This window comes from Biomphalaria glabrata, chromosome 1 (genome assembly GCF_947242115.1).
Source record: "Biomphalaria glabrata chromosome 1, xgBioGlab47.1, whole genome shotgun sequence".
In the NCBI taxonomy this organism is placed as follows: domain Eukaryota; kingdom Metazoa; phylum Mollusca; class Gastropoda; family Planorbidae; genus Biomphalaria; species Biomphalaria glabrata.
Genome location: NC_074711.1, coordinates 21,257,978 through 21,371,714, shown reverse-complemented (window position 1 = coordinate 21,371,714; position 113,737 = coordinate 21,257,978). Strand labels below are relative to the sequence as shown.

At 37.3% G+C, this 113,737-nt stretch overlaps 1 protein-coding gene and 1 non-coding gene across 5 annotated transcripts; both read right to left on the bottom strand.

Moving 5' to 3' along the window:
• Positions 1-22,844: 22,844 nt before the first annotated feature.
• LOC106071179 (transcription factor COE1-like) lies at positions 22,845-75,682 on the bottom strand. Of its 4 annotated transcripts, none has more exons than XM_056028035.1 (16): positions 75,533-75,666; positions 72,076-72,704; positions 68,326-68,479; positions 64,141-64,204; positions 61,199-61,254; positions 60,450-60,523; positions 59,514-59,582; positions 43,330-43,411; positions 43,043-43,162; positions 39,503-39,646; positions 38,008-38,134; positions 30,379-30,467; positions 30,088-30,280; positions 29,743-29,889; positions 27,827-27,871; positions 22,845-25,364 (listed from the first exon to the last, which is right to left on the bottom strand). In XM_056028035.1, exons 2-16 carry the CDS (start codon positions 72,279-72,281, stop codon positions 25,255-25,257), a joined length of 1,680 nt encoding a protein of 559 aa, XP_055884010.1. In that variant the 5' UTR covers positions 72,282-72,704; positions 75,533-75,666; the 3' UTR covers positions 22,845-25,254. The 4 variants fall into 4 exon arrangements, with proteins under 4 accessions (XP_055884010.1, XP_055883995.1, XP_055884002.1 ...); XM_056028020.1 differs by lacking the exon at positions 22,845-25,364 and adding an exon at positions 25,398-26,430 and having other exon boundaries at positions 75,550-75,682; XM_056028027.1 differs by lacking the exon at positions 22,845-25,364 and adding an exon at positions 25,398-26,430 and having other exon boundaries at positions 39,503-39,633; positions 43,042-43,162.
• Trnam-cau (transfer RNA methionine (anticodon CAU)) lies at positions 47,010-47,102 on the bottom strand. Its single transcript has 2 exons — positions 47,066-47,102; positions 47,010-47,045 (listed from the first exon to the last, which is right to left on the bottom strand). It is a non-coding gene; the product is annotated as a tRNA-Met (tRNA).
• Positions 75,683-113,737: the final 38,055 nt, after the last annotated feature.

Sequence of the window (113,737 nt, the reverse complement as noted above, 5' to 3'; positions counted from 1 at the left end):
CTAAAGAGCTCAACAGACAGGTCTAAAAAATGTCTAGTTTGCATAACTACCAACTTAATAAGTTAACATCATATCATCATTTCAAACTTTCAAACAATAAAAAACGAACTAAAACAGGGTTGTTATCCGTATAGCGGTATATACACATACATGAAATAATTTACTTCATTAAAAATTTAAAGTTTACTCGGTAGGCTGTTTTCTAAACCTAAAGATGTATAGGAATTCTTTTGTACATTCAGTGATTCCTCTCAAATTTAAAAAAAAAATTATATGTTCCTGTAATGAAAACAAAAATCGAGACAACACACACACAAAAATTGCAATTATTAAAATTATTTCTTAATTAACTTTTTCTGTTATATCCAACAGCGTCTTCTTCTTACGGAGATTTGTCCCCCTTCTGTCGCCGCATCGATTTCTTCATTTCTTACCGTTGGGCGGCATCTATTTATAGATCACACATGATGTTTACAATAGACTCAACAAGACATGTGGGAAACGCATTGAACGGCGTCAAGAATCGCATCCCGAGATTACGAGAGAACGAGATGGGCGAGTAAGTAAGACAAGACAAGAGTTCCTGAGATCTTGATGTCCTACAAGCCAACGTTCTTGTACTCAGAGCGATACGAACGAATGGAAAGGGGGGAATAGAAGGGGACCGGGGGGGGGGATATAGTTCCACCTTATCTGATGGCGGGCTACTGGTCGGGACTGCCTGACCCCTTCGTGCGGGGACCCCAGGGGAGACGACCAAGTAGGAGTATGGTGTATCGTCTTGTCTGTTTACGCTATTACCGATAAAATTAGAGGTGGGAAGAGAGGCGTTGATTCATTTTTCTCTAAGTCTGTCTTGATAACGAAGAGGTCGTAACGTAAGGCTCGCGCATGACGACATTTAACATTGGGGGGAGGGGGAGAGGGTTAATCCAAAGTTAAAAAAAAACAACGTACAAAATGTAAACTTTGAACTTTGACCGATTTACTTTGATCGGCATATGAAAACATGGCTATAGTTAGAAAGTGGAACATTATTTTACAATGCTGTAACACAAGCGTGACGTCAGTTCTACCACAATGATGCCACCACAAGGATGTGAAGATAGAGTGCTGACATCACGTGACCCAAGGAGGTCAATATGTATGAAGGAACACCGCCTCGATTTTAGCTTACAAGTCTACGTTTCTTTCTGACTAGTGTCAACGTTTTCTGGTTGCTGAAATTGTCGGCGAATCGTTTGTCGGGGTACCCATTTATGTTTTAAAGAAAAAGTTGGTGAACCAATTGTCAATGAACCATTTGACTGTCAGAAGTAATCACCATTGTATTATGAAAACTCTCTCTCTCTCTCTCTCTCTCTCTCTCTCTGTCTCTCTCTTTGCATGTCTGTATAGATATATTTAAGTTAAAATCTACTGAATCATTTGTCAGGTGATCTAATTGTCGGGAGAATAATTCGTCTGGAACCATTTGACTCTGAACCAGTTGTCCGTGAACCACTTGCTGCGATCCCCATCCCTAATAAATGTGCTCAAGGGGGTTGGGGTTCAAAGTCTTCAAAGGTGTTTGTTCCCTCCAGACTAATCCTTATCAACAACAACTGTCGCTCCAAAGACTGTGTGCATGTAAGGTGGACATTTCCGGAAAGGAAAGTCACTATAGCATTGTTGTATGGGAGGAGCCAAACAAAAAGTACTTCTTCCATAAGGGATAATAGAATTCAAGGGCCAAAAATAGGTATTGTTGCGAGTTTGGATTTTGTAATGCGGGATTTTCCGCTACAGGATGAAAATAAAAAGGGAGATGATTTGGCCCAGAATAACGTAAACCTAAAAATAGCTATTTTTAGCTTGTGTGAAGTAAAATCATTATACGTACTTTTGTGATTGCAATGCAGTGCAATGCAACACAAAAATAATTAAAATTAATAAACAGATAACTAGAAATATAATAACAGTTGTCAACCTTTCTTAACCTATCAAAATCAACTCTATTTTGAACTTTTTTATCCCTCAAAGAGCCCTGCGGCCTCGTCCAGATACAATTACTTGTATCGTAATAATTATGTATATTAGTATGACATTGTGAAATGATGGGCTCGTCGGGTTAGGGTTATTGACCTTCAGAAATATATAGAGAGAAAATGATATGGAGTGATAGAGTGTGTGAAAGAGAAAGAGAGCGGGAGTGTGAGAAAGGGGAAGAGAGAGAGAGAGAGAGAGAGAGAGAGAGAGAGAGAGAGCAGGAAGCTAGAGAGATGGACAGAGGAAAAGAAGTGTTATTCGTTTCAAACAGATTCTAGTATTCAGGTTGGTGCTGTACTAGACATCAATACTATTTTTTTTTTCTGCTAAAATATTTTTGCTTTATTCTCATTAACAAAACTCAAGCAATCGTCCATTGAACATCATGGCTAATAAAGTTTTATAAATATCAGTATAAGCAGTGGCGTAGCTAGGGTGGGGGAGGGGGGGTACTAATTTGAAAATATCACGGACCCATTTGAGAGGTCCCCCACCTGAGTGTCCGAAATGTGTTTTTACATTAAATATTACGCCATGATCTCATGTCATCATGTTGAATGTCAAAATGCAGGGGGCCCTAAAAAAGTTAATAGGGCTGATGTTCATTATAGAGATACGTGCAGTGAATTATGTTTTACATAACAGAGTCAATAACATCCAAACATACTTTAAAGTTTGAAAACAAAAACTTTGTATAGTTTCCATTGAAGCACCAGAAGTGATGTCAAAACAAAAAGTGCTGTAGAGAGATAAGTTCAAATTGTAGTGTAAAAATAAAATTGATGGACCATGTGAGAGTTGAGCTCGTCCATTCTGTAATTAAATTTTGGTTTCAAATAATCAAATGTCTAATTGATCTTGTTAGCCATCCGAGCGTAACGGAAACAAATTACTTTTATCCCAAACATCGAACGTCGACGTGGTCTGTGGAGGGACGGGGGAGGGATACAACGTTTGTTACTGACTCCCAATATAGCCTGCTGCGCCTCTCTCTCTCTCTCTCTGTCTCTCTCTCTCTCTCTCTCTGTTTCTCGTGTCTGTCTTTCTCTCCCGCCAACTGCCATATCCATTCCATCGTGTTATCGGAAGGGACAAAAACATCTTTGAACTTTGAAATATTCAACTCCAAATTGATAACATGAAACGGTATCGTCGCGTCTTTAATTCAATTACACTCCACTAAATTTGTATAACGATACCATAAAAAACAACAACAGGTAATCGAGACGCCAAGTATCGTCTACATTAGATAACACTGGGCTATTAAACAATAGCGTTCTGTTTTTATGTTTCGATAATTATTATTTCCTACAGGCTCTATCGGCTGGACTAGATTCGGGATGGCCTGGCTGAATTGGACCGTTATAGTTGAGTCGCCCATAAAGCAGATGGCTCCCAGTGCCTCTATTGTACAGCTCTCCGTACAAAACTCGATCGCCTCTAAAAGCTCGTGCCGTCTGCGATCAGTGAGCGCGAGTTTGGCTGTTTGGTATGTATCTGTGTGTTTTTGTGTGTGTGTGTGCTGGTGTGTAAGTGAACTTTGTAAGGGCAATGCCGAGGGTGGGTCTAAGGGATAAAGTCAGGGTGATGGGACAAGGTGGAGAGGGACAGAGAGAGAGAGAGAGAGAGAGAGAGAGAGAGAGGAGGTTGATCATAGTTATTGCTGACCTCATTAAATATTGACGAACTCTGTTAATCACTGTATTAATGATGGGCTGTGAAGCAGGGAGGGGTGAAGGCGGTGTTGTTGTTGTGGCTGAAGGCAGGGGCTCTGTGCCATCACAAGTCATCTCTTCTATCCTTAGCGCCTAGTATTTCTAGAGTTCGTTCGATTTTACTAAACAGTTTCAACACAGCATCGCATAGAATACATGCCATAACATTGTTCTGGTTATTTTATGTTATTCTTGACTGTATCTTCAGTTCGGTGACTTAGACGAGTCTTCTTCTCATCAGCACATCGAAACTCCGTAAAGTACAAAGTACAATCAGGGCTTAGGCAAACTAGACACCCAATTAGGACATCCATTGGTGGGGGCCTCGCACAGGACTCAAAAAAACTTTCTTGAGAAGAATTGTGCCCAAAATTATTGTTGGAGGACAATTGCGTAATTTTATTTTTGCGCTGTTTTTTTTTCCCCTCTATTTCATTTGGATCCACCAAAATCATGGTAGTTTCCCTTTGTGGTGCCGCTAAAAAGTTAATATTGTCATTAAAGTTTTAATTATATAAAAATTGTAAACAATGTAACGTCACCCAAGCACCGAAATCTCGCCTTGTGGCATTTCTTTAAAAAAAATATAGACTCATTTTGTCTTTAGCAGAAGCATAACTTTGTTTTCAGTGCATGATGCGGTGCTCTAGATACGACCTCAGTACTCAAGCAAAAGCGTAACTCAGTTTTCAGTAGATAAAAATAACTTATTTAAAGATGTTTTTGATCAGAGCCCTTATTAGTTTGTTTCTTTTCTCCTTTTCCTGGATGAACAGCTGATCTAAAAAAAAAAATGGATCTAACGGTTTTCCTAGAAATTTAATAGTTGATGTAGATCGCTAAGAAAACTGACCGTTATCATTTTTCAAGTCAAAAAAATGAATACATTTAAATCTGGCTATGTCCAACATTGGTTTTGAAAGGACTATTGCGTTCGGGAATTTCCGAATGTAAGGCTTTATTGATTCAAGAGTCTTATAAATTAATGTTCAGGAAAATTGTACGAATGGTCTTCTAAGTCTAGATCTCAATGTGTATCATTGGAATATTAAAAGGTGTACTAGATCTATACATTCACTTGACCAGGAGTCCTTCTCGGTGAGAAGGGGAGAGGTAACGGGGGAAAAGACCGTAAAACATGTTCCATTGTTTTTAAGTGGGGAAAAAAAACAATCGCTCTATAAGTTGTATAAATGAGGTTTCGCCTTTTAAAAAAAATATTTATAATGTTTTTTTTTCTTTTTAATGATTAATTTCAATAGAAAACTAAAATAAAATTGAATATATTATATGCTTTGTTAACTCACCAGTTAAAGTACAAAATATTCTTAGATCACACTCTCACACACGCTAGCACACACACACAAACAAAATGAAGTCGATTTATACGCATACATTTCACGTACATGTCGACATGTGTATATGGGACACTATTTACTTTTTAAAAACTGAAGACCATATGCTCACGAGTCCCATTTCTCCATTTTCTGGGTGAGTTGCCTTCGGTCAACGGTCCCCTAATTTTGTATTGTTCTTTCAGCGGCGGATGACAAATGAGACGGTTAGGAAGTTGATCCGACTCGTCTTCAAGTGTATTAATAACCCTCACTTGGGGGCGACTCATTGGATTCTCTCTCCCTCTCCCATATTCCTTATTCATCTTTAGTCTTTCTGTATTGAACATCCCCCCCCCAATTCTCTCTCTCTCTCTCTCTTACGCTCTCTCTCTCTCTTGCTTTTAATTCATTTATCCCAGACGCTGAATACTGATGTAGAAAACACATCCATCTCTCTCTCGTCTTAAAGTCACAGAGTCAATTAGCTATCACACACACACACGCACACACATACACACACCCATATGTGTACTTATCACATGTTCAACAGCTGAATTCCAAACATTATCTCGTAAATAGTTGAATTGAATCAACTACAAAACCAACGCTTAACTTCATGCTTTATGCTCATTAAATCTATACTTTTTCTAGATTTTTTTATTGAACTTTCAAATCAAGTCACAGCTCTAGGTCTGAATTACATTTGAATGCCTGGTCGTGGGGTAGGCACACCGAATTTTGACCAGGATGGTCTCAAGTTCGAATACTGCCTGCTGCCATTCCCGTCATGCAAGAGTTCTGGGCTAAGACGTAAAAGTCTTCATTTCTGGGGAGGGGGGGGGAAGAAAGTAAGAAACTTATACAACATACAAACAAAATATACATGAAATATTTTAAGGCATGAAATATAGTACGACATGTTTATTGAAAGTCATGAATTATTTTAAGGCATGAAATATTGTTGGATAAAAAAAAGACTGGTGTGCGTTTACTGTTCGTTGGATCAAACGATTCAATAGGCTTGGACTTGGCTGGAGAGGCAAAGGAACATTTGAGCCACATTGGAAGTCGTTTGATCAGACTAGTACTCACAATGTCTAGTGGACTATGCGTGATCCGGGACGATATTAACTGACTCAAGGTCCTGAAACGGTTCTGAAAAAAAAAAACACTTTGATATTAACGGTCTCCGTAATTAGGCTGAGATCAGATTAGCCTGGGCCCGCCTACTGCCATCTGTCCCACCATGAGGAGGGGCGCCCTACGACACCCTTGCACTTCTCTTTAGTCAGCGACACTGCATCAGCCCCCATGCTTCCCGCACCGCCATTTTTTTATAGACTTTTTTTTTTTCGACATTAATTTACATTTTGTTCACCCTCCTGTCTCCCCGCGTCTCTCTCTCTCTGTCTCTGTCTCTCTCTGTCTCTCTCTTTCTATTCCGTCTCGCAATTTCAATGAGATGAAAAAGTGAAATGACAATTTGGTGAAAGTGAGACTGCGACAAAGTGATATGGTGATGGAGAGCAGAAAGGGCGGGAGGGTAGCGGAGTGGTATGCTGGCTGTTTTAACACCTGGTGTTTTTTGTGTACTCCCGTTACAGCACGACATGAATAGTTCCTGATGAGACCAACAAACTGACAAGCAGTGCCACAATCGTCTAGAAGGCGACAGGGTCAAAATGACATGATAACTTTCAAGCAGGATGCTAATCAATACACAGTACACGTCTTGAAGACTTATTAAAAGTGGGTTTTGTTTGTAGTTTACAACTGAAATACTTCGAAGATCTATTTCATGTTAGAAAATCAAAACATCTTAAAGAAAGGTTAAAGAGTTCAAACAATTACTCACGTGACCTACGATAAGAATACGAACAGATTTTTAAAACGATAAAGACAGTGAGAAACAGATCAAGTCGAGGCTCTGTACATAACGTCCTCCTATTTGTTTATTCCTCGACCTCACTCCCACTTAAACTTCTTCATTTGAAATAATGAGTCTCTTGAGAAATGTCATTAGTTTCATTTTACACAATGGACATAGGGAGAAAAGAACCACATCTTGACACGGCGAATGTGTGGATTTAACAAATCTGTATTTTATATACATTATATATATATATATATATATATATATATATATATATATATATATATATATATATATATATATATATATATATATATATATATATATATATATATATATATATTACATTTTTTAAACTTTAATTAACACATTGTATTGACTTTAAAGGTTTACTGGACAACAGAAGAAAATGTTAATATGAATATCGAGTGTGTATGTGTGTCAGTTTGTTGAGCTTTGAGTCAATCCAAAAGGCTTAATTTTGCCCCCTGTAATATGCTTGATATAGCTTTCACTTCATCAGACAGGTTGTGATATAGCCACCGATTATCGAAATAGTTTTACTGAAGATCTTCAATTGAATAAGTTTAATTAAGAAACATTGAGATGATGTAAAAGTTTTTTTTCCCTGTTAATTGAATTAGTCATGAAACATTTTGACTGATTAATAGAAGTATGATCAGTTGACAACAGATTACTGCTCTGTGTTGTTGTTTTTAAAGCATGTGCAAAGATTTTGGATAGTTTCAATCGGTAGATGAACAAAACCAATCACATTTTGTATAATTTGTTTGTTTGACATGTTTTGGATGTTCCTCCGGAATTGAAGATTATTACATCATAACGCGTACCTCCCGCAGGGCGACGCTGGTTGAGGAACAGCAGTGTTCGAACCCAACACCATTAAGACGACAGCACACGGTGCATACCACACGACCAGACATTTGTTGGATACTTATCCCAAAATAATATAGATATTTAATTTACATTGTCCAGTGATAGCCCTCTATAAGAATCGAAGTGCCAGGCGAAGAAGATTGTGAATTAACAAATTAGACATAATGCTATTAGGTCTATCAAGGTCACGCACAAAACAGAGGCTGTTAACGTGTAGATCAAAGAATGAAATGATCAAATTGTTTGAATGCCATTTTCTTTTTTTTTTTTTCCAGCAGGGAACCCCAAGCCTATCCATTACAACCTACCTGCACTGTCTACGCAGATTCAATGTTTTTATTTCCGGGTAAATTTCGACCACTAAAATGAACAGTAATTGGGTGACGAAGACTCAACGCGGTTTGATAAGGGGTGGATTGAGGAAAAAAAATAAAGATGAAAAACAAATTCTCGTCACGTGACAAGGGTGTCGAATTTACTTTTTTTTCCTTCTTTTTTTTTTTTTTTATTCCTTTTCGTTTACTCCCCCCCCCCCTCCTTTGTTTACACGAGAAATTGTGTGCCGGTAATTTGAGCGTCTTTTTCTGTGAGTCTACAATGGCTGCCCCTCAATGACTGCTACCAGATTAGATTGAAAGAACGTAAGACCAGGGAACAGAAGGGGGAGGGGGGACGTGGAGGAAAGTAAATCTCTTGACAAATTAATCCTTATTTAAATTAATTTACAAAAGATTTCTTAGCAACCCCCCCCTCCCTTTTGCAATTTCTCTCCTATTTTAAGAGACAACAATGACATATGCGGTTTGCTGACTGTGAGCATAAGACGAAATAGTTGGTCAATTATAACGTGGAAATAAACAACCCTCGCCTCTCTCAACACGATATTGATAGGCTTTGATTTTTTTTTTAAACTTATTCTACTACTTGGGACCAGTTTGAAACTCTTGGAGAAAAATTTAGTTTTTTTTCCTTTAATCTCTACTTGTTTCTTTTAAATTTATGAACACTAAAAGCCTAAGGTATAAACTAGAGGTAGGCCTATGTTTAGAAACTAATCATACAAGACTCAGACGTCTTCGTTTGAAGAGACAGGGTGTGACAGTTGGGTATGAATTTAAGATTTAACATTCAAGACTCACAACCATCTGTTCATATTTCCAGTGGTATCCAATACTAGGCTTAATCTTATTTCTAGTGGCATTCAGCACTAGGTTTAATCTTGTTTCTATTTGTTTCAGATATTAGGCTTGATCTCGTTTTAGTGGTATCCAACACTACGTTTAATCAAGTTTTTGTGGTATCCAACACTAGGTTTAATCAAGTTTTAGTGGTATCCAACACTAGGTTTAATCAAGTTTTAGTGGTATCCAACACTAGGTTTAATCAAGTTTTAGTGGTATCCAACACTAGGTTTAATCAAGTTTTAGTGGTATCCAACACTAGGTTTAATCAAGTTTCTTTCATGTTATTTCTGGATGAATTGTTTTGTTCTGAAAAAAGAAAAGTATAGAAACGGTTATCCACTTTGTCGTTTAATCTCCATTTCAGAAAGTCGTATGTTCCAAGGGCTATAGAAGCATGTGTCGGTAGTCTAGAGAGTCTATACACATGGAATGCTACTCGAGCTCATGTCGATATTAGTGTTTCTCTTGTATGGATGTCTTTCACAGCTCGTGCTCACAGCGAACACACAACAGAAGCGAAAAGAACAAGAACTGATGGTTTGATATTGACCACGTCTTCCTGGACTCCCCCAGCAGCAAACACCAAACGACACAAGCAGTGAGCACTCACGTCCGGCGCCCGAGTACCTCCCTGGAGCAAGGCAAGAGAAGAGGGGCGGCTATGAAGACCTCAGCTTCCCTCCTCTCTGGATCAGACCATATTAATAAAATATCATCATTACCGGACAATAAGCTCAAATGAAAGCAAGCCATGAAAAATCAATTTTCATTCGCCAAGGTTCGCTAATTGTTTTACTTAAACAAACGGATAGCAATTTGGCACCAACGTGAACGGGCCGGGGCATCAAGCCCAACGACATTGTTTGCTGCCACTACTGGAGCAGGTCCCCCGGGGGCGGGCTCTCTAATAGAGTGATCAACAGACTTTTGTGTGGACGCATCTCATGAGATAGGGGATGGGCTGCGGGGGGGACTGTCAGCGGTAAAAGAGAAATTCGTCCACACAAGTCCACACGTTCAGGATGGAGGTGACAAGCTAGGCCCCCTTGGCTTTATACGTTTAGGAAGAATCAGAGAGAGAGAGAGAGAGAGAGATGTTGGCTCTATGTCAAAGACAGGGGACTAACCCTAATTTAGCTCTTGGACTTTTCAAAATTCAAAGTTTATGTATTTAAATGGATTTCACTTAAATTTCGATCAGCGGGTGTTTAAGGACTATAAGGAACATAACGATAGTTCATACCATGTCAGTAACAATTCGTAAACAAAAATAAGGATTTTTCAATTAATATTCTTTTAAAATTAATTAGTTGAAACATTATAGATCAGTTTGACACAAACTGTTCTGCTTAATTGTTTTCCCAAAACTGTGTAATACTAAGTAACTCAACTCATTATTGACCCTCCATCCCCCCTCCTTTTTCGGCTTTCTTGTGTAGCCTAGAAAGATCAAACCATATCGCATTTGTAGAAATAAAGCAAAAAAATTTCATTGAACAGAGCATCGAATTAAGTTTATCAGGAGAACACATCAGTACACAAACGTGACATGTACAAAGTTTATCGAGAGAACACATCAGTACACAAACGTGACATGTACAAAGTTTATCGAGAGAACACATCAGTACACAAACGTGACATGTACAAAGTTTATCGAGAGAACACATCAGTACACAAACGTGACATGTACAAAGTTTATCGAGAGAACACAACAGTACACAAACGTGACATGTACAAAGTTTATCGAGAGAACACATCAGTACACAAACGTGACATGTACAAAGTTTATCGAGAGAACACATCAATACACAAACGTGACATGTACAAAGTTTATCGAGAGAACACATCAATACACAAACGTGACATGTACAAAGTTTATCGAGAGAACACAACAGTACACAAACGTGACATGTACAAAGTTTATCGAGAGAACACATCAGTACACAGACATGACAATTAACATTCAAGTGTAAAACTTATTGAGTAGAGATGGTGAAGAAAATACAGAATCGAACCACGGACTTCCAAACCGGCTAAAACGCCTAGCAGCGACCAGATACCAGTCTATACAACTTGACCGTCAAGGTTCCAACCCTTTAAAAAAACAAAACTCAGTAGTAGGCCTATCTGGATCCGTAACGTTACCCAGGGTAAGAGAGAGAGAGAGAGAGAGGGAGAGAGAGAGAAAGAGAGAGAGAGAGAGAGAGAAAGAGAGAGAGAGAGAGAGAGAGAGAGGGGGGGGGGGGAGAGAGAGAGGGGGAGAGAGAGAGGGAGTGAGTAATAGGGTAGAGCGAACGACAAATATAAAGAGGCATTCATAGAAATCTGTCCTTTGCGATCCTATGATAAAATCATATCAAATCCTATACATATCTCTGATTGAGTGGATCTAATTAGATGTTCATTATCTCGAATCCTCGAGGGAAAAAAAAAAACGATCTTTTGTTTTGGTGAAAATGAACTACGAAGGTTAAATGAGTACGGGGGTGACTTCCCTTGGCCCCAAGGGCATTCACTGATGGTTTAGTTTTCCTAAGTTAGGACATCCCAATGTGACTTTTCCGTTTGATATTAAAATTGTTTCACGAAAGAAGTGTTTTTTTTAATAGATTCAAATCAATCCTCCAGATATCCACTGAGTATATTCACTAGGTATACAAAAATCTCGGTGATCCTAGGTTTAAGTAGCCGCAATTTACAAGCCAATTCGTCAGTCAAACAAAGGGCAAAATGAAAATTAAATGTAGGCAAAGAGAGCGCTAAATCTGGTCTACATCATAAACATTTGGAAAACCTAAAACACTGACCTATATATTGTAGACACAGACTGGACTTGTCGATTACTCAACACTACACCACAATGTCCTGAAATAGGGTGCTGGTTTGTAAAGTAGTTATAAGAAGTAAAGTTTTTTTTTTTTTGTTTTTTTTTCAAACATGACCTATATGACACAGGCCTATAATATGCATGACATAAATTATTTTAAAACTATAGATCTAATGCCTTCAATTTTTAGATTTAGGTCTTGAAAGATCTCTTTAAATGTATAATCTAAAATCTTAATATGATTAAAATCAACAGGTTTGAAATATTTATATCAAGTATTATCAAGGATTGTCGAAATGGCGTTATATGTTGTTATTTCCATGGAAACTAAAAGGAAATAAGCTTTATATTATAGATTTGCTTGAATATATAGTTCTGTTCTCTTTAATATCCATGTAATAGGAATGCATTATTTCTCAACTTTGACAATTACCTAAATATCATTACTTTTACTAGACATAAGAGTGAATTCCCTTACAGCTCAAAAGATAGTTACTTACATAACGATCAGACATTTGGCTGTTTCCAAGTCTAGATAATATATATATATATATAGGTCTGTGACCTAGAACCTAAACTGAAATTTGAAACATTTTTTTTTGTTTACTGTTGACCTCGTCAAGCTCAATAATAACAGTAATTACTTCCTACCCGCTTTCTCCCCACATCCCTTTGTTTATTTTGTCAAAGAGCTGTCCCAAACAGAGGCCAATGTGTGTGCAGCCAACGGTTCCTACTGTGGACGTCTGATGGAGAAGTCAGAACCAAGTGTAGACAATTCGCATTACTTAATGACGGTGTCAAGCACAGACCTTTGAACTTTGATGCATTCTTTCGCCCCCCCCCCCCTTTTTTTTTTATTTTCCCACCATACAATTTCTCTGTTCCCTTCAATCAATCTTTATAGTAAGTTAAATAAACAATTTACAATTGACACACGACAGGTAGTAGATCTAGTCTCTGTGCTTATTACTAAAAAAGAAATAAATAAAAAAATATAGTTGGAACCCTTTTAGCGGCCCCCGAAAGTGGAAAAGGCGTAATTAGTTTTGTCTGGCCTGTCTGTCCGTCTGTCCGTCCGTCCCGTTTAGATCTCAGAAACTAGAAGAGAAAATGAAAATCGGACATCTTCATATTTTAGATCATTCAAAGTTGTAACGGCTACTTTTTTTCTTTTCTGAAAGCGAAACATCTAATTTTTAAATCAATTATGCAATCAATTTTTCCATAAAAATACACCATTTTTACAACTATTCACTATTAATAGTAACAAACACTAGAGCCTTTTTAGTAAGGGAAATGACTTTTTACCATTTTTGACACATTTATGCAAATGGTTTAAGATTTATAGTCAAATAATATTTTTTTTTTTTACAATTTTATTGCTAAGTTATGTAAGTTCTGTCATACTAAATATTACATTTAAAAAAAAAAAAAAAATTTCCCCAAGAGAAAAAAATCTATTTACCATGCAAATACGTTGGACATAATTTAAAGCAACAATTAATAAGTAGTTTTTCATATTTCCGAATAAACTGCAGAAAGGCACAAGACATATGTAACACTAAATTAAAGGATTTTTAATTTTTTTTTTAATACGGAGATGTGTTTCTCTTGAGGCTTTAAATAAAAGATTGACCCTTTAGAAAACAATTAGATCAATTATAACACATTATAAGACATCAGGCCACATTCACTTTCACCTATCACTTGGTCTGCTGGACCTTTGGCGCACCACACAGGGTCTGTCAACCTTTCTCCATTCTTCTCTGTTATTTGTCTTTGATAGAATTTCATTATGATATTCTTTCTGAAAATATTGAAACCTGCCTTTTTTCCCGCCTGGGTGGACCACTTCGGGGTGTTTCCACACAAACTGTCTTTGTAACCTTGTTCTTTTATACTTTATTTCTCAATAGCCGTATATACATTTACAACAAATAAGAAAATAAAAAACGAGGACAATGTGTTCGAATGAATCGCTGTTACGGAGTGTATATGTGTGTTTCCTTGGTAACGATGGGGAGAGGGAGAGTTTGTTTTTGAGTCGTGTAGAATGATGAAATTATAAGCTTTTCTGTCATAATGTATGTTAAGTAGTCAGGTGGGTGAGATTTGAGTGGAAAGAAAAAACACATGTTTTTGTAGTACGTTATATTTTGTTTAAAAAAAAATAATTTCCTATTACTATTACTAGATTTAGATCTGAAGCTTCATCTGTCTCTATTGTTAATAAAAGTTTTATTAAATATTGTTTTTAAAAAGAAGTTTGTACAAGTTCTAATGTTTAAAAAAATAATACGCCTACATCGGTTCAGTTGTACTAGCAATTCGGTGCTACAATCCTACGATCGCCCACAACAGCTGCCAACTCGAAAGTCTTTAGGTTTAGGATCTAATTTCGTCGACTGCATTTTTATATGTAATTTGAGATCTGAACTAATATCCAAGCATAAAGAATGACCTTGATTATTGATTAGCTGTTTGTATTTTTAATGTTCTATTTCATTGAAGCTGACTTTTGATTGACCTCCTCCAACACTAACAGAGCTACAGAAAATACAATGTTACACTATTTTGTAGCTTGCTAAAACCAGAACAGGTGAAACAGCTAGTTTCGGACTGCTGCAATGGATGCCCCCATTTTTTTTTAAAATAAAAAGTGCCAACCTTTACACAAATATAAATGTATAATATTTAAAAAATGAAAAAAAATATAGTGGATGATGTTATATCACTTAATAGCTGTACACGTTCACACTAACATACCGCTTTGACCATCTCCTTGTCCAAATGTACATCATCTTGCAATGTTCAGACAGGCAACATTAAATGTGAGTGATCATAGACATTTAGGCTTTATTAACAATACTCTTATATTAGGCATATAAGGCGATGTTGTAATCTAATTTAACCTTTGTGTTCGTAGTGTTGAAAATATTCTTTTTAATGCTTTCCGAACAGGGTACACCTACGAGTTTGTGTGAAAACACAAACTACTTTTGTTATTTTTTATTATTATTTTAATGTTTTTGTCTTTTATTAATTGTAGCACTATTTATGTCACCTTGACTTTGTCTCACTGTCTGACATGCCAAATGCTTAATATTGAACTTAAGAAACATGTTTTCAATCAAAATAATAGTCGATTAGTTTTTTAGAAACTTTCAGTAAACATCCAATTTAAATGTTAAACAATTCAAAACTATTGAACTATTCTAAACAATTTTAACAAAACAAGAAAAGTTACTACATGAGTAAACGAATTATTGACATCTACATCTTTTTTTGTTTCATCTTTCTCTTTTTTTTTTTTTTTTGCATGCAGTCATTGACCTAAACCTGCATTCATTGTGTGAATCCTTAATCTCGATTATTGATATCTGAGAAAAATAGAGAGCAAGAGAGAGAGAATGAGAGAGAGAGAGAATGAGAGAGAGAGAGAGAGAGTATTGAAAGAGCGTCCTTACCAACTACAGACCTGCAATTTGCTATTCTCCGTCAAAAGAAACAGAAGGACAAAGCGACCGTGACGAGTCTACGGACAACAGATTCAGATTCTGGTGCCGACATCTGGCCGGTTGGGAGGAACCGAAGCTGAGAAGGGGGGGGGGCGATAGGGGAGGGTGATGGGGGCGCCGAGTGGGGCGGTTGACTGATCGCGGAAACCGTTAGCGTTAACTACATCAAATAGAACGTGGGCATCGATTGAACGTAGAGGTGTGAAACAGGAGGAGGGTGGTGCGGGTAGGTGCTGGGTTGGAGTGGATGCAGAGAGAAAGTCATTGATGGAAGAAATGAAACCGACAATATATGCATGGTAGAAATAGTGGGGTCACGCGAGTCAAAGGTCTCTCACAAAACTGCGTCTATATACTTATAGAGAGAGGGAGATAGATAGATAGATAGACAGATAAAATGATAGACACATCTTAGGACCTTTCCCCAACACTCCCCATAATATTGCACAATTCTTGAAGATACAATTTAAGTCAACAAAGATTTATTTGAAATGATCAGGGATGTTACTTTTATACAAGTCTTCTGTCTCTGTAGCATTATGCATCTTTATAGTATAGTGTTTCTTATTCACTCTTATCAAATCTTTCATGTTTACATACTCTCCGAGGGGAAAGAAAGTCATTTAAGGAATCAATCTGTTTGTTTTTTTAAAAGGTAAAACTACAGAATTGAATGGAAGCAACTTAGACATCTCAATCTAGGAATAACGCACAAGGCAAAAGAATGACAAGCTAATGGCTAAGACCCAAAACGAAAAACAAGCAAAGCTATGAAACAATATTTCTAAAAACCCCTCAAAGATAGGGAAAGAAGTGCATCTTTACAGACATATATATCAATACTGTAAGATGTGTTGACATTTTTCTATATTAAACTTAATTAATTCCTTATCACTAATTGATTAATTAATCGGTTAATTTTTTAAAATTGATTCATATTTTGCTAGGGACATTGAATAATTGAGCACAGTTTCAACTTGATCCGAGAATGGGAAGTGGGAGAAATAACGTTTACACAATTTTTAGCAGTCAGTCAGACAGACAGACAGACTGATGGAGTTGATATAAGCTTTGTAAAAAAAATAAATCTGCTTAAGTTATATTTTTAGTTGAACTAGATCGTGACAAAATCTAGTTCCTGGCGTGTTACAAAATCTGCATGACAGACTGGCTCAATACATAAAACCCATGACTAATGTTTTATAATAATCTGAACACTGTGCATGGAGGTACCAACAGACTATCAATAAACTTGGATTTCACCCGCCCCACCCTTCTTTCATTAGAGTTCACCCACTACTCTCCCGCCCCGTCTCATTGCATCAGGAATCGCGGAGGAAATAAAAGCCAAAACATGGAAGAAGACGAAGAGAGAGAAAAAAAAGGTTCTAGAACTGTATAAATCTGTCGGATTCTTGCAGGTCCTTTCAGGAGGCGTCCAAGACAATGGTATAGTGTTCTGCTGGCAGATGGTGGGCCGGCAAGCTCGGAGCCTGGAAATGAGTGTAGGGTGTCTGGAGGACAAAGGGCCCCACGGAGCCTGCATGGGCCGTTCTGTGACGGGCTGACAATAAACCCAGCGGACCGTTTAAGTTCCGCGATGCGGAGTGTTGTTGGATGTGTCCCCGCACTATCCCGCAGATCTAGTTGATGTGATACATGATCCAGGTCTCTCTCACTCACGGTACCTTCGTCCTGGCTTCACATCTGGATACATTCTAGAATGGATAGAGGGGGAGGCAGGGTGGCGTTATCTCAACTGTTGTACTCACGCGTTGGATCGATATTGAACTGTAAATAAACACATTTAATGTCCCCGCAGACACAGATACACTCAGGTTAAATAATGCTATCTGTTTTCATTTAACTGAGCGCGTGTGAGTGGGTGTATTGTAAGAGTGCCCCCCCCCCTCAAAGAAAAAAAGTCTTCGGAACTAGTGAATTATTAATGTGAATAGAATGCTGTTTAGATCATCGAGGTATTTTATGCAATGTAATTGTACAGACATTTAGATGTAAACAAATGACAAAGTTTGTAGTTTTATGGTTCAGTGTAGATATATTCAAATGATGATTTGTAAGCCCAACTTACAAATAATACGATAAATATGTAGGTCATGTAATAAGTAGGGTAAACATAAATGTAACTATATAGTTAAAAGAAACAATCATTCGCTTCATCAAACAAAATCCGAGGAAACTGAAATTTGCTGTGCACTGTAATGAATTTTTCGTTTGGATAAAAATAGAAAAAAAAACAAAAAAAAAAAAAAAACTCAATAGTATCATTATTTAATTATCTAAGTTAACAGTTCAAAAACTAAAAGGCAGGAAAACAGAATGCTTTAATGTTTAATCTTTAATCTCCAACAAATAGTTGAGAGTTTAGATTTAGATGAATCCTGGGATAGTAGAGGGACTAGCTTAGTCACATATCAAACAGTTGGACTGGCTACAGGGGAGATAATTACTTGGTAATTGAAAGAGAGGGGACAACGTTTAGGTTCACCTGGAGATAAATCAATTAGAACTCACACAATTTGCTCTCTAGTGATTGTTAAGGAGAGAGAGAGAGAAGAGTACAGAGAAAGAGAGAGAGATGGGAGAATGAGAAGGTGGAAGAAACGGTTGGCTAGTGGACCGTGACATTGTAAACATTCATCCCTACCGGGACGCAAGGTAAATAAGAGATAAGATCAGGGACTATGGAGCGAGCAGCCCCGGAGTCTAGCTTTCACATTTTGCCTTCACATCTTTTTCAAAATACCAGATAGTGCACTAGTATAGTTGAAATTAGACATTGTTTTTGGTCTAGTCTTTAAAGACCAGTCCGGATTCTCCAAAATGAGATATTTTTTGGTCTAGTATTTAGTTAACGCAGCCCAAACTAAATATACATTTTGTCCATTTTTTAAACAACCAGCCCTCAACCAATCTAGTTACAGTAAAGATTTACCACTAAGGAAGTGGAAATAAGGTATCGAATAACTGTACAAGCACGCACAAATAATCATTAGAAAATGGACTTTCACATTTCTTGCCTTGCTGAACATTTTTTTTAGGGAATTTACGCCCACACCATATGTTCTTCTATTTGTTATTTTAATGAAGGATAATTTCACAAGAATGATTGCCCCCCCCCCCCCCCAATCCTAAATATAAAGAGTACTTAGATATTTTTTAAACAATGTTTTCTTTCGTCATTTTTAAAGTAAGCGTGCTTGGTTTTGTATTTTCATTTTCTTCCAATGCAAATCCCAAGAGATTTGATCTCCAGCCTTTTTGACTTAGCATTTGCCGAAGCGATTACTCGTCCCCGTCAGAGTCTCATGACAACAGCCCGCATCCTGCTACCAACTGGCGTGGTGGTTAGATCAAGTAGGACTTGTGTTCAAATGTTTGACTATTGCTTTTTGTTTTCAGTGTTAATCAATAAAAAAAAAAATCATCACCAATAAACTGTGATTGCATACATCTCTCTCTATATATAATTCTCTTCATGGATCAAGAGTTTGGACACCAAGTAATGGAAAGATCACTCTTTTATTTCTGCAAGTAGGACGGACTAGAGTTACCCCACGTAATTTTAGAGGCGAAAAAAAAGAGGGAGAACAAGTAGTATTCAGCCATCACTAAATAGCAGTGCCGGACCCATTGTGACAAAGAAGTCACGGAAAGAGAACAAGTTATCTACTCTGTATTCACCCGTCACTAAATAGCAGGGCCGGACTTAACCATTGTGGGGCCAAATGCGAAACGGATTTCTCGGGGCCCAGTTTGAGTAGGAATACGGATAATAAGTGAAAATTAAGAGTTTTTTTTTTATTAGAAAATATATTCGTCTTAGCATTTTATTCATTCTTTACTACGCACAGAATTACTACACGAGCTTTGCGTGCAGAGAAGTCATACAGTATATCATAAGAATTCTGTTTCCTAAATAGATCACGCTATAAAGCAAGAATTACCAAATGTTTCAATCTATCTACGAGAACTGTTGACCTCAAGTAATTCTTCTTTAGTTTGAGGCGCGAGAACCTTTTCCACTAGATTCCACAATTACGGGTATTGCATAATGCCGTTTTTTTATCACGCGTAGGATTGGCGTTTTCCATATTGAATGACATCCCAAAATGACAATTTGTGTCTATATATTTCAGGAGATTTGTATGAGTTTTCAAAAGATTTTAATAATTTCCGGATATTTCCAGGACTTTTTCGTATATTTTGCGATTTCATGATATTTCCAGGAGCTCCTGGTAAATCAGGAGGCCGCGGGAAATCAGTTATAAGTTATAAAATGATTTAATTCAATAATTTATACACCTAGAATTAGCGCGGGTCCTATGAAAGTGCGGGGCACACTGCGGACGCATAAGTTGCAGTGGCCTAAGGCCGGCCCTGCAAAATAGCGGTGTATCCTACGCCGCCGGTCGACTAGTTTGGAATATTTTAGATCCATTGAATTCGATGCATTCAATACCTGAGCCTACTTCATTCAATTTGCTTTTATCGAACGTACAGCATTGTCTCATTCTACAAACGTGGAAACAGAAACACATTGGCGATGAGGCACCTTCTGAACAGTATTTAAAATTGCAAGTTAAGGGTGCACGGCCATACAATGAGATCTTCAGATCAAGCAAAGACTTTTCTGCAGTGAACAGTACCAGGAAAAAAAGAAGGAGATGCAGACAAAGGGATGGAAGGAAAATATTAAGGAATGTCTATATAGGAGAGACTCTAGTCCTGGAACATGGAGAGAAATGGAGAAAGACTTCCGACTGTCGACAGATCATGTGTGGTGCCCAATGGTCTAAGAGACTAAAGGACAGGTGAAGGTGAAGATGGTGTAATTATTTCAAGAGGAGGGTTTACTCTTTTATTTGTTGAGTTTTGTTCAAACCTGGTTAAATTAAACTTGAGGAGAAGTGTCCCAATTTAAGGCTCGAAATATCTAGCGAGCTAACTTTTCAGTTACCAATAATCTGTCTAGTGCAGAGAGACACCCGAAATATCCAGCTTGGAATGGGTTGCCTGAGCCAGAATGACTTGGCAGAATTTAAGTCATTGGTTAACATGCAGATTAGATGCATGACGCGTAGGACGTAATCATCATCTTTTTTTGAAGTAACGTCTGTATCTTATAAGATAAGATAATATAATAATCTGTCTTGAGCCGAGATACACCTGGAATATCATTAACTCTTCTCTCCGTAATTATTTTTCTCGTTACGATAGTATTATTCGTTTTTGCTTATTTGTATTTCACTATCCTGTTATTAAACTTCTATAACTTTTGTGTTTGTTATCAGAAAATGTTATATTTGGTATTGATTTATAGGAGAATGCATGCTCTTTTTACACAACACAAATTAAAGTTTATAAATAAAAAAAATCAATTTAGTTAGCACATTGTCTAGCCATTTGTTTCGCCTCTTTATAAGCACTTTTGAAGGCCTCCAAAGATTTTGGATTAGGCTTTGTCTTGTGAGCGAGGTGTGCAGATTGCTTTTTCTCGATGCAAGGTTCCATATGTGTTAGATTCGCCTCAAACCAGTCTACATTTTTGTGTTTTTGAGGCCCAAAGGCGGTGATTGCCGAACTGTAGATTACGTCTCTTAATTTCTCCCATCTGATCGAGATGTCTTCTTCATCACGTAACGAGGGGATTGAACTGTTCAGGAGCTCGCCAAAGAGTGCAGACTTCTCTGGGTCACCTAAAAGGTTGACGTTGATTCGCCTAGTTCTAGGTTGAGTGGAAGTATAAGCCTTCTTGAGAACCAGTTTGATCTTGCTTAGTTCTAGTGAATGGTCTGAGTTGCAGTCCGCACTATGGTACGAGCGGGTGTGGAGGGCACTTTTCAGGTGTGGTAGCTTAACTTGCTGCCACCGCTGGCTAGCATCTGTGAAAGGGGAGCAATTTTGTAAGTCTCTCTTGCCAGTACATAGCCTCTCCACAGCAAGTTTTATGCAGTACCTCCTCGTGGTGACAAGTCTGTCCAAAGGCTGTGTGAAGCGTCTAGTGTGGTAGCTTAACTATAACCGTAATAAGACCACATATAAATACAATAAGACAACACATAAACACAATAAGACAACACATAAACACAATGGACCTCATTCACTAATCGTAAACAAACAACATTTAGCCACGCGATTCTCTATCTCTTCTGTACAAATTACGTAATACACAGTGGCTATCACGTGACAGGTTTTTTCGTCGTTTTATCAATATTATCACGTGGCTAAATGTTGTTTGTTTACGATTGGTGAATGAGGTCAATTAGACAACAGATAAATAATTTTGCTGAGCAAACAAGTTTTGTTGTTTTAATTTTTTCTTAATGTCAATAATAAAATCGTTTCTTAAATACATTCAATTTATCTTATTCTCATATCTTTATAAGTACAGTAGCAATTTATAAACAAATATTTCTTTCAAAATATCTTTAGGTTCAATTTCTATTTACTGCCTCTCTCTTTCACACACACACACTTACTCTTCTCTCTTTCTCTTCTTTTCTTTCTTTCTTTCTTGTTTAAATTTTATAAGCACTAATGCACTATATATATATATATATATATATATATATATATATATATATATATATATATATATATATATATATATATTTAGAGAAACACGCATGCACATATTATATCAACACTGACTTAATGATCAAATAGAACAGAACAAATAAATCTTCAGTTTCAAACAAAAACATCCCAAGAATTACGTCATCAGAGACACACGTGAAATTGAAGTGTCTCGAATGTGTCCAAAATAATAAAAAAAAAACCAGCATACTTAAAGGTGTGTACCAGCAACAAACACACATAGACGGTGTGTCCATGGGTTGAGAATAAAATGGAAAGCACAACCTGATGTTTGAAATGTTGAGATTAAAGAGAGGAAAGTCGTTTTCAAATGAAAGGGATGAAGAAATCCCCCCCCCCTCCTTCCAACCCCCTTCACGATATCGCCTAATAGAATTCAATCAGCCTAATTTAGGTCTGCTTCAAACTTCTAATTCCAAACAAAGAGAATTAGATCTTTTAGGATAATCCCTAAAAAAAATATTTTCAACTATTGAACTGCGATGTTGTATAGCTATCTGTTTTGTCCTCATGATGTTAGGGCCTATTTTAACCCCATAGTTGTTACAAGTGTTACTATTCGGTTCATTAACCTCCATCTTATAAAATATTACTACCATTCAATGACGATTATCTAACCATAAAATCATCTAGTCAATAATTTGCTCTTGTCTGGTGACTGACTATGGAACTGTCAATACATAAGATTTTTTTTTACTGTGGGGGGCTCGTAGTGCGCGGTCATGTGACCAAAATAGAGATTACATATAACTGTTTTTTTTTGTAGTTTTGTTTTGGAAACTATCCAACGCTCAACGGGCCATGGACGTCGAAAATTGACTTGAAAGTTGACTGAAATCTGTTGTTTTTTTTTTTGGGGGGAGTGGGCTATCCCCGTGTGTTTTTACTATGGTCCATCAGAGGGTTTCCTAGCTGTAAAGAAGAGAAGGACTAGAAGTAGGTCTATCGTATTTCCCGCTGTTCTTGTGTCCAATGTTCCAGTAAATAGTCTACGTGATAGCTCTATACCTACTTATGGGCCAACAATGTATTGTTGTTGTTTTTTCTAAGGTTGAAAAATATTTTAAACCTTCTTATTTCTTAGTTTCTCTACTCGACAAAACATTGTTTGATTATTTCTTTTCTAGATTGTATTTTGACCACTTTGCAATTAACATTTACATTTACCACGTATTGTCCTCCTTAAAATCAACAGAAATCAATGTGCAACAATATATAAGCATAAAATTGAGTATTTCTTTTTAGACTTGACTAGATTCACATACAAATATCAGATACACGAATATTGTATAAGATTTAACTTCAACACCAAAAACAATAATATGTAACATGGCAGTCTATCAAATCTTTTAAATCTCTTCCTCAGAAATAGGTCTACATGATCTGTAAGACACAGAATGTCAGGGGTCCAATTTCTGAATTTCACATACATAATTTCTAATGCTAATTACAGAACCTATCTGTTCAATATGTACTTCAATAATGGATTTTAATTGTACTTCAAGTGTTACACTTTGAAACTTGCTTTCAAGAAATAAAAATATTTTTTTGAAACACAAATGCCATTTTATTTCATTTGACAGACCATCCGCTTAACATTTTACTTTGTAAAACTGTATGTCCTATTATAATTTTTTTGTATAGAGATAATAGTGACAGAAGTTCTAAAGAACATCTTAATGTACAATGAACTGTGTTGACTAATGATACAAGTTATCAAATAAAAGTGCTTCCGCTTTTGCTTTAGATCTTATATTATTCTCATTCGCCATTTAAAACTAAGTTAAAACTATTTTTTTTTTAGTTCTATTTATAGAAATTTAAAAATGTTTCAGTCGTAATGACCAACTGTCAATGATTGTATTATTCTGAACTCTTGAGTTTGTGTTGATAAGTTGATATAGCTTATTGTTCAGTAGTCAGCAGGACAGAAGCCCCATTTGAAATGACTCGATTTTTATTATGTTAGTTTAGTTTTAAAAATCTTGAGTGTTATACATTTTAAAGGAAACTTTCTGATTAAGATCTTACAGAAGTATTTATTAAAGAAAAAAATGTCTTTCCCAAGAGTCTGGTAGTATTTTGTGCCTAAGGACCACCTTTTACATAGAAATATAAGTAAGAAATGTACATATTTTATTAGTTAGCATAATTTGTTTATACATAATAAAGATTTGATAAACTTAAGATAAATATGTATATATTTACAATAAATAATCAAGTTGAGATCATTAAAGAAATACTGTAAGACTTCTCTATCTTTTAAATTCAAATTTAAAAACACACTCACAGATAAACACACACACGGTGTAGAGGAAAAAAAACAGCCCATCATATTTGACAGTGTTAATAGCCAGTTAGTTTCTTAAATTTATGATTTGAGAACTACCATCCCAAGATATTCTTTCTGAATATTTTTGTATGAAATTAAATTCCAAATATAACAGAACAAATGATACAACCTTAAAGATAATGTTTATGTATCCAGAGAAAAGTGTCTTCCATGGTTAAGATTTGCTCCATTTATTCAGCAACTGCCAAAATATTTAGCGCTTTATTGGTTTCAGTATCTAGTCCACAGCCACTTTAGATTTTTTAAAAATCTCTATCATGAACTTTCCAAAAAATAAAAACAAAAATGAATTCCAAAATGGTGAGAATTTTGTTTTCTTTCAGCAGCATTTTGTTTTTTAGGAAAGTTTTTTGATGAGCCAGGCGTCTCCAAGATGAACGTAGCAATCATTTCACGGGATTCTATGTCAGGAGTGTTCACACGAACTAAAGTCTACTCTCAAGTGGATGACTAGGAATTTCACAATTTTCTAGAGTTTAAACTTGTCCACATAAGACGTTAACTAAAAAAAAATAAAAACACACAAAAAAAAAACACACACACACATCTAAAGGTCAAAGTTCACAACAAAACTAAAGCAAGATCCTAATGGAAGCTCCTTTAGGCAATGTCCTTGAAAAGATGAGATTCATCTTAAAAAATCATAGGGGGGGGGGGAAACACTAGAGCTGGTCAAATACTGTAAATATTATATGAGGTAAAATACTGTGGGTCCACTGCAACATTTTGTCCTTCAAGGAAGGCTACCAGTTTGGTGATTCTGCTCGGTGCAGTACAGGAAGTCTAAGACTTAAGACTTCGTGGACTGAAATCAATTGAACGTGCGCAGTCCAACCACTGATACATTAACGCATCGCTCTCAAGAGTCTTTTGTAATTCCAGCCATGGGCGGAGATCGTTATTTCGCTGGCGAGACGATAGGACCTCCATAGGCAGATTGGGATCCGCATGTTGGAAGGCCAAAAGGGTTCACGCTAGAAAACGGAGATCCCACAATTCCACCCATTCCTGAAATAAAGAAACGGAACAAATTGTTAATATAAATATTCATTGTTATAAATGTATTTTGTAAAACTGTATGCATGCTGGATGGAATTAGACATTGAGTCCAACTTGACATTCATTTAGTTCTATGAACACCAAGAGAGAATTCAACTTTCCAAGTCTGCCAAGGCCAAGTATTGAAACTTGATGGATGAAACAAAGAATGTCACAGTCCAGCAAAATGTAAATACTATGGAAGGCTAAGTGTTTCCGTTCAACAAAACACCAACACATTCAGCTTTATAGTTTGGTTAAAGCTCAATTCAATTTTTCAATGTCCTTTGAAACACAGCGTGTAGGATTATTGCTTACTTTGGGTCTATGTTTTGTTCTATTCATCATCTCTCTCTCAATAAGAAAAAAAAAAAAAAAAACTATTTCAACATGTGTCGACTCTTAAACATATTTTATTTTCATTCTGCTTATAAATGACTTTCGATTAGGTTTAAGCTGTTTAGTATAAGCATTGCTTTGTTGAATGTTATGAATATTATTCTAGTTTAAGCATTCAAAGTATATGATCATTAACTGAGTTAGACACACACAGGTTATTAATACACATAAAATATCTACACATTAGAAGCACACATGGATTATGTACACATTAGTAGCACACATAAATTATTTTCACACCAATGAAAGCAGCAAAACATCAATGCATGCAAAGTAGAGAAGAGATAGGGGGGAGGGGGGTCTAGTTACATTCAACATTCAATCTTGCTACAGAGGCGGTTATGTCATGAGGTAAAAAAACAATCAAGGTGTTAATGCCAACGACGTACTCTGTATGGTTGCTAACACGGGTTAAATGTGGCCGTCGTCATCCAGCCTGCGGGGTGGCCCTGATAGCCTGACATCAGTGGAGGGGGGCTGAAGCCGGGGCGGTAGTACACAGGGGCGAAGGCGCTTTTCTGCTTGCCACTGTGAGGGAAATTGAAAAGGCCAGAGCCGTGAGATGAGCTGACCGCTGGAGGTACAGAGGTGTACCCTGTGTTGGTTGGGGGAACTGCGGGGGAATTATGGGAGGGAACTGGAAAAAATGTAAACAAAACGGAAAAATGTAAGAATAAACATAATTAATAGAGACATCTATAAATAAATAAATACAAACATCAAATAGTTTACATTGATAAATGTCAGAGGGCGGCAGTGGGACACCAAAACACAGACGACAGTAAATATTTAAATATTTCCTACAAATATTTTAAACCGATTTTAAAAACACGTGTTTATACAAAAATAATATCATGATATTTAAAACAAAATTCTGCAAAAGTAGAACAAACATATTATTTCATTTTGAAAGGACGTTACAGAATTCATTTCGCGTGCCACTTTTCAAATGTGTCATCAACTTGCCGCCCACTGAGGCAGCGCAATATAAGAAGAGTGAAAACTAAATCAAGCAAGACACAGCAATGATAACATACAATGGAGACGTAACATTGTAACAGTAAACGTTACATATAAGTTGTAAAATTCCTTTTTTTAAATGAAGCAATTCAGAAATACACTAAATGAAGTGTAACAAAATGTAGAACTAGGAATGGTCACGAAGTAATCAAAAGTACACAAGAAAAATAAAGTGATTCCAAGATGGTATTTAACAAAAGCGAACTGGAATTAATAGGACCTATTTCATGAACTTTGAGACTATCTGGATATGTTAGCTGGAAATATTTGGCTTATAAAGTTTAAAACAATTCAAAACTTCTCTGCTAGAAAGCAGATTGATCAACAGGCGTCACTCTCACAACTCTACAATTCAGATTTCCCCTCCCCATACCAACCCCCCCCCCCTAAAAAAAATAAAATGGCCTTGAAAATGTTAAGTTTTTATTCAAATATCAATTAATGAAAGAACGTGGCGCTCTTGCTAGCCACGCCTACCATGTTCGATCTAAAAGAAAATTCGTTACAAGCTTTTAAAATAAAACATTTCACGGAAAACAAGACAGAATGAACTTTACAGAAATGTTACACATAGTTTTGTGGGTGAATCTGGAAGTCATAAGGTAATAATTTCCAGTGGAAACAAAATGTAAAAGTCAGAATGTAAAAGTCAGAATGTAAAAGTCAGATCTCAAAGAGAGATTTTTTCTTCCCAGTCATTTCCATAGACTTCAATGAATTTAGGTGTTGTGAAAGTTAAAAACCCTAAAACCAAAAAGAATTTGAAATTAAAAGAGTTTTATATTCTTATAAGTCATTTACAACTTCTCTACAACTATCTATTCTTTTAAATGTCATCTGTGTCAAGTGAAACTTTGTTTCCTTACACAGAATAGCAAAGAGAATAATCACAGAAAATACAAACAAAACTGATCATGCTAAAAAAACAACAACACAAAAACACTACACTTGTAGAGAATGTATACGAAAAACGAAAGAAAAAAATAAAGCCGATTGAAAGAGAATGTACTCACCAGCTCCTATCCTGCTTGCCTCGTCTCGCAAGAAGTGGTCAAGACCTGTAGATTATGGAATAGTATAGAACTGGGTTATGCTGTCCATATGTCTTCAAAATGATACTACATCCTACAGTACCAAATACCTAAACTTAGTCAAGGAAAGTAAAGACACTGTACTGTCTTATCATTCTTATGAGTCTAGATCTGAATCTAGTGACACGATCATTCAAGCATGAGGGGGGTGTGAATGTTCAAAAGTAGAACTCATGAAAACAGGTGCAATTTAGATTGCGAAATTATTTAATAATATAATTCTGCACTGTAGAACAAACAGGCCAATGGAATGCTTTTTTAGCGGCCCCCGAAAGGGGAAAAGACGCTATTAGTTTTGTGCGAAATGTCTGTCCGTCTGTCCGTCCGTCCCGTTTAGATCTCGTAAACTACAAAAGATATTGAAAATCCGACATCACAATATTTTAGACCATTCAAAGTTCTGATGCAACGGCTACTTTTTTTTTTCCTGAAAGCGAAAATCTAATTTTTAAAATCAGTTATGCAAGCAGTTTTTTAAAGAGAAAAAGCTAATTAGTATGCATTATAAGTTAGACCTACTTTAAAACTAATAGTAATCTTGTAAATTTCATTTTTATGAGCAGTATCAAACTGTAGTCATACGAATGTGCATGTATTTTGAGGATTGGAATAAGAGATTGAGCGGTAAAGCGCTTGGCTTCCGAACCGGGGGTCCCGGGTTCGAATCCTGGTGAAGACTGGGATTTTCAACTTTGGAATCTTTGGGCGCCTCTGAGTCCACTCAGCTCTAATGGGTACTTGACATTAGTTGGGGAAAAGTAAAGGCGGTTGGTCATTGTGCTGGCTACATGACACCCTCGTTAACCGTAGGCCACAAAAACAGATGAACTTTACATCATCTGCCCTATAGACCACATGGTCTGAAAGGGGAACTAGTTAGGCCAGGTTCACATCTAACTTTACATTCACTTTCACCTATCCTTTGATCTGCGGGACCGTTGGGGCACTACACAAGATCTGTTAACCTTCTTTCTCCATTCTTCTCTCTCATTTGTCCTTGATATAATTTCATTCGGATGTTCTTCCTGAAAATATTGAAGCCTGCCTGGGTGGACCACTTCGGGGGCCGATTTTGAGTTTGTGTTTCTACACAAACTGTGTTTTGTAACCTTGTTTATTTTATTTTTTGTTTTACAATATAAATGAATGATATAAATATAACCACAGTTAAAACACTGAAATATAGCACGAATGTACAACTGACCCTAACTATTTTTGACCCTTTTTATACTTTTCTAGTTTTCATCCTGAAAATATGTGGGAAATCTTGAGTTTTTATTAACGTCCCAACTGTAAATTAAGGTTTCATAATAGATTAGTAGCATTAAGGATTTCGAAAAAAAAAAAAGTCACACCAGTCGCTTATCTATTCTATATTTATAATTCTAGTCGTGGCCCAACCATGCTGTAAACCACAATGAATGAGGTCATGGAAAGTTCTATAAGTCGGACTAGAGTTATCCCACATAACTTTCGCAGTGACAGACAACGAGGCTCAGAGAAAATAGAGGGGTGGGGCGTATGCTACGTCGCGGGTCGGCTCGTTACCAGATAGTATACTAACACGCATAAACTTCCGTTGTTGGAAGCGACAAGTAACTCGTGCGATTATGTGACACTTACTAAATCAACACTAAAAATGTGGTTTCAAAGTTTACGTTTTAGAATGATTTCCTTTAGTCTTTTTTTAAATTGGGCAACATATTTTGTCAAGTATTTCATTATAACTTTTTTTAGGCTTTTAAGAATACGTTATTATTTTTATTATTATGCAATGCCTATCGTCAAATTAATATCACTATTAGTATTTTGTAATGAGCTAAATGTCGAGAACTTACCCATATTTCCCAGTGGTCCCGGTCCACTGTGGTAGCCGTTCATGCTTGGTGCTGCCCCGTAACCACCGTTTACACTATGTGGCGTAGAACCATTTGACCCGTAGCCCCGTGGGGAGACACTGGAACTCTGGGACCTGTTGTACCCGGCTGAGAGGTAAAAATGAGATCTCTTACAATGTGACTGTTCAAAGCTACTGTCCAGACTCTTTTGTTACCAACACATTTTTAAAATATATATTCTATGAAATGTACATTTAACTCTAAATAAGTCTTCTAATGATAAACTGTTTGGCTGGGCATCGCAGAGATCTCCCATTCAAATGGACAGATACACAAACTACATACCTTCATCCCACTGACCGTTGACACCCGTGTCGCCCACACTGACCGCCAGCTGACTGGGGTAAGCGTTGAACCCAGACATGGCTGGATTATTCATGGCCGGCGACCGGGGGGTGGGAAGAGCTAATTGGTTGGGGTTTCTAGGCATGCTGTACAAGGCTTCGGCAAGATCGGCTGCCCTTTTCAGGATGATTTCCTGGAAATAATAAAAAAAATAAATAGGGTAAATCTGAACATTTCTTTTGGGCATTTTTCAAGGTTCTGGTGTTTATGTTCATAAGAGTATGAAATTACCTTTGGTAACCTCTCAGGGTCGCCAGGGTGTCTTGGAACTAACTTCATGAGACGCTGAAAGCCGTAGTCAATTGTGGGTTCTGTTAATGCTGTAAAAGGAGAAAATCGTCCAAGATTGAGAATGAATTTATTCCGTATTGTGTTAATGGATGACGGTTGTTTATTTAACACATTGATTTCATTGTTATTTCAACTTTTTTAAATGTGAAAATGGTCTAGATTCTATGAATCTTCAATTAATAAATAATGTTACAATAATTCACTCATTGGTATGATTGTTTAGGGAGCTCTTTTAGATCTAGGCCTAGATCTAGAATGTATAGATATAGTACTAGATCTAGATCATGATGTGAAGTAATCATAATGTAAGAGAAAAGAGACGACTCAGAGAAATGTTCAAACGAATAGACAAACAATGTCAAGGCCAGCTTGTTTAAATGAGGGATGGGGAGCTCATGTTTGCAGCATTCAAATTTAAATATTTATTGCTTTATTAAATTAATTTTAAAATAGTATGCGATTGATTTACTATAAAGCGTATTTACTATAAAGTGGATTTTCTAAAAAATGGATTTACTATAAAGTGGATGTACTATAAAGTGGATTTACTATAAAGTGGATGTACTATAAAGTGGATTTACTATAAAGTGGATGTACTATAAAGTGGATTTACTATAAAGTCGTCTATAGCGGAGATATTTTGGTAAGGAGGAATGCACGGATACCAATACTAAATATGGAACATCAAAAGGTTTGAATTGGTGACTGTACACGCCCCCACTTCCCTATCCTGAAACATAAAATGAACCATTTCGCGTGACAAGAAGAACAAGTGGACATAATAAGCAGAATACCGTGAGCGGAAATGACATCACATGACTTCCAACCATTTAAAAAAGCTCCAGATCCCTTTCCCTTTCACGCTTGTGCCACGAAAACAATGTGCACCAGTGACTTAGACTGCGTCTTATTGTTTGGGGGCACATCAAAGAGCCTCCCCATCTGTGATGTCGTATGAGGCCCATCGATTACCCACCAACTCCCCCCCCCCCTTTTTTTTTTCCCCCTTTTCCACACATTGAAATATGCTCGTTGCCAGGTTTTAATTATCATTGATGGCCTGCATTATTTCCCTTGTATACATTAAAGGTTAAGAGAGAGCAGCTCATGTAATCATAAAACTAATCAAGTCAATCAACCTCATTAATTCATTACACCCTAAACCCCACCCACGCACAATCTTCATAGTAGTTTCAAGAGAGGAGAAGGGGAGAGCTTTTGAAAATGGTGTTTTATAGATTCAGAACCAACTCCACCCTAACCCAACTCCACCCTAACCCAACTCCACCTCTAATCATTTTCTTCTTTATGTCAGAAGAAATAATGAAAAGAAGGAAAGAAAGAAGGACGAAAAAAAAAAGTCATTTTATGGGGCAGCTCCGAAAATCGCGTGCGTCCTCTTTTCTAATTACCAAACTCGCTTGGTTGAGACGATCCGCGAGGAGCATTGATGAGAAAATGGTCCGGTCCGTGAGGTGAAGAAAGCCGAGGCTCAGCTACAAATCAATCCTGGGGGCTCGGGTCTGGAATAAGCGGCGATGCCGAGCTTCTATTAACCCCTCATTCACGCCAAGCGCTGGCCTAGTCCTAAAGAGCCCGTACCACGAAGTCGGGCTAGCACCAGGGCTGGCCAGAACTGGATTAAAAGGCTCGAGTTTCTAGCACTTGCCTTGTCCTGTCTCCACTCGGCTCGTCCTGCTGCTGGTCAATCTGGACTTCATCGCCGTATTTTATCCAGAATTAAATCCAAAAGATCTCCCCCTCCGCCCCCGCTTTATCTTGTTCAGGAAACGAGCGTTACCTCCCAGATGTTTATTTCTATCAAATTACAGTTGGTCTTAGCTGATACCCCCAGGAACTCTCAAACCCAATTGTGCCCACCACAAATCAAACGTCTTCGAGAGTATTTTGTATTCCTTGTAACCGTTGTAAATGCTAGGCTATATAGGTCAATGTAAATGTGTTACAAAAGTTGTTTCTTAAACCCCAACATGAACGCTAACTTATCTTATAAATTACGGACGTTTTATGCGTAGGATTTATTTCTCGTCGAGCATTAGTCAACTATGACGTCAGCAACATATTTGAAATCCTGTATAACTAAACAAAAAATATCTCTGTTAAACACTGACCTACTAGAGAGAAGCCCTAGTTTTTTACCCACATGGCTTGCTAGGAGATAGTGTCACTATCGCATTGTGTTTCAGCGTGAATTAATATCAAATCAACTGATTTTCAATACAAAACACGATAATGACAAGGAATTGATTGTACCTTCAGATACATAGCAGCCGCCATGGTTCTAAATCAACGTGTACACATTCAAAACTAATTGTCATTTCTCATGTTATACATTGCTCTGGAAAAGATATTCCCTACCGAGGAATATGAACACCAAAAACAACAGAACTAGATCGTACATATCTCACACATGGAGGAAAACGAGGCATTAAAAGCCTGATTGACCCATTTACATATTTTATTTTGTTACCGAATTATTTAAGGGAATAAAAAAAAAAGACTTTATTAACACTACTAATAAAATGGACCTCGCCCCAACACACACACGCACACCCAATCTTGAAAATTAGAACAAGTCAAAGCAGCCTATATTGTATAGTTAAAGCGAATGTACAGAAATTGAGAGAAAGAGAGAGAAAGACCAGAGATGGAGAGACTATTTGACAAATGAGAAGTCAAGATAGGGCAAGGGGTGTGGGGTGTGGGAGGGGGGGGGTGCGACATGTGCACAAGGCGAAAGTCTGTTTTCATTCACTCCACCGTTGGCCAATATTTTGATATCGATTCTAAGATTGCCCCCTCCCTCTTCCTCCCAGATCTGACGGTCCGCCTGGAGATCTGGTATCAGCTATCATTTTTGTGTCATTGACTTAAGGGGGTGAGTGAATTGGGACAACTAGAGAGAATGTGTGAAGTGAGGCAACTGAACGCCTGGAGTAAGGAAAGTGGGGCAAAGAGAGAGTGTGAGCTACTAAATGTGTGAGTAGACTGTCACTATTCAAAACTAATAGTGAATATTTCAGGAAAAAATGTCCTTTGTGATGGAATAAACTGAAAGAGTTTATTACATATTAAAAGAATAGAAGATTGAGTTAGACAGCAATAACCTAAGAGTTTGTCAATTAAATGTTTTTCAGAGTAAAAGTCTGAACAAATAACTCCCACTAGACAAAGGCTTTTGATGCATTTGATGTGGCAAAATATGCAGGTCTCAACTGGGATAGCGTGGTTATGTAAATTACTGTACTCATCCTACAGCTTCGGAATCGAAGACAATGACTTATATAAAAAAAAAAACTATGCTAAGACATTGACTGTTGAATCAAAAAGAAACAGATTGAAACTTTATGTTGTCTGTTGTATTTATGTGTATTTTTCTGTTGTGTTGTCTTTATATGAGAAAAGAGTCCTTGTAATCACAACAAATTTCCGTAAGGATCAGTAAAGCAGTCTTCGTTAGGTCTTAGTCTTTAAAAAAAAATGAATGCGATACTAAAGCAAACACACTCATAGTCACACATACGCAATCTCTTAAAAACACATCAAAAGACTTTAGTTTCTAGCAATCTCTCAAACACACACCATACCTAACCCAAACACACACCATACCTAACCCAAACACACACCATACCTAACCCAAACACACACCATACCTAACCGAATCAATTTCTATATTAATACAGTCTTTGGTTATCTTGGCTCAAAACTACTCTGAAACAGATTCTCAAAACTCAAACGAAACACGTGACTGGTTCTATACGAGATCTTTCTCTTTTGGTCAACTAAAGTACTTTCTAAACCACATTACGTGATCATGGTACGATGACGCATTAGGTCATTGTATGTAGCTTTAACCCTTTTAAATTCAACATCAAATTAGTATCTACTTTATGGTCAGTTTTGTTATGTCACACTCTCTTTTGTCAGGAAAATAATAAAAACTAGGACACTGTGGAAGATGAAGACAATCCTCACTAAGAAAGTGTAGATTAAAAAGTCGGATTCAGAGAAAGAATTTTTGAAAATAAAATTGACTGAAGTCAAGGATAATGAACATCCGGTTTGAAATGTTGAAATAGATCTATCATTGTAGAACATGGCTGAAATGTCCATAAACAGCATCAAGATAAATATAGAGATATATCGCATACCACTTGAGTTACTATTATGACCTACCGGCTTCGCTCGGTATTTCTATTCAGATATGAAAGTGATACTCTAAATAATATAGGGTTGAGATCAAGATGAATGTATCGAGTTCTAAGACTAGACTATATGGCCTTTCAAATGTTGAGCTTGATAATATCCTAGTTATTGTTTAAAAATGCACTCCGCCGGAACAAGACACACTTTTCAGATTTATTTTAAATTGTTTTTCTTTATCCTGTGCGGGCGACATTGTCCCGACTATAGCAGAGGCATAGTGAGGGGAGGGGGCAATGGAGGCACGATGCCTCGAGCGCCACCCTCATGGGGCGCCTCACGCAGAGAGGTGGCAAAAAAAATGATCGTAGACATTCTAGTTAGGTAACACATTCTAAAGTTATTTGTTTTATAGTATTACTAAATACTTTTTATTTTTAAACCAATGTTTCTATGTAATGTTCATGGACAATGGGGGAGGTGGAGGGTCGGCAATAAAGTTTCTTGCCCACGTTTTGCTAACTACGCATCTGGAATCTGGACCATAGCCATAGCCCAGGTATTTATCTCATTTCTATGAAATAATTCAGTGTTTCCCAAACTGTGTATTGCTGTGTTCCGCGAGGCCTGAATAGGTGTTCCTGAACTACTGGAATCATTAGGTAGTTGGACACCAAGTGAATTAATCTATCTAAAAAATAAGCAAAGTGTTCCGTTAAATATTCATAATGTGCAAAGTGTTCCGTTAAATATTCATAATGTGCAAAGTGTTCCGTTAAGGAAAAAGTTTGGGAAACACTAAGATAATCCATAGTCACTTTGCGACAAATGGAGGTCATAGAGAGGTATATAGTCGCAGTACTCTCTTTTGTTTCTGTCATGTACAGATTACGTTAGCAGCTCTGCGTAGAGATCTCTGTGCTTCGTACACATGTTTTACAGTGTCAGTATTCAGACGTACATTCCTATATAAAAACCTAACTCTATAACTATGCTAAACCTCAAAATGGAACTACGATGACCAAATGACCAAACACTTTGGCAGAACATCTGAAGACGTGAACGTATCAAGTCAAGAGCTCAAAGCGAAAAGCTTGTCAAGAAGAAGAAGGAGATATTGTCCAGTGCGTCCAGTTCGTGTCTCCTCTCTCCTGACCACTGACCTCCACAGAGTGGCGCGAAGCTGACGAGGACAGATTTCCACAGTGACAAATTGAACTTTGTTTATTCTGGGCGCTAACTAAGTTACAGGTCGACTCTAGGTGTGGAGAAATTAATTTTTAGATCGTCTGCCCTGGACCTTCTGACAGAACTCTGGCCGTTGAATAAATTATAGCCTCGCAACACCAATTAGTCCGCCAGAACAAGGAGACTGTCTGTGTGAAAAGTTGAGAATAGACATGTTTGATTGGATGTTCTCGCAATCAGAGGTCAAGGTCATATTTATTTCGACACTGCTTTTTATTATATCTCAGAAAAAACACTATGACTTTTGGTGTCCAGAACTGGCCAGCACCAAACAATGAAGTCTTATTGAGTTAATAGTCAGATTGGATTGCATTATATTGTACTGGGTTTTTTTAAGAGGTTATATATTAGGGTCACCATATGGATTATAAGTGTAAACGATCTCTAGCCCAAGTAATAATGTGACCTGTACTTCACTGACCTCAGACTAAAAATAATACAACGGTAAAAAAAATCCATAATTTAGCGAAGTTTCTACCGAGATTTCTTTCCAATATATCATCTAGTATTCTAGTGTCTCGATGTCTGGACTAGACCAACCAAGGAAAAAAAAAGTTCACTATCAATAATTCACTTCTTTTATACACTTGTCTCTCTTATATAGTTTTAGCCATTGAAGGTACCAATATGCCGGCAAGTTCAGAGATCTAGAAGTCAAAACATTTAGTTAACACATTGTATCAAACAAAAATTCTTTTCAATTTAAAAAAAAAATAATATACAAATTCCAGGCTTTTGTTTCTGAACTAGTTCCCAAGTTTCAAGAAGTGGAATTGTACGCCTTTTAGCCTTGAACATACCAGGAGCGGGGGGTCTACAGGGGCCCTCAGGGCCGGATATACCTACAAGCAACAAAAGCAATAGCTTAGGGTCTCAAATGATGTTTTAGCACTGAGATATGATATCTGGATGTATAAAGGCCCCCAAAAGGGGCCCCCATATCTCAAATAGTTTAGTGCCTTCACAATCCTAAATTCGCAACTTTGTATCAAGGGAGACAATATAGGAGAGACTATTAGCCCATATTAAAAAAAAAATACCCACTATTTGAGCGACATAATGATGCTAAATGTTGATTACATACAGTTGACAAAATACTACATAGCTGTTGTAAGCAAGAGTCTCTTCAATTGTGGCCACATTTCGCTCCACTTCTGCTTGTTAGCCTGGTCCGATTTATGCCGTGCTAAGATGGCGACCCTGCCCGTAGTGTAATGGTCCCCTTGAGGATTCCCCTATTTACCATCTCCCCCAATGGAAGTCGTGGGCTTAGAACGTCTGCTAGTATCGAACAAAAAAAATATGAAATCAATACGATCTACTCAAGTCAAGGCAATGATAGATAGTCGGCATTGACCACATAGGAGTCACGTGATTGGCCTGGTCTTGTGAGGCTGTGGGGGTTTTATTGGTTCTCATGTAGCATGAGCCTTAAAGTGCAATGGACCAAACAACAGATACAAGAAAATTGCATAAATACATGTGCGAGCGTTAGTTATGGTTTAGTACTAAGCAAGCAAAAATTTAAAAATATTTAAATAGGGCTTTTCCGAGGGGAAGAATGTCGCATTTACAGTCATGTGCCTCAATACTGTAAGATTTATTTCCCTTATTCGATATCAAACATAATTAATTAATGACCACGCTTTAAATAACTAATGGATTAATTTTTGACTGATTCAATGTTTTGTTTGGAAGAATGAGTAATTGTGCAAAGATTCAACTTGACAGACAGACAGAGTTGATATAAGCATTGTCGAAAGATCACTTGACTGGCACTGACTGCTACAGAAAAGAGAACCAAAAGAAAAAAAAAGTGTTTAAGATCTTATTCAGGAGGTACAAGGACATTCGGTATTGAATACAATTATAAGCAGACTCATAAATAAAGAATACATTAAATTAAAAAAAAGAAATAGTAAGTATCAAATTATTACCAAAAATTAAAAAAATAATCTAGCTACATGTAATTTCTTTTTTTTTTTTTTAAAGTAAAGTTCCCCTTTCAGACCCTGTGATCTATGGGGCAGATGATGCTAAGGTCTTCTGTTTTTAGCATTTGGATTATTAATTTATTGTATTTGATGAAGTGTGGAAAATGTTTCAAACGTGTTTACTGTGACTCTATGTTTAGCCAGTTAACCGTGTCCATCTTACCTGTATAGACAAATCGACCAGGGGCTCCTTTACAAAACTGTTTCGACTTGTACGACAACGTGACCTCTACGACACCTGGGATGTGCCTCGGTGGAGTCTGGACACGGATGGCGTGAGATGTGATGAGCTGAAGAGAAGGTAAATACAACGTCACGTGATATGTCTGAGTCGTTTTAATGTGTGTATGTTTATTTATACTGTATATTGAAACATCATTACAATTCAACTCTGGCTTGCTGTAACAACGTTATGGTTGTTCTTAGAACATAAAGATGTTGGATTTTAATTCTGTTAAAAATTGACAAAGTTGGACTCCCCCCCTCCCCCCCAAATAGAACATCATTATGTTGAGCTAACGATTAATTGGGGAAAGTAAAAGCGGTTGTTCGTTGTGCTTGCCACATGTCACCCTCGTTAAACGTGGGCCACAGAAATACTTGCCTTTACAATTATCAGCCCTATAGATCGCAAGGTCTGAAAGAGGAACTTTACTTACTTACGTTTTATAATATAAATAGGAGCGTGGGCAGAGGAGCACAATTTCAGAGCTTCAATGAACTCAAGATGGATTTATAGTCAAGATATGCTATCAACCTAGCTTAATATAGATCTAAAGCTTATGTCTGATTGTTGAACTACTGGTAATGATTTTAATTAAAACTTTGGCCGTGGCTTTGTTTCTCTTAGAAGTAGCCCGAAACACTTCTAGCATTATACGGATGTGAACAATTAATACATTTTTGTTGTACTTCCAATCAGTTTGCCTAAAGACTGGTCAACGTTTAGTATCTAGATCTAACGGCCAGGCAACATCTGAAAGGCATTTAGCCTGTGGCCCATTTCTCGCCTATCAGGATTTCATACATTCCAATTACTGGTGCTAGAGGAGAGCAGGCAATTTCAACTGTTTCCCCCACTCCAAACACGCACAGATGCATTTGATACAAACACGCACATACACTCGCACACAACTTTCTCTCTCTCTCTCTCTCTCTCTCACACACATACACACTTAGCGCCCAGGCTGAGCGAACGTTTAAAGCGACCACACGAGGATCGATCGTGTCATTCCAGATGCTAGAGAAGGCAGCACGAGAAGAAAAGCATTAAATTTATTAGGTGGACCCCCCTCCTCCTCCCTACACCCTATTCCACAAGTTCCATTCTTTCTCGTTTTTAAAAAAGTTTTCTAGGGAGATTGTCTAACCCCCCCCCCCCTCTTCCCTTTTCCCCCTCAATTGATTCATGGCCCTAAACTCAACATCGGTCTAAAGTCTAAAGTATAGGTGTGAGAATTAAGTCTCTGAAATCTTTGGTCACAATTCTTTGACTTAACTCGGTAAGAAACATAATGTGTCCTCATAGAGTGGGCCAGCACAAATAGATAGATATTAACAAAATCAGCACTAGATTACAGATGCTATTTTGGTCATCAGCGTTTTGCATTATTTAAATATGAAAACCTTATGTTTTAAATGCCCACGAAGTGTCTTACCTCACTCCAGACCAACATGGTGCCAAACACCACTTGAAGACCGTCAAAAAAGTTGTCCCCGATGAGAATGACCGTCGTTCCACCGGTAGTCCATCCTTCGCTCGGGCAAATAGCCTTGATACATGGAGTGGCTGATAGGATGCCAGGATAAGCAAGAATACAGTTGTAGGCAAATTATGAACACACTTCGTTGAAAAAAAAATATTCATAGACCTATTTTTATACAAACATGCATTGCATATATACTAACAAAAATTAGACATAATTACATCACACTCTAAACACAAAGGAATTACTTTCTCCTCAGGCTAAATTATACTTGAAACAAAGATTAATATCCTATATAAAATATCGCCTAAGTAGCAAGTTATTTCAGATGCTTGTAGTACGCTTGTTATAACGACTGGCGAAGGGGACATTCTCGAAAATGTGACAGGGTTTAGTAACTACAAGACTGGCCTATTGTTTCAAGTTTAAAAGATATTTATAACTGTCTTTTTTATTCAACTAAGTACATACACAGACATCTTAGTGTTGTTGTTTCTTCGCGTGTATCTGTGTGTCCGTATGTGTGACTCTGGGTTTGTGTTTCTGGATTTGCATCTTTAGTGCTTTTGCTTCTGTCCCTGTGTTTGTGTCTCTGTGTTTTTGTCTCTGTTTTTGTCTCTGTGTTTGTGTCTCTGGTTTTTGTCTCTGTGTTTGTCTCTCTGTGTTTGTCTCTCTGTGTTTGAGTCTCTGTGTTTTTGTCTCTGTGTTTTTGTCTCTGGTTTTTGTCTCTGTGTTTGTCTCTCTGTGTTTGTGTCTCTGTGTTTGTGTCTCTGTGTTTGTGTCTCTGTGTTTGTGTCTTTGCGTTATTGTTTCGGTGTCTCTATGTTTATGTCTCCGTGTCTCTGTCTCTTTATTTGTTTCTCTGTGTTTGTATCACCGTGTATGTGTATTTATACATAAGACATGTCTATTAATATACGAGGTGACGATGTGATAGGCACAACGACCAATGTTTTATACCTCGCTACGGAGAATATATAGTAGTGTATATAGAATATATCAATGGTCTAGAGAATAAACAGCACATCGGTACAGAGATTATATTTATACAAGGTTACAAAGACAGTTTGTGTGGAGACACAAACTCAAAATCGGCCCCCCGAAGTGGTCCAGCCAGGTAGGTAAAAAGGCAGGTTTCAATATGTTTAGAAAGAACATCAGAATGAAATTTTATTAAGATAAATGACAGAGAAGAATGGAGAAAGAAGGTTGACGGATTTCGTGTGGTGTCCCAGCGGTCCACAAACCAAAGGATAGGTGAAAGTGAATGTGAAGTTAGATGTGAATCTTGCCTAACTAATGTCTTATAATGAATATATAATTGCTCTAATTGTTATGTGAAGGGACAATCTGTTATTCCTCAAAATGTAAGAGATGTCCGTAGTTCACGCGATAATAAGAAAAACTACTAATTAATTGTTGTTTTAAATCATGTCCAACTTATAAGCATAGTAAATAGATTTTTTCTCTTAAAAAAATGTAAACATTTTTTTTAACTGTAGTAGATCTTACTTAACTTATCAATACAAATGTAAATTTTAAAAAAAAAATCTAAAACCGTTTGCATAAATGTGTTATAAATATGGTATAGGACCCCACCGCCTACTAGGAAACCTCCCGTGTTTGTTACTATTAATAGTGAATAGTTGTAAAAGTGGTGTATTTTTTATGAATAAACTGCTTGCATAAGTGATTTAAAAAATTAGATTTTTTCGGTTTCAGAAAAGAAAAAAGTAGCCGTTGCATCAGAACTTTGAATGGTCTAAAATATTATGATGTCGAACTTTTACTATTTTTTCTAGTTTACGAGATCTAAACGGGACGGACGGACAAACCACACAAAACTAATAGCGTCTTTTCCCCTTTCGGGGTCGCTAAAAAACAATCAACAATAACAACCCAAGTTCTCTATCACGTGACTATGACGTTCTACAGAACTAGTTCTGCTTCATACAGTGTTACCCTTAATGCTTCCCACGTGTATATCTACATCTAAGTGATGGCTGAATGAGGGAATAAATGAATAAATAAATGATGCAAAATATCAACCAAGCGAATCAAAATCGCTTCATTCATAAAATTTCCCCCCAGTTTACTTAACCTTAGTGCTTTGATTTTATTTCTTCAAAGTTCTTTCACTTTTCTAATCAAACATTTTTTAACAATTCCACCCCCCCCCCCTCTTCTGACAGTGTTAAATTAAAACATAAAAAACACATACACATTTTTTTTTGTAGTTCTTTTTCTATCAGACATTCTGCGGCTGACAGCCTTGACCCCTGTGACAATGAGGACACAAATAACGCGTGAGGTCTCTTCTATTTCATGATGTGCAATGACGTGATGTAGTTCAATTATTCTCTAACAGAGGTGGGGGACAGGGGGAGATACTATCGCTCCGTGTACAAAAGTTTTAATATAAAATAGCTGTGAAGGGAAGAAACTCTCTTTATCGACAGTGTTATTGTTCCTGAGCGGTCTCACCATTAAATCATTAGGCCCACAGCGGCCCCAGTGTTTCTCCATCGAATTAACATGATTAAGTACGTCAGAAAACAGTAAAAGTGAATTCATTAGGCATAAAGCATAAAGCTTGGTCCAGAGAAAAGAAAAACTTCACTTATTGTCATCATTTTGTAGTGTAAAGTTTTGAGATGATTTCCTAAAAGTCAAGTTACTTGACCGAGTTTCGACAGTTGTCTTCGTACAGAGCAATCGAGCAGTGACAATCTAATCACGAATATTTTTTCAACAAGTATTCTACTTTGTCAGTACTTAGCAAAAACTCCAAAAAAACTTTTTTAAGGTAAAGCGGAAACAGTTTTGGTAAAATTTATTGAAGTTGGTTTAATGCAATGTTTCTCAAACCTTAACTAGTGACGTCCCCCTCATCAGACCAAAATTTACCCCCCGCACCCCCCCCCCCCCCCCGCTCCATTCATAGCATGGGTGTCAGGAAAGCGATTTCTTGCAATTGGAGATTCAGAAATTCATTCACCTGGCCTCTAAGATGTACTACTTCCTCTGGTAAGAAGAGCGCAGGTTTAAAAAGCTACATTAAGATAAGGGATGGGCCGAAAACGAATTTCGGGAGACATTCGTGGTAGAAGATCGCGTAGGCTACGTTTGTAAAGGGCAATACTTGTGGTCAGACCATGCTGGTCTTTAGCAACACGGTGGGTCAGATCATGTTGGTCTTTAGCAACACGGTGGGTCAGATCATGCTGGTCTTTAGCAACACGGTGGGTCAGATCATGCTGGTCTTTAGCAACACGGTGGGGGCTGTTTTGTTCACACGGCAACAGAACGACAGTACTCCACTCGGGAACACATGACCGTTGTGACGTCGGAAGAAATTTAGTCCTTGAAAATAAAAGCAACCTTCGCCATTGTGAAGAGCCAAGAAAAGCAATGAAACGTTACCTTCTCAGTATGGTCTTGACAACAACAAACACACATTTACACACACGCACATTGATTTAAATACTCACCTCCTTCTGTAGGGTCAAGTCTTCTGGCGCGTCGCCCATGTTTCGAGTTATTATGTACAAACATATTATCCGATACTGCCAGCAGTGGGCCATCAATGGCCGTGGATGTTGATATGGCCACCTGAGAAAGACCAGGCAAAACTTTTATTTCGTCATAATCAATATTACAATATTATGACGTCTAATTGATTATCATACTGTAGAATAACGATGTTAGACTGAGAGTTGGACATTTGCATATATCAAGGTAAGGCTAAGATTTCGCTTCTATCTGTAAACATCAGGTACCTGGAATCTTCGCATATCTCTTGGATTTCCTGCATTCTTCAGACAATTTTGGTTGCACTTCATAAAAAACTTTAAGAAAAATCTGAAAGTAAAAAAAAAAAGAGTTGCCTTTATTGATTGTTTCACTAATAAATACAAACATTATGTATGTAAAAAAAAGTGAATGTTGGGATATCTATAGAATGTGTTCGTTTCGTCCAGCTGGTTTCCCCCACCCCAATATAAGACGAGTGCTTTCCTTTTATTTGTTACTCTCCAAAGTTTGAACACTACAAAGAATACTGGAGTTACAACTTTATCATCTTCAATTTTAGTTTCAAAAATGAAAATGAATATAATCAAACATCACTAAATAGCTAAAGTTTTAACAGTGAGTTTATAGGTCATCGTATTTCTATTTCTTTTGTCCTTTGTTTAAATTTAAGTTCATCTTTTTTTTCTCTCTTCAGTAATCGTTTTTAGACTGGAAGTCAATAGAGCTTCTGGCCAATCTCTCTGTTCAGTTATCGGCCCGTTCCTCTGCTAAGTCTCTGGGAACCAAATAGGCTTATTCTACAACACTACTCCGGGGCCTACGGCATCAACCGACTTTTATGAAAGGCTTTCAATTATTCATCAGGTTTTTTTCCCTTCAATTATAGATGAAGTCGGGGAGTTTCATTTCAGCCATTAAACTCTATGAGGTGGCGGGAGGGCTAGGCACCCAGTCAATGGAATGGTTCAAAGTTACAGAGCGGCTGGAAAGCAAAGAGAAGGGGAAGATGAGGACACTCAAGGCTTAGTGCATTTTAATAGAGATGAAATGCACAATTAAGTGTGTTCAGCTCAGACTGCAGTTTCCGCGAAGTAAAGTAGACAAACAACAACAAGGAATGTTACTGGTGTATGTAGACACACAAGAAAACGTAGTCATGTTATTTCCTTTATAAAACGAGTCAGACAACACAGACAGACACGATGTAGATATAATTCTAGCCAAACAATCTCGTAGGTACGTGGCCTTCGATGTGCTTCTATATAGCCATCTATTTCATTTATTCCCTACAATAAAAAAACAACCGTGTGTCCATAATTAAGACGAATGTCCAGATCCACTGTCCAGTTCATTCATCTTCATTAAAGTTCCCCAGAACACACCCCGACTCACTGTCCTCTCTCGAGTTCATTTCTCGGATTTTTACTCAAAGGTATAACGTTAGTCTCAATCAGAATTAGATTATTGATCTGAACATTCCGTTATGTTGTTCTATCAAGCTAGTAAACATTCCAATGTGTTGTTCTATCAAGCTAATAAACATTCCGTTGTGTTGTTCTATCAAGCTCGTAAACATTCTATCGAGCTAGTGAATATTCCGATGTGTTGCTTTAGAAAGCTAGTGAACATTCCTATGTGTTGTTCTAACAAGCTGTATTAAGGCTATTAAACTATGCAGCTGGCAACAGTATAAGTGTACCACTAAAACATCTTGGTTTACAAATATAGACAAATAGAGTTTATTAATGATCAATTCAAGAATATAAATTATGTTGTAAGGCTTTAAAGATAACCTTTAACCTTCAATGGGAAGTAATGTAGACAAATGAGATACAATGAGCCTTGTAATGACCAACACAAATAGTTTGAAATAAACTATTTCGTTAAAGTTACATGTTTTTTTGGAAACATAATCAGCCAAAACTTTATGGTAATAATAATGATAATAATAATAATAATGAATTTTGTTTCTCTCTAACGAAGCTCGACCCTTGACGGTGCCAGAGAATGAATATTAGCTCGTCTTTCACATATTAATAATAATTCTCTTCGAGTCTGAATATTAATGTGGAGTGCAGAATTTCACGTGGATACGCAGTCCCAGCTGCGACGTACTTTTTTGTAATTAGATAGATAACACTACACAGATACACGCAGCTTTCATTCCTTTGACTATGACAGTAAACAAGTTATAGTTTCCAAATCCTCATTTGACCAAATTTGACCAGAAATCAGACTCACATTTCCAGACACGTAAAAAAAAATTATTATGTCTTCTGGATTAATAAGTGACGAAAGGTGTGATGAAACTATCGTCTGCTCCTATCAATGTAAGTAGTGCCGGCGTGGAGCAATAATGTCAGATGGACAGTTCTCCTCTGGACGAGAGACCACTGACTGTTTGAACACATTGGACACGAGACTGAACGCTTGGAATGGAGAAACTGAAATTGCAGATTGATGACTAACTTTACGAGCAGTGGTCTGGCACCGGGTCACTCCCACCTTTCGCTTTCCTTCTTTTCATCATACCCCTCCCTCTCCCCCATCACTAACACCTCAAGCGTGTCGCCCATTTATCCATCTGTTGAAATTAATTGACAAATCGAGGGATGTTAAAGGCTTGGATGGACAATGTTGATCGGAGTGTCTATGCAGCCATTTAGAAGGATCCTTGTGGACAAGGGAACAAGACCTGCCCCCCCCTCCACTCTTGCTGATGGAGGGAACAGGCCACCTATTGGGCTTATCTGCATTACAAGATGCTACTATTACTCTCAAGGGGGAAGAACTCTCCATTCCAGATAAACGACACATTTCACCATCTTGTCTTATTTCGTAGAGATGATTCGTTGTGAATAAATTGATAAAAGTTTATTTTACATGATTATGGCTGAACACTTGTAATTAAATATTCTTATTTTAAAAAAATCTCTTTGTTTGTTTAATTGTACAACAGTGGTGCTTGACCCAGTGTGACACTGTGTTATTTGTATGTCGCTCATGTAAATCACTGGACAGTCAGTAGGACAAGTAAAGGTCGTAGATTACAATGGAACCGAGACTATGCGGAGTGGTTGGGTTTCGAGCTGAGGGGTCCTGGGTATGAATCTCGGTGAAGATAGGGATTCTGACTTTCGTGATTTTTTTGGACACAGCTAAGTCCATCCAACCCTACTAGGTATTTGACTTAAGTGGAGGAAAGTAAAGACCGTTGGTCGTTGTACTGGCCACATGACACACTCTTTAACCTTCGTCTTTAGAAACAGATGACCTTTACATCATCTGCCCTCTAGATTGCAAGGTCAGAAAGTGGAACTTTTTGGTTTTAGTTATTTCTCACCTTGTTTTCTTTACATTAAGTTAAAAGTGAAAGGGGGTGGGGGTGGGCAGAGAAAACAAAAGTCGAAGGAGGCGTGGTGACCTTTGAGTTCAAGGTCAACTTAATTCGGGATTTATTTCAATTTGATATATAACAGTAATAAAAGTATTATAATACATTCATAGATAACTTTATTACAATATTGCTTCGTCATGTGTTCTTATCACAGTCAAGTTTTGGACAAGACAAGAATGTAAAAGAAACAAACAAAAAAAAAGTTTCTTCAAGAGGTCAACATGTCAAGTACAATTTTACAATCACATTTTAGCATGTATGTAGAGCAGCCTTCATCAAACGGTAAGGCGCGCGAGGTCCACTCATGGGAAGCGCGACGTCCTTGCGAAATGTGGGTGTTGGAGCCACTCAGGGGAATTTTCATTGTAGTTATCAATCCATATTTGATTATTAACCAAGCAAAATGCCATTATTACTATTATTATTACTTATTAATGTAAAAAAAATTGTTTTTAGAGTAATAAATATTTAAATACAAAGAAATTCTAGAACAAACAATTTTCTAATTAGAAATTAAAAAAAAAGAAGTGCCCCGGGTGAGGATCGAACTCACGACCTTCAGATATCTCGGAGTACGTGGTGATTATGAGACTGACGCGCTACCTACTGCGCTACCGAGGCCCTTGCACACTAAAGTGACTATCGGTATGTCTTTTTGAGTAGGTCTGGGTCCACTTGATCATTATATATTGATTATGTTCTTTTTCGTCGACTTTGATCAGGTTTAGCAATATCCGAGTGAGGGCCAGCAATTCTAGAGCATAACACTGTGTAATGTATAGTAAAAAAAACATAGCAACAGAAGGACTGGTGTGTTGACAAGGTGTGTGTGTATTCAGAAGAACAAATACCGAAACAAAGCGAGACTTAGAGAGAGAAAGGGATTGGTTGGGCAAGGGGGGGGGGGTAAGAGAGGGAGAAAGAGAGAGGGAGAAAGAGAGACTGAGAACATCATGTCTTTCAACTTGCGCCTTTCTATTCAATACCCATTCAACAAATTCCACAAATGTTCAAGATGACATCTCTGACATCAACAGTTGACATTTAAACACGCGAATTATAAACGCGTTCATGTTTTTTTTTCCAGCGCTTCCCAGAGCACGACTTATTTTTACCTGCTTCTCTTGAAAAAATAACAGTACACCTGTCTTCTAGGGGGATGAAGTGTTTTGTCAATGCTGTCCAGTCAGTAACACGTAATACGTGTGTAGTGTGTGAGAATTGTTGCAAGTGTGGGAGTGTGCTGAGATCCATTGTATAAGTTATGCATAGTTTTATTTTTCATCAGCGTTAGGAGGTTACTAAGTCCAGTAAGCCAAAAAGTCGATATGCTTACATAAAGACGCCTGACACAATAGGGCTCTAACAAAAAATAGCGTGATATTTGTCGAAAAATAGCGCAAGACAAAATAGTGCGGACTGAGATATGCTGTGTATGAACGTACAGGGTTTTAGTAAGTGAAGGTCATGGGCAGTATTTTTCTTCAATATTAATAGATCTCTTAAGTATGTCATTTTTGCAGAGGGTAAGTCTGTACTGTACTGGGTAAGTCTGTGCTGTACTGGGTAAGTCTGTACTGTATTGGGTAAGTCTGTACTGTACTGGGCAAGTCTGTACTGTACTGGGTAAGGCTGTACTGTACTGGGTAAGTCGTCTGCCATTGCATTGTCTGGAGACTGGACCAAATGCTTTTTTTTTAATACTCTCGAGCCGAAAGTTTGAAAATAAGGGACTTAGTTTTAGAGATAAAATGACTTGTTTTTGTTTTTGTACTGGCCTGTTTAGTGTGACTCCTACCTGTCTGATCAAAACAGGACTATCGGAACAGTATATCATGTCGAAGTTCCCGACCAAAAGCACTACTGCCTTAGACCTGGAGATGGCGATCCAAGCCCAGTGAGAGTGTGACGTAACCATTAGACTGACTACCTGCTCCCTATCTTAAGAGGGCACTCCTTAACCCCAGGGGGGCAGACCTGAAAAGGAGAAAGGAGCAGGGCGCTGTTACTAAACGTCTGACCTCACACATCGTTGTCAGGTGATTTGGCTGCGAGCCGCCCGGTGACAAATGAGCACTTGAGCAGTAGCTTCGAAGTGAGCAGTGAAGCTGTGTGAGAAACAGTTCACGCGTAACGTACCTCGGAGAAGTTGAAGTAGTGGAGAGAGGCTCACGGGAAGAAAATCTTCATTAAAATAAAAACATTGAGAATGTACTCCAGGTTGGAAAAAGTACGTCAAAGTGGAAACAAATCTTTTACATCTACACAATTTTTACTTAGAAGTAAAGACGTCTTAGTAAACAACAACTAAGTAGGTCAAAAACTATTTATAAGATCTACACACTTTTATCTAAAGAATTGGTCAAAACTAACTTCATCCCAGTATTTTGTAATGTCAGACAATTGAAAGTCATTTATTTTTTGTTTTCTTTAAACACAGGGCCATGGTTTGACTTTGGTTCGGTAGTGTCGAAACGGTTCTATATGTACCTTAACTGATAAGTTTTTTAAAAGGATATTTATATGTATGTATGTATATGCAATATGGTCATATGTGTATTAGATGGTAAAATAAAGTATCGATCTATAATTTTCTAAGATTCAAAGTTATAATCAAGTCCACAGTATTAAAAAAAAATGACACGATATTGTATTTTAAATAGCAATTATTTAATGTACAGGTCAACATTGAGAACGCTTGAATAATGTACAGTGACTTAAAAGTGAAATTTTCTTTTAATCGTATAGAAATACAATTTCTTGAGAATGCATTTATTGAGAGTTTCCCATGAGAAGTTGGGACAAGACACTCCAAAAAAGTCTGGGATGTGAATCATTCTGTGCTTGTCCTCTGTAGGAGAGCGCTAGGTGGATGCTTACGTTACGGAGTCAACGGACAACAGGGATGTGGGCCTCTCACTCTTTCACACTCCCACACACAAACATGCATACTCAACACACAAACACACACTTACAAACACGCATACTGATCACACACACAGACACAAACTGAAAGAGAAACCTCTTCAAATGAAACCCGTCTCTGTTTCTTTCTAAAAAAAAAAAAAGCGCCCCCCCCCTTAGAAGCACCTGTTGCGAGGGTCTGCTGAAAAGATTTCTAGCAAACGATCAGGACGCGGGTACTGGAACTATCTGATAGACAGGAACTAGATGACATGTTCACAAATTTAAAAAGAGGGCAATTAAAAATAATTTGTTTAACCTATTACACAAACTTGCCCAAGTTTTGATGGTTCTCAAAATTTGGAAGAATAGTTATGGAGTTGGAATACTAAGGAAAAAAAAGCACTTTACAACTGGTAAATCTTATTACATGGTTTAAATCTCCTGTCCCAGACTCTTTGCTGTGTGGAAACTAGAGACAAGAGATTGGGTCAAAACTCGTTTATCTGAACACATTATAGAAGAAGAAAAACATGTTTAAAAATACTTTAAAAACAAAACAAAACAAAGGTTATATGTAGTGTAATTGTATCAATTAGCTTAGATCAGTAAAGTTATTAAGTTTGTAGTAGATTTAGGGATTCTAAACCAACAACAATAAATCTGTGCGATAAGAAATATTTTTATTAATTGTTTTTTGCTGAGCGCTATTTCACGCTTTTTAGCTTTCTCACCTGGACCAGTGGAGAAAATGGTGTGGGGGGGGGGGGGAAAGAATGGGATATCTGGGTGAATTTTGTTTTTTTCCCGCATTCGCTTTTTAAAAGCATACAACGGAACTACCTGAATTCAAACTTGTTTTAGTTGTTCAATTGTTTTTTATGATACACACGGATGACGGCATGGTTCCTACAGTTAGCAAGTAATTAGACTTCTAGAGACGAGACATTCCTAGCTTTACATTGCGTGAATACACTTTTAGAGCTGATTTAGCTCATGAATGATTTTTAAAGGAGCCAATGTCAAATTGTTCTACGACAATTGTGTATGCAGGGCGCTTGGGATTACTGCACAGGATTTAAAATGTGATCTTCAAATGGAACATTCTCAGATTCGCTACTGGACTTATTGTGTGAAAGATTTTTATTTCTCAGCTAAAATTAACAATTTAATAGTGAGTATTTTATTTGTAATTGGAAGTAAAATTGTTTGGGTTTCATGTCTTTCAACTTTTATAGGAACTTTTTATTTGAAGCAAACCAATGACTATTGCACATAGTGATAAATAATGTGGTGGTTTATATAAGTAAATATTTTAAAGACATTTTAAAATTTTCTATAACTTTTTTCGGTTCAAAGGATGGTTGATACAAAGGTCTACGCATAGCTGTTCGAAGCCATCCTGGCGTAGGGAATGCCTTGGCGTCTTGCGGGTGTCAGAATTTAATATACTAATAGGAATGTACTTTATTCAATTAAATCAGCCCGAGTGGGTTGACCAGTGGTCAAGTCCCTGGACGAAATGCCAATCTGTAAGAAAAAAGTGTTGAGGCGAACGTACGAGGCTGTGAAGGAATTGTTTATCGCTTGAATTATTGAAGCGTGACTGGAAGGACGAGGTCGTCTATTAAATGTGATGCATGCATTTCTGAGTTCTGGACTGGTCAGTAGAATCAGCAATGGTGAGCTGACCACAGTAGGTGGTCATTTAGTGAAAGGCATGAAGAACAGCAAAGAAACACAAATGCTGGGCGGGGGGTGAGATAAACCACGCCTAGTTGAACTCACCAGAGTATGTAAATGTAACGATTAAATTTAATTAATTGGTCACTTACTGTCCGGCATTCGCTCCGTGAGCACTCACTGACTAGAAAGAGGGAGTTAAATCCGGGAAGATGTCACTTGAATTAACGTTAATTCCTGGCACTTGATACATATAATGTGTGTCATTTTGGCTTTAAAGTCTCGAGACTCCAAGAACATCACACAATTCCCAAGACATTAATTAGCTGGTGTTAGAGTCGATTACAGTTATCGTCCCCTTGGTCTGCTAAAGTGCAATGTCAAAGACTATTTTTAATCCACATTTATCTATTTAAAAAAAAATTTGAAAGGAATCAAAACTATATTATGGCAGAGCATCGAAATTCGTCACCATTAATCCCGAGTACATGTTAAAAACAAAATACCCTCTTAGTTGATAAATGACAGTTGGATTTTTTTATAGCTCATTTTTCAGGCACTATGCCTCTTTTGTGATCCAGTTGGGGGGGGGGGAGTCCCTGCTACTTTTAGGCGCTCAGCAAACACAACCCATTGCAAGTCAGTATTCGAGCTCGAATAGAGTGTAGAGTGTGTATTGGGTGTATTAGAGAATGATAATAAAATGGGAATTATCTGATGTTGAAATTTAAGTTTTGTTTTCTTGCATTAAATATTCTCACTGCTTTTTCTTTTAAATTAAATTTTATTTTGAGCTAACTTTTCTGGGCTATATATATTTTGAAAAATAAATAAGTTAGAGTTTCACCATCTTATATTCTCCACATCTCCCCCCCCCCCCCCCCAACAAGAATGTAATTCACTCTATTTGTGCTTTTCATTAACCCACTATCCTAGAATTGTCTCTAGATCTGTAGTTATTATCAGGCGTTTTTAACCACCATATTAGTAAACTCAATTACTGGCACACAAAAAAAGGGGGAAATTAAAGTATTATTGTCAAGTTAAAATTTTGTTTAAAATGTGTGTGTACCCTAGTTTTAACAACTATTAATACAAAGCCAATAATACTTTCGAAAGAAGATTAGGCCTATGTGAAATATCCAAATGCCTCAAATCTTGGGGTAATCACCCTTTTCTTCACATGGATAGTCTAAAAATAGCCCCGATACGAGCTAATAAGAGATAGACTTGGATGAAAACCTAAACAAAACGAAAGCATCCAGTTGTTGGGTAACTATTTCATCGTGCGACACCGTCAGCTATTCAAGTCGGTAATTGGCGTCTTTAGTGACTGCCTCGGCGTCACGCTTAGTGTAACTGTGTATCCCGAGTGTGGGATTCCATCCCGACTGATGTAGGTGATGCGATAGGGTAAGGAACCAACACTCACCCGCTCCCCAGTGTATCCCCTCTCGCTCCCCATCAACTTTCTTCCAACATCAGCTGACTATGAAGAATCAAATGTCTAGCTGACTCCAGTCGTCCCAGAGTTCAAAGGAAAGGCGAAACTTTTGACTGGGAGAAACAATCCCTGCATGCATCAGAAACTTTTGACTGGGAGAAACAATCCCTGCATGCATCAGAAACTTTTGGATGGCAAGAACTTCTCAAAGCGACCAGAGGGTGTGTACGCATGGGGAGGGTGAGACCAGGAGGCTGGAAACTAATGAGTCTGAGTCTCGTGTAAACAACTAAAGAGGGAAGTCTGAGCTTGGAGAATAAATATCTCAATTTTCATTCAAAACCATTTTGAAGGTTTTTTCTTCATCTCCTCAAAAGGTTTCGTCCATCATTTAAATCATTGGCTCCAATTAACTACAATTATCGTGATTATATTTGTGATCCTCGAAAGTGTTTTTTTTAAATAACGGCTGTTGTTGTTTTGTTATTTTTAATTCTAAACACGTATTTTATCCTAGTCACTAAATATTGAGACGTGTTATGGATGGAAACAAATGTGGTCCGCAGGCCATGACTTGGTCGCTTCCTACAACGGAAACCAGTTCATGTGAAGGTCAGACAATATAAAGACAATTACTCGCTTCTTGTTCCTGTTTCATTCGGTCCGTTTATTTCTGTAGATATCGTTGAATGCTGTTCAATAATACATTCTGAAGACATAAATATTTCAAACAAATAGTCCCCCCCCCTCCTTTCGCTAGAATCTCTCGTCCAGCCTTCCCCCCCCCCTACCGTTTATTTTTCCTTTTTGTTTTGTCCCGTTCATTCAAACTGAGGCTTAACGTGTACTCGTATTCGCGTACAACAGTCCAACTCCCGCGAGAGGTTGAAATCATAATAAATAGTTCACGGGACGATCTCTCGGAGAAATGCCAGACTTGGGACAACGGTAAGTCCTGAGTTATTATGTGAAGGTATCCGGTCTAGGCAGCCAGGAGGCAGTGAATGTTAAAGGTTGAATTTCGGCGAAAGACTTAAAAAAAAAAAGATTTTCACCACCACTGACATCATATGACATCTGGTTGACATTCTTACCAACCAACACGTAATGAGATGTACACTCAGGTGCTCAGCACCGTCGACAAGCTGGGAGGTTTCGCTGAGGAATTCCCATCTCGCTACTTGTACAGATTTGAATGTTTCAAACTGACGGGTTTAAAAACCAAGCTGCTGGGTGTGAAATTGTTGAAATTGAAACGGAACGTATCAACTGCAGCCAACATTTGTAAACTTAAAAATTACAAAATATATTTGTATGTCGCAACGTATAAGATTCAACCTGACAATGTCAATGTACCAATCATCACTTCGATGTCGCTAAAAATGCTGAAATGTAGCGCTAATAAATCCTCAGCCTAATGCAAAAACCAACAGACCAGTAGCCTGCATTTTTCTCAGCTTTTTTTAACCCATCTAGAAGACTACTCAGTTTTCGGATGGTAATATCACAGAACTTCCAGTTGCTATAAGCAGCTAGTGTCGCTTGCTGACTTAGCTCGCGATAAAAGTCCATTTTGTTTAGGCATGCACTATAATGGCGTCATTTTTTCCCTTGTATTTGAGAATTAAAATTGTTTTAGTTTGAAATATACTATCCAGGAGGCTCTCTAAATTTAGTGATTTCGACCACCCACGTTTCTCTTATAAAATGGGTATATTCACTTTTAATAATTCATATGGCGCTTCCAGTTTATATGGGGGCATTTTTGTTTATATTATTTGTATGAAGGATCTCAAACAGAGGACGGATATACCAGAATAGGTCTAACTGAGATTCAATACCATTTCAGATTTATTTTCTTTACAGACTTGTAAGCAAATCCTTAAATAAATCCGACTGCCATTAGATTTATTTATATGCGTGTATAGTCCCGGGGGAGTGATACTTGCGTGAGAACCAGTGTATCGAAACAATTCTTGGCAGTCTTTCAGTTCTTATGCTCTCCTGCACCTACCTATGTAATCAGGACCTACCGGAAATGTCTACATCGCAACCCGGTTACTGTCGGGTCAGCTGACTACAATGACTTTTGACTAACTCCAGACCGAAACAATTACGTCAGTCCCATTGTCTGAGGGGGGTAACTAAGGGGAGGGATGAGGTGTGAAGGTCACGGACATTGGTCGTTTAACTTTGCCATAAGAGACGAGACTTTCCCCAAACGGAAGACATTAGCAGCTGCTTTTAGATCTAGCAGAACATGAAAGTCAGATCACGTGACCAGGGAAACGTTCCCAGAAACTAGAGACCTACGTCTGCAGCTTGAGATAGAACTGTACTCCTCCTCCTCCTTCATCTTTTATTTTCTCTTCTTCTCACTCTCACTCCCCCCCCCCTTTTTTTTTCTCTACCCCTCCCCCTTTTTCTGTCTCAATCTCTGTCTCTTTCTAGTTCACTCTTACTTTCTTTTCCTTTTTCTCTAGACATTTAGAGATCACTCTCCCACTCACTCGTTTTTCTCTCTCACTTTCTCCCGCATTCTCTCTCTCTCTCTTACTTTCACTTTCTCGATTTGAACTTTGACAATTCGACAACCGCATCTATAGAAATGTTCCAGACATTATTAACAGGACAAAGACTTTATTTGAAATTCCATAGAGATACAACTCGAAGGGCTTAGCAAAACTTAGTTGAAACAAAACATTTGTTTCTTATCTTATCTTATATAATACAGACGTTACTTCAAAAAAGAAGATGATTACGTCCTACGCGTCATGCATTTAGTTTGATGACGCCAAGGAACTTCCCATTTCCAAATGTTTTCATGAGCCAAAACAGCACCAACCAAAAACTGACTCAGGTGAGTCAGGTCACAGGCTTTCTAGACTTATGTGAGTCAGGTCACAGGCTTTCTAGACTTATGAGAGTCAGGTCACAGGATCACTAGACTCAGGTGAGTCAGGTCACAGGTTCTCTAGACTCAGGTGAGTCAGGTTATGGGCTATATAGGCTCCTGTTTGCTTAATTTTTTAAAAAGGGTAAAGGATCGATACTATTTAAACAAATTATTTTTTTTTAGTTTTGTCTTTTTACGAATTTTTTAACCCTAAACCTAAAACGGATACCTAATCATTTAATTAATTAATCCTAACCGAGAATTTAGTACGGTTGGTGTAACTGCTAACTCGGTTCTTGTAATTCTCAGTATCGACTACAGACTCCTGTGTATACAGATGTGAAGTATTGCCATAAAAATCGTCTTCTTTAGCTGCTTGGTAAATGCGTTGTTCGATTATAGTTGTATTTTTACGAGTGCCGAGATAAATATTCGTCCAAGGGCGCACCCCTGTCTCCCAATCTTTCACCTCTCTTGCCCCCCCCCCCAGCCCCCTTCAATGGATGATAATGACGGTGTGTCTTACTTGGATACCACTGACATTCCGATATTCGCAGGCGCCCTGAGATAATGCCTCTGAGATAATGCCAGATATAGCGTGACCTAGATTCTCACCCAGCTGCTGTCTAGGAACGTCTCTCTCTCTCTCTCTCCAACAATGATCTCCCCCGGGACTGTCTCCAGATTTGCTTCTGTTCCGTAGACATGTTTACTGGAACATATGCATGTATAGAACACAGACTCCAGTGTCTACAAATGTCTCCATAGTACATATAAACGTGTCACACTGAGGAGCATGTCTACAAGTGAACAAATGTGTGTTGTCACGTGTGCTTCTTAAATAACAAGCAAAATAGAACAAAATAAATCTCTTTTTAAAAAACTGTAAACCCTAGCAACCCAATAAACTCGGGTTTAATTGGAGGTAGCCATGAAAAAAAAATGTATTAAAGCAGAAAACATTTAGTTTAGGCGAGATCTCATGGAATCTCTTTTTTTTAGATTAATTCTTTTTATTTTCTCATTTTGACAGAATGATCTAATGAATGCGTACAGATCACAATACAGAAAGTAGGACAAATGTCCACATCCTCCTCTCATTGTGTAATGTCCAGAGAGTTAGGCCCCCCTACATTGAGTCGTATTTTCCTAATTGGTTTCAAATAGACCAGTGTTTCCCAAACTGTGTACCGCGAAGCCTGAATAGGTGTTCCGCGAAGCCTGAATAGGTGTTCCGCGAAGCCTGAATAGGTGTTCCGCGAAGCCTGAATAGGTGTTCCGCGAAGCCTGAATAGGTGTTCCGCGAAGCCTGAATAGGTGTTCCGCGAAGCCTGAATAGGTGTTCCGCGAAGCCTGAATAGGTGTTCCGCGAACTACTGGAGTAATTTACTAGTAGGCCACGACGTCAATTAATCTCCCTAAAAAAAATAAGCTAAGTGTTCCGCTAAATACTCAGAATGTGCGAAGCGTTCAGTTAAGAGAAAAGTTGAGAAACACTGGTAAAAGACATTTCCGTTTTTTTTAAAGATACAAATTTTTAACAAAATGTTTACAAGGTTAAAGACTGGAGCTCACGAGCTCAGAGTTCAAAGTTCAGTACACCAAGTTACTCTCTTAACTGTGCGTGACTTTAAACAATTTTTGTACGTACATCTTCTGCTTGATGTGTTAGCAGGGTGACGAAGGGAGGCTGCCACGCCTGATCAGACACCCAGGAACAGGGTCAGTTCGAAATGACTTTCAGTTTGTTTCCTAGGTACGTAGCCAGTCCAGGGTTTGGGCTCATCAAATATTTATGGGCAGAAGTTTAGTTTGGGCTAACAGCTAGCCAGGAGGAAGTCTTTCCATTTACACAGATACTGACGCTTCACGGACTAGACAACAAAGTCTTATAGGGACAATAGTCTTTCTCTAAAATTTAATCACGACATAAAAATTTAACATATCAATGAGTTTTCATCAATATATATATATATATATATAGTTTTTTTTTTAATGTCTGTTTTTTGTTTTAAATATTGGAATTGCTGTTATACTATGATGTGCATATTTTACATCAGTTCGTGTCCTTTCATCAGGGCTTTGACTTACACTTATAAACCTATCTCTAGTTGATCTTCACAAACATTTCACAGGACTCTATAATTAGGTTAGATAATAGCATACAAAGTACTTAGAACCCCAGGAAGAACTATTATTCACCATATAGAACTTTCATGCTATGAGAATAGTTGTGTGTGTGTATTGGCTGATGTAATAAATGAACTTCTATAACACAGCTTGGACTGGGTGAAAAGAGGCTTATGGGCTGATGTGCTGGGGCGAAGACGGAGACATGTGACTGAATGGTGAGACCGAGTAGATTTGACAGAAAATCCTTTAAAACCCTTGATTTGTAATTGATATAGTTCTATACGGATATTGAAAGCTGTTGATAATTGTCAATAAAAGCCGCCATTTGTTTTGATCATGGCTCTGAGCATTTCAAGCTTTCATTTTGTGTGAGTTGAATATCACGTAAATAGGTCGGGGGCTAAAGCTACAACTCATTGTTAGAGACGTAAGCGTCAAATAGCACTATATAGCACTATGTAACACTACATAGCACAATCTTTGTCTAGGAACCACTTTCACTTATTGATTTAAAGTACCAACTGGTATATAGCACCATATTCTAGACTCTACATCGCCATTTAAATGCCAGCCTCCTTTAAGTACCAAGGAACACTATAAAAACAATGCGACGTGCTGACTCTCACCGCGTGAGTAGAACACGGACCTATATAAAGTACACATGAATGAGACAAATAGACCTATAAGTTATGAATGAACCCCAACCCCCCTCCCCTCCACCGCCTGTTTTACCTTCAACATCGTGCCCTATGTCGGGCGGGGGGCATAGAGAATCAATACAAGACAACAATCAGGTCAGGTGATGAAATATTCAGCACGCGGCTCATCCAGTTAATTACTAAGTCTGCTAGCGTTAAGCGGATTAACTTAACTCTAGTAAGCGCCGTCCAGGGTCATAAGCAGATGTGTTGCTTTTACTGACCTCTGAACTTTATGTTTTTGACCCTTCGCCGATCTTTAGTCTTTTAATAATGAGTCTTTCAGTATGATTAACAATAAATACACAGAAAAAGAAAGAAATATCTCCGTGAGCAAGAATTTTTGTTTATAAATGTTTACTTAGACTTAGACTAGGCTGTACTTTGTACTTTGTAAGACAGATCGAGACAGGGAGCGACAGACCGAGAAAGTAATGAGAGTGTCTGTGTGTGTGTTTGTGTGACAAAGAAAACGCATTGCCCCGCACTGAGTATCATTTACTTTCATCTACGTTACAACATCAGTTACAAAAATACAATATCCTTTGGCCCCCAATGTACATACTTCTATAGTCTATAGATGATAAAATGTACATACTTCTATAGTCTATAGATGATAAAATGTACATACTTCTATAGTCTAAAGATGATAAAATGTACATACTTCTATAGTCTAAAGATGATAAAATGTACATACTTCTATAGTCTATAGATGATAAAATGTACATACTTCTATAGTCTAAAGATGATAAAATGTACATACTTCTATAGTCTAAAGATGATAAAATGTACATACTTCTATAGCCTATAGATGATAAAATGTACATACTTCTATAGTCTAAAGATGATAAAATGTACATACTTCTATAGTCTAAAGATGATAAAATGTACATACTTCTATAGTCTATAGATGATAAAATGTACATACTTCTATAGTCTAAAGATGATAAAATGTACATACTTCTATAGTCTATAGATGATAAAATTTACATACTTCTATAGTCTAAAGATGATAAAATTTACATACTTCTATAGTCTATAGATGATAAAATGTGACAACTTCTATCTGTGTACTTTAATCATTTCAAATAGATGTTGGTTTAGTTTGGAAAAACAAAATGGAGGGATGGAAATATTACAGAATAAACAGTTTGATGAAACATTGTGTATAACATCTTCAAACAGTTTTCTGTCATTGTGACCTTGAAGAAGAAAAAAAACCCACAAGAAAACCCTATACGCAACATTGCATTCTGAGTGAAAGACATACATACCTGTCTATGATGACTGGATCTGAAGGCGTTTCGTTTCTATTCCCACAACTTTTTTTCTCACAACACCGACTGAAAAAAAAGTTGTACAAATTACTTTTATAGCAACACGGCGTGTGAAGAGTATAAAGTGCCGTCCTTTATTTGGCACTATGACAGTCTAGTACATAAGTGCACAGTGCACACAGCCCTCTATATACAGTGCACACATCCCTCTATGTACAGTGCATATATCCCACAGTTCTGTGTATTGTATACATTATGAAACTTCGTCTCCACTTTTCCACACTTATCTAGTCGGCCCTTTTTTTAGCTCAATGTTTCATCTACTTCCGTCTTCTTTCAATGTTGATTTGGATCTTCCCATGCTCAGTGTGAGAACCGCAAAAGTAATAACTACCTATCAATATTCCAGATGTCCACTTTTAGTGGTCATATGTTACTTGAGGAATAGTCGATTGGAGCCTGTCAAGTTTAGGATGCATTAAGTCATCCAATGAAATCTACGTTGCAAAAAGTCGCCAGACTAAGAAGACCTTTGACCTTTTGTGACAATGAATGATTAGGTTTAGACACACTTTTGATCCTCTTGGATTCAACCATCATAAAGAACTTTTGCCAAGAGATTAATTCTTTCACTCTTTAAAAAATAAACCTGTTTTTTTAAATCATTCTTGTATTGGGGCTAAGGTTTTCAATTCACTGTAGAAGTACATCGCTTTCATATTGCTTTCATTTGAACACAGACACACACACACAGCCACACATACAGATGTATTTACTCTCCAATGGGGCTATGGAGGCAAACAGAAAACCAACTGGAGAGATATTCGTGTTCACATGCTGTAGTTTTTAAAAACACTGAATGAATCTGGTCAACCGTCATTCAGGTCACAGTCAGTACAACATTTCACTGTACTGACGAGCTCACCAACTTACCTGCACATGATTTCGTGTGTGAGCAGAACTCTGCACATTTCTGGGTTTTTGTCCTGGCCTTCATAAACTATAGCCTGGAACAGAAAAAAAAAGACTTAATGTTAAAATTGCCAGGATGTAGATGCCTACCAGTAAAGAACCACATGACCTTTTACCTTTTGATTATCAAACCTTATATTATGAATGTTCTGTTGCTCAAGAGAAATCTAAAACACACACAAGTAGCCCATAATCATTGAAAAACAACAACTATACTTTACCCACCGGCTACGACTACTTTAAAAAAACAACAACTATACTTTACCCACCGGCTACGACTACTTTAAAAAAACAACAACTATACTTTACCCACCGGTAAAATCGTTATAAGACATCCGAGGAGTAGAAAGTCTATAGAAAGTGAACGAAGACTCAAGAAAGATGGCGGTGGTCAGATTACTTTGTTTTACCCTTCCAGCCTTTGTTAAATCTAAACTGAAAGTCGTTTGCTAGATGACCTAGATTTTAGTCGACTCGAAACTATGACATGAGAAACACTACAACATACATGTCATCTTTTTCATTGTTTTCCAAATTATTAACAGACAAAGTCAAATACTAACCATGCCATTTTATTATTTTTTAATATACAACTGTGAAGTCTTCTCTACATAACAGAGCTAGTGTCAACAGTTCTCTCCCATTCACCATTGTTGCAGGTCGACACTTATGGCACACAGAAATATGTTAGACATTAATCAATTATTTACCTGTTTAGTGACAGAATCGATAAGTCTTATATACATATCTTGTTCCTGGCGTATTCCTGAGGACACAAACCAAAAGAATGTCAACTTAAACTTAAATGGTGCATTTCGTTGTATCACAAAAAAAAGGTCATACGAAATAGCACAAATTTAGTTACTCTGTTTTGTCCGGCTACACTGGCCTAACGCTTCCTCTCAAAGAAAACATGAGAAAGTCGAGAGCCAGTGAGACTTGACCAAAGGGTTTCCCTGGAATGAGACGAAAAAGTAACACACGTTGTTGAGTCACGTGACCATGTCATTGTAGTCCCCATAGGTTCAGACTAATGTCCTGGTTCCGTAAACCTTCTTTAGTAGAGCTGTATGTTTCTTTGTTGTTTTCAGTGATGGCATTATGACTAGGCTGCTAGTGTAACTTCATTATTTTTTTTTTTTGCAAACAACAAGCCTAGATCTAGTTGTTTTTGTTTCGTGTGTGTGACACGAGTGTGTGTGTGTGTGCTGTTTTTGTTTCGTGTGTGTGTGAGTGTGTGTGTGCTGTTTTTTTTTTCAAGTATTTAAGAAATGTTACTAGATCTGGAAGTACGAATCGAAATAAGAGAACAGTTGTATATTCGAAATAACTTTATACAAAAGCAAAAATAAAATGTAACTTTGCTTTAATATGCTTTGATACATTTTATAAACGATATAGCAATGATCTCAATCTGCCAAAAAATTAGTGGTAAATAAAAAAAAGATGTTTAAAAAGTTCCACTCTTGTACAAAATATTTTTAAAAGTCATTATGTAATATTATCTAGACACTGAAGTAAAAAAAAAAAAACGGTATCAAATCGCCTTTATTCATTGATTGACTTTGACCATTTTAAATTTGAACTAAGCCTAGCTTGGTCTACGTCTATTTGTGGTGTTTTCTTCATTAGTCACTAAGAAAAAGAAAGTCTTTTCTTCTGTCAATGTGGTCAACATTTTTTTTTTGTACAGAGCCTCAACTTCGTAGATTTCTTTTTGTCATTCCTAAAAATAAACTTGTGATAAAAACATTGACAGAGAGACGTTTGATTGGATGTGTGTGTGTGTGTGTTAACTAGTGAGTGGCAGAGAGAGAGAGATAGATAGAGAGAGAGAGAGAGAGAGACATCAAACTTTCATTAAGATATTAAATGCCAAAGAGTATGACAAAGAGACCTCAGGGAAATGCTGTCGAGATCTGAACAGTTTGGTAACTGACCATTGGTCACTTGGTGAATGCAAAGGTAGTAAAAAAAAAAACGAAAGTGAAACCAACATAATACAAAAGTAGAACGCAAGAAACGATTTTTTTTTAAAGTTTACTTTAATAATAATAACAATAATAATAATAATAATAATTATTATTATTATTGTTATTATTATTATTGTTATTAATATTATTGTTATAATTATTATTGTTATTATTATTATTATTATTATTATTATTATTATTATTATTATTATTATTATTATTATTATTATTATTATTATACAATTTCGATGTCAATGTCAGCTAGAAGAGTTTCATAGACCCTTGTTTCTTTGGTTAGTTTTCTAGTTCATCAGTTTGAGATTGTAAAATGGTGTTCGCAATGGCGTCGCTCTTGGTGCATTTTCCTATTACAGTTTGACAGTACTACAAAGTGTTCACTACAAACTTTTAAAACTCACTTCTCAGCCTGTTTCAAACTATCAAAAGAAAGTAATCAATAGTAGATCTCTACAACTTTATGTCTTTCAGCTTACTACTGCTGTACTTCTAGTCCACTAATTGCAGTAGTAGCCTGACTTCCAGCTACCATGAGCTAGCGCTGTTTTAATTCCAGGGCCATTTAGTAGGCACGAAGCGAGAATAACTTTATGAATTAACCATAGAGCCATCTGCCACTTGAGTGTTTAGTGGCCCACTAGGAATCAATGAGATGAGCGGGATGTCCCGTAGAACACTTCAAAACTGACTCGTCTCGAATCAATGGAAGGCTAAGGCCAGTCGTCAAATGTCCAGGGCCAGGCTCATGAGACATACATTTGTAATGGTGTAAGCGTAAATAAAGTACATATTGCATTCTCCAAACCCAACATACTCAACTTTATAATACGTGATGTTGATAACTCACTAAGACTAAACTTTTATGTAGATTTAGTAATATATACATCTAAGCTCACTATGACCTATGTATTATAAGCGTAAAGCATATCGGTTTGAGAAACGACTTATAAACAAATACTTTACAGAATTCGGTAAATTAGGACTAGACGCTTATTTGGACCGAATCCGAACACAAATAAAATGTTCGCGTAATCAGACCATCCAGTTATCATTACTACTAATCGATTGTTTCTAGAGGAATCGACTGTATGTATATCAATTGAGTTGTGTGCGTATATAATTGAGTATATATATATATATATATATATATATATATATATATATATATATATATATATATATATATATATATATATATATATATATATATATATAATATATATGTCAATCTACATGGGAGTAGGTGGACAGTATGTTCCTGTGAATCTGTTGTTTTCAATATGAAATGTTTACAAGTTATCGACCCAATCAAAGGTGAGTAGAGATAAATGAAAATACCTTTTAAATGACTGTCAATCTAGTCATGCCAGTCATCACCCAGACGCAAGTTATTCGAATCCGTATTGCCTAGTTCCAAAAATAATATTTAAAAAAAACAGGCAGAAAAGATTGACAAGTGAACTTCTGAATACATCTTGCTGGGTCACGTTTGCAAACAAAATTAGTTGGAAAAACTCATCCAGTGGACAGTGGACATTGTTTTATAAAAAAAAAAAAGCAACTTTCCCTTAGAGAGTCCAAGACTAAGTTCACACCAAAGACACACAAGTTGGAAGGCTAAGAACAATGGAACGTGATATAGATTATGTAAATAAACTTACCGTTAGCGTACAACAACTGGACTCTGTAGTGTATTCCATTATTAGTCTTCTGGCCATCATTGTCCTAGACAAATAAATCAGCAACAATTTAATCTCAACATTGCTTTATGTTATATTATGGATATCTTTTATCTGTATCAACTACCACACGTCAAACTATTTGTTCAACTAGGGAACGTGAAAAAGATGAACAAATTATTTGTTAATATATCGGATTGACATTTTCTGTGACGATAGAATGATGCAGAAGGTATGCGGGTGAAATTAGAACCAAAATACTTTACCGTGGAATCATTAAACTTTAAAAAAATTAACAAGAATCAAAGTTTACATTTTATATATACTATTTTTTTTCTTTTAGAAGGAGGCAGGTAATGCATATGGATATCTCTATGGACCAAATAGTTTTGGGACATTAAACTCTTTTTTGTGTGTTGGGCAAGTGAAGGTCTTTTGTGTATTTTACATTGTAGTCGTCACAGTAGCCTTGTATTAGTAATTAGTACATAACTCTAATGTGAAATACTGTCATTCATGTGCTCAAGCATTTAACAAATAAATATTTCTTTGAGAATCATGAAGATCTACAGGGTCTAGTCCAGTAGGTTTAATCTAGTAGGTCTTGTAGGTCTAGTCTAGTTGGTCTACTCACTCGGAAGTATTACGACCGCCACAGATTCAACATTCCTGGCGTATTATTTGTTTTCCTCTAATGTGCTGCCGAAACAAAAAATGCCCTCCCCTTAAAGACATAAAAGTAAACACTTATAATGGAGAGGAGCTAACCATTAACCAACCAATAGCAGGCTTCCCATCGATCGGAGAAGGTGATTAGATTAACACCTCAGTCTGACCCACGACAATTAGTTAGTTTATGAACTGCTGGGTTTGTACGGAGATGGGTTTAATTTTCCCCAGAACCTGTGTCTAGGGAATTCGGGTTAAGTCCTTGGGATTCTACGTCATCGTTGTGTTATACAACTTAAGTAACTCGAGATGAATGCGCTGAGTAGATAGTCCTAGTATCTAGTATAAGTTCATAGTCCTAGTATCTAGTATAAGGTCATAGTCCTAGTATCTAGTATAAGTTCATAGTCCTAGTATCTAGTATAAGTTCATAGTCCTAGTATCTAGTATAAGTTCATAGTCCTAGTATCTAGTATAAGTTCATAGGCCTAGTTAACGGGCAAGGCTCATTTTTTTCCCGTGCTTATAGTGTATATAGTTTTTTAATCACTAAAAGATACCGTGATTCAAAGAATTTATTAGATTTGTCCATCTCAAATTTGGAATAGGGGGCACAAAAGTTGCTGATTCCTAGGGGTGGGGGTCTGATCCCTCTCAATTAATGAACTAGATACACCACTTTAACTAAACAATGCTTTAAGAAAAGTGTAAAGCTGTAAAGCTATCATTTTGACCTTCTACTAGTTAAACATTATATGATCGTAGGGCGACTCCAGGAGCACCTGTGTGTTAGTATATTTGTGTGTGTGCGTGGAAGGAAGAAAGAGATAGAGAGAGGAAGTATTTTAGAGTAAGTGATTTCTATAATAAATGTATTAGTGTTATTTGTTAATTATTTTAATTTGCTTGTTAATGAGTCTAGGTTAAAGTTAAGTTACTTTTGTTTTCTATTTATCTATCTTATTTGTTAGCTCCTTGGAGATGTCTCTGCCTGAATCAGAAATCAATCTATACGCTAGATGTACATCTTTAGTAGGAAGAGAAATGCGTTTAGCTATTCAGACTAGGCAGCAGCAACTGTATTGATTCCTGTCTGTATAGAACAACACTAGAACAAAACCAAAAGTCTGGGAAGTAGCGCCGAGAAATGACTTGCCTGACATCATGAATTATTAAACAATTACACAATTTGTTTGGCCCGTGAGGCTTGTCCGCGTGTGAGTCAATGTGTAGAACTGTGTAGTTTATGAATTTGTGTGTTCTGTGTGTATGCGAGAGAGAGAGAGAGAGAGAGAGAGAGAGAGAGGTGTTGCAATATGATGCACTCACAGAAAGACGGAACAGAGAAACTCTATTCAAGATATTGAAAAGCGCTTCTGTTGTTGATTCCAATGAGCCATTTCCATTTCACCACATACACGGTAGTCTTGACCTATGATTCGGCAGTACTCATTTCTTACATACACGGTAGTCTTGACCTATGATTCGGCAGTACTCATTTCTTACATACAAACAGTGTCGGTTGAAACGTGTCTACTCAATGGACAATTGGGTCAGAGGAACTGGGGTTAGCTTCCAGTCAAATATTACATAGATCAACATCCATGGATTCTGTTCAATATCAAAATTCATGGAGGCTAGCATTAATTAACATTCGTTCAAGGGCATTAATTAACATTCGTTCAAGGGCATTAATTAACATTCGTTCAAAGCTCATCTAAAACGTTTCTCCGAATTGTGTTTTACAATATGTACCACGTTTTTTCTAATTTGTTCTCCTGGCAATTAAATCATTAAATAGAAACAATTTGATATCAACTTTTCACATGTAAATTATGAGTGAGTCTGGTGTGAATGTACATTTTGTTTTTTTTCTAGTTACAATGTTTTGTTTGATGTAATGCAAAAATTGTAAGACGAATTTCCTTACGGACAATAATGATTATTATTATTATTATTATGTTAGAAATGAACGAGTAGTCATTCTCTGGCGCTGCCAGGGTCGAGTTTCGCTAAAGAGAAACAAAATTCATCGTAGTCCCTTTAACAGTTTCCACTGAGGAATTTTCTGGTGATGTGGCAGGTCTGCAGCAGTACCGCCCTCTGACAGGCAACGAAGATGTTCCTAGGAATGTTAAGGGCCTTGAAGGTGTCTGTGAGGTCAGTTGTTATTATCCCCTCGGTTGATATAACAATGGGGTATATTGTTATTTTGGACAATTTCCATAGACGCTTAATCTCCAAGCCTAGGTTCCCATATTTTCTTTGTTTTTCTATCTCAGTTTTTCTTAAATTATGAGACAGTGGTACGGCGATATCGATAATGGTAGCGGATTTTTCTTTTTTATCGATAAACAGCAGATCCGGGCGATTGAAATCTACCGTTTTGTCGGTCAGAATAGGCCTATCCCAGTACAGCAGATGTTCAGTAGACTCGAGAACCTCTTGCGGAGAGTATTTATAATAAGGGGGAGTGTCCTTACCGATCAATTTGTACGTCAAAGCCAGGTGTTGGTGTATTAACTTTGCAACTTGGTTATGGCGACCTAGGTAGGCTGATTCTGATAGGGCTGGACATCCTGCCATAATGTGTTCAATCGACTCGCCCACATTTCCACATTTTCGGCATTTGTCGACAACATTGAGTTTCAGGTTATGCTTCTCGTAATTTTTTGTCCTGATTACTCTGTCCTGTATTGCTGTAACAAAGCCTTCTGTTTCAGGGTAGAGATGACCTGCTTTGAGCCATGTTAAGGAAGCAGCCTTGTCGATGTTGTCCCCATGTAATGAAGCCGGAAATTTTCCGTGGAGTGTTTTTTCTTCCCATTGGCGAATCTCATGCCCTACGTCGTCCAAACCGATATTGACATCAGCATTGTGTAGGTTCAGAGGGGTTGCATCGGAGTCGTATTTCCGTAGGAAGGAAACTAATTTGTTACAGCTATTTGTCATACAGCGACTTGTCATACAGCGACTTGTCATATAGGCGCGTTATGATCTCTTAATATTGTACAATGTTAACTAAGTTAAAAATCTACCGTCTCGAAAGTTACGTAAAGGGGCCAGCCAAAGAGATCTAGATTCCACTACAGATGTGAAATAAAGAACTAGATCTAATAACTGAGTTTTGTTTTTTGATTTCCCGCAAAATCACGGATGCCTGGTCGTGTGGGATGCGTTCTGGGCTATCGTCTCGATGATCCCCGGTACGAACCCAACCAACATACACGCTGTCCTGCGGGACATTTGGTCTCGGATGTAATGATCTTCAGTTATAAAGGAACGTATGAAACATGTTCAACCAAACAGCAGCTAGATCTGTAGGAAGTAAGCTTTTACTCACAATAGCCAAATGATTTGTACACGAATGGAAGAATGTCCTATACTTTCTAATCAGAAGTGTGTGATATATAAAGCAGGATAGAACAGCACGAATGAAAAGATACAAGCAGTTAGCCCCTTCACCACCGATGTCTAGTAAGTAGGTATTTTGCTTACCTGTTCTTTCTCGACAAAGTCCACAAACGTTGTCCTCTCCACCTCGACAGGTGAGCCCTGTCTGTCATACAGCGCCAGGACAAAGTGGAAAAAGTTGCTCTTCCTTAGATTGCTGGGAGGCTGCTTCTCGAAATGTGCCCGGCTCAGGCCAATACTGAAAAGTAGCAGATTAGTTTGTATCAGACGTATTGTACGTATTGTATACGTAAAGTATAAAATGTTTGTTTTTAGTCAACCTTAAGATGTCGATATCATTCAAAGTCATTACATTTAGAAGGCAGAAGAAATGCCTATACATTTATATTTGCCGACAACGGACTACAAATCATGTTTCAGTTACAAATGTTCTTTAAACAACATGACCGTGTAACAAGCCTATCGCTTATTCGTAGCTACATTGTTTATTGCTTGTCATTATAGATCTTAACATTTTGGTCAATATATTATTGAGGTCGGATAGATGCAATTCAATTAGTGCTCGGGTTAAGTTAAAACAATGTAGTCAAACCGAATTTTCATTAGTTTGAGCCAATAAATATTCATATCTTATCTGCCAAGAAAGAATCTAAATTTGTGTGTATAAAACTTGTTTAGCTTCTCGTTGTGTCCACCCGGAAATGTACACATATCTATAAACGTCTAATCCGCATTTTATTCTTTACACTGAGACTGGCATTAGTTGTATTCAGACCTTTGTCATTGCTTCATCAAAATGTTACTTCGAGGCAGTAGTAAGGCAGTAATGTGAAGGCAATACTTTGAGGCTGTATTGTGAGCAGTGTGGCTTGTTATTATTAAAATAATTAAACCCACTAAACGTAAACAAAATAATACTATTATTATTATTAGAAACATATTGATAGTCTTTTCAATAAAAATAAATTTCAAATTTTCATTACTATGGCCACCCTTGCTTAAACGTATTAGTAGTTGAGCTTTCAGTCAAGACATTGGATATAACTTTACAATGGCTCTAAAGTAGCTTTTTAAACAGTGCCTAGTGCCAATGCCACTTCAAACTAATACATTCAAATTAAATATCTTAAGTTTTGCATTTATATTATAGATATATTACATACTAATTTATTTTGCTTTCTAACAAAAAGATCGGTCCACTTGTAACATGTTTATATAGTAGTCTTATATAGAGTCATCGTAAGAAGTCTGTGGTGGGGAGGAAGTACACGAATGATAGAGCCACCAATATCAGGTTCAAAACCCGGGCTGTTTATTTTTTATATTTTTTTAATGAATATTACGCCATGACTTAAATTTAGTTTTTATATATGCCTTTTATATACATGTATTTATTTATTTATTTTTGACAATTTTTTTTTTAGATTATACGCAAGTTAAACATTAGATTTCTAGTTTTTATTTATACTAGACTATATATATTAAATTCTATACGATGACAGACGCAGACGGCGAAAAGAGAACCTGAATCGACCACCGCCGGACAACGATTATGTCTACTCTGGTTGTGGCTAAATATGTAGGTCGCAGCTGTGACTGTTTTGCCTCGAGAATTAGCCTACTGTACATCTAATTAATCTTCATGACTCGGACAAAAGCTTTACTATTATTATACGTAGCAGGGAGAATATATATGTCAACTGTAGGCATAGTAAGTATTCATGTATATCAGCTTTGAGGGGTGTATATATAACGAACGGCTATTAGAGTATTAAAGTCGGGTGTCTGCATTGATGTGATTAAAGCAATACAGAAAAGGTTGAAGACCTAACATTAAGAACTTCGCTTAGGTCTGGGCCGTAGTAAGGTACTCGTCGCCCGGGATCAAGAATATGATCATGCCCCCCCCCCAATCCCCTTTTCTAATATTAATTGTGAAATGTAATGAACGTATTTCAAGCAAAGGTTGCTAGGCAACTTGGTCTGGGACTGAAAGTAGGTCAGAAAGTAAACCTTAATTCTGAATTTGATTGAAGTCAGATTCTAAAATCACAGAATTTTACCACCTATACTTCCAAGCATAACACACACAACAATCTTAGTTGGAGAGTATTTCCTGACTGATTCATCATGCCCCCCCTCCCCCAGTCAAATAACAGCGTCATGTAACAAGTCATATGAACATCGTTATAGAGTCGTTCAACAGTGGACGGCGTTAATAATGGTACTCTCATTTTGCATTCAATAACATGTGTACGTCAACGCTATAAATCAATTAAAAAAAGTTGATGCTGTTTAGGTCTTCAATTTATTCATAATTAACTATTTTATTATATTAAGTGTCAATAAAAGCTTCTTATGAATATATTATTACAATTCCTTTTTTTTTTCCGGCTTGAAAACTCTTCATGAGAGGGCGGACATGAATTTTGAAAAACGGCTTTAACGATTTTCTTTGAAATTAGTCAGTTTATGTAAATCTTTGAGAAAAGAATTACTTCCTAATTGACCACACAAGGAAAACTCTGGTTTGACCGTTATGATTTCCTAATAGATCTATAATAATCTTTAAAATTAACTTTGATCTGGCTTAAAGATATTCTATATCTTAAACATACATACATGCATTAGTTATCAAGAGCTAAATCTAAAGCTCATACATTAATATTTTCATTTTATTATTTGCTAAATTAAAAGCAAGACATTTACATTTTTTAAATTAAAAGTGTTTTTTATGCTACTAGCTTGAATGATATATTTGTTTGAATTATTTTTAAAATTAATTGTGTGGCCTATTTTTATTGTTCTACATTTACATTAGTTCTCCCTGTTATCTAGTGTATTAATTCTTATACTGTAGATTATTGTAGATGTATATCCAGTTGGATGCTAGACATTCAAACTTCATGTCAATCCAACAGATGATTTGACTTGTATATTTCCGGATGATTCCAACAAAATGTTATGATGCTGACTGACTGACCGAAATTGAGACAGCTGGCTACAATTTGAAACCGTATTGGTCCCGGCTGTGTGAGTCCGCGTTATATTTTTACTTCTGGTGATGAAGAAATGGTGCCTAGCCTGATAGCCATCACAATTGGCTTACAACATAGGTGCAAAAATGCAGGGTAATTGTCAGACTTATGTTAATTGATCAAGACAATTCTGCATTTGCCTAGAAATTCTTTAAAAATATTTTAGTTTCATTTATTAATTATTTATTTATGTGTGTTAATAAAAAGGGTCACAGTGTTATTCTTTAACATTTCAACTACTGTAAGTGTATTGCTGATGGAATTGTAATGTAAGAGAGAGAGAGAGAGAGAGAGAGAGAGAGAGACAGGATGTTGTAGTTTTGTATTGTATGATTGACACTATACCGCTATTTCAGTCCTACATTTCTTTGTTGAAAGATGACACTATGTCCGTGATGTCCAGAATTGTTTTGAATGTAACGTCTTTAGGTCGCTTAGTATTTTAATGCAAATATTTGTTCCCCTGGCACAAGTATAACAGAAAAATGTAGTGCTGTATTTGTAGTGGCACTACTTCATTTAGTACAAAGGTCTACTACAGAGGGATACTTAACATCAGGGCTAGCATAAGTGATTTCACAAGATTAATTCTTTATCTATATATATTTTTTACATCTTCATGTTTGAAAGCTATTTGACTTGTTGACGCTATGGCTGGGGTTTAACTAACGCCTCCATTGGTTATATATTAGATGTTAATTACCAAATCACACGTTTCTTCAGGAATTGCTTTAAAAAATTAGGTGTTAACACTTTGCATAAATAATAATAAGATATGATTAGATAGGATACTTACTTAGCCGCCACCGGGTCCACAGCAGTGGGCTGCATCCAGTTTCTTATACTGGACAACTGCCCACTCAGCGCCTCTTCCTTCATTGGAGAATGCACACGTTGGCTGCCGATGTGCTGCTGATGATGGTGTATCTGCTGCTGCTGTGCTGGGTGGTGCAGGTGGTGGTGAAGGTGATGCAGGTGGTGTTCTTCCGTCAAGTCAAACATGAAAGTGAACCTGACGCCCGAGGGATGGAGGTTGATCCGTAAAGAACAGAAAGATGTTTGGACGACAGCGACGTTGGTCAGAGGATGCGACGGTCACCTGTGGTCATAACAAGGACGTCGACGGTGAGATCGTTGGTCAAGCGCTGACTCTACTGAGAGATACTATTGAGACAAACTTTTGGTCTCAAGAGAGCGCGGTACAAACTGATGTTACACTCAATGGTCCTCGGACTCATGCATGAGTTATTTGATCGAAGCGTGTGCTATGTCATTACTCCAGGATACTCAGCACTACAGACGATCAACGTCTGACATGACTAAATGTCATGTTAAACAAGTGTTGACATCAGCTGTCTGTCATAGAGCAACACCTAGGGAATAACAGTGAGCTTAAACTGCAATCTGTACTCCGATAGAATGTACCTGTAAAACAAACAGTAGTTGGATACGTGATTCAAGCAGAAAAAAATCCCTTTTATATTTGTTTCATTTGTGATTAAGAAGAAAACAGTTGATGTTTTTAAGAAACAATAATGAAGTTTCTTGACGTTAGTAATCAAAATGAAAACCAGTTAGAATGTATTTTTACATGCATTGAAGAGAGAGAATGTTAAAGACTTTAGACGAATTCAGTAGACTTAACATAAACGTGAAGCCAGACAAAATTACAACGGGGGGAATGATTTGCTCTGCTCTCGTGTGATTATATAATCGCATTTATAAACAGTCCAAGCAGGCAATCTATTCATTCTATAACATTTTCAAAGATGTTTTTGAAACTCTGTTAGTAGTAGAGTACTGAAACCATGTATGAAGACATACAACAATAAAAGACATTGATCACTGTAAAAAAAAAACAAAAAAAAAAACAACATTAACTTAAACTTAATGCTTAGCTTTTGTATTTCCAAATTCATCACCTTTAATAGTGCAATGTACTCGGGTTTGATCGCTAAAACTACCCGAAGAAGTGACTGGCCGAGAGGAAAAAACAACATAATTTTAAATCGTTGCCTACTTCCATTTCAAGCAAGTTTCCATTAAAGTTCATCATAGCTTTAATGAAAGTGTCATACGGCAGTTTCCAATCGTGAACTGAAGCTCGCCAGGGAAATAACAAACTGAGTGCCGTTTGTTTTTCTGCAGTTCTCTTGGCCTAATCATAATACGCACTTCATCAGTGGGGTGCCCGGCCTGTCAATTTTCATTACATTATTTGACTAACCGTTGTCTTATACAGTTTCATCCTCTGCAGAAGATTTTCTGTGATACTCAATGAAAACAATAGCATTGAATGCTGAACAACTAATTGAACTATTTATAGCTCCAGCTGTCCGCGCTGATGAGAAGCTAAAATAGTCGGTGCGCTCTGGGGTGTTCACTTTAATGTGATGGACACGTCTGGAGCCATTAGGTGATTAGCTCATCACGCCCTAGACATTGCTCAACATGAACTGGTTAAAGTGATATTCAGTGATTACATGGATTAAAAGGGTGGATGGAAAAACAACAGGTCTATCCTAAACACACAGACGTTTAAGGATCAGTCACCAGACAAAATTGTCTTCTCAGGTATCACAACATCAACGCCGAACAGGGTGTTGATATGTCATATTAAAGTTAGCCTTGAAGATATTTGTGGCGACTGAACTGGTTTGGAAGCGATTAATTAAAACGCAATTGTCGTTAAGCTCTGCACAAAATTAGCCACTATTTCGTGTGTTTTTTTCTTTGTGTAAATATTAAATATTTCTCTAGTTTCTCTCTAGGATATTTAAACAATTAAAATCTAGGAATAGTCAATATATTCATAAAAAATGTAATAACCCAAAAACTACTTAATTTTTGCTGCACGAAAAAAAAAAGTTCACCCCTTAATTCAGTTACATATCTGGTGCATTATTATTGCATTCTATATGATGGGATAGTATCTAGGCAAATACAAACTACAATTACAATTAAAGTGTACGCTATGTAATATTCTATGAAATTCGCTTTTTTGAAAGAAAAGAGAAGTGGATTGTGTGAAAGACTGACATGATCCTTCATCCAATGTCTATGTCGTTATTAAATCTCTAAAACACACCAACAGCTTCATTTGATACACACTTACTGTACAAAGAATATCCAAAGGTTTGTACACATAATGACCTGAAATACGCTCATTCAGACGTAAACAAAGAATCAACTCACAAGTCACTGGACTAACTGGAAGAAAAGTAGCTTAGATTTTTAAAAAAATAAAATTTATCACTAAAAATTCAGATTCTAGAAATTCCAAAAACTGAAACTTTTCATTGTGATCGTCTGCTGTGTTGCACTTCACTACGTCAAACAAAACTCTCGGGCAGTGTTCACATTTTGTTCAGACGTTTGATTCACTAGATCTGTGTGGAACTACTTCTGTTGAGCTTCTTTATCAGCGGGAATCTATCGCTTTTGTTTTGATCAGTTGTAATATTAGATACTGACTCCGATTAGATAACTTGAAACATATACTTCGATTAGATGACTTAGAAAACTGACTTGGATGAGTTGACTTGAACCATTGACTTTGACTACATGACTTAGACCACTGACAATGAACCAAAGAAAAGGGCGGCACTGTGTGGAATAAAGTCTGAAACAGACTCAACTGGCACTTCAGTTTGTCCATGTCAGGCAAATAATACACTCGACTGATCCTCGCCATTTGTACACGCTTCTCCTGGCTCTTTGATAGATCGTAGGGTCTTTCGGTAGACGTTTGACGATAGAATCGAACTCAAGTTTGTAAATCCGTTATTAAAAGACGCACAAAAGGATCGAATCGGATTCTCTGAGCACAATGTTATTTAGTTTGTTTCTTTTGAACTTACAATTCAGTTGCTATTAAGTCTTAATAAAAATCGAAATTGAAACTAGTCGGCCTAAAAATATCTATAAGTCAAAGAGCTCTCTCTTATTAGCACTAATTAATAAATTATTCAACAGAATAGATATAGCGCTTTTAGAGTCCTAATTCAGTCGAATGAAATGGTCTAACAATGGTTACTATAGTAGCTGCTATGGATCACTATGCGCTTATAGAACGCCTAAGTATTAAGCCTTGAATAATAGTCACCGCTAATGAAAGTACGTTAAAAACACAAACAACGGAAATGTAGAAAAACAAAACAATCAACGTGAAAACAACAAGCACAAGTTTGGCGCTACTACACGTTCATCGAGGTCTACACACTTGGCTAATAAGATAATAATCATTAGAATACATGTTTGAATGTCTCACACTGGGGTGTTGATAGCGGTAAGTGTCCCTTTCCTTAAGTCTCCTGTTGGTGGCTAACTGTAAATCTCCTATCTCCAATGACCGCATAAAGTCCCCGCTCTGGGCTCATGGAGACACGGTCTGGGTACTGAGGGAGAAACTCTCTCGGGTATGTCTTTTGTTGCTTTCCCCACTCCCCGCCAGTCTCCTCCCTACCCCAGAGACAGACAGTCCCACGAGGCCGCAGCCACCGCGGAGCACGCGCCTCGGACCAATGGGGGCACTCTGATCGGCCGCGCGTGGGGATCCCCCGCCCACTTGACGTCGAGGCCGCGCCCCCTCCTTGGGTGGATGTGCCAATCACGAGACAGACCTCGGGGTGTGGGCGGCACGTTTTGTGGCTCCGAAGCCACTTTTCGGTGAGCGGTAATTGATAAAGGAAACGCAATGGGACCATCCCCCGTGAGCAATGAACATGATGGCTGCTACTCACTGGCTGTACCAGGAGTATATAATCGGCGTTGAACAAATGAAACACTTCCAGGGGCGGAGTCAGCAGTCAAGATGGAGAGTCATACTTATTTCAGCATGACCAAAGTCAAAGTTGCAGAAGTCTGCCTTCAAACTTCAGACTTCTGCCTACGTTCTAACACTAGAGTCTTCTAACAGACAAAACTTCCGAACTTTGTCTAAGTCAACACTTAGTAAAGAGAGAGACATAAATTACTAAACCTAAAGAGCAAGTCATAACAGATATGTTCAAACAACATTTTACACCTAAAAATTAATATATATCTAGTTCACTTTGAAACTTTGTACATATCGCCCTGATGTACACATCACTCTGTTATACAAACGCCCTGATGTACACATTGCCTAATGTACATATCGTCCTGATGTACACATTGCCTGATGTACATATCGCCCTGATGTACACATTGCCTGATGTACATATCACCCTGATGTACATATCACCCTGATGTACATATCACCCTGATGTACACATTGCCTGATGTACATATCGCCCTGATGTACACATTGCCTGATGTACATATCACCCTGATGTACATATCACCCTGATGTACATATCACCCTGATGTACACATTGCCTGATGTACATATCGCCCTGATGTACACATTGCCTGATGTACATATCGCCCTGATGTACACATTGCCTGATGTACATATAAACCTGAAGTACACATTGCCTGATGTACATATCGCCCTGATGTACACATTGCCTGATGTACATATAAACCTGAAGTACACATTGCCTGATGTACATATCGCCCTGATGTACACATTGCCTGATGTACATATCACCCTGATGTACACATTGCCTGATGTACATATCGCCCTGATGTACACATTGCCTGATGTACATATAAACCTGAAGTACACATCGCCCAGTTGTACATATCACCCTGAAGTACACATCGCCCAGTTGTACATATCACCCTGAAGTACACATTGCCCTGATGTACATATCGCACTGATTCACACACTAGAATGACTAGATGTAGGTCTAGAAACAAAAAAAAAATTTACAAAACTCCAAAACTCCAATTACTGAACACATACAGAATTTGGTGAACGCATCACAGTCCAGACACAAAAACATTGCTCAAACTCCTCACTACAAAAAGCAAAGACTTGTCCACCACATATATAAAGCACATTGCACCTTTTAGTAACGGGCTAGCCAAATGTTGTCTTGTGGTTATAAATTCAGAAAGTCAAGATCAACTCTTTGTTTCCTAGGTCACACTGACAACTTGAAGGTCTAAATGAAGATCGAAACATTTCTTCAACATTTTCTCAGCGTTTCTTGTTTTTCTTTGATCAACAAAAAAGTCTATAGAGTGTGCGTAGAGTCTAAACAACCAAATTCACAAATGAACATGCACAACATTTTCTTATAGACTTTAACAAATCAAACTGGGACTTCTATTCATAGTTTCTTACACCTATTAGATATCATTGAAATATGTGTTCACGTATCTGTCTATAATGATATCTCTAGGGCCACTATCGAGATATACAGTTAACAAAAATGTCCTTTTAATTAATTTTCAAACATTTCACAAGGTCTACTATGAATATAAAAAATGTCTGTAAAATGATTGAATTGATTTGATTTTGGATTTTTTTTTCTTTCTGACACCACGGCACATTGGAGGCCATGTCATGCCATTGCTCAATGTTTCACTTCCTACGTTCAATGTCCAGACTTTGAAACACGTGACACCTTAGAAAGAAACTTTTTTCCAAATGGTAAACGTACACAATATTTGGTTTCACTTTGCTACCCAATGTTTCATTTGATCACATCTACAGTCAAGGGTTTCTTTGGTTAAGGTTGTTTTGTTTTTTTTTAAATTGAGAACGATTCATTTTGTTAAATCTTAAAATTATATATATAAAAAAATAGAACTAAAAAAACAAAAACAATACGAAATGAAGCAATATTTGAAAATCAAAAACACTCTACCTCCTAATCAGTATCTCATACTCAGTCCCTTTGACTAAATCAAGTCCCACTAAATTCGCATTTGAAATGTATAAGACTTTGTTTTGAATATGTTTCATACACGTGTCTTGAAATTGGGCATTCTCTTTGTTTGTAGCTTTGCTAGTTGTGTGTGTGTGTATGTATGTTTGTGTTTTGTTTTTGTTTTTCACCATCTATTGGGTTACGTTAAGTTTGCTAACATAAGTCCTTTTAAAAAAATAATAATAGTAAAAACAAAAATAAATAAAAAAAAATAAATAAAAAAAGTTATAGAGCACTTTATCTAATTATAAGGAATCGTCTATATTTACTGGAATCTATATTTTCTGGAATCGTCTATATTTGCTGAATCATCTATATTTACTGGAATCACCTACATCTTCATTTTTCTGGAATCAACTGACATCTACTGGAATTATCTACATCTACTGGAATCTACAACTTGACTACGGTTATATTTGCGAAACGATGTATAATAATTCTTTTATTATAAATTTGAGTACAAAGTATAGGGATTTCTTTTTTCAAGTAAGTGTCTATGTTTCTTTTCTGGGTCACGGACGACATAATTTGGTGGGTCAATGTTAACCAGCAAGAACTTAAACAATGGGCAATAGGAAGCAAGGGTCCAGCTATGTACAGAGAAATGACCACGTCAAACATAGAGAGCGAACCAAAGTTTTCCAACTCTATACAAGACACACAACATTACATTTTCCATTTTATTGAATCAACAGCTCACACACAAGCCCCACTGCAGACACACTCCCAGCGTTACGAAACTATCAAATATTTGTGTTTACTTTGTTCAGATTACTTCACGACAGACTCTGTTACATCCTCACTCTCAGTGGCAGCAGCTGACAACTGACACAACTTGACACAGGCACAGACTGCACCCACAGCTTAGCAGCAACAAACTTGATAGACTGGTGGTGAGTGGGGTACAGCCTAACGAATCTATCCCAGTCATAGCGAAAATCGTCGCTCTACCAACTGCACCACCAAATTGTGTTTTACTCTTTAAATTTGACGTTTCCATGTTTAGTATCAACACTGGTCAAAAACAAATGTCATCCTGACATTAAATGCCCCTGCCTGAGCAACAGACCTTCGTTACGACATGAGACGCCTTCTTAAATGAACTATTTCTCCACATTTCCCAACCTCGTCAAGCTACCCCCTGGGGCGTCTCTCCCCATCATGCCACCTTCGCAACGACTAACACCATATATACTTGGAACTAATCTTGTACTAATGTTGGAGTTAATTACATGTTTAAAAAATATATATTTGTAACATCTAGATCTACAGTTCTACTGTACCATTTACTGAGATATTCTATGCAAAATGTTTCCATATTAGTCGATTGTCTTTATTCTATGCAAAATGTTTCCATATTAGTCGATTGTCTTTATTCTATGCAAAATGTTTCCATATTAGTCGATTGTCTTTATTCTATGCAAAATGTTTCCATATTAGTCGATTGTCTCAACGATAAAGAAGAAAACATTGTGACATCTAGATTCTTCGTACACAATATGTGCGTGTGTATATGTGTGTGTATGTTTGTTTACATATAATTGCAAGTCAATACAAAGTGGACGTGTGTGTGTGTGTTGGCGTTGACCTAGTCTTATGATCTCTACGTCATAGATATGAGCAGATAACTCGACTGATTGAACAGAAATCTATTTTTTCGGATCGAGTTGTTTGCTTGTGATTTGCTCTTTTGATTTGCAGTGTTGAATGGTCGTGTCTATGGGTTCAAGTATTGGAGCTGGTCATTCTATCCATCCCCCGTTTTCTTCTATCTTTATGTTCATTATTTTCTCCAATTAAGATCTTCTTCTAATGACTCTGATTGAATGTTTAGATGTGTACAGCTCCGTGGCCTCGTTTTGAGACACCTCAAGTCTGAAATTATTGTCCTGTTAACAAAAAAAAAGTTCAGAAATAATTTGAATATTTAATAGTCAGGTGATTATTTCCCCAATACCTGAGCTAACAGACACATGTCTTGCTCTAGAGAGATGGAAATTTCAGACCAATTATTTTTATAGTTGTTTTTTTTTTCGTAAAACAATGACACTTTCTTAACACATACGCGTAAGCACACACACACACACACACATACACAAGTATGTACACCAGTTTATTAAGACCTCATTGGGATAGAAATCAAACTCTGAGCTGGCAGCATCAGGCTGGTCCATAGGATCAACTGTGACTCTCTCTCTCTCTTTCTCTCTCTCTCTCTCTCTCTCTGAATTCCGAAGAAAAAAGAGGAGGAAAAAAAACACTTCTTTCAACAACAAAGATATTTAATTACAAGATAGATAGATATATTGAACTTTCTGTTTTAATTTGGGAAAAAAATGCAAACAAAATAAAATGAAAGATTTAGAGAGTGTATTGCAAAGTTAAAGATCTTTAAAATCTTTGGAAATATAACTCTACACAATGAGTATTTGAAGTGGAAAAAAAAAGGTCCCAAGATATTTACATTTGTTTATGTTGACAACAGAGTTTCGATAGAAAAGAAATGCACCATTGGACATCATTTGATCAGACTTTATAGAAATACTTGTTTGGATTATCAACATCTTACCTCTAATAGAATTAAAAAACAAACTATGCGCTTTCAGTCTGATGGTAAAATGTTAAAAAGCCGTTCAAGTCGAAACCAGCGGCACTGGTCAAGTCACTGCCCTCCGGACATTCAACGACAAACTCTATGGAGATACTGAGGGACAGATATGGGGCTTGTTATTTGACCCTTCCCATGTCACGGTTCATAATCCCTCCAAAGTAAGGTAAAAATAAAGTCACCAGTGACTGATCACAATGACTGTTAATGTGACTGATCCCAATGACTGGTACGGTTATTCCAACTGCTAAGTTAAACTTTCAATTATTATTCGCTACGCAAGAAACAAATGGCTCCTACTAAAAAGTGCTCCAATGATTTCCTACTGAGTACCATGTTTCTATGAAATGATGTTGACACAAATCCTTGTGTATATGATGATTTCTCTTTATTTAAGACCTGCTGTTACTTATAAGTTATAATTGCAAATCTTGTATCAACTAACTTTGTCTGTCTGTCTGTCTGTCACATGAAAAGTTTGTACACCCAATCTCGGGTCAGAAAACAATCAATTTAAAAAAAAATAACCTGTTAGTTTATTAACTATTGGTAAATTATTATTTTGTTTTGTGTCGAACAAGGGAAAGAAAATGCACTTAACAGATGTGGTGGCATAAGTTAAATTAATTCGCTTTATACTTTGTAATAGAGAATTAGGTCGCTACTTAAAAGTTTGAAACTAACAATAGATAAGTATAAAACTAATAGAAAACTATAAACTATTTATTTTCATAAGCACTTTGCCGTCACAGTGGTTAGTGTATAGGCTTGATGGTATTGAACCCTCGAGTTCGAATTTAAGCCGTTCAACTTTTAAAAAAAAAAATACATTTAAAAGCTACTACAGTAACATTCACCCAGATACACCTTCTCCCCGCCCTCCTAATTTTTTTCCCAACTGGTCCAGGCAGGTTATAGAATCATAGAGCATTGAGAAAGCAAAAATCATAAAAATTGAGCTAAACAAAAACAAGTGATACAAATATTTCTAATCGCACAGATTTATAGTTTTTAATCTAAATCTAATAGAAGGCAGGAGAGCCGCTGGTCGCCCACTTTTACGGTATACAGATGTATGCAAACGCGACACGAAGCTCTTCAAAATCGACACTAGCAGCTGGGAAGAGGTGGCACTGGATAGATCCACATGGAGAGAGAGCATAAAGAAAGGGTCCTGGATAGCAGATGACATACACAACAGAAGTACAAAGAACGTGAACATGCAACGGCGCCTGGTGATTAAATACGCCCAACCTGCGATCCCAGCTGTGTATCAAGTATTGGCTTCTTTAGTCACACAAGAAGTTGCAAAAGGAAAAGATCATCTCTCGAGACGTAAAATGCCACAGACAGAATCTAAATCTATCACATATTAATGACTTTGCCGATCCAGACTAGTTGATGCAATTACTCTTAATATAAATATTATCATCATTTTTTAAACAAGATATTCTATGTTTTTCTTTTTTAATCCCCATGGTCAAGAAGAGATCGGACTGAGATGGCCAAGTGTTGTCGGAAGGTAAACGCTAGCTAGGTCATTGTGTTCGGAAATAATTGTTTGTTTCGTTAAACGAAGCCGTGCTAATTTTCTAGTCATGAAAATAAATTAAAACTACTTGTAGTCGAGTTATTTCCCTTTCTGTTGAAATCTTGTCCTACCAATTGAGACGAGTTCCTCCAGAAGGTAGGATAGACTGGTCTAGTTCATTAAGAGACGTACTCCTCGATCTTGTCACTCAGTAATGGAGTGCGTCACGACAACAAATTGATGCTGAAAGTGTTTGAATAACCCACTTGGTTAGACAGTTCACATACCGTTTTGACAGAAGGGAAGATCTACTTTAGTAGAGAGGTCACTTTCTGTTTTGGGTCATCATTGGATTGATTTATTTGGACTGTTTTAATAGTTCACAGATCACTTTAATATTTCCTTGCCTAGAAAGTTCATTTCTGTATAATTTCGTTACTGCCTGGTTAGAGAGTATATTGACTTTTATGTTTATCTTTGTATTGTTCTCTTGGTTCAAGAGATTATTAACAGTTTGTGTCATGACATTGGAAAGGTGCGCGCATTTTCATTACGTGACTATTTGTCCCGGTCTTTAGGTTTGTAAAGAGATAAAGAGTGTCATGTAAGGAGATAAAGAGTGTCAGTAAGGAGGTAAAGAGTGTCATGTAAGGAGATAAAGAGTGTCATGTAAGGAGATAAAGAGTGTCAGTAAGGAGATAAAGAGTGTCAGTAAGGAGGTAAAGAGTGTCATGTTAGGAGATAAAGAGTGTGATGTAAGGAGGTAAAGAGTGTGATGTAAGGAGGTAAAGAGTGTCATGTAAGGAGGTAAAGAGTGTCATGTAAGGAGGTAAAGAGTGTCATTCGCATATTTTGGTTTTTCGTTCTGTCTTTCTCGTTTATGCACCACATTACTTTATGCACTGATTCCAAAGAACCGTTCATTACTTCTTGTGTTTTGGCTATGGTGGCTGGTTCGCTGTTGTAGCCGTTTGTCTTTGTACCGCAGTATTAGCTACGTTAGGTTTTATGCCACTTTCATCTTTATTTCGTTGCTCCTAATATGTTCGTCATTGTAGTCATGTTGAGTGGCGATCACAAGGAAGTTATATTTATCTTGTCTAGGGACTCAGGCTTGGACTCTGTGGTAGTCAAGCTTGACCTGAGAGTAGACTGTTAGCTTTGCATGGGCCACACTTGGATGTTGTGTATGAGCCACACTTGGACGTTGTGTATGGGCCATACTTGGACGTTGTGTATGGGCCATACTTGGACGTTGTGTATGGGCCATACTTGGACGTTGTGTATGGACCACACTTGGACGTTGTGTATGGACCACACTTGGACGTTGTGTATGGACCACACTTGGACGTTGTGTATGGGCCATACTTGGACGTTGTGTATGGGCCATACTTGGACGTTGTGTATGGACCACACTTGGACGTTGTGTATGGGCCGCACTTGGACGTTGTGTATGGGCCATACTTTGACGTTGTGTATGGACCACACTTGGACGTTGTGTATGGGCCATACTTGGACGTTGTGTATGGACCACACTTGGACGTTGTGTATGGACCATACTTGGACGTTGTGTATGGACCACACTTGGACGTTGTGTATGGACCATACTTGGACGTTGTGTATGGACCACACTTGGACGTTGTGTATGGGCCATACTTGGACGTTGTGTATGGGCCACACTTGGACGTTGTGTATGGGCCATACTTGGACGTTGTGTATGGGCCACACTTGGACGTTGTGTATGGGCCACACTTGGACGTTGTGTATGGGCTACACTTGGACCTTTTTTATGGGCCGTATTCGGTTGTCGGCAGTGTGAGCCCGGATTGTATCGCTGACATTGAGACCAAGATGTGCCAGTAATCTATTTGTAAATAATGCATGTCAGTGATTGAGTACTTAATATATGATATTGACTTTTTGTCTCTCTAATTGCTTTGTTTCATGCGCGTATGGATTTGGTTCTTTGATAGGTGTGTTTCTTTTGTGCACCATAATAGTTTGGGCGCTGTTTTTAAGGACGCGCTATGTTGGCGTCATTGCTTCTTTTGGTTTTGCTTGGGTAGCAGATTCTTGGCTGGAGCTTTCTGTTTGTTGTTTGTTCCTCAGTATTGGGGACTCAGGCTTGGGACTCTGCTGGAGTCAAGCTTGATCTGTAGTTGCATGGACCCTATGTGGCCATTACCCATGACATTGGGTTGTGAGCATCGCGAGCCCAGATTGGACTCTTTGCACTGTGACTGAGGTGTGCTTGCCTGTTAACTAGTTCTATGTTGTATAATTTCACATACCTTAGGCGCGCTAGCCTAGTATTTATTATTATGTATAATCATCATTTATGTCTTTATCTATCACTAAATCATTAAACCGTTGTTATATCAAATCTCGTTGTTAACTAGTATACGTTATAACATATTGCCTTTACCTGTTCTTTTATAATTACCTAATATATTAACTGATAGACTGACAGGGGTGCCCGGGCAGACGAGCCATGGCCAAAATTACAACCCCAACGCTATGTTTGTACTATCTTCATAAATCATGTCATAAACATATGTTACGTTAAGTATTGTACATTATCCCATTGGCATTGCTTGTTGATTTCTTTAACCTAATACTATAAGTTGATAGACTGACAGGTGTGCCCGGGTAGACAAGCCAAGGTAAAAATACAACCCCGGGATCGTGTAAGATTTGAAGCAAACCATCTGCAAGCAAGTTGCCGTTGTTTCTACAAAGCATTAGTTTCATAAAGGTCTGTGAACTGTAACCTTGACCTACATGGGTCTATTCCCTATAACAGGTTCGGACAAACCCATTGGACAAGGTTACAAATCAGTTGGTGTGGAAACACAAACTGAAAATCGATCCCCAAAGTTGTCCACCCATGCAGGTAAAAATGCAGGTTTCAAAATTATCAGAATGAAATTCTATCAAAGACAAATGACAGAAAATAATGGAGACAAAAAAGTTAACAGATCTCGTGTTGTCCCCCAGCGGTCCAGCAGACCAAAGGATAGGTGTACGTGAATGTGAAGTTAGATGTGAACCTGGCCTAACTGATGTCTTATAATGAATATCTAATTGATCTAATTGTCTTTTAACTGACCAATCTCGTATTCAAATCCTCAAGAAAAAAAAAATCTCTCTATTTTAGTTTCGGTGTGTAGTTCACGCGATAATATGAAAAAAAAAACTACTTATTAATTGTTGTTTTAAATTCTGCCAAACTTATATGCATACTAAATAGATTTTTTCTCTTTAAAAAAAATAGTTACCATTTTTGTGTGTAAATGTAGTAGTTAGTATGACAGAACTTACTTAACTTAGCAATACATATGTAAAAAAAATTTTTTTTTTGACAAAATATAAAACAGTTTGCATAAATGTGTTTAAAGTGTAAATTGGTGTACTTTTATGAAAAATCTGTTTGCATAGATAATTTTTAAAATTAGATGGTTCTCTTTCGGAAAAGAAAAAAGTAGCCGTTGCATCAGAACTTTGAATGATCTAAAATATCATGATGTCCGATTTTCATTTACTCTTCTAGTTTCTGAGATCTAAACGGGACGGACGGACTGACGGACAGGCCACACAAAACTATTAGCGTCTTTTCCTCTTTCGGGGGCCGCTAAAACACTAATTCATTGTATTCGTTGTAACTATTTACATAATGGAAGTACTTAAAATAATTTAACTAAGCACAAACATAGACTAGTGATTTTATGCAAGCATTTAGCCTTAGATTACAAAGCTTATATCAACTCACTCTGCCTGTCTGGCTAGAGTCTTGGACACCTTATTTCTACCATTTCCTATTCTCTGATCAAGTTAAAACTTTGCACAATCATTAATTGACGATGGAAACACGTGAATCATTCAAAAAGTTAATCAATTAGTTAATCAATTAATCGTAATTAATTTTGTTTTACAACGAAAATGTACTAAGCTAAGGGGGGAAAAGCTTTGTTTAGAGAATTAGGTCTTTCGCTAAAAAAAGTTTAAACTATAACCTTATAAACCCCCCCCCCCCCATATACACAACTAACTTTTGGTCCGTGAATACTAACACTACTTATCTACACACCCACCTCCCACCCCCCGCTCCAGAAAATAAAAAATATTTGATTTGAGTAGTCCTTCTACTATTGAGGCTAAACGCCTCGAAAATCTATTTGCAATGTGAATGGTGATTAGAGTGAACTTTAAGTAATATACAAATTCTGAGGAAAAATCAAAAATTTTCTCTCTATTTCTTTCTTTAGACTCAGTTGTAACAAATTTAAACACAAATTTTGATCAGTGGCGTGGCTAGGGTGGGGAAGGGGGGAAGAATTTGAAAATCACCCTGGGCTCTCACTTGAGGGGGGCCTAAAATCATGTTTTTTACATTAAATATTAAACATTACGCAAAATGCAGGGGCTCCCAAAGAGGTAACCCCCCCCCCACGAGCAAATGATGGAAAATTTCTAGCTACGCCCCTGATTTTGATAAATAAAAAGTTCTCCCCTGACCCAAAGAAATCCTTTTGTAAAAAAAAAAGTTATAAAATATGTAAATCTATCTTCAAATACATCAGAGTATATTTAAAAATGTATTTTGTTTGCAACATCTGTAGTGAGGTTCAATTATAGCTTACGAAGTTTAATTAAATGTTTGTATATAGCCAAAAGTCTCCCTCGTCCACTGTTTCTGGAGTCCTTCATCGTCGTTATGTGAACGTCATTTATGGATGATCCCTAAGGGAGATTTATAAGACACGTGTCCTAGTGGATAATGAGATATTATTATTATTATTATTATTGTTAAAAATAAACTTCCGTAGCGTGCTGTTTAAACGTATATATTCTTGTTTATGGACAGCGCTGACCACTTGACCATTTCTTTTCATAAGCCCGGACTAACACCGTCTGATTGGCACTCATTCCTCTCGTCCTTTCTCAATACCAGACAATGTTTTATTGGTAGGTCAAGACACAAGTACCCCCCACTAGGTCCCTAAGTCACATTTAGATAAACACTTTCAGAAACACAACAGAAACTAGGCCCTTTAGGCTAAAGCTAACTGTCCCAACTGCCCGAACCTAACTGCTATTAACAAAGTTTCCACAACAGACAATGGTCAGTGAGGGTCACTCCGAGACGGAGGTTCCTAACAACGCACACGCGTCACCTGATGTTTGGATTAACGTCTTGACATCTATACACTGCACGCGACGAGGTGTCAACAATCTGCAATAGACCCCGCCCACTGCACGCGCCGGAGTTGTAAAGTAAAATGGATGTAGGTCTCGTGTTGACGAAAGTTGATCCGGACTGTTTTCAGATCATTTCTTATAGTGTCAAGAGACTCAACCTCCCGACAGGTGGATACAATGGATGACTCCAGGTGTTGAGGTTATGGGCAGTTTGACCAGTTACACACACACAGTTTATAATAAAGAGCCCCATATGAGGATTTTAATTGTGAACTGCTAGACTAACACGACATTTTGTTTTCTTGTATTTAGTAGGTCAGACAGAGTGGTAGGCCTTCAGGATGTATAGATATATACTTGTCTATGTAGATCTAATATATATATTTTGAATGTAAGGTGTGTGTATGTATGTATGCTCAGCATAGAAATCTCGTTTGACCGATCTTGATAAAACTTGAATTAAGGCGAAGTCCGTAGTGTACGTTTTATGTCCCTACCACAACCGGAGGGTCCTAAAATAAAAAAAAAAACAAAAACAAAATGTAAATTAATCTCTATTAAAGAACGCGGAAACATTCGCCACGTTCGACATAGATCTAGAATTCTAGATCTAAATCCAATGCACAGGATCAGTAATAACCTAAGGCCCGCGGGCCGTGGGTCATATCCGGCTATAAATATATATTATACAATAAATACACACCCTCAGAGAGAAAGAGAGAGAGAGAGAGAGAGAGAGAGCAGTTTAGTGAGTCTTTTTTTTTTAATTGGAAAAAAGGGAAGGTGGGGGGGATTGGCACGTAGACAATCCAGGAAGTCAACTGTTTTGTTGACTGAACGGATAACAGGTGCACTCTACAAACTTTGTGGAAACAATTTGATAACTAATTATACCGCTGCCACGGCTAAGTGGATGTACGTAGGTATATTTGTATACAAAATAGAAGTACAAATACCAATAGTCCAGTTTACTTTTCGTCTTTGTTTACAAGGTAATTCTATAAGTTATGAGGTCAACGCTGCAAGTGACAGTGTTCTATTGAAAAGCTCTAATAAGCTCTTAGTGAAGGAATATTGAGATGAAACATTCAGACCAGCCCATCTCGTTATATGTTGACTTTGTTTTCCCTTCTAGCGGTTGCTTTATGTCAAGGGCTCAAATGAGACCTGACTGCTTGATTTTTGGGTTTCCCTTTTTCCACTACATTATGCGAGCGTAATGTTCTAGACTGTTTCTGGTTACTGGCCTAAATAAAACATACAACATCTAGAGATGACTTTCTGTCCTATGTCCCAGTAAGGTACACAGTGCTAGACAGACGAAATGTTTACTGTTTACTGACTGTTGTCCACAGGAGGAGGGGGGTGCGATAAGGGATGGAAGACCTAATGGGCACAGCATAGATCACGGTCCCACATCGGGGAGGTTTGATCGACACCGGGGACAGATGATCGTCTTTCTGTGAGTGACCCTTTCCATTCCCTCCCCTGCGTTCATCCACCCACCACACCCGTTCCAGGGGCATTTTTTTTTCTTCAAAATGCAGCAAGAGTTCCGCCGCTGCCCTCGGGGGACGAGGAGTTTGTTCTATAACAAGGCTAATTTCCCAACAGCTATTGACGTTATTTAATTTGCAGACATTTTCCTCTCGGCTCGGGGCCAAAAGGTTTTGGAGAATTTTCTCCCTGGGCCGGAGCCAAAATGAGACAAAGTGAGTTAACGGAGCAAACAAATTGATGGAAGCATGCGTCAGCGTGTATCCAGAAATTGCCTTTAACGGACTCACCGGACAGGCGACAGTACAGCGATACGGAGCCACGTCCTGGATCCGACCAAGCTCAACTCATGTAGAAAATCTAATCACCCCCAGCAAGTAAGGCCGATAAAAATCGGCCTGTGATTAGCCTAAGTGCTTCGAAACAAATGCACTATCGAATTGTGGCCCTCCTCCCATCTCCTGTTTTCGCCCCCCACCCCCCGTTCCTAAATTTTTCGTAGACAGTGGGGAAAGGGGGTTGAAAGGTTACCCCCTCTTAGTAACATTGAGCAGGATCGCTATGATGAAGGCTAATAGGGATCAGTGATGCAATTATGTAAACTGTACGGCATTAGTGATACGGCCATCTTGTTTTCATTTTCTTTTATGGCGTTAGTTGAAATGTTTGTGGTACAACCAGGAACCGTAACATCCTTGATTGTTTGGAAACATTAACCGAAAGAATGACGGGACACACACACACAAAACTGTTTTGAAGTTTAACAAATTCTCGGCTTGTATTAAGTCACGTGATGTTTGATGTCACATCAAGTGTGTTCTGTGCTATCCCTGGCTCAAGAGTGTAAGATGAGGCGGTATATTGAATGTGATTTCTTCTTCTGATGTTTGAGCTTTTAATCTTTGGTGTTATTAAAGAGCTATAATATTTGGGCATTATTTGAATAGGAAATAGGTTAGGTCAAAGGTCAGGGTTACTTGTATGTATCTCCAGATCCAGATTCAATCTTGTTGTACGAAAGGATGCTTTTTTTGCTGGCTTGAAGTCTATATATTTTAGTTGATATAAAGCTAATGTAATGCTGTCTGTCTGTTTATTATTATTAAGAGATACTATTGCTTGATGTAAATTTACAAGACTATTTCTATATTCGTTGCGGAGGCCATTGGATGTGCTCGGGCCCTCTGACACTACACTGGACTTCAATTTCGAAGACCTCAGTTGTATTGACGTTATATTATTGTATTTTGGTAGCACTCGTTGTTACTAAAATTATAATTAAATCTTAATGCAGTCAATAATGTAACAATAAGTAGGTCCTAATATAAAAAAAATATTTAAAAAAAAAATAATTCCTATTTTATGAAACTGGTTGTGGTATGAACTATTTTACTCTAATCATTTATTGTAATTCCCACATGTTGTGACTTCATAGGCCAGTGTTGAGGCCTCTATAATGATTGGTGTCAGCTATTTTATTTTTGTTAAGTTGGAAAAAAAATGTATAATCTTACGTATTTAGTGAATTGGTAACAGAATATGAGGTAGGTTCAATTATTTTTAAGTTTAGCCAAATGTAGCCAACTCGGTATGACTTGACTTGGAAACAAAATGACGAGCTGATTGGCCCTTGCTGTAGTAAGTCTTGATGCGTAATGCGAAGCGATGTTCAAAGCCTTGGGACATGCGTGAGAAGGTTCAAGGACATTACAATTACACAGGCAGACAATAAAATGAATGGAATCTTTTTTTTTTTTTAAACGAGAATGTTTAGTTACAAAGTTTGATCAAAGATTTCGAGTTATCGCTCTTCAATTTCAGACATCCTGTAATGAATGACCAAGTCTATAATGAGATATAAAAACAAAATCACTCCAATCAATTATTGTATCTTTAAAAATGAAGTAAAGTATTGGCATTTTCACTTGTTCAAAGTAACCTAAAAATGTTTTTACTCTAATTGTGAGTTCCAAGTTCTTTCCCAGTATAAATACTATTTACACAATCATTTCCTTTCTTGGTGGTAAATTGTGACATTACTGCGCGTGAAACCGAGACCAATTGTTACAGAAAGCCTGACGTCGCAACAAATGGGCAGTTTAGACCAATAGATCTTTGCTACGTCACAGGTCGTGACATCTGACTTATGACCTTTCAACGAGCTATTTTAAGAAGTCTTTTCAGAAAGTGTTTTTCTATTCTATTGATACCATTGTAACATTAGAAAGTTAAGTGACACGGCCAAAACAAAACAAAACAAAACAATCTTGATATTAAGCAATAAAACTGTAAGAATTTCCTTCATATGAAACTAGCGTGTCTTGCTATTGAACAATTAAAACAGAGGAGAGACTTCTCCAACTTGTTATCGAGAAGTGAATGTCAAAAAATATATGTATCTATAGCTCCTGTCTCGAAAGACAATGAGCCCGGATGAATGATTGGTTTTGGTTTCTTCTTGAGTCTAGGCAGAATCTGGTGTGACTAACCAATCCGATTCTGGAGCGGCAAAGTGTGTCACAGTTTGAGTAAGTGAATGCACCTGGTAAGGGCAGCTTTCTCTTGTCTTGTTTAGGTTATTGGTTAATATGCATGATTAAATGCATGACGCGTAGGACGTAATCATCTTCTTTTTTGATGTAACGTCTGTATTATTAAAGTTAAGATAAGATAATGCAGCTTCATTTCTTTTGCTTTCGGCGAGGTTTGTACCAGGTCTGTCTCCATACTGTCCGATCTCAGATATTTTCATTTTTAGAGTAATGTGTTATTAATTGTGCATTTAAAGAATTTTTTAGAGTAATGTGTTATTAATTGTGCATTTAAAAAATTTTTTAGAGTAATGTGTTATTAATTGTGCATTTAAAGAATTGACTGCAATTTAAATGAAAATTGCTTATAGAGAACTAGATGAAATGTTATCAATCGCATAGTGTCTTAGTTAAAAAGATAGACTCATGTGTTATCTAAATAGTACATTGGAGGTTCGGGTGATCCAGTGGTGTGCCTAAATAGGGTGTTGTTGAAAACTGTTTATACAATTGCGGTACGTACTGAGGGGCCACTCAGCTCCGTCAAACTTCCTTTAAAAAACAAAATACTACCCTTACACGAGTCGGAGCCCCCCCCCCTTTTTTTTTTTCAAAACCGACTCTCAAGCCACACACGCGCAGCCTCCATGACGGACGGCAAGTCAAACTATTATTTCCGAGAACTTTCATCAAAGCATACAGTTATTTCCCCTTGTACTTCGCCAGCTATGTCTCTTCAGAGATCTCAGAGGGGAGAGAATTCTGCCAGAGTATGTAGAAAATACTTAACCTATACATCCCAGCGCAGCCCAGACAATATGGTTGGCATTGGTATGTTTCGTTTGGGGAGTAGCGAAATCTCTAAGACAGGGCAGGCTTTTCATCTGAACACAACAAGACACTTCAGTTCACGAAAGGGGAAAGTAATTTGAAAATAAAAGGGGAAGATAATGTCTAAAAAATATGAGTAAAAAGTCACCCTAAGCCAGATCTAGCAAGGAAAAAAAAGAAAAGGACAGTCAACAGAATCGAAAACTTTTGATTGAAGTTTAGAAAGGAGATGTCATTATTCAAAGTGAAATATATGCATTAATAACAAATACTAATGAGGACTATAGAAAGTTTCCAAACTTATATAGAGCTTTAAATGAGGAATAATGAAAATCATAATCTCTGATTGTGACTCCTTATAGAGACTATACAGTAGTGGTTGTGAGTTTATGAGTTTATATAGTAAGTTTGTTTTCAAATGACACTATTAAGGTGAAAGTTTCTGAACATTATTTATCATCGTGCTCTATAATTCACTCACACACACACATTTAATATTTAACTAATTTATTTATTCATTATATAGTCTACGTTTGTCTACGTTTGTTTTGAAAATGTAAGTTCGAGAACAAATTGTATGAAGCGCAATAAATATGACATGATACAGAACTGGATCAATGGAAAAAGAAAATGTTAAATATTTGTGTAAGTTTAAACAAATGTTCAGTTAATTTTAGTATATCAGAACGGAACAGATAAACAAACAAATAAAACAATAATTATAAAAGCCAAAATATGCAAATGTTATTAACATTAAAAATTTGATTTTTTTTTTCCTTTTTTTTCAATGTTTTGAAAGTGAAGCTTCATTAGTTTACACATTGATTAAACTGTACAAAAGGTTTTAGGCATTCGATGCGGCCGATTAAATTTGCTGCTTCAATTCGAAATCGTAGATACGACAATTCTAAACACTGGATGCCGAATCCAGGGGAAACAAAAATGAAATTGTGTGTGGCTGTGTGCATTGTCTTCTTCTCCAATGAGTTGGTCGCTTGATCGGCGACTCGAACGTGTTTCACATTACGCGAATAATGCACCAAGACAAACATCGGTGCGTGAGGGATGCAGACACCATGGCGCACGAGAGCCTCCCCCCCCCCGTGTCCTTTAAACTACGATGCTTACCGCATGTGGCCTCCTCGGTCGCACTGCCCTTATGTGCCCTTCTTTTGATGTAGGCTGCCTCCTACCACATGGCGCCGGTCCTCTAGAGGTCACATTCAAACACAACGGATTCAGATACTCTCTCTCTCTCTCTCTCTCTCCACTCACCGTTTACAAGCAATCCCCGGATAATAGGAATACATCTTTAAAAGACACTGTTAGTTCTTTTAGCTCTAGTACTTCGCCGACCGGTTCCCTGCAGTGGGCCATTGTGGTTAGAAGAGCAAAGAAGTGTATTCTCTTGGTGTCTCTATGAAGTCCCAGAAGCCTTCAGGAGACAAGAGAAGCTCGATGGAGTTACTGACCTACACGAGTATAAACATACACCTTTGCTCTAAACCCAATCGATAGTTACCCCTTATTTTGACCTTCTTTAAGTAGTGGATATTTTATTTTTGTTGACTTCTAAATGTCTTGGAAGAACCGCTTGCTTCTGCTAACATTTATTTTACGTAGGTTTCTCTAGTTTCTATATATACCATGGATTCCTGCATTTTCATTTTAAAATAATTTAGCTGGTCACGGTAGCTGACATAATGACGTAGTGTTGTTTTTTGTGAGATATGAAAGCTATCAATATATACAGCAAATACATATATATATATTATATACAGGGCTGAGCTACAAAAGTAAGGGGCTTCCACAAAAGAGTAAAAATCCATATTTCGACGGGTCAGCAACTTAACGTTTTTTTTTGTTTTTTTTTGTTGTTTTATTTGTTACATTTTTTTCTCGCATTTTTACCAACAATACTTTAAATCTTACAGAAGGCAACACTATTGTGAATATCTAGTGCGTGCTAATTCAGGGTTTTTGTTGTTGTTTATGTACTCCCGATTTACCCTAAAAATGTACTTTTTTTGTTGATAAAATATGCATATTAAATAATTTTTCTAATATTAACAAATGTAAATGAGCTTTTAGTTATTTTAAATTATTAGTATTTTTATTAATAAGTGCATTTTTAACAAAGCTTTCGAAAAATAATTTCAAATAATTTCTTCCCTGGGGCGTCCACATACTTAAATCCGGCCCTGTGTATATTTACATTACTTATAAGATACATTTTATTGATATTTTTTTCGAAGAAAGTAAAGTTCCCCATTCAAACCTTGTGGTCTATAAGGCTAATGACAGTAATGATGTAAAGGTTATCTGTTTCTGTGGCCTACCGTTAACAAGTTTAACTTTTCCCCAACTAATGTTCGAGCTGGGAGGATTCAGAGGCGCCCAAAGATCCCAAAATTAAAAATCCCAGTCTTCAACAGCATTCGAACCCGGACCCCCCGGTTCGGAAGCCAAGTTTTTAACCGCTCAGCCATCATTTGTTTTCTAATAAAAATGTAATTTATCTGCGTGTGTGTATTTCATATGTGGTATCGAAGAACAAAAACGTTTTTTTCTTACGGAACACCAAAAGTAATGGTTGAAATTAGATCTAGTTTGAGATGGATACGGGCAGTAGTGAGCTCAGATTTTCAATAGTGCTTTTAGTTTTAAAAAATACACAACCAGTGATTGCAATATTTCTCTAAGTCTATCTCATATAAAGATTACAAATATTAATTATATTACTATAACTGTTTGTTGGCTGTGTCATATCAGTTGGGATGAAACTGTTTCGTGCTAGTTTCAATCTCTAAAAGTTGGGGGACAATTAAACTTTGTATTATTATATTTCTCCTCACCATTGCAAGGAGTCTTTCCCAATGAGCTTACACAATCAAGTTCTTCTAGTCCAGTCCGGCTCATTTCTCCATAAGATGGTGTGTCAAATGCTCATGAACTTCTTTGAATTAATGAACTCTTTACTGAATTTAAAGAAACAGTTGAGTCGAGTGCGGGAATACCCGATAAAAGCGTGTTCAAATCAGCCAAATTTAATTTTAAGATGATTTTATTTTGAAAAGCTAGAACTGTTTGGCCAAGTAGGTAATATTTTTCCCCCCGAAAACTCGACAAAACTATAGACGCAAGACATGTAACATTTAGCGTTGAAAGTTCAGATAACGGTTTGATTACAGTCACTTTTGTGTTCACTATGAATACATCCATACATTATGACCTTTGGGAGATCAATGGAGAAGTGCATTGGTAGGTGGTAGATTTCGTTCTCTGATAGGGTATGGCTTGATCTTTCAATATGTCCTTTAATACTAGGTAAATTCCTGGTCAAAAGCGATTGTCCTAAAGCATTTATTGACCATTACATTTCATTTAAATCACTTTGGATTCGTTAAATCCTCGTCTGCCAATGTTACACGTTTTTCGTATAAGACAAAGTCATTTATACACATCTTGGACACAATCTTTGGACAAGCCGAAGGTCCGGTCGGTGGCATATGGCGCGTGCAAGAGGACGCTGACCATCTGGATCGCGTGCAGCGCACGTGCCGGGAGCCCGTGCCCGTTAGAAAGACTCGATTACTGGGGGCCACATCTTCCGAATGTCTAGCCCTGTAATTTCATCATCTTCTACCCTCTCTTTGACATTTGTCGGCCTCGCACGTGCCCCACCACCCCCCACCCACCCAACACATGCTCTGATTGACAACTTAAAATCGACATCTTCTTTACAGTTTTTTTTCCTGTGCAGAGAGAAGGTAGGGGGTGGGTGAGGGGGGTGGGCTGGCGAAGATTGATTGCTGTATAGAAACATTTATATATAACTTGCAATTCTTTTGGGGGATGGGCAGTAGATGCTGCAAAGATTCGAGATCTGGTTCTTACTGTGATCCCGGGGGCACGGCACGGCGTAAATAAAGCCGATGTGCAAAACAAAAAATATCTACAAAGGTTTTGAACCTTCCCGTACCCCGATTTGTTTAGACATACTCTCCATTTTTTTTTTTTTACGCCGATTGATTGGTCATCTTGGGAAGTTCAATATTGAATGTTTGTTGTTGTTTATGTTGAATATTGAAAACATTGGTAACCAAGGTAGCATTATTGAACCTTATCCAGATGACTTCCACGCTTCATACCAGGTTTACTGGGTTAAATTTAATCAGTGATGGATCCAATTGAAAAGGTAAAAGACAACTGAAAACACCCATGGTTATTGGCTGTGGCCACTAGTCAAATGATTGTAGACGCGGATACGAACGGAAACAGAGCTGCTGTGGACATTTAATATAAGGCTATAGACCCTCGGCGTATTACAGGGTTTCCAATCTAACAAAACACAGCAAAGAAAAAAAAAGTTTTAGTAAATAAATGAAAATCACTGTGTAGCAGGTTAGAAAACGAAAAGCTTTCGTATTGTATGTGACTCAGTACCATAGAACACTTTTGAAACTACATTTTACAGATCGCCACGAATGTTATGTGACATTTTACATCTTCATTTTGCAAAATCATGTAGAAAGGGAATAAAAATAATAATAAATAATGAATGTTAGATCAAATAAAAAAAGGAAAAAAAAAGATTTTTTTTTTTTTACCCGTCCAATCCCATCATTCTTTTTCAAGAAAAAAACCTGGTTAAACGAATGTATAGATCCACTACACTTTATTATATTTTAAACATAGGCCTTAAGATCTACACCTAGAAGAAGATGTTTAAAATGTTCCTAAACATTAATTTATTTAACTCTTATATAATACATACAGAAATATGCAAAGAGGTATAGTCCTTTCAATGGTGGACAAGTCACCGAATACGTTGCCTCTAACAAGGGTTAAAACAATAATGAAAAGCTCTCCAGAAGTTTCCAGCATTAGCCTAGAAGCGTTACATTTAACAGGAAAAGCAACGGAAATGTTTACTCAAGCTTTGGCAAATTTTTTCTATCAACAAAGTAGCAACAAATCATTTTTACAGTACAATGATCTGCCAGAAATTGTCAATTCTGAAGATACTCTGCAATTTTTACATGACATTGTTCCTCGTAAAATCAAGGCTAAAGAATTTCTAAAATTAATACAAGATAAACATGATGATGATGAATGACATGTTCAAGAAATGGACATACGCTATAAATGTTTTCAAACAAAAAAGTTACTTTGCTTATTAACTTCAGTTTGTGTGTGGATTTCTTTGAGAGAAAAGTGTTACAGAATGTTTGATAATGAAAGAGTTTTCGGCCGGCCAAGTTGTATTGGAATTCTGAGTGTGCAATTTTTGTAACTTCTGCATTCATTGATCTTATTTTACATAATGACTGATGAAGAAAATAAAATAATGTTATTGAGAAAAAAAAAAAAAAAAGTCCTTTCAAGATTAATATTTTCGAGTTCTCTAGCCAAATTATATTTATTTCTCTTTGTTTTACATTGTTTCGGATGTTCCTTCAGAGTTGAAGATAGTTTACTTCCTAGTCCAAACCTCCCGCAGGACGACGGGGGATGGGAGCGGGCAGGGTTTGAACCCTCGACCGTCGATAAATCCGAACGACAGTCCAGCGCGCAAACCGCACGACCAGGCAGCCATCTTTATACTAATAGAAATTATAACAGTCAAACTAGAGTTTTCCTTGTGTGGCTAATGAACTAGTAACGCTTTATCCAACGACATACATCAACTGTTACATTTCTAGGGAAATCGTTCAAGCCCTTTTTAGAAATCCTTGTCTACCAACATGTGTTTGAGTTGAGAGCCAATTTAGGTTTGAGTTTCTACGAAGGTACGAGTTGACTAGAAGTATCGTAATTACATTTGAAACATGTAAATGTGGGGAACATGAACTTATTTGATGCGATTTGTTCAGTTAGGTTTTCGGCTTTGGACTATAAAAGAAGTGCGAGCTAATTATAGGAATTACATTGTGGGTATTGATTTCCAATGCTCTTAAAATCTCTAAATGACTTTTTTTGTGTTACTTTTCGAAACTAAAAGCTGAAGGGAAAGATTTCGACGTGGTTTTATATCTTTAACTTGTTTGGGCTCTTGGTTAGTTTCTATTTGTAAGGCTCTTCCAGTATTGCAACTGACAGGAAGAAGCCATAAAACAAATTTCACATCTCTCTGGGTAATATTCAACACAGAAGGTCAAAGGTTGAGTCAGGAAACTTCTGCTTTTTGGCTAATTAACCGAATGTGGACAGGCAGACCAGAGAGGAACTTCTAAATATTTAACGGCATCACTGTTCCCTGGTAATGAACGACCCTACAGAGACTGGACGCTTCCAGTAAAAAGGTCGCCAGTAGCAGACCGTCCAGTCATCTTATATTCTACTATGGTACCATTGGGCGGTGGCCGTGATGACTGCATGGGGTGTCGTGTATCCAGGAGTGTCTACATTAATGAAAACATACAGTCCACGAGAAGGAGGGAATGGAAAGTTATAGCTGATCATACTATAGCCTTAGGTCCTGAATGAGGCAGAATCGGAATGGTGACTGTAATAGCGAGTGTCCAGTCAAATTGTAACACGCAAACCAGGTCTTAGGTGTCAGATTCTAATGTTATTGGACTTATTTCGTATTTCTGCTTTACAAGAATTTACGCATTGGTCAAGAGATTAAAGCCAGCACTGCCAAAGTTCATATATTCAAAAAACTAGCAAGGACTCTTACTTCATTATATTTTTTCCCGTCTAATAATTTGCAGACGTGGCCTCAAAAAAAAAAAAAAAATAATAATAATAAAAAAAAAAAAACAAGACATTCTAACGACCTATGCATATCCATTTGTTAATCGAGTGATGTTAATTACAGCTTTAAATTGTTTTTTCTCTGGCTAAATCAATTAACTCCCCTTGTGCTAAAATGCTAGTTAGAAAGAATAAGTTGTTTAATTTTTCATGGAATAAAAAAATCTATTTATCTCTGCGTTTTTCTGAGTATTTATAAAATGTTATTGTAAGATGTATAAATCACGAGTTCTAAATTTATCTTCATCCACGCAGATCTAATTAAGAAAGTTAAACTGGGCCAGTCTTTATCTTGGAGACTGACACCCAACCGATACAAATAAGTGGTCAAACATATTTAAAATGTACTAAAACCTTCAAGTTTCAAAATTGAACTAGTTATTTTTACATTTCTGAATCAACAGCGACTTAAAAGATATTAAAAGATACAATTTTCTTCCAAAACAAATAAAAGAAGAAACACATCTTTTCTGTCCTTTATCAGTGCAAAGCCCCCGACCATGCCCCCCCCCCAATATCAACACTGTCATCATGGCTTCACATAACATTAAACAACGCTATGGCACCCCTGTAATAATGCAGTGGGTACAGAGTCACATAGGTGTGACTGGCATCACAACTGCAGACTCTTTGGCCCACCAGGGAGGGCAAATTCCACCCACTGAACAGGCTGCAAGCTTTCATCAAGCCCTGGCTATAATACTAAAAACAGAAATGGAAAAGTGGTTTGAGTGCTGGGACAAGTCCCAAAAAGCCCGTGGAGTCCGGGAGCGCATGAGGCGACCTGACCGCACTTCCCCGTGGTGGAGGCTGTCCAGGCCTGAGCAAGCTATTATAGCACAGTGCAGGACAGGCCACTGTCCTGTTGGCTCATATTTCTCGCTGCTTTGGCCAAATTTTTATTCACGGTGCCCCCGTTGCGGGGAAGAAGAGGAAACCGTGCCTCATATTCTGTTTGACTGCCCCAGACTTGCTGATCTCCGTCTCGACAGGTCTGGGAAACCCAAAATTCTCGACCTGTATGGTGACATTTATGCACTACGCAAGACAGCAGGGTTTCTTTCCAGGGCTTTTGCAAGAGAGGATTTGAGCCTCTCAAGCCCTCACTCTAATGGAGTTTGATGATGATGATGATCAGTGGACAAAGTAACAACATTCCAACTAGTTCGAATTCTTCATCTATTTATCTCTTACCAGAACCTAATCATGCCATGACCTAGTAAATCTGTTTTTTTTTTGTTTTTTTTTGCACTATATTTTAAAATTTAGAATAAAAAAAAAATAACACATGATTTGAACCAGTGACTTACGGTTCGTTTGTTAAGCATTCAACCTCTAAGTCACGAAGCTCCGTTAAAACAGATATTGTACTTCTAAGTAGCTTAATTCCTATTAATAATATTTTTTTTTCTTCATCGTGAAAGGCTTAGAGTTGTGTTTTACATAAACAAACTTGGAAATCCTATTTATAGATTGAGTGAAAAAACAAACAAATATAAAATAAATTTCCTTAAATATTTTTTTTTAGTTGATTTGTTCTTTTGGTAGAGAAACATAGAAAGTTAGCATTACAAAAAAACAGTAAAAAAGTGCAATGCACATAGAAATTGTTGATCTAAGATAAGACATCACACACGCGAACACACACTCACACACTCGGCTGACACTGGAGACCAGTGCAGACAGGGGAGGTCACGGGTTAAAGGAAGTTGCGTTACTTACAAACTACTTAACGAGAATATCACCCTGACTCTTCCCGTGCTGTCTGCTACTTTGTTACGGCCTGGGGGCTTACAGGTTCTTTGAGTGCTTGAGATAGTCACAGGGTGGATTGGGGGGGGGGGTGTCGTGGGTGGTGCTAGTGTCTTTAAGAACAGTTTCAGCAATTACTACAGCGGTCGGCCAGTGAGTTGCCTGATGAGCCATAGAGGAAGTTGAGGTTTATGTAGGAGATACTGTTCACGCAAAGATTCAGTAAGCTAATTTTTTTTTTTACCTTAAACTAATGAAGGCACAAAAGTCTTTAGAAGAAAAAAAAAGTCAAACAAATGAATAAAATAAATAAAACTTAAAAATAGAGTATATATGTGTGTGTGTGTTGTGTGTAAATTGGTAAGTAAGGGCGAGCACAGTGTATATTTATGTTGTGAAGGTATTTGTGTATAATGTTAGGCACTGAGAGGCACCATAGACTTTGAACGCGACATTTAGTGACGCCATGGACAGTGGGGTTTACTTGTTGATGTCAATGTTCTTCAGTTGGTGTGAGGACTTCAAGGTGATGACATGTTATTACAGCCAGAGACTCGACTGTGGTTTTCACGTAGTAACCGTCTTTCAACTTACTCAACGGTTTGGACTTAGTTCTTGGTCTAGTTATTGTCATAGGGTTTGTTCTGGTTAGTGACAACATCGAATACGCCCGTACAAAAAAATGTATCTTGATTGTAGTTCTGTAGTTATGAATGTAAAATAACATTATTACCACAATTTAAAAGGTTAGAATGTTTTAAATGTCGTTTCAACTTCTTATAAGGAACTAATAAAATGTAAACTGTTTTTGCTAGAGGTGTCCGCAATGTCCCCCCAAAACTTTTTGAAAAAGTTATGATAACCTTTAAGGAACAGATGATGATAAAAATAGTTTTTTAATAATTAGGTAAGCACAAAATATTGCAATTTATAGTTATTTATTAATTAAAAATAAGTTAAAAAAACTTATGTAAGAAAAATCCGTTATAGAGAAGCGAACTCTGTACCTTTGGTATGAAAAGCCAATATTCTACGTAAGTGCCATAGTACAATCAAAGTAATCGAAAATGAAGTTCATGTATACATACTTTGAATTAGATTTGTTCCTGAAAGATAAATCTACAATTTTTAATTCAGTATTTTGTAAAAATTGTTTTAAAATGTTAAACTTTATATGAATTAAATATTTTATATGTTTTAAAACATTATTAGTAAGAAGAAAGAGTACGTTTAATGCAAACACTATATTTAACCTTAAAAATTCTAAATTTAGTAATGTATGTAAAAGTTAAAAATAGATAGCATCCTTTCCAACAGTTATCTACCTTTGAAGTAAGTTGTACACCAATATTAATTTTAATATTTTATTTATATAAATAGAAAAAAAAGATTGGGGAGCTAGCCAGAATATCTCGGAAAAGACCTATACCAGTTATGTTGTGTGCTAACTTTACATAACACTTAGTTATGTAAGACCTGTACTAGAATATGGTGCCACAGCATGGGGCTCAGCAGCCCAAACCAACCTAAGAAAAATAGACAAGGTTCAAAATATTGGTCTAAGGATAATGACAGGAGCAATCAAAACAACACCCATAAGAGCTATGGAGGAAACCGCTGCCCTGATCTCTCTGGATGAAAGAAGAGAAATAAAAATCCTTTCCCAATTCACTAAATTGGAAACCTTGGAGAGGCACCCACTCAGAACAAAAATCCACAAAACTGGCACAAAAAACCGTCTCAAAAGGACCAATTTCATACAGGAATCTCTAAACCTAAAAAAGAAACACCAACTTGAAAAAATTACGCTGGAATCCTCGATACACTATAATGAATCTCCACCCTGGGACGAAAGCCCTCTTCCTACTATAAGGGACCATATTGAAAACATAAAAAGAAAATCTGATTACAGACCAACAGAGCTCAAGGAAATAGTGAACTGTTTTCTACATACCAATTACCCTAGCAATCAGTGGATCAGAGTTTACACGGATGGCTCATCCCATAAAGCCACCACAAATGGAGGAGCTGGAATACTTATCGAATGGCCAGATGGAGGAAAACTAGAAAAATCCTTTGCAACTGGAGAGCTCTCTGACAGTCACAGAGCAGAAAGGGAAGCACTAGCACTAGCTGCTACCATGCTAGCAAATCATCCAAGTTCCCCTCACAGTCAGATTGTCTTTCTAACAGACGCAAAAACAACCCTCCAAAGCCTGCAAAACTCTGATTCCCCTTATATTAAAAACCTCAGAACAGCACTCACAAAGCTCAACCACAACAGCAAAAAAACTGTTATTCAATGGATACCAGCCCACATACAACTAGCAGGAAATGAGAAGGCTGACACACTCGCCAAGAGTGGGAGAACAAACTCACAAGTAAACTCTGCACTCTATCCAGAAGAAATGAAGAAATTAATTGTAGATAAAATAAATGAGAAATGGACGAGCTCCCATCCAAATCACAAGAAAGATGATGCTTACTATAAGCTATCCCGACAAGACCAACGTCTAATCTTTCGACTCAGGACCGGACACAACAGAATGCGACAACACATGTTCCGGAAGCTCAAAATTGGAACCAGTGAAATCTGCCCATGTGGAGTATCACCAGAAAATGCCGACCACGTCCTCCAAAACTGCTCTCTCTACCAAGAGGCCCGTATAAGACATTGGCCCCAAATCACCCCAATAGAAAGAAAACTATATGGAGAGCTCCCTGATTTGGAAACCACTGCGCAGTTCATCTCATGTATTGGTCTAGTCATATGAACACTCCAACATAACAATGAGAACGATGAAGAAGAAGAAGAAAAAAAGTACGCTTGGCTTCACATGTACGAAATAAAGAGTTATCCCACGTACCTTATGCTCGTATTCATAATCTACTTGTATCCAGTCCACCGAATTCATCACGAGCTCACTGCAATGCTGTTTGGCCTCAATTTTGGCTTGAGGACAGGCTAATCTGGAAGACTGTGCAGTTCCGAATACTTGTAGAGGCCCCTCCAATGGTGATGAGGAGAAACGGCCGACTAATAAGGTTCCTGTGGACCTGCATACAATGGCGTCAAAAGCACGTCTTATCCGCAACGTGAGGATGACCGTGTCAGGAACATTGTTGATTAGCCCAGCCCTTAGTACATAGTGTTGGACACAAAAACGTCAGAACAATAGGAACTCAAGTTGATCTGTCAGCTGGTCAACGCACCAACAAAATCATCAACTACGAACAATTTTGGATCTTCGCTCCTTGTAATGCACATGAAAAAAGAATGATGTTGTCCTGACCACTCGCTTATGCTCCCATATCGGTGACTATGACCTTATAATTGATGAACTCCAGCTGGTATATTACAATGAACAGTGTAAATGATCATGAACTATATACAACTTCTCACTAACCTTGACTTCTCAACAGTATTATATAGTCTGGACGTGGATGTGTTAACCTGTTTGATTTGTGTGTTAGTGTAAGTAAAAGAATTATCGGAATAAACCACATAAAAAATATGTTTGCAAGGCCCATCATATGACCCATTTTGAAACTCAAAAATTAACTCACAGAAATAAAAAAAAAAAGAAATAAAGACAGATTTAAGCAGTGCATATGCATTTCACGGCAGTTGGGAAGGCTACTTGTACATTATATTTTGAATTTCTGGATTCTTAGGGCGCCCATGAGTCCATCCAACTCTAACGGGTACTTGACTTTAGTTGGGGTAAGTAACTAAGAGCGGCCAGTCGTTGTGCTGCTCGTAAACCATTGGCCAAAGAAACAGATGACCTTAACATCATCTGCCCTATAGATCGCAAGGTCTGAAAGGGGAATTTTAATTTACTCACAAGGTCAAATACTGCTTTCTCAATAACTTGGAAACCTAGTTTCACTGTCTGCATCTTAGAGCTGACTACACACACCACGGAACATCAAGTCCACTTGTTTGACAGTAATTTAATATACTTACGTTCAGAAAAACTAATGCTCTCAAGATTATTTCATATGTTAGCAAACCCTCTATGTCTTTTGACTTGCGTTGATATCCTTGTCGTCTTATGGCGTTGAGCCTTTTCATTTACAAATGCTGTTATCATAACGTTGGTGAATCTCTAGTGCTCGCGGAAAAAAAATAATTTTATTATATTTTTTAAATATATTTTTGCACATGGCTTCTAGCAATAGTTGCTTTTTATCTTTCTTATTTTCTGCTCTTTCTTTTTTCGATTCTTTAGATTAGAATTAGACTTTAAAGTGTATAAGATTTTTTTTAAAATCACGACTCTCAAAGTCTTGCATTTAAAGAGAATATTATAAAATGTTAAAGCATTCTACTGGCATTCATGCGCCTTTTCGGTGACCGTACCGGCCCGATTGGGTACCGGCCCACCTGGCATTTGCCCGAATGCCCATATAGCCAGTCCGCCACTGGAGGTCGTAGCATTGTTTTGTGGGCCGGATATGACCCGCGGGTCGTAGTTTAGGCCTCACTGGTGTATATGTTGTATAAACTATTTCAGTACTGACAATCTTGCATAGAAGAATCGATGTCACGAAAAGGAGAAAACTGTGGTTTGGGTTAGAGCCTTCTAGAATCTATACCAAGAAATATCCATTGGGGTAGTTTAAAAAAAGGAAAGTACCCCTCTTAGACCTTGCTTTCTATAGGGTAGATAATGTAAAGGTCATCTGATTCGATGGCTGACGGTTATCGAGAGTGTCATGTGGCCAGCACATCACCGAACCGCCCAACTAATGTCAGGTATCCATTAGAGTGCTGTGAACTCCTAAAAATACATGTTCGAAATCCCAGCCTTCACCGAGATTCGGACCCGAGACCCTATGATTTGGAAACTAAGCGCTTACCACTCAGAAAACACGCTCATGTGGTTAAAAAACAAAATCTGACAATCAAGTCTGGAACTTTTTCTGTATCCAATAAACTCAGACATTCAAAGCAATCAAGTCTGGAACTTTCTCTGTCTCCAATAAACTCAGACATTCAAAGCAATCAAGTCTGGAACTTTCTCTGTCTCCAATAAACTCAGACATTCAAAGCAATCAAGTCTGGAACTTTCTCTGTCTCCAATAAACTCAGACATTCAAAGCAATCAAGTCTGGAACTTTCTCTGTCTCCAATAAACTCAGACAATCAAAGCAATCAAGTCTGGAACTTAATCTGTCTCCAATAAACTCAGACATTCAAAGCAATCAAGTCTGGAACTTTCTCTGTATCCAATAAACTCAGACAATCAAAGCAATCAAGTCTGGAACTTTCTCTGTCTCCAATAAACTCAGACATTCAAAGCAATCAAGTCTGGAACTTTCTCTGTCTCCAATAAACTCAGACAATCAAAGCAATCAAGTCTGGAACTTTCTCTGTCTCCAATAAACTCAGACAATCAAAGCAATCAAGTCTGGAACTTTCTCTGTCTCCAATAAACTGAGACAATCAAAGCAATCGAGTCTGGAACTTTCTCTGTCTCCAATAAACTCAGACAATCAAAGCAATCAAGTCTGGAACTTTCTCTGTCTCCAATAAACTCAGACATTCAAAGCAATCAAGTCTGGAACTTTCTCTGTATCCAATAAACTCAGACAATCAAAGCAATCATGTCTGGAACTTTCTCTGTCTCCAATAAACTCAGACATTCAAAGCAATCAAGTCTGGAACTTTCTCTGTCTGCAATAAACTCAGACAATCAAATCAATCAAGTCTGGAACTTTATCTGTCTCCAATAAACTCAGACATTCAAAGCAATCAAGTCTGGAACTTTCTCTGTCTCCAATAAACTCAGACATTCAAAGCAATCAAGTCTGGAACTTTCTGTCTCCTATAAACTCAGACAATCAAAGCAATCAAGTCTGGAACTTTCTGTCTCCAATTAACTCAGACAATCAAAGCAATCAAGTCTGGAACTTTCTGTCTCCAGTAAACTGAGATAATCAAAGCAATCAAGTCTGGAACTTTCTCTGTCTCCAATAAACTGAGACAATCAAAGCAATCAAGTCTGGAATTTTCTCTGTCTCCAATAAACTCAGACATTCAAAGCAATCAAGTCTGGAACTTTCTCTGTCTCCAATAAACTGAGACAATCAAAGCAATCAAGTCTGGAACTTTCTCTGTCTCCAATAAACTGAGACAATAAAAGCAATCAAGTCTGGAACTTTCTCTGTCTCCAATAAACTCAGACAATCAAAGCAATCAAGTCTGGAACTTTCTCTGTCTCCAATGAACTCAGACATTCAAAGCAATCAAGTCTGGAACTTTCTCTGTCTCCAATAAACTCAGACAATCAAAGCAATCATGTCTGGAACTTTCTCTGTCTCCAATAAACTCAGACAATCAAAGCAATCAAGTCTGGAACTTTATCTGTCTCCAATAAACTCAGACATTCAAAGCAATCAAGTCTGGAACTTTCTCTGTCTCCAATAAACTCAGACATTCAAAGCAATCAAGTCTGGAACTTTCTCTGTCTCCAATAAACTCAGACAATCAAAGCAATCAAGTCTGGAACTTTCTGTCTCCAATTAACTCAGACAATCAAAGCAATCAAGTCTGGAACTTTCTGTCTCCAGTAAACTGAGACAATCAAAGCAATCAAGTCTGGAACTTTCTCTGTCTCCAATAAACTCAGACAATCAAAGCAATCAAGTCTGGAACTTTCTCTGTCTCCAATAAACTCAGACATTCAAAGCAATCAAGTCTGGAACTTTCTCTGTCTCCAATAAACTCAGACATTCAAAGCAATCAAGTCTGGAACTTTCTCTGTCTCCAATAAACTGAGACAATCAAAGCAATCAAGTCTGGAACTTTCTCTGTCTCCAATAAACTCAGACAATCAAAGCAATCAAGTCTGGAACTTTCTCTGTCTCCAATAAACTCAGACAATCAAAGTAATCAAGTCTGGAACTTTCTCTGTCTCCAATAAACTCAGACATTCAAAGCAATCAAGTCTGGAACTTTCTCTGTCTCCAATAAACTCAGACAATCAAAGCAATCAAGTCTGGAACTTTCTCTGTCTCCAATAAACTGAGACAATAAAAGCAATCAAGTCTGGAACTTTCTCTGTCTCCAATAAACTCAGACAATCAAAGCAATCAAGTCTGGAACTTTATCTGTCTCCAATAAACTCAGACAATCAAAGCAATCAAGTCTGGAACTTTCTCTGTCTCCAATAAACTCAGACAATCAAAGCAATCATGTCTGGAACTTTCTCTGTCTCCAATAAACTCAGACATTCAAAGCAATCAAGTCTGGAACTTTCTCTGTCTCCAATAAACTGAGACATTCAAAGCAATCAAGTCTGGAACTTTCTCTGTCTCCAATAAACTGAGACAATCAAAGCAATCAAGTCTGGAACTTTCTCTGTCTCCAATAAACTGAGACAATCAAAGCAATCAAGTCTGGAACTTTCTCTGTCTCCAATAAACTGAGACAATCAAAGCAATCAAGTCTGGAACTTTCTCTGTCTCCAATAAACTGAGACAATCAAAGCAATCAAGTCTGGAACTTTCTCTGTCTCCAATAAACTCAGACATTCAAAGCAATCAAGTCTGGAACTTTCTCTGTCTCCAATAAACTCAGACAATCAAAGCAATCAAGTCTGGAACTTTCTCTGTCTCCAATAAACTGAGACAATCAAATCAATCAAGTCTGGAACTTTCTCTGTCTCCAATAAACTCAGACAATCAAAGCAATCAAGTCTGGAACTTTATCTGTCTCCAATAAACTCAGACAATCAAAGCAATCAAGTCTGGAACTTTCTCTGTCTCCAATAAACTCAGACAATCAAAGCAATCATGTCTGGAACTTTCTCTGTCTCCAATAAACTCAGACATTCAAAGCAATCAAGTCTGGAACTTTCTCTGTCTCCAATAAACTGAGACATTCAAAGCAATCAAGTCTGGAACTTTCTCTGTCTCCAATAAACTGAGACAATCAAAGCAATCAAGTCTGGAACTTTCTCTGTCTCCAATAAACTGAGACAATCAAAGCAATCAAGTCTGGAACTTTCTCTGTCTCCAATAAACTGAGACAATCAAAGCAATCAAGTCTGGAACTTTCTCTGTCTCCAATAAACTGAGACAATCAAAGCAATCAAGTCTGGAACTTTCTCTGTCTCCAATAAACTCAGACATTCAAAGCAATCAAGTCTGGAACTTTCTCTGTCTCCAATAAACTCAGACAATCAAAGCAATCAAGTCTGGAACTTTCTCTGTCTCCAATAAACTCAGACATTCAAGTTTTTCAAACCCTTGTGTTTTTACATGAATTTACCCCCTGCATCAAAACAAGGAACATCTCTATTTGTTTCTCCATGAACCCAACGAACGCTATTGTTGATCAAAAGGCTGCACTGCCAAGCAGAAGTAATAACTCGATTAGATCGTAAGGACAGCTAGAAATAGCATGCTAGTTTCACAGTTTTCGCTGACCTCTCCAGATTAAAATTGACAGATTGCTGTCAACAATCTTTGTGAAACTAATGTTCTATTCAAGTGATTATAAACAAAAGCAGGCATTATTAGTCTGCTTTAACTTCATTAGATACTTTTATTACACACCAACTGTTATTATATATATTAAAGGTAAGGATTAAAACATTAAGCGAATTTTTTTCTCTTGTAGATGTAAATATTCATTCGCCCACTTTTTACTAAAGTGTTTGCGTAAAAATTAACAAAATTCATTAACTTTTATTTTTTTAAAGATGTCAAATATGGTACCCCAAAACTTCAGAGACTCTCGAGAAATGTCAATATGACATTAATCGAGTAGTCGATCTCTGTCCGAATGCAAATTAATACATCACAAGAGACAGATTCGATTCCAGATAATCGATTTTCCGGCGATTTTGCCACAATGTGTTTGAGAGTATCTTATGTAAATAATAGGCAAGTATGTACGAATATTATTAGGTGTTCTTTTGGGTTTCATCAAAATTTCTTGGATACGGTTAGGGTGAGTAAGTAGATGTTCAGTGTGTAGAACGTAGATGAGCATTGATTAGTTCCCCCCTCCCCCACAGCTTCGAGAAAGTGTATGTTACCACCAGTTTAATGCTAGATCTTCGAACTATAGAAAATTGTGTGTCTCTTATAAACAGTAACTTTCAAATGAACGAGACTTATGTGAGTTATTGATACAAACATTTGAGTTTCCTGAACTTGAGGGGAGGGGGAGGATTCTTAAAAATGGAGGCAAATCTAGTGATAGCAAGTTTTTTTTTTGTTTTTTTTTGGGTGTATCTTGTAAACAAGTTACTGTAGTTATTAATAAACTTCGTATTCTAAAAAAAAAAGCATATTATTATTATTATTTTTAATTTTAAAAGTGGAGTGGAGACAGAATCAACTTTTTCATCTCTTCCTCTTGTTTCACACTATAATTTGAACTATTTGGTTGACAAAAACATTCAACATTGGAGTCCTTGACCTTAGATATTTTGTCTATTTATTTCAATATCCGAGTTTTCATTTTCTTACTTTCTTTTGTACGGAAACATTTGTATCGCCCCCACCACCCCGCATTTCTTCTTATTAAACCGAATCTTAAAAATAACCAATGTAAACAAAGAGATTACTGAAAATCCCCAAATGAGAGTTACGCTTGCTAGGATACCACACAGCAGTTGAAGCAGCAAGATGACAGTACACAAATGAGTTCATATACATTCCAAAGGTTATGTTGACTATCAAAACATTTTAAACACACATTGTGTTCTTTGTTGAGATTTATAAATAAGCGATAAACCTTATAAACTAGTTAAGCAAAAATGACATATATTCCATTTATTAAGGACATAGGTCTAAATATATTCCATTTATTAAGGACATAGGTCTAAATATATTCCATTTATTAAGGACATATGCTTAAATATATTCCATTTATTAAGGACATAGGTCTAAATATATTCCATTTTTTAAGGACATAGGTCTAAATATATTCTTTTTATTAAGGACGTAGGTCTAAATATATTACATTTATTAAGGACATAGGCCTAAATATATTACATTTATCTAGCTAAGTTATAAAACAAACAAACACAAAATTAACAATAAAACCAGCACAGAACGGTAGTAACATACTTGTTTTCTTATTCTCAGTGATACCTTAGTATGTGTCTACACTTTACTCTTTGTGAGTTTTTGTTTGTTATTAAAATATTGTTAGTAATTTGATCAACTGTTCAGTTGTCTGAAAAATACAAGTCCGGATTTAGATACAAGATCGTTACAGTGGACCCAACCAGCCCCTATGCTCGGATTTCCGACACCCCCCCCCCCCCCAACTCCCTTTCTCATCCCATTTCGCAGTGGTTCTCTTTTGTTGAGCTGATAACAACCCGTTGTGGAGAGACAAGTTCACTCTTTGTGTCCCCAGCAACTTAAGGCGACCAATCACAACACGTGGAACATGCCACCTCCCTTGGACCGCCTCCCCCGAGTCGACCTTTGCTTGATCATTAAAAGAGCCTAATCCCTTTTATAGCTGTACTTCACTTTTTTTTCTTCAGACTTTGACTTAATCCGCTGGACTTGCGATGATGGCTGCGTCAAGTTCCTGGGATGAAATGAGGTGGGCGTTGTCAAGGAAAAAAGGGGATAACAGAGGCTGTAAAGTGAGTATGGGGTGTGGGGTTTACTGGGTTGAAACTTAACTCACACTGTGTGAGTACCAGTATGTCTCTTGTTTCTACCTAAAATATGCAACTACCTCCTTGTAAGATAACTGGGTCCTCCTTTCGTCCTGAGCTCCGCAAGTCTGAAAAAAAATCTCTAACATGTTTTATAGTCCATGGTGAGTATTTAAGTGAATGCTAACATTGTTTCAATTCTGTAGTTACTTAAGAGCATGTCAGATTGTCGGATTTTGTCTTTAGCCATAAATTATTTCATCGCTCTAATCCACCTACCAAAAGATATCGTGTCCAAAAAAAAATAATCTCAGTGTTATTATGAGAAACCTATTGTCGTGTGTGTGTGTGTGTGTTGACTGGTACTAGCCGATACCCGTGCTACTTACGGTTTAAATAGTTGGTATATATGTTTATTTTGCCCGGAACACTATTAAACCCATCAACAAAATGGCCCGCATTACAACAATTCCCACTTTCAGCACAATTTTTAAGCCCTCAATTTAGGCGCTTGACTTTCGAACTTAGTGTCCTGGGTTCGAATCTAGGTGAAGACTGGGATTTTGAATTTCGGGATTTTTAGGACGCACCTGAGTCCACCCACCTCTAATGGGTACCTGACTTAAGTTTAGGGAAAGTCAAGGCGGTAGGTCGATGAGCTGGCCACATTCTGAAGTGAACTGTTGGCCAAAGAAACAGATGATCTTAACATCATCTGCCCTAGAGATCACAAGGTCTATAAGGGGAACTTTTACTATCTTCATAAACCGTATTATACACCTTCCCCCCCAAAAAAAAACACACACACACACACAAACACACATTCATCCATCCATCCCTGTGGCGCTACAGCCCATGGAGGGCTCTGGCCTGCTTCAACACATCCTTCCATTCAGATCTCTCCTGGGCCTTTCGTCTCAACGCCCTGACCACAAGCTGCTTCAGATCTGCTTCTACATCATCAATCCATCGCATTCGGGGTCTGCCTTTGGGTCGCCTGCCTTTTGGTTTTTGCCTGTATACGATTTTCGCTCCTCTGTTATCTGACATTCTTTCATTCTTTCAAGATGACCTGCACAACGTAGTCTGTTCTTTTTTTATTTCCGTCACTATTGGTGGGTCTTCATACAATTGATATGTCTCATGGTTAGTGCGTGTCCTCCACCCTGTTTCATCCTGTATGGCACCATAGATTTTCGTAAGAATTTTTCTTTCCCAAGTGTTAAGTAAATTTTCAGATGTCTTTGTCAGTGTCCAGGTCTCACTTGTATACATTGCTGCTGGTCTTATTATGGTTTTGAATATTATTTTCTTGGTTTTCCTTGAAATTGTTTTGCTCTTAAGTAAATGGTAGGTGCTATGAAATGCTCTGTTGCCTCCTGCTATTCTTTCCTTTATTTCTGTTAGTATGTTATTTTTGAAATTAATAGTACTTCCTAGATATTTGAAAGTTTTGACGTTTTCAAAACACACAAACGCACACATACTTTTAATAGGCCCTTTTATCCTCACTGACAATTTTTTGGACTTTTTTTTTTTCATTTAGAATAAAGACCTACTTGTAGATCTAGATCTAATCGTTTTAAAATTTGTGTTATTCATTATCATTAACTACAATCATTACATTTATAAATTATAATAAAAAACATAACGATAAATAGGAGTTTTTAATAAGTTTTTTTTTTACATAACGCCAAATAGAGATTTACTTTTCACCCTGAAGACCTTGAACTGAAATACAAGCTTAATTTGTTATCTTAGAGTGTTCATATATAACTAACATTGGTATAGATTTAGATTCCTAATATACATTCGATATTTTACAGACTAGTTTGTAATACAAACGCTAGGTTTTGTATAGGAATATTGCTCTAATTTCATGGATATAAACGGGGTCATAATTTCACAGACAAAAAATATAGTACTATAATTAAAAAGCTAGCACTGTCCATCTAAAGAAGGACAAAAAATCCACTGTACTGTGGTAGTCTGGTTAAGGATTCAACAAATACATCTGCAATACCTTTAGGTGAATCTATTTACTTCATTTCGTCTCGTCAATGCAATGTAGCGTGGTATATACAGTATGGAGGTTTTCAAAATTTGAATAAATGCTAATAATGACATGAGTCGTATACCTTTATGTAGATTTTTCTTGGGTCTGTAGTTTACAATCTCAATCTGACATTTTCTCTAATTATAATCTTACTCAATTCTCCCCCCCCTCCCTTATTGTGCAGACTATATTTACAATCTCAACGCCAGGCGACGCTCACTAAGAGATATGATTAGACAAAATGAATA

What these genes read in the sequence shown, in the direction of transcription:
- LOC106071179 (XM_056028020.1), bottom strand. Translation starts at nt 72,281, where the DNA reads ATGTTTGACTTGACGGAAGAACACCACCTGCATCACCTTCACCACCAC. An exon ending in GAGATATGCGAAGATTCCAG is followed by an intron (nt 43,163 to 43,329) that starts GTACCTGATGTT and finishes GGTCTTTCTCAG; the next exon opens with GTGGCCATATCAACATCCAC. An exon ending in CAACGGTCAGTGGGATGAAG is followed by an intron (nt 29,890 to 30,087) that starts GTATGTAGTTTG and finishes TTTACCTCTCAG; the next exon opens with CCGGGTACAACAGGTCCCAG.